General features: G+C 44.2%; 4 protein-coding genes and 1 long non-coding RNA gene across 9 annotated transcripts; 3 read left to right on the top strand and 2 right to left on the bottom strand.

Annotated features, from left to right (window-relative positions):
* Positions 1-16125: 16125 nt before the first annotated feature.
* insig1 (insulin induced gene 1) lies at positions 16126-23380 on the top strand. Its single transcript, XM_079754690.1, has 6 exons — positions 16126-16340; positions 16511-16850; positions 17807-17931; positions 18349-18515; positions 19121-19220; positions 21923-23380. Exons 2-6 carry the CDS (start codon positions 16526-16528, stop codon positions 21950-21952), a joined length of 747 nt encoding a protein of 248 aa, XP_079610816.1. The 5' UTR covers positions 16126-16340; positions 16511-16525; the 3' UTR covers positions 21953-23380.
* A 10361-nt stretch (positions 23381-33741) lies between these two features.
* Positions 33742-36144, top strand: en2a (engrailed homeobox 2a; the record flags this gene model as incomplete). The annotated part of the gene is made up of 2 exons (XM_079754498.1): positions 33742-34228; positions 35807-36144. 2 exons carry the CDS (start codon positions 33742-33744, stop codon positions 36142-36144), a joined length of 825 nt encoding a protein of 274 aa, XP_079610624.1.
* Positions 36145-41575: 5431 nt separating this feature from the next.
* LOC307088565 lies at positions 41576-64177 on the bottom strand. The gene is made up of 3 exons (XR_013812573.1): positions 64062-64177; positions 57843-57948; positions 41576-42272 (listed from the first exon to the last, which is right to left on the bottom strand). It is a non-coding gene; the product is annotated as an uncharacterized lncRNA (long non-coding RNA).
* A 3157-nt stretch (positions 64178-67334) lies between these two features.
* rbm33a (RNA binding motif protein 33a) lies at positions 67335-99084 on the top strand. Of its 5 annotated transcripts, none has more exons than XM_079754714.1 (19): positions 67335-67497; positions 68971-69046; positions 76011-76059; positions 77034-77110; positions 77232-77481; positions 81534-81725; positions 82098-82260; positions 82436-82644; positions 84186-84513; positions 84961-85022; positions 87397-87520; positions 88133-88479; positions 89165-89581; positions 91450-91743; positions 92264-93004; positions 95009-95143; positions 95307-95477; positions 96778-96866; positions 97421-99084. In XM_079754714.1, the coding sequence occupies exons 1-19, from the start codon at positions 67479-67481 to the stop codon at positions 97467-97469; spliced, it is 3792 nt and encodes a 1263-aa protein (XP_079610840.1). In that variant the 5' UTR covers positions 67335-67478; the 3' UTR covers positions 97470-99084. The 5 variants fall into 5 exon arrangements, 3 of the variants coding, with proteins under 3 accessions (XP_079610840.1, XP_079610841.1, XP_079610839.1); XM_079754715.1 differs by having other exon boundaries at positions 81534-81728; positions 92264-92977; XM_079754713.1 differs by having other exon boundaries at positions 81534-81728.
* Positions 99085-106133: 7049 nt separating this feature from the next.
* shha (sonic hedgehog signaling molecule a) lies at positions 106134-112924 on the bottom strand. The gene is given in 5 exon segments (XM_079754726.1): positions 106134-107449; positions 109245-109506; positions 112234-112272; positions 112278-112343; positions 112345-112924. Coding segments are annotated over 5 exon segments (1239 nt in total). The 5' UTR covers positions 112534-112924; the 3' UTR covers positions 106134-106766.
* Between the last annotated feature and the right edge of the window lie 6049 nt (positions 112925-118973).

Genomic DNA, 118973 nt, shown 5'->3' with positions numbered 1-118973 from the left:
TTGGAACATAGAGTAGCTGCAAGCCATTCATGTTTGACCTGAAATCGTTTACATGACATTCCCAAACGGCTGAACCATAATATTAAAGCTGACATGTGTTGGTCAAACAAGAACCTGACTACAAGTGTTACTATTATAATTAAGAACATGATTGTTATTATTATCACTTACACCCACTGGAGGTCAACAGGACGCGTTTAATGACAGAGAACTATTTAAAGAGGTGCTGTAGGTAGATGCACACAACTAACAGCCCATAAATAACAAAGCTCCAGCCCTCCCTACAGTGAGTGTTGCATTTCACACACCTGTGGTGAAGCGATGATCTCAGATCTAAATTGTCTCATGAAGAGGCAGGCGCAGAGTGAGTAGTTCATTCAAGAACAGCTGACAGATGATTAAGCCATCTCTCTATTAGACTCAAATTATAGCTCTTAAATGTTACCTACAAGAGATTTGAAGAAAGCACATTATTACTAGACGTCTATATACTATGTATGGCCATAGTGTTTGGTGTGGATTAAAATCAGCGTTAGAGGTTATGTAAAGACCAGTATCTGAGTCTGGCTGTGGGTTGTGTTTGGATGTTTGAAGACTTCCCGACGGATGTTTAGAACAAAAGTAATCAGTACGACCTGACAAAGAAAGGCGTACAATCTGTTGTCCCGGCAGACTGTGGCAGACTGTAGCAGGCAGGAATCAGAGAGGAGATCTGTTGTTTCAGGGCTTTACGGCTCATTGTTTGAACATGATCAGGGATATGTATGGAGCTCATCTCTCAGTCTAGTTCTGATTGGGTCTCCACACCTCCTGCATGACTGCCTTTATGCTCCCTTCCCTCTCTCCTCCACTCTCATCCTTACTCCCTCACCGCTCTCCTGCTCTTTCATACTTCCATCCTCTCTCTTCTCCTCCTCCATCTGGCTCCTCCCAACATCTAACAGAAACTCCAGGAACTTTCCCTACAGCCCGGGGGAGAGAGAGAGTCAACTAAGGTTCCTTCCATCTACTGCAACCCAGATAGAGCTAGCATCCTAGCATCCCACGAGAACCGCTCAATGAGTTGGAAAGTGGAATCGTTGGCGACCACTTCCCGGGATTAGCCACTCTTCCAAACATGACCCAATTACAACAACTTTCTGTGATTTTTCGGCAGAAACAGAATTGATGCATCTCTGGGGTGGTGGTTGGTGCAAACCCAACACACATATGAAGCAATACTGTCTTGTATTGCAAAATAGCAGAGTGGGATTGTGCCCCATTAATTCTATTTACTATCTTTCACTCTACCGTTAACTGTCTTGAATTTAACGCTATAGAGTGCGGTATTGTTTCTTATCGTACAGAATTCGGCATTACTGGTGTGGGCTCACGATAAACTATGCCAACATAAAGTGTCCGTCGCACTATCACAGAACGTGAACCAAAAACGTTCCTCTGTCTTACTGCTGATATTAAGCCCAGAACAATGAACAGAGTGTGTGTTTTGTTGCCGTTGACAGGTGCTTGCGTTTGATTTGTGTCTCTTAATAGCGTTGTTGGCATGTTGGTGCATCTGTTGTTTTAATTGGAGTGACAATCTTCCTCACCACCCCCACCACACGCTTCCAATCAAAACCTGCCAGCGTGGAAAGGCCCAGAATCTCCCTTACATCTCCTCTCTTGTCTGCTAATTATAGCCTCTCTATGGAGATGGTAGTCATCATAGTTTACTAAAATCTAGAGTAATCAATCCTCGCTTACAGCAAAGTATAGCTCTGAGACTAAGATATATTAATATATTGATAACAATAATCGACAGTAACTGTAGAAAAATACAGTAATATACGTAATGAAATTACGTATGTAATGGGGGTGGAACGAAGCAGGGTAATGTATGGATCATTAACAGAAACATTTTTTATTTTATTGGTTTATTTGAAACAGGGACCATGTACAAGGTTAATTAATTACGGGGAGTAAAAAGGTGAGATTATAGCTTAGAGATCATTTCCATCTGCAACCCTGGGCAGGTAAGAAGAATAAAATAGGATGAAATGAAATAAGAACAACAGGCATGCACACGCGCGCGCACACACACACACACACACACACACACACACACACACACACACACACACACACACACACACACACGTCGAAGGTAACTCCCAGAGGGTTTCCTCCCCTTGCGAATACAGATTTATTTTGATCGGTTATTTAAATAGAAATTCCCAGCAGGGCACAAAGGGAAGCTGTTACATATCTCTCTCCTTGTCTGTTTCCAGTCTCTCTCTCTCTCTCTCTCTCGTTGCATCTCTATGTAGTTTCTCTCTCACTCTCTCGGGCTAATAAGACTTCTAATTTAATTGTATGCATGTTACTGACACAACAAATGCCTATTTAATTGTAATTACAAAGAAGAAACATTTATATAATTGTAATTTCCTTATTAGTACATGAGACATACAAGTCTAATAACTACACTTATGTACACAAACCGAATGGCGAATAAATAGAGTTATGTACATATTAATTAACCAAACAAGTACAATCACTAGACTTGGTGAGTTTGGTTGATTACACTCGCTAGAGTGTGTGTGTCATTTGCTTACTTATATTATACTATATTCCTATATTATATTCTCTCTCTCTCTCTCTCTCTCTCTCTCTCTCTCTCTCTCTCTCTCTCTCTCTCTCTCTCTCTCTCTCTCTCTCTCTCTCTCTCTCTCTCTCTCTCTCTCTCTCTCTCTCAGGAACTAAATGGGCATGAGTTGTACACTTCCTCATCTCCTACTGTACCACAGCACTATGTAGGTGTTAGAGGATATAAACGACTTTATTCCCAGCATGCTTGGTTTCAACCCCCTGCCGTTCTCAGCAAGTCTACCTTCAACACGCTGCGTTCTGATAGGCTGAGTGACGGAGTTCTGCCGTTGTTAGTGTGAGCGAGAGACCTTTAGCTCCACTATAGATCTCCCTGATCCAGCCTTAAAGATGTTTCCACTTTTATTTTTCAGTCACAAAATACACGATGATCCCTGATTTAGACAAACCGTTAGAGAGGCAGATACATAAAAACAGAGAGGCAGACACACAGATTGACAACAGAGACAGATAAATTGACAGCGATAGATAACACAGTAACAACGGAATGATATGTAATAGATAAAAATATGAACACATTAGCATATCTATGGTCCAGCGGAGGTTCGCTCTGATTAGCTAACCTTTTTGTGGGTAGCAGCTAAATAGCATAGCCGTTAGACCCCTAGCTCTAAGGCATGTTGCATCTTATCATATAATTATGTCCTGTTTGCCCCATAGATATGAAGCTCTGTTACATCATGTTAGCCCCCTAGCACTGAAGCTATGTTACATAATTTAAGCCCCCCTAGCTCTGAAGCTATGCTATGTCCTGTTAGCCCCCCTAGCTCTGAAGCTATGCTACTTCCTGTTACCCCCTGTAGCTCTGAAGCTATGCTATGTCCTGCTGGCCCCCTAGCTCTGAAGCTATGCTACGTCCTGTTAGCCCTCTAGCCCTATAGTTGTGCCACATACTGGCCCTAGCCATTAGCCCCCTATCGGAGGAGGATTAGAGTTGCTCGGCCCCCCCGCTGAACGCTGACCCAGTCAGCAGAGGGAGAGATGGGAGATTTCCTGGGGGAAGGACAGTCTAGCTGAGTGCTAGTTTCAAGCCTTTCAGGCCCGCAATTTTTGTGAATCTTCTTCCCCACACATCGATTTAACCCCATGTTTACCTCAGATGCGATAACTGCTGCGCTCAACAACGGCCGCCAGGTTATACTTGGATCACAGATTCAACTTGGCTACAAAAATACATAAAAAATAATTAAAAACAATAGAAACAACATGCTAGCTACACTTTAGTGTAGTGTTAAAAAAATGTCCAGTGTGTTCGGCTTGACTGCAGCTGAAGCAGATATGAGTTAAAAGGCTAATTAGAGAACTGCTTACTTCTTAACGAACCCATCATCCAACAGAGAGCTAGAAGTTTCATGATCCAGTGAACTTTTTGACAGCAACATGCTGGCTGTCTGACAGCTGTGATGTCATCCTATTCGAGATTCATGAACAGCATGTACAATATACAACAGCCCTGCAGGCTTCCTGTGGCCTGGAAACCAGACCAAGTTAACAACACAATACACACAAACAGACAGAGAGGGTTTCAATTCAAAACAATATTAGAGATTTAATAATGCAGGTTCAGATGGGGATAGTGAGAGAGTTTGCTGCCACAACAATGTTCTAATAGATATCGCCATTTGAAATAGAAATGAATGAATGTTAAATGTTCTATAAAAATTGTTGCCATGGAATCTTTTTTAATACATAGAGCCTAACAGAAGAGCCTACCTAACAAAATAGCTTAACTTTAGAGCCTAATGTAGCCTTTGGCCCATAAAAAGCCAATAATAATTCACAGAAACATAAAACACCCATGTATTTTCTTCCTTCCTTATTCCTTCTTCAAAACACACACACACACAAACACACACAGGTCCATGTCCAGTCCCTGATGAGTAGCTAACGGAGCACATCCTGATGTCAGTGTGTAGCGGTAGCGGTGTTCAACATCCTGACAACTTCTTCACTGAAGTAACTGAACCGTCTAGAGCTAGTCTCAACAAGCATGCTTACTGACAGCCTCCCACTTACGCACGCGCGCATGCACGCACACACACACACACACACACACACACACACACACACACACACACACACACACACACACACACACACACACACACACACACACACACACACACACACACACACACACACACACACACACCTAGATATTTCCACTGACCCTTGGCAGATGGGATGATTGACAGCTCAGTTCTAACCAGAGGTGTAAAAGAGACGAGGACGGCTGGGGCTGACCGGAACAAAGAGAAAGCTGATCTTCCCTACAACACTCTAACTATATCTCTATCTATATATCTATCATCAGAACACAGGTCATTTTTTGTGGTGATTAAAACCAACTTTGATTGTCAATAGCGAACAAAATAAAAAAAGATATAATTATACATATATACCTCTCTTATATACTAATTATAAACTAGATTTCTGATCCAGATTATTCTGTCGAAATACCCAACACTGTGACGTCAAATCTGAGAGGAAAGGAATTAATAAAACCAATCAGACTTGACAGCCTTAATTGTCTTCTCTGATAAGCATCGTGTTCTGATTGGTTGGTTCCCTCTATTCCCTAAGCCCCGCACACACCGTGCAACACGCTCGCTCAGAGAACCAAACACCTCTTGCCTATTCAACGCTGTCAACACATTTCGCTGGAAGGCTTATCTTTACGTTTTTTTCATGCACAAGCTCGCCCCGGTTCTCAGGGTTGTAGGTTTAGCTCCGAGGCGTGTTCAATCCCTGCGGAGAAGGTGCGCAAGGACCGCAGAAATCTCACGGAGCGTCCCCGTGCATCGCTATGTGCCCCCGCCAGCACGGAGATGGACACAGCTGTCATGTATACCCCGTAGGGTCCACGTCTACATACTGATGGTGTTCCAACCGATCAAGCTGTTGCACATTGAAGACAATTAACCTCTTTTTGTTTCATGATTAACACCTTAAATCCTACCATAGAACAATCAATACGGTTTTCTCTAAAGTTAAGTGATCTATAAAGATGTGACTGTGGTATTTCATTGTATTTACTGTTGCAATACTGATTTACACATAAAAATATTCAGATGATGTGGGGCTCCAATGCATTATTGGATCAGAATATGATATAAATATGCTGACATAAATATGGTATGATTAACATGTTACTTTATGTGGTATTGGTGGACAGGACAGTGCATGTATAGAATATAAGCCTGCTTTGGTTATAGTTGACAATTAATTGTTCAACATGATTTCAACTACAAAATATATTTAGTATTTGTATGTACAGTGGACGCTTAGAATTACAGGTTTATTGCATGGAGATTGTTACTAACACTGTATTTAGGTGTTCATCGGAGCAACAACCTGTATATATATATATATATAAACCTTCTAACCTTCTATATATCCAGCATATAAACCCTATAGGTCCAGCTTATAAATCTTCTAGACATATACTTATTCCTTCTATAAGCCTGTACACTGCTGCTCCTCCTGTGCTCACACGACTAACAGGATCAAAGACTTTGATTTCCAAATCGTGGCTCTAAATATCCTCCCCCCAACACACACACACACACACACACACACACACACACACACACACACACACACACACACACACACACACACACACACACACACACACACACACACACGCACGCACACACACACACACACACTGGCTGTCACCTGATAGAAACAAACACTTCTTTCATGTCGAAATTGAGGTTGGGTGGAACCACCTTCAAATTAATTACTATTCATTCGTATTCATATATATTTATATTCACGTATGTTCAGATACATTTATATTAATGCATTCAGATCTACATATTTTTATATATATTTATGTTCAGATAGGTTTCTATTCATATATACTCTGATCCATTTAGTTTAATACATATTGATATATAATTATATTCCTACACATTCAATATATTTCTACAGCTTTTTATGAACACATTTTTTGTATTGTGGCATAAAACATGAACCTCTTTTTACTGAAGACTTTAAAGGATGGCTGTAATCTCCACTACAAATTAATGTGTGTAAATCCATGTTCTGGCATGCTCATGTTATGAGAGAGCGTTATGTAATGGTTGTAATGTTATGTAAGCAGCAGGACTGTTGCAGTTAAGGACAGGAAACCAACTCTGTGCAAAGACAGAGTCAACAAACAGTACGCAATGGACGATACAGATGTCACACAATGGAGAGGGAGGGAGGGAGGGAGGGAGGGAGAGAGGGAAGGAGCAGGCAGGGAGAGAGAGGGGAGGGAGGGAGGGAAGGAGCAGGCAGGGAGAGAGAGAGGGAAGGAGCAGGCAGGGGAAGAGAGGGAGGGAGGGAGAGAAGGAGCAGGCAGGGAGAGAGAGAGGGAAGGAGCAGGCAGGGGGAGAGAGGGAGGGAGGGAGGGAAGGAGCAGGCAGGGAGAGAGAGAGGGAAGGAGCAGGCAGGGGTTGAGAGGGAGGGAGGGAGAGAAGGAGCAGGCAGGGGGAGAGAGGGAGGGAGGGAGGGAAGGAGCAGGCAGGGAGAGAGAGGGGAGGGAGGGAGCAGGTAGAGTTGGAGAGGATGAGAGAGGGAACAGGGAGGGAGGAAGAGAGAGGGGAGGTAGCAGGGAGGAAGAGGGAGATACAGGGGGGGTGAAAGAGGTAGGGAGAAGGGGGAGTGAGAGAACGGAGGGAGGAGAGAACAAAGCGTTGAAAGAGATACGGAGAGAGAGAGAGTGAGAGTGCAAGGCGTAAGATAGAGAGAGAGAGAAAAGGGAGAGGAGAAAGAGATTATAGAGACAGAGAGAGAGGGGGAGAGAGAGAATATAGAGAGAGGTATAAAGAGATAGAGTGAATAAAGAGGAGGAGAAAACAGAGAGTATGTGGTTGTGGTAAATATTTAGCTGTTAACACTAAACCCAAGTAAAACTCCCAAACTGCATTAAATATTGCACCAGAGTGGAGACATACTGTATTGCACACGAAGAAACACACACACACACACACACACACACACACACACACACACACACACACACACACACACACACACACACACACACACACCAAGGCGAAGTCTCCACCAGACCTCTCCAGGCGATCAGGTCAGCTCAGGTCACTAATGCAGCACCATATCCAAACCACACACATCTACTGTCGCAAGCGCCACCCTACACACCACATCAACATCTACTTGCCACTACGGCCAGAGTTCAACACCACTACACTATGCAATGCACACCCTGCACCTCATTAACATAACACGATACCACACAACACAATACTACAGACCACACCAACCCCCGCCCTACCACAAGATAATAAAGTAACTACGCACCATGTAAACCACACAACCTACGCAGATGTAAATACTTGGAGTACGAATGGGAATAGAGAGCACCTAGTGTGTAACGGAATGTAGACGGCTTCAAGACGTATTTCTGCAGAGGAGGGCTGGGCAGACCCCGGCGGTATCCACTCACGCCGTCTACAAGGGTCTTGTGTTCAGGGACGTGAGCGCAGTCACCGTGAGACTAGAACACCTGGCTTTTCTGCTTCAGACGCATGCTCTAATCTCTCTGAGCTCTCGGCCGGTGCTCAGCAGGGAGACAGACACCCAGATGCACATGGTGTTCCATCGCTACTATGGAGACGCCGTGTGGACATGTCAATCCACATCCCATCTGTCAGGAGGAGGCATGGTCTCTGTTCCCTTTGGTCCTCTGGCCAAGGAACACATCAGCACCACTCTTTTTTTCGTTAATGAGGACGGCTTCACGTCTAAATCAATTAACGTCCGCTAATTGATTTTCCTTTACACCCAGGTCTTTCTCTCTCTGATTCTGCACCATCTGTCTCTCCCTCTCTCTCTCTCCATCCCTATGTATCTTAATTAAATAAGGAATAAGACCTGTACCTTTATGGTAAATCAATTACGTTTTAATCACTATATAATCCCATGAAAACAAGGTCCATTGTGTTTCCGTTAGCAAGAATGAGCTCTTGATTTCTACATAGATCTACATAGAGAGGGTCCGCCATGCTCTATTGCCATTTTTCTACATTAGCCCTGAAGGGAAAAACAACCTTTAATTTCAGAGACTAAATAACTAAAGTACAATTTATGAATCTATCAGGGAACCTCATCAATTGGATTGAAATATGCAACCTCACCTTTAAGATCCCTCTAAATCCTCTACCGGCACCTTTAAGAACTGGACCGAATATGGATGCATAGGCATAGCTATGATCTACCTCATAACTATGTTTGTCTATCTAAACCCCAAAATAACCACGCTAACAATATACAATGGCTGTGTTCCAGACAAAGGTTTCCCATCCCTATAAGAGTTTTCCACCATACTCTCCAGTTCATGCCCTCCTCTCTCTCTCGAGCATGTCCAAACCACTTAAGCCGGCTCTGATGTCTGGAACGTGTCACGCTCACACGACAGTGTTTTGAAAGCCCTTCAGAACCTTTCTCCTGTGGCCCCAGAACAACCCCTCTGACCGCCCGTCTCAAGTCCATCCTCTTCTTTGAAGAATCTTGATGGACGAAAACGTGTTAGTTTGGCTGAAAGGCCGACAGCGAAAAAGAGATGAATTTTCTCAATCAAACTGATATTGATTCTGTTGTGGAAAAACAAAATTTACATAAAATAAGAGAGATCGAGAAAGCCGAGGTTGAAAAGATAAAAAGAACTGCTTGCCCCGGATCCTCGCCTTTTTACTCATTGTACTCACATTCCGAACATCCATCACCCATACGTCGTAACCTCAATCTTTAATTATTTGAACACAGGCTGCTCGTCTGCCACTGAGGTCAGAGCATTGTATGAATGGAAAAGCCTTGACACAGCGAATAGAATGTTCTTTCCTTGGCCTATCGTCTGGGACTCAAAGAATCAACAGAGTTCAGCCATAATGGCAGCACAAAGAGACAATTGTAGGGGAGAGAAACTCTTTGGTAACGCTGTGTGTGGACACTTATTTAACACTTATTTACTTCATATAGCGTGTAGGCAAGATAATGATTATGTTTGCGTTAAATATAGAAAAACATTCTCCCATAATTCCCCCAAAACCAACTCTGACATCTTACTACGTTTACAATGATGTGCAGTCCATTACAGAGCAAGGGGGCCGTAGTTATCAAGCCACTAAAATTCCTACATCCTCAGATCACTCACAACTCAGAGGACAGCGAGGAGTTGCCAGAGGTGGCTGCATTGAGGCAGCTTTTTACATTAGACAAACATTTGCTGCATAGATAAATAAATGACCCCATAATTGTTAGACACTTGATGACCAGAGTCTCTAGTTGTGGTTTGAAGGTGTGATCCTATTGCAGCTGCACTCTCTCCTACCTACGTCTCCCTGATGTCATGGATACACATTTGGCAGTCAGGGCAGTTGTTTTGATATGTATATTCACCACAACCTCCAATTGTCTCACTCTCTCTTGATTCATCACAAACACAATTACCTCACAAGAGAGTTGTGCTGCTAATTGCCCTCAATTATAGGCCGGGTCCGAGCAATTAGCATCTGGCCTGTTCCCTGTTCTCGTAATCTGGCTGATAGGAACAACCCTTTATGTAAACACTTAAATGGAGAACTTCCCTTTAAACACTTAGCTGGAGAACAGCCCTTTAAACATTTAGCTGGAGAACACCCCTTAAAACACGAGAACATCCCTTTTAACACTAACCTGGAGAACATTCCTTAAACACTTGGAGATCATCCCTTTAAACACTTGCCTGGAGAACATCCCTTTAAAGTTTAAAGGGATAGTAAGTGTTTAAGCTTTAAACACGTACCTGGAAATCACTGGGGACAGGAGTGTCTGCCCCTTGAGAGACCCAGATGTTAACCGTCCGCAGGACCAACCGCTGTTGGGTGAACACTGCAACGAGAGTCGCTGAGGGGGATGCGTCTAGGATTCGGCAGGCTGTTTCTATGGTGCTTCTTTTCTGAGGGGAGAATGATAGTGTAGTCGTTAGTGTAGTGCTTTGTCCCAGTGTCTGCAGTCTACCTGAAGCTACCCTAGAGCACAATTCCCCCTTAACACTTGCCTGCTCCTTATGACCTGTCTCTGTACTGTCCAACCACTACCTGCTGCTTAATGACATCTGATCTCACTGTAAGCCTATTTCAATAAAAGCATGTGGCAAATTACTAAAATAGTATGTAACACTACGACTAACACGGCTGTTGAGCATGTGCCAGATTCTCAATGAGCACACGCTGGAATGCTTATTGTTTGAATGTGATATTGAAGATATGATTATTTTCAGGCGAAACCTGAAGGCTGTGAATTTTTATCCCAGCACCGCTGCTATAGCAACATGTTGCCAACTGCCACATAGCGGTAAGCTGAAACTAGGAAATGACAAGTGTGCACAACAACAGCATCAAACACTGATGTTGCTGCCAGGAAACCGCCAAAAAATGAGAAAGAAAAAAATAAAGAAGCACAAAATGAGAGAAACGGTAACACAAATCAAAATTATATTGCCAGAATATAAATGAATCTGCCCGTGCTGAATTGGTCATTCAATGTTGCGTGAGCACCATCTACTGTTTGTTGTGTGAATGACATGTATTTTCTCCTTCCGCCACTAGAGAGAGATATAAACGTGTCCACACCTGTCCTACATCAGTCAAATCCAGGGGTTTTCAAAGTATGAGAGTGAGCCCACCCTCAGAGAACAAATTTCAGCTGAGCCCCCCCCCCCCCCCCCCCCCAAACATCTCTGATCATATTTTACACATTTTAAAGATCTCTGATAATATTTTTTTAAACATTTTAAACATATTTTTGAAACATTCTAAACATCTTTGTGCATTTTTAAACACATTTCTTAACACATTTTAACATCTTTATCTAAGCATGTTTTTGCTTAACGTTTTTAAAATACATTTGAACATCTTAATCTGTAAACTGCCAGTTTAGCCTCCTTTTTAGCTTACCTCAACTTTAGTGGGAGCAATGAGTTTGGGTAGCTGTGTTCGAAAGCGTTCCCTACCACGGTTACAGTGCACTATATAGGGTGCTCGCCATTTTTTAGTGGTGTTCGAATTCTCAGTGGTAAATTTCATGCACTATATAGTGGACTTAAAATATCCAAAATTTGAGTGAACATACGATGTTCCGTACATGTTACTCCCGTATACCACAATGCAATGCGTTCGTGTTATCCGGAGGAGAAGAAGCTGAATAACCGCGAAAATGAATAGAAATGTCAACAATTTATTTGGGATTTAACATAGAAAATGTAATATTCAAAATTAATTTAAAAAAAAACTTTATCAAGGAAATGTAACATTCAACATCAATACAACCTCGAGTTTTCCTCGTGGGTGCCCGGTTTGTTTACATGATGTGGGCGCAGCTGTCTGCGTCACACAAATACCCGGCGCATTTAATGACGCAAATGACGTTTAGAAATGTTCAGCGTAGTGTCCGAATTCTCGTTTGTTCGTTCCCTATATAGTACACTATATCATAATCACTATATAGGGAAAAGTGAGTGAGTGAATAGGGAACGATTTCGAACACAGCGCGTCTTCGTCTTTGCGTTCTTTTTGCGTTACTTTTTCTGGTATATTTTTTTCTCACGTCGCGCCCCCCCTGAAGAACTCTGGCGCCCCCCAGGGGAGGCGCGCCTCACAGTTTGAAAACCACTGGTCAAATCGATAAGTAGTTCGAGTTGCAAACCATAAAACTACCCCGGCATCGACCTCCCCACTATCTACTATATTTTATTACTTTCTGGGGGTGGTCATGACTCATGTATAAGATATATAGGCCAACTACCTGTCACACAAACACAGTCAACTAATAAAAACATAATTAAACATTTTATACAGCCTATTGTATTAATGAATGGATAAAAGGGGTTTTGTTTTATTGTATCCCTTGCCATAACTAAATTATAAACCATGCGTGACGGTGGGTTTGATTTAAATATATTTTATATGTATTTTTGGTAATTTTGAAGTCACTCCTTTGCATACAAATATAACAGCAGAGTTTATTCGTCTTAAGGCCAAAGACCTTTCTTAATATCAGAAGTCACAAGCTGTTCTCCTGTGCTTGGCAGGTTTAATGTTTAACGTTTACTCGTTGTGTCCAGAATAAACTGCTGTGTAAACATCTTGTTTGAGGTAACTTGAGTTCAGCGTTAACCATTAAGCAGAGAGGTTGTTCAGGGGAAAGAGTGGTGTGATCAACACACTCACATACCTAGACAGACAGACACACACACACACACACACACACACACACACACACACACACACACAGACACATATGAACACAAACTTAGATAAACATACTTAGACACACACGCAGAAACCACACATACCTAGACACACACACACAGACACACACACACACACACAGACACACGCACACACACCAAGACACACAGGCACAAACACACACACAGCTAATGGTGTGTGTGTGTCTGTGCTTGGTGCTTTGGAGTCTGCAGGGTCAGTGGGGGTCTTGTTCACAGACGTCACATGAACAGTAGAGGATTATTATCATTATTGAAGGTCTGCTATGGATATTCTCAAGGGTTCTAGGGAGAGGGAGAGTCTGGGTCCACTAGAGGGAGAGTCTGGGTCCACTAGAGGGTGAGTCTGGGTCCACTACAGGGAGAGTCTGGGTCCACTACAGGGAGAGTCTGGGTCCACTAGAGGGTGAGTCTGGGTCCACTACAGGGAGAGTCTGGCCTCATTTAATGAAAAATCACCTGACTCTTGGGTGATGTTTGATAAACGGCAAACCTGTTTCTTATTATTGACATCTTATCTTTGTCCCTCCCTCTTGCCCTCTTTCGCTCTCTCTCGCACACAGACACACACAGCACCGTCCCCCCTAGAGAAGGGCTGTGATTGGTCGGTTCTCTCTTACCTGATCCTGAGGGTTCCAGAGGGCTGATTGTACCGTCACGACACACAGATAAGCACACACAAACACACACACACTTACTCACTCACTAAACCACCTTATATTGGCCATTACTTACCTTAACCTAACCTCATCCATACCTTTCATTAGCCATTACTTTCCTTAGCCACCTCACTTGACTTAGATTAACCATAACCTACCTTAACCAACGTAAATCATGTCCTACCTAACTACCTCATATTACCTTACATTAACCATAACTTACCCTAATCACCAACATTAACGATAACTTACCTAAATCCCCTCACCTTACATGAACCATAACTTACCTTAAACAACTTATATAAATCGTAACTTAGTTTAAGCACCTTAAATTTTATCATAACTTACCTTAACCTCCTTATTTCAGTCAAGTGTTGTACATTGCAAAGTCATGAACACAGACACACATACACACACACACACACACACACACAGACCCACATACCCACTTGTGTTAGTCTAACTGGGACAGCTCTGGTTGGAGGCCTTCTGGTCCCTATAGCCCCACTTGCTCTGTGACCTCACTTTTGCTCCACCAGCCCTTTTCTCCTGCCTCACGCTATCCCTCCCCAGTTTCCTCTCCTCCCCCATCCCACCTCTCCTCACTCTCTCTCCATCCCTCCTCTCCTCCCTCTCCCCCAACCCTCTCCTCCCTCCTCATCTGTCCTCCCCTCCTTCTCCCCAATCCCCATGCATCCTCCCCCCTCCACCCCAGGTTCATGCTTAGAAATATGGAGACTGGCAGGGGACTTCATCGAGCATCAACGTCCAGCTAGCGGTCTAGTCTAATCTCTGGTTCATGCATACTGTCTCCACAGTGCGGCCTAGGTATCTATATACTATCTCCACAGTGAAGCGGTCTAGTAGTCTCTGGTTATCTATAATCTCTTTCAACAGTGAAGCAGTCTGATCTAATCTCTGGTTATCTGAAAACTCGCTCATCAGTGAAGTGGTCTGGTCTAATCTCTGGTTATCTGTATACTCACTCCACAATGTTTATAACCAGCCCATAGACACGGTCTAGTCCATGAGCTGGTTATCGCTATACTCTCTCCACAGTGAAGCAGTCTATTCTATGAGCTTGATATCTGTAGCTTGTCAGGCGTTCCGGTACAGAATGGATTTCATTGAGATCAAACTACAGCCAATCAGAGCGCAGACAGGTGCTCTGTGAAGAGAATAATGAACACCATGTGATGATTGAGCTCAACAAACAGGATGAGTGAGAGTTTACGGAAATATATTCATCCGGGCTAACCTGACAGGGGACTAACAGACATCAATCAACAGCGGCACTAGACAGTGCTGAATAGGGAAATAAGAAATTACTTTAAAACATCAGCCTTATTTTCAGCATCACAAACATTTTAGTTGTATTTAAACAAAAGAAGAAACAAGTGATTAGAGGACAGCTAAATTAAAAAGGGATATTTTAAGAGACATGTTTAGTAAAGTTCTTTCTAAGCTGTAATCCTGATGAAGCCCTTCTGTTCTGTCTGCAGGCCCAGTCTGTTAAATAACAGAGTTCTCAGTCCAACCACACGACCAGTCCATAGCTCTCCCCCACACAGAGAACAGACAGCTATCTGAAACAAGGACTCTGAAATATGTAGGCTTATTGGTTAAAGTACAGATATGCCGTGTAACTTCCCTCTCTGGTGGCCGGGGGGTATGTAAAATGACTCACCAAACCTCCAGCTGTCTGCAATGGACCACTTTCAAGATTTGAAATATTTAATTTGATCATTGATCTAATATCCTGCCAAGCAATTAAAACAATGTCAATTTCTTTGTGGATCACCCGTCAGTGTTTATTTTATTAATGTTTGCATGGTGCTTGTCGAGGGGTGCTACGTGAGCTGAACCCATTTGGATAGGCGTGTCTTGTTTTTAACGCGTTATCGCACTGATAGCAGTAGACCTACCGTACTTTCAGAGTTCATGGCAGCCGCCGGCTTGCAAAACAAACACCCATGTTTCTGTCGGAAAACATCCGAAAACAACCCCTCTGCCACGCCCCTCTCAGGTGAACTCCTATGTATGTAAACACGGCCAGGTGTGCCGCCGCCCCGTACACACGGCTCTGGAGCTATATAAGCAGACCCCCGCGCGCAGTACCTATACTGCGGTAATAGTCTCTCCACTAACCTACTACCCAGCACTAGCGTACTACCTGGTTTACTTGGTCGATTTTCTACAATATCTTTACGTATTTTTGAGATCTGCAATCGCTTGATAAAAAAAGTTAGCGTATATTATCCTTAGCAGAAGATCACAGATAGGTCTATCGTCTGTGAAAAGTTCGTTTAATTTGCTTCATTATTTATAATCTAGTCGTCCAGGATAAAAATCCGGGCCAAAACAGGTGAATCTCTGCAGCACCGGGCACACCTGCACCACCTTCACCTGACCCTCCCCCCCCCGCGAGCACCGACTACCGAAAAAGCTCGCCTGACCATACCGTACGAGCCGGAGGAGGCGTGGTCAGGGGTGACACGTCAGATCACCCGCCGCGCTCTGATTGGCTGAGGATCCTCACCCGACCCAGCTGTGATTGTTTTGTGCAGTGGGAGCAGAGTCAGTCTGAACATCGATCTGAGCTGAAGACCCCCTCGTCTCTGCTAGTTGTCTAAAGGAGAGTCAAACAACAGTATTAGTATTTCGTTTGACACCAAAGAGAACCGCCGACACTCTCTCCACCAGGTCGCGGAAGCAGAGAACCGAGGACTGTGTCTGCAACATTAGACATCCAGGTAGGCGCCCAGCTCCACCTCAAGCTCTACACACTTCATGCTTCTTTACTTCTAAATACATTCAGTCCGTTAGTGTGGGGCTCAATATGACGTCCAACACGGCCCAGTCCGGTCAGTTTAGATCTAGACCAGCGGGTACCGACTCTTTTTGTGACTTTGCCCCCCTCCAGTCGTGCCAGACCCAAATGCCCAGACTAGAAGACCACTGCTGGACGTGTTCCTGTGCGCCTTCTCGGGGGGACTCTGAGGACCGGGTGGTGGCTCCCAAGGCCGTAGACATGCTGTCCATTATCACCACGGTGCTCCGGGGGGCCTACGGCTCGCTGCACAGCGACCGGGCCGCCAACCTCCTCCGGCGGGGTCTGGTTCTGTTCGCCGTCGGAGTGTTCCTGGCGCTGGTGCTCAACCTGCTGCAGATCCAGAGACACGTCACGCTGTTTCCTGAGGAGGTGATGAGCACGCTGTTCTCCTCCGCCTGGTGGATCCCTCCTTGCTGCGGGACCGGGGCCGGTAAGTTACAGGAGATATGTTGATATACGTTTCTAATGATATATATAGATATATAGGAGTGTTCTAGGAGCCAAGTTGTGTGTGCTATTTAAGTGAGACTCGTTGGGCTTGCAGTGGGGAGGATCTGTGAGAAGTGGGGAGCTGTATTTAGAATTTAAATGGAGAGAATATCCGTATAATAAAGGGATAACATGATATGCAAAGGTTAAGTATATGCTAAGTCTCTGTGCTGTTGTTCGGATAATATAAATAGATATACATGTATAATAGACTCCAGTTGTTTTTGTCCGGTTGCTCCCTGAATATGTCCTTGCCTGGTGTGTACAGAAAAAGCCTTCCTATTGGCTCCAATATAAAACTACCGTGCACGTAGCTGCGTAAGCAGCTCTGTGATTGGTCGCTTTCATAACGGGTGAGGGAAGTGGGCGGAGTTTTCCTCCCGCCTGTCTGGATAACAAGGAAGTCCATATTATGCAAAAAAAGCTTCTGCCGAAAACGAAACACATCTGTTAAGGCCTTTACATTACATTAAATGTTAATAATACAAGTAAAATGTAAATGTATTTTTACATGTGTTAGTATTTGTGTTTCGCAGTGTAATAGGATAGTATTAACTATTTTGTATGTGTTACAACAACATAAACAGGACACACAAGCAAATATACAAACAGTGTTGTTGGATATATGCGTGTAATAATTAACCTCTAACTTGTTTGACTACTATTTTTTTTTTAAACCACCAGCCACCTTTATGTCATATCAAGCTCTTTCCTAAAACCAAAAGAGAAAGGGAATAAGATCTTGGCGGTGGCCAACTCCACTAAGGCATCCAGGAAATGCTGAAAGTATACAAATACAGAGACAGCTCATTTATGCAGAAGTGAAAGTGATCCTGTGTTAACCAAGGACTATGAGGCGTGACCTAATGCGCAGTGGTTGTCTGTTGTGTGTTCCAGCTGTCATCGGCCTGCTGTACCCCTGTATCGACAGCCACCTCGGGGAACCCCATAAGTTCAAGAGGGAGTGGGCGAGTGTCATGCGCTGCATCGCCGTGTTCGTGGGCATCAACCATGCCAGTGTCGTATCCTTTCACCCAGAAACTCAGTCACGACTATCTAGATGAACAACGGTTTATCAACATCTGAACAACATGTGTCATGTGTCTTGCACAAAGAGATTCGGAATTGGACTAATATTCTGCTTGTTCCTTCATATATTATTTAGCTGTTAAGTCTCTTGCACAGAGAGAAATCTGACATTACAACACTGTTGTTCAGAATAATTGTATATTAAACATCTGTTAACCTGGTTCACATAGAGTTCTGAAACTCCCTGAAGCTGGTTCACAACAATGTTTACACTGTTCTGAAATCTGAAACGATAAATTCTCAGCTGGAAACGAGATCTAAATGACTAAAAGCAGAACGACCTGCTCCTCTCCTCCTAGTTGTACTGTAGGTCTGCCTGTGTGTTTGCACCTTAACCTGCTGTCCTACAGAAGCTGGACTTTGCCAACAACGTGCAGCTGTCCCTCACGCTGGCGGCGCTGTCCCTGGGCCTGTGGTGGACGTTCGACCGATCCCGCAGCGGCTTCGGCCTGGGCATCACCACCGCCTTCCTGGCCACCGTCATCACACAGCTGCTGGTGTACAACGGGGTCTACCAGTAGGTCCCCTCCCATTCTGCTTCTCATAGGCCCCTCCGAACATTCAATACAATAGGGATTTATTGGCGAGGACAATTAACATTAACATTGCCATGGCGGTTTGAAAATTGTAGAAGTACAATAAAAAGGGCCCGCTCTTTGATGACGTAATGATGAAATAGCCGGTTTTACCGGTTTTATCAAAATAATGCTGTGCAAGGCAAATACAGGAGTGGTGACCTACGTATTAGAAAAAATGGCCGCATTGGCTTTCTTAGGTGCAGGTTATTGGGGGTCATCAAAACTTCCTCAGAACTCAAGTCACTATCGCAAGAGCTAGACGTGCAGGGAGTTATTTAGCAGTAAGAAGCAGATTTAAAGAGAATTTCCATCTTATCAACTTTATACATTTCAGTTAGAAATAATCTAGAAATGTTGGGGGTTTACCTTTATAAAAGACTGAAGAGGCTGTAAATAGTTTCTATAAATATGATCCTAGTAACCTTCAAAGAAAGTATATTACTATAGTTACCTTTTTAAAAAGTGTGGTCCAATATCTGTAAAGAGTCTTTAACTGTAGTCTTTAACTATAGTTACTAAATGGCATGTTGTGGGTTGTCCTCAGGTACACTTCACCTGACTTCCTGTACGTGCGCTCCTGGCTGCCCTGCATCTTCTTCTCTGGAGGTGTAACCATGGGCAACATCGGCCGCCAGCTTGCCATGGTAACCACCCGCCACTGACATTCATATAAACTTGCATATGATATATAATTTCCGATTCTTTTACTAGTGACTTTAGTGACTAAAATGGTTCTGATTGTCACGGTTACAACTGTTGTCATGGAGACATTCATGTTACCCGCACATTATTTGGGTCTTTGGCTCTCAACTGAAAGATGCTGAATAAGATCCCCAATGTCCCCAGTCTAACCTGTAGGCATCCTACAGCAGGTTGACCCTTGCCCCTGCCTGCTCCTTAATGACCTTTTTCTGTACTGTCTAACCCCTACCTGCTCCTTAATGACCTGTCTTGGTACTGTTTGACCTGTACCTGCTCCTTGATGACCCGTCTCTGTACTGTCCAACCCTTAGCTGCTCCTTAATTACCTTTCTCAGTACTGTTTAACCTCAACCTTCTCCTTTAATGAATGTATCTGTATCCCACTTTGAAGTCACTTTGGGTAAAAGTGTGAATAAAAACTAAACATGCATCAAACCAAAACAAAGGTACAAAAGTCACGTTAAAAAAGAAAAACGTCCCACAGTTGCAAAGTGTCTTAAAGTGGACCCCCAGTCGGTTGAAGAGTTAAAAAGTCCCTTTGCCACTGATGTCTTAATTTACCCAGAAGCCCCGATGTGCCCCGCTTGAGGCGTGACAACAGATTAACGGCACTTGTTGTTTTCCTCTGTGGCTGTCGCTACTGCTCCCCTCCCGTTGTTTGTGTTTGGAACAGAGAAGGAATGTTGGCTCGTGTCCTTCTCCCTCTCTCACTCCCTCTTTCATTCCCCCTCTCGTTCTGTCTCAACTTGAATCTATAGAAATTGGTTTCAAGGCCGATGGCCTAATACAGGAAGCTTGTGGCTGATTGAGTTTTAAAGCAGAGTCGCTGTTTAAATATGAACCTTTTATCACGTGAAGTGTTTACTTTTCTCTCTGCTGACTCGCCGTTTAGAATTTCCTGCAGTCAGAGGAAGTGAAAGACCAGCTGTAGTTTGTAGTGAACAGACATGAACCGGACTCCCTTTTGGACCAAGGAGCAGCTGGACCAAGGCCAGTGTTCGGTTGGACTAAATATATCTCCTAGTTGTTGTTCCAGTGCTAATGTAGGACATTTAGGGACTATTGGGAACGTGGGTGTGCTTAAATCTCCAAGACCATCTCTTTCTTTACAGAAAGGTTTTCAACTATTTGCAAGTGGGCCATGAACCCAGCAGAACTTATTTTTCTGTAGACCAAGCTACAATTTAGTTGTGAGACCCTGTGGCTGGTTGAGCAGGATAGGATAGTCTTATGGTTAGGGTTATTATTCCGAATGTCTGCAGTTTACCTGGGAGATTTTCTTGAGAAAGATGCCTAAGATACATGCTGAGAAATGTTATTAACCTGCTGTCAAAAAGGTCAAAAAGTTACTAGCAATTGAGTCATTGAGTCAGTTCCTTTTGGTTACCAGCGTCTGCAAAGTGACTAAATTGTAAAGAATAGTAAAGAGTAGTCCATGTTCTTCAAGTCCTGGTAGACCATCTGGTTAATTGTGTGTAGCTGGAGCTGGTTTAGCAGGTTCTGGTTCTGGTTACCTTTACCCTGAGTGGTTAAGGTGTTATGGTCCTAGTTAGCTGTAGCCCTAGTGGTTAAGGTGTTACGGTCCTAGTTAGCTTTAGCCCTAGTGTCTAAGGTTTTATGGTCCTAGTGGTAAAGGTGTTACGGTCCTAGTTAGCTGTAGCCCTAGTGGTTAAGGTGTTACGGTCCTAGTTAGCTGTAGCCCTAGTGGTTACGGTTTTATGGTCCTAGTTAGCTGTAGCCCATGTGGTTAAGGTTTTACGGTTCTAGTGAGCTGTAGCCTTAGGCCCCGTCCACACGGAGCCGAAACGGGCGAAAACGATCCGGTTTCGTTTTATGTGTTTCAGGAAAAAACGGAGTCATTGCGAAAAAAACAGAGTCATTGCATAAAAACGTAAAAATGGAGTCATTGCGAAACCACATCGATCTGTAGAAACACTGTAGTGCACATTCCAGGCCCATAAGGGGCGGTGCTTCTGCTACAGAAACCCAGAAAATATATATATATGAAATATATGAAGAAGAAGAGGCGAGCATGCGCATAAAGGCTGCCCGTTGTTTACAAACATACAGTCTGAGAAGAACCACTAACATGAACAGCTCTTATACGAAGATTGATCTAAATAGATTTGGTGTATTTGTCTGTCCGTAATCCTTTGTCGCTCAATTTGGTTGCGGATTCTCATTAAATATTGCCCTAGCAATCCAACAAGGGACATTATCTGCTGCAGAATCATCACAAGCATGTAGTCCGCCATCATTGTTGTTGTGAGTTCTGAGACGCCGCGGGCCAGAGGTCATTGGCTAGAGGGTCGAGGGGTGGGGCGATAACGTCATCAGCGTTTCAGGCATCCCCACGAATCCTAACACGAAACCACATAGGTCCGGATAGATTTGAAACCACCCTCGGACATGGTTTCAGAAATGTGCGGTTTCGGGCACCGGATTCCCCGGCTCCGTCTGGACGGTCGGCCGAAACGCACAGTTTGGTTTCACCAAACTATCGGCTCCGTGTGGACGGGGCCTTAGTGGTTATGGTGTTACGGTCCTATTTAGCTTTAACTGATTGGTTAAGGTGCTACGGTCCTAGTTAGCTGTAGCCTTAGTGGTTAATATGTTAAGCCTCCATGTATTTTTGTGTTTTCAGGGTGGACTGGAGAAGCCGCACATTGACTGATGACTGAAGTCTCTGTCTGGACGTCGTGGAGGAACAACCACATGGTGACACGGGAGAGATGAAGAAGAAAAAAGGACTCTGAGTTACTTGTGCCTGTTCCCCCCCTTTCCCACCTACCCACCATAACGTGCCATGTTTTCATCTCTACATCACCGGGGCTAGCCCCCCCCCCCCCCCACACCCCACCCCACCGGCTATGCTGGGAAGACAAGGATCACCAATAGCCCTTCACAACCACAACCATCCACCTCTGAGTGTATGTGTGCGTGCACGGTTGTGTGGTTGTATCGCTGAAGACGGAGCTGCCATGGTGTATTCTTATAGACATAAGATGGTTATAAAGGGAAAAAGCTTCAAGGTGAGGTGCTGCCTCTTGTTCCCCAGCAGGTGGTGCTGTCGCTCTCTGGGTCTGTTTTCAAACTGCAACCAGAAGAAAGTAAAAAAAAAAGACTGACAATAGTGATCCCAAATATGCATGGAAGTGATATTTAATATATAAAGTGAACGCCCCCTAGAGGACAGAGTGCAGTGTTTTTTGGTGGCATGTGGATATATTCTAGAGCAGTAGAGTGATCCAGAGAGGTTATATTTTGGTTTTATTGGCTTTAAAGGATTGTATTTGGAGAGAGAGAGAGAGAGGGGGTCGTCAGTATATTGAAGTATTGTGAGGCAGAGCTTTACGTTTGGGAACGGATCGTTTCATTGGTCTCCACGGCCTTTCCATTCTCACCAATCACTTTCCCCATCTCACTTGTTCACCGTGTTCTGGTGAAGACGGTGAATGAATAGTGTTTAGGCTATGGGAACAGTGTGAAGGACAGGGCCCTGCGCGGCTTCCTGGGACATTTGCAGTCTGTGATTGCCTTTTGTATTATAGAATTTAGTGCTTTTGTCACTACGATATTTCAGTTTTATCATTTGTAAAAAATGGTGATCTATTTTGTGCGTGTGTGTGTGCCTATATGTAATCAGACAGGTATTATCCAACCACGTCTTGGTTTGATGGAGAGTGTCCCTTCAAGCATCCAGTAAAACAGCAATAACACCAGTGGTTTGGAAACCCTTTGTCAGAATAATTGTTCTTACATTTTTGCCTTTTAGTCAAAACACCAATGAGTTCTCCCACCATAGGAGAACTAAAGATGAAAAAACTGTGTCAAACTGATAAGACTTCGCATAGTTCACATACAGAAAACAATACAGATTTGTTATTTTATACTTTATTTTGCATTGTGTGCCAGTAGGGGTGGTGTGCCCTTCGCTGCTGGTTCAACGCTTTCATTCATGTGTGCGGACACAAAGAAGCTTTATTTTCCGAGGTGGTGAAGCACCTTTTGATTGTAACGTGTTAGAGTTTATTTGTCTGCTATTATGGCTATCAGTTGTAGCCATTTTTGCTACCTTGAATTCAAGTGAAAATAAAATCCTACAAGGAACACTGCCGTGTCGTTTACTTTAAAAACCAAATACAAGGCACCTTATGTTATGTTTGTTTTTTTCTGCTTTTCTTTTGCATGATTTTTTATCAACTCCCAGGCCAATTCACAAATTCCATCCAAACCAACTCTAAATGATTCCTCCCTACCCAAATAATACAATGTATAATATGTATAATACAACTGCAGTAAGGCCCCCAAAGGTGTAACACAATAGGTAGGCACGTTTTACCATCTCCTAGATTATTGTCCAATAGTCAGGACGCCTACTTTATTTTACTCTGCACCCTATTTTCACGTAGACCATGTAGGTGAAAAACACGGCTATTTCTCAAACTATTAAGAACTCCCATTTTATTACCAGTCAGTCAATAGCTTGGTGAGTAGAGCATTTACCTCCAAGGCAGAAGGTCCATGGTTTGAATTCCATTTATTTCAAATCTCTTAGTGATGGTGAATGTATTATGATATACCGCGGTGGTGTTCTGTCACTGATAGTGAATATATTCTCTGATAGATGGTGCCTATTTTCTGCAAGATATTTCCATCTCCAACTCAAGGTACATGTTTGTCAATAGCTCAGTGAGTAGAGCACTTGAGTAGAAGGTCCTTGGTTTGAATCTCACCAGGTACCTAATGGTGTAAGGAAACAGCTTGTCTAGGTGGACTACTAAGCAATGGTCCATTACTTACAGCAGTGAAGGCACACTCCTTGAGTCTATGGTCTAAAACGAAACAATGATGTACTACTACCAAAAGAGCATGCACCATCCTTGGAACTTTGGACTTTGGGGCCGTTGGAGCTATTTCCAGCATTGTGGTCTGGGAAATTGTTTGTAAAAAATACATATCTGGTTAGGTCAGGTCAATCAGGTTGAGTACTTTCAGCAGAAGAGGCGCTTTGGTCTGACAGGGTGCCCTATCTCACACTGTGAGGGGATTGGCAGAAGGTCGCAGTTCTGCTGAGTTAATAACCTTACGTGACCTCCAGCAGAGGCCTCTCTGAACCAACCATTTCCTTTGTTTTAAAAAATTGTGCAACATCAGGCGGATGCGTGCTGTTGCGTGTTATACACTGGTTATTGCTGCTTGCAGCTATTATTATTATCATTATTATTTTTATTATTATTACTATAATAACCTACACAGCCTGCTAGCCATCACTAATGCAAGAAGCCTAGTTTAGCATAGCAACTGTAGATCCCCTCGATCCATTTTCAATACTTCCCCAAGAGAAACTAAACGCTACAACCACCTCTCCATTGAGACAAATCATATATTAGCACAATAATGCTCCTTTGGCGGTACTAGCTGCTAGCCGCTAACAGGCTGCCACTGGCGGGTTGAGTTTTCCCCTCTTTTGTCTAGTTGCTCGGTCACACTCTCTACACCCATTATATAGTCTTCTGTCGTCCCTTCCCTCCCTCACCCTCTCCCCTCCCTCACCCCCTCCTGTTAACTCCCCCCTAGCTGTCTGCAGGGGCGGGGCTCTGGTTAAACCACAGCTGGAGTGACAGTTAACCTTTCTCACACAGCGAATCATCCGGGACAAGAGGCAGGAGCACTGTTCTGTACACCTCTGTTTCTGTCTCTGTTTCACCTCCTCTCTCTCTCTCTCTCTCTCTCTCTCTCTCTCTCTCTCTCTCTCTCTCTCTCTCTCTCTCTCTCTCTCTCTCCTCTGTCCATCTTACCCCTGGCTATCCATCCATCTCTCCTCTCTATCTGTCCATTTCCCCCCTCTCTACTCATCCATCTCTCCTCTCTATCTGTCCATCTGCATCTATCCACCTCCTCTGTTTATGTCATTTTAGCTATGTGTCTGTCTGCTTCTGTCTCTCGGTCCGTCTGTGTATCTCTCTATCTGTCAATCCTTCTCTCTATTTCCATAAACATCTCCTTCTATCTGTACGTCTCTCTCGGTCTCGTCTGTCTCCACTTACTTCTGCTACTACTACTACTACTACTACTACTGCTACTACTGCTACTAACTGATACTACTACTACTACTACTACTACTAATACTACTACTGCTACTACTGCTACTACTGCTACTACTCTATATGATGCTCTGTCACCTCAGAGCAACTGGGAACTATGCCAATTTCCTGCCTTGATACTCTCCTCTCCCTCCCTCTCTCTCCCCCCTGCCTCTCTCTCCCCCTCCCTCTTTCCACCCTTTCTTTTCTCTCCCCACTCCCCCTCTCCCCCTCTCCCTCTCTTTATGTCTTCACACTGAGATAAAGAGATTGAGGAAGAGGGGAAGAGAGAGGGAGGCGGTTGAGAGACAATACTTGCCTCTCAGAGGGACGGGAAAGTAGGCCTAATAGTCAGCCAGGTTTATTGTGGAATACTACATGCCAACTGGTCTAGCTTTGTTATAACCCACTGTAATGAGGATATAGAGGAGTTGAGTTGTGGGTTTGAACGTACATATCGGGTGTCGCCAATAGAGGTCGCTATTGGTCCTTCGAGGCTTTACAGTGTCCCTTTATAACAGGCTTTACTGTCCCCTAGTGGCGAAGACTAGTAACTCCATATTATATATGCATCTATCTATGTCTCATATTACGTAGATATGATAGTGAAAAGGTTTTTATGAATGAACAGTGGACAGCAGCAACAGTATTTATTTTTAATTAAGCAGATATTAGAACACATGATGGAAATATCCTGATAGAGAGAAAATCAAACCTTCAGTTCTGTTAAGACAATGGAAGAGAGACACACTGTCCTTTATAATGGAGGAGAGACACACTGTCCTCTATAATAGATAATGTGTCTCTCTGCAAGGGGAAAGAGTATGTCTCTCTTCTATAATAGAGTGTGTCTCACCACTATCGTTAAATTTAACCAGCTGGTTTAGCCTAAAGATAGTTATACAGATAGACAATCAAACGTTGTCTGCAACATAATTGTATGCTAGGGGTTATGATTTTTTTAGCCAGTGCTCGGCGTTAGAGGCCTGGTTATTTACTCGTTTTGTGTATCGAACCAAACAAATACATGTGGATTAGAGGTAGATCAAATTTACTTTGGGGGTATTGGGGGACACAGTGTATTGGGGACACCTGTTGTGTGAAAGAGAACGGTCGCTCCTTAACCAAACACATCTATCCTTAACTGGTCAATTCTTTACCACAAATAGCGCGCACCTGCGTGCTCTTTTTGCCAAACCAACATTTCTAGGGAGTTTGACAAAATAAGTTTGTCCTTAACAATGGTGCCTTTCGAGACACTTTCACCTGCACTTAAAAGAATCACACACACTTCCGCAGAATATATAGCATGGACACCTGCTCCTGAGCGCACGGCTGGGTTGTGTGTGTGTGTGTGTGTGTGTGTGTGTGTGTGTGTGTGTGTGTGTGTGTGTGTGTGTGTGTGTGTGTGTGTGTGTGTGTGTGCGTGTGCGTGTGTGGGTGTGTGTGTGTCTGCGTGTGTGTGTATGAGTGTATGCGTGCTGGTGCGTCGGTGCGTGGTGATTATGGGAAAGTTGCAGGGCTGTAAATGCTGGGTGAGCATCGCTGTCATAGTTCAGGACCGTGAAATGGGACTAATCCAACACATCCATGCGGGTAAAACCCACTCAGGTGCGCCGGGGTGAAAGGTACGCCCGCGCACAAGCGCTTTCACGAGATGCCTGCACTACTCTGGCCCGTTAAAGCGAGGAGCGCGCGATACCACACAAGACGAGGGTCGAGTGACGCGTCAGGGCTGACCCCGTTCCCTATAATTAAAGCTGGACCAGAAATAAACAACCTAAACGGTTTCTGAGTCCCTTCCTGAACACTATCCTGCTGGCCGGACTAATATCACGTTATATCGCTCATATATGAGGCCGTGAATGCATGTCTTTACTTCTCAGTTGCAGTCGTACAAAGAAGAGAAATCGCAGCATGGTGTGGCTTTAAAAAGTGTGAAATAACTCGGATATTGGAAGGAAATTAACCGTGCCTTCAAGCCACGAAGTGGACTTTTGGAAACGGTTTGGCTGGTCGTCCTGGTGGTCGGCTGGGCGACAAAACAGCCCCCTACACCACCCTCCCTGGATAACTTGAGACCACCCTGGTTCGCCACAGACCTCCTGGTCTTCTGCAGCCCCCATATTTCGGGTCGGGTCTCGGGACAGCAGGTGCGTACACCTGTCCTCATTCCACTTGTTGTCTCTCCCTCATAAACCGTCGTAGGGTCGCACAGGTGCACGAGGCATGCGTACCATCCTAACCCCGCCAAACATCCCGGTTGCAAACACAGCCCCGTCCCCCCTAGCGCTACCACCACCAACCCCCCCGACCAAACCTCATCCACCCCAACGATCAACACCACAACCACCTTCTACTGGCTCCACACAACCTCAGTGGGGATGCACACCCACTACTTCACCACCACCACCACCACCACCACCACCTCCACCACCATCAACATTTCCTCCAACACCACCCCCACTGCACCACCACCACCACCTCCTCCTCCACCACCATCACAAGCTCCAACGCCACCACCATCAACATCTCCTCCATCACCACCACTGCTGCACCACCACCACCACCTCCTCTTCCTCCACCACCACCTCCACCACCATCATAAACATCTCGTAGACCACACCAGCTCCTCTTCCTCCACCACCTCCACCACCACCTCTACGTCTACCATCATCACCTCCTACACCACAATTAACACCACCACCTCCTCCCCCCCTCCTCCTCCTCCTCCTCCTCCGCCACCACCTCTAACACAAATAGCTCCCCGGTGGCACCCACTCTTAGCTGTCACGCGAGTAGGACGTAGTAGTGACAGGACAGGTGACACCATCCCAGGGACCCCTGGGGCACGAGGCTGGGGACAGGTAGATCCATCTGGCCGCGCGACGCGCCTAACGGCACCGCTCACGAGCTCAGAGTGAACGGTCCTTTAATATCAGGCGCGTGCGTGTGCGGACAGGTCAGATAAGCGCGCGCCCCGTTGTCTGACTCTAGGACCTGGTTGGTGCGAGACGTTCTTCCATATCCACTTGTAGGCCCACATCTTGGAAATGACATTTTAATACCAAAACGTGTAACTTGCCAGATATGAATTATGGTATGACCCAATATTAAGCAAATAAAGTTAAGCTTTATTTTCTCTTTTTAATGTTGCCGAAATATGTAGCCTATAATATTGTATTCTAAACACTTTATTTTACACGTTTTGTAAATACAATTAAATTGAGCCTATAGGCTATATCAATTGTATATTAGTTGAGTCACTTTGTGTTCAGTTTTAGTTTATTTATTATGATTCCAACAGCCCCAGAGTTTGATGACTTTGTACACACAATGATTGTCCCATACGGCCTGGCATAGACCTGCCTAAATAATAATAATAATAATAATAATAATAATAATAATAATAATAATAATAATAATAATACATTAGTATTAAACTTATTAATAATATGGTTGTTTATTACTTCAAAGAATATCTATAATAATAGTTACTTTTTGTCACTCTCAGTTGAGTTTAAAGAAATTATGCGGAAATTACTTCCTGTCCAAACAAGAAAATACCTATAATTCTGCCTTTATCATTAAGATACACATGTTAAATTATACCTTATTACAATAACGATTATTTAAAGAAAACAAGGTTTTAAATATTCAGAGGGGGGTTGCTCATTTTTTCAACAAACCCTAAATGTAGAATTACAGTAGAATCCTGATCTGTGTTTACTTTCCCTCTCCAGCATGTTACAGTATGTTGATCCTGTTGACAAAGGACTCCGATAGCTTCCCATTAGGATAAGTTTTGTCGCTATGGGAGGGGGATTTAGCAAGGTCTTTCAGCTCCTTCAGGGGGCTATTTGGTTGTTTGTGCTAAATTCGATGATCTGACTGTGTGGAGATATTCAACCCCGATCCCTTAAGAACAATCGCGCTTCAAACGAGCCTTGTCTCCGGCACAGTGATCAGACGGATTAACTCCTACTATTAAAACCTGCAAGAGGCTTTCTAAAGGACCTGCCGGGCCAGCTTCTCAACACGAGGGCTGCTCTTCGAACAAAAGACGGCGTCGATAGAGAGCCTCAATACTCCCAGCCCCTACAGATCAATCAGATCGATAAGAGCTAGGGCGACTAACAGCATGATAGAGTTGCCCCAGCTCCAGTTAATTGGAAAGTGATACAGAAGCTATACGCAGCACGCAATTAGGCCTCGTTATACCTATTGTGATCAAGGTCTGCTCGGTCGGACTCTGAAGCCAGGTTCAGGATTTAGTCCACGGACACACAAAACCAAAGAGCTCGGGCTACAACCCCATAGGATGTGGTGGAGATGTGTTTTCACCGGCCGGGAGGAAGGGATGAAAAGCTGACGGAGGGCCGATATGTCAGCAGACAATTCATCGGGAAAGGGGAGAGAGGAGAGGGGTGAAGAAGCGGGGAGAAAATAGAGGACAGAGGGAGGAGAGGGGAGCAGAGAGAGAGAGAGGGAGGTGGGAACGCAGGGAGGGGAGAGGAGTAAGTGCGAGAGGAGGGAGGGGAGAAGAGAGAGGGAGAGGACGGAGGAGAGAGGAGACGGCGGGGGGGGGGGGGGGGGGGGGGGGGGGAGGAGGCCCTTGGATCGGAGCTCTGCACAGATCACGGCGTCCATTCACAAATCCGGCTCCGCGCGTCACCCTCTGTAGTGGCGGTTCATCTCGTGCAGCTACGGGGTCCCAGTGACGTCGACAGTCAGATGGAACTGGGTGAGGAACCCAAGGACACACGCATGCGCAGTCGCTTGCTGAGGCCTATAGTACTGGTTGGTATAGAGCCCTAAACAGGAAACCAGGCGTGAGCGATGCATGGTTAGAATACAACTCTGCATTGAAAACCACTGGAGGAGTTTTAATGCGTTTATGAGGTTTTTTCAGCTTTAGTGACATCGCACACCTAAGACACGTTACTCAAAGTAGTCATGTATACACATTATAGCCTACTATTCATGGTTTTACACACGTTGATGGGCCGTACCTGCATCTTGTGAAATGTTGTTTTATTTGACCATCCTTTGAGTTACAATCATGGCCTGTTAGTATTTAGCCTACTAGTCCCACCATGACATTATTAAACGCATGAAAAATAAAAACGAAACAAAGCCTGTATTTTAGACTAAGGGTCGAAGAGGGAATGATTTGATCAGTAAATGTGATTAATATAGGCCGAACCAGTTTTCTGACTAATTAATTGTAAATTATAAACGCTAGCCTACAGATTGCGTTGCATGCGGACGGATTTACTTTATGGTAGGCCTATGTTCGATTCTAACATATATAATCATGGCCAAATTGAATTATTACCAAAGCCACTATTTTGGCATATTGTCAAGCCTATATCACATTTTTAGCAATCGATTAAAAGGAAAAAAATCTATATTTTTTAATATGAAGCTTTAAAATGTTATTTTATATCTCCTTGTCTGTGGAGAAGTGGTTTTACAATTTATCCATGAATCCAAACAGGCCTACGGAACGTCTTAGGCATTGTTAGTCAGCTTAAAAATATATAGCCCATTTAACATAAACCCATGTATTATAACATTCAGCCACACAGCCCGGCTACACACACCTCGGCCTACATATTTCCTATCTCATATATTTAATGATCAGTCGAGAAATGCTCAATTTAAGAGCAAACTAAAGATCTGAGGCCGTGTGTGTGCAGGTCGAGGCGTGGTGATCGGCAGTAGGTTGACCTTCATTAACCCTCCTATACCTCCGATCATACCTATCGATCTGCTACACTAAATACTCTCCGGCTGAACCACTCCAGGCCCATGGCGAATGAATAACCCTGCTACAACAGTAGGCTATCTGGACTAAACCTACCGCAAAATAAATATTTACTATGGCAAATAACTTAGATAGTGCTTTCTATATAAATAGGTTCTCTAATAAATTATCTCCTTAATAGTGGCATTATATGGTTTTACTCTCTCGTGAGCTATTACTCAACTAAACAAAAATAAAAATAAAACTATAATAATTCAAGTTTATGTTGATTCTATCCCGACTAAAATATAATTTCAAAAGTAAACCATGACTTAATAGCTTAAAGACGGGTCTGCTTGCGTAAGGCCTAACACAGTGGCAGCAGACCCAGTGAGACGTAAACACGGTGTGGGCGCAGGTGTCAGGTATACTGTCCTTATAACACATCCATGTCTGTGCGTCTTGGAGTATAATTCACCTGCTCTCCTGCGTCTGACAGCCCGAGGCGGGGGGGGGGGGGGGGGGGGGGGGGGGGGGGGGGGGGGTCAGGGGTCAGGCTCAAGCAGTAGCAGGCATTGTCTGTCGGCCAGCATTATCTGGGTTTCTCCCACACAAGTGAGAAACAATCGCAGCATGAGAACGGCACGTCTAATGACACCTTTCACTCTCCCTGGGACGGCAGGGCGGCTTGTGTGGAAGTTATAGTTTAGCAGATGACTGGAGCCTCTAAACCGTGGCGTTGTGTCGGGGGTAAGTGCCGAAGGACCATGACCCTGCTAGTCCTGGGACTACGCAAAGACAAAGACAAACCCTAGCTCAATTGTCAAGAACATATCGGCTACTCACTAAAGCCACATAATAGTGTGGGGCTTTGGTGAGAAAAAAATATATAAAAGGAAAAGAAAATCAAAAAAAATAAAGTAAAGCTTTAGTAGGACAAATAGATAAACGGCATATAAGCTACCCACAATACATAATACAATAGCCAAAGCTTAAGTTATTTTCAAGATCTAAAAGAAAGAAAAAAGGGGAAGGCCTCAATTATAACAAGGAAACGTGCTAAGGAAATATGAATGGTGATTCCTAAATTAAACTTAATATAAGGTGATGAATTAAATATCAATCATAAATGTTTGCAAATCATAAAATTTCAGACCTTCGGAAGAAAAGTGGTTCTTATAGAAACGAATCTAAAATAAAATAATGAAACCCTTATCTTTCTTCTTCACTTACTTGTACTCAGCCGGCCGGCCGCGACGCCCCTTTACGCACGGCCAAAAGAGCGCGCGCTTCACGTGAAACCCGACCACTGTTGCTTTATAGGGAGAGACGACCGCGAACCAAGTGTTGGTCAGCAAAAGTTACTCAAAGTTTTGTGTTTGGCGCGACTCGCTACCCTTCGCACCGCGCTCCAAACAAACTGTTTGCATCACTGATTTCCTTTAAAGGGATATGGACCCAATTCTGCCTCGGCCGAAGCCGTCACGGGACGCTGGACGGCCGGGGCCTTTGCATTCAAATGAGCTCCAGCAAGCCTGCTTAACTCTGCTTAATTGGTTTTTCTTTTTAGTTTGTGGCATTGTTTTCCCTTGATCCCCTGGAAGCGTAATATAAGATGCCCGTCTCTATTGCAACGAGGGTAGCCTAGGGTAGAGTTTGGGAGAAGTTGGGTGTCAGTGGAGGTGGAGGTCGGCCCACTGCTTCATTTGAACTGGGTGGGAACTCCTCTAAAACCCTCAAGTTAACGTTAAAATTAGTTTTAAACACGTTAAAACCAAATACGTCATCAACCGAGTCAAACAAATTTACATTTAAATACTCACATATAGGCCTAGGCACGTTTCAACAAATAAGGAAACATTGTGTGTTTATCTGCAGATTGTATTCCATTAATGTTAATTAACTACAGGCATTAATGTTATGTTTTGCCCATATACTATTTGGACTTTAATATATTTACTATATCGTCTTTCGTTAGTTTTTCTGTGGGTATTTTAAATCCCTCAAAAAATGATAATAGGTGGAAAACTAACAAAAACGCGCAAATTAAAAAAAGCTTTTACTTTTCAGTGGAATTCATACGCCTCTCCTCGGCGTGGTGATGCTGGGATATCTAGTGTCACAGTCACGTGCTTAGCATTCGGCCACCCGATTGGCCAAAGGCACGTGTCTAGGATAACGGTCCTCGACGTCACTCGGGGGCTCGTATTGAAAATAAGAAGAAAAGTCCAGAGTGAGAGTATGTGAGCATCAGTCGAAGCCTCTTTATTTCGCCCCCTAGTTTAGTTAAGGACGCCTGCTGGAGCGCAGTGGTCGGGGACAGCACCCCAGTGGATGCGCAAATGTAAAAAGCTGCAGCGCACCGGTGCCACAAGTAGCCTAGTGGAATACAACATAGAGCCAAACTATGTTTTCCTTTGAGGACACTGGCGCGCGGCTTGGCATGGTGTCCTTATTTCCACTCACTCACATCTGAGTTCATTATACCTTTGTTTTTGTTTTTAAAAGCAGACATAGGCCTATTTTTTATTTTTTATTTATTTTAAGAAGTACATCTCCCGGTTTTTTTTTGACGAGTTGTATTTGCAGCGAAACGGTTAACAAGGGAACCCTGGAAAGTACCGAGCTATGGAAGAGAATGATCCCAGTAACAGAGAGGCGGCGGCGGCGGGGGAGTCCAACAGAGCCATCCTCCCCCTCCTCCAGGCGCCCGGGAACCCGCAGGTCCCGCACAGAATCACCAATTTCTTCATCGACAACATCCTAAGACCGGATTTCGGACGGAAGAAAGAAGGGACCCCAATCCGCGAGGAGGGCAGGCTGAGATCCAGGGAAAGCCCAAGCCCCGGTACGCCTCCTCGGACCGAGCAGGATGAGCAGGGGAGTACAGTAGCGCGAGGGAACCAAGGACCCGCCAGCCCGCACACGCTCCCCGCCGCCAAGAAGCCCGCCATAGCCCGCGAAGCGTCCCCCAAGAGCCGCGTGGAGAACGCAGACCAGTGCCTAAGCTCAGACTCGGACAGTTCCCAGGCCAGCTCCAACCCGTCGGCAAAGCCGCCCATGCTGTGGCCCGCCTGGGTCTACTGCACCCGCTACTCCGACAGGCCCTCATCAGGTAGGCTGCTCACCCCAGATACCCCACTGACCCACAAAGCCCTGACCGAGTTTCCCGAGGAGTAGAGAGTAGAGCGCACTAGAGGAGAACAGAGCTGGGGCCGCAGAGCGATAGCAGGAATACAGAGCAGAACGGTGCCAGGACTAGGCTAATGAATACAGATAAATAAGGCCTACTTATTATTATGTTCATGTGTGGTAAATATGTGGAATTAACCTCAGCACTCGCTTTGAAAACGTTTGGATAATTTGGTAAATTCGTTTGAACGAATATAGTATTTTTCTGGGAATTGGTTAGATTTTCAATTGGTCAAAAGTTCCCGAATCATTTTGTGCAATAGACTATACATTCTTGAAAATTTAGTTGATGCAAAGTTTAAAATATTGTGAATACGTATTAACGGAACACAGGCCTATACTATTATCTATCCAGGCATGTTTATGGAAATACATAAACTCCTAAAAAATACACACTGCACTCAAAACGTATCCTTTTAGCATACTATTATCGACGAAAAAAAGGCACAAATTTACAGAATATTTTTGAGGATAATTACAGCGATCTAAAGAGCAACACAGTGGAATGAATGCGATACTTGTGGTGGATTTAAAGACAGACGAGTTCAGTTGTGTTGTCAGGCAGCGTCCTGGGTGAGGTCATTAAAGATGCGTAACGATATTCCTGGCTCAGCACTCCCTTCTGAAGCCAGGGCTCCTGAAGTCATGAATTAAGTAAGAAATGAATCAAATAAGTGGGTCCCATACGTGGTAGGCCTATTCTGAGGCTTCTGTGAGTAAAGAACAGGGTGTTCTCATTCATTATGTAAGCATAGTAGTAGTAGTAGTAGTCATACGGAGTGGCGTAGAGCAGCTCTACGCTCCTCCTACAGACACAGTAAATATCTTCAATAATACAGTCTGTGAAATAAACGGAAGATGGCTTGAACAGTCGTCGATCAAACTCAGCTGTTGTTGTTGTTGTTGGTGGTGCATGGTTTTGCTTTGGAAACGTAAACAAACATGTTGGCTGTGTGTGGATCAGAGCAAGCAAGGCCTGCTCTGATCCACGCAGCCTACATGTTTGTTGACGTAGGTCACTGTACCCTGGTCTTGTCTATAAAGACTCCTTAGAGGGACGCCGTCCATCCAGTTCTGGAGGCTCCGTTCATCTCTGTTTTACTGAACCCATGGGCCGCTTTGTGCCACAGCAGTAGGCCTCGTAGTAGTGTGGTTACGACGCTCTTCGACATCATCTCCCTGTGTGTTTACGCACGGCGCGTCGCAGCCAGGCAGGAGGCGACCGCCTTGTTCGTTTGAGAGATACTATACGTTAGGAAATACGCAATGAATATGATTTCTTAAATGACTTTAATGAGCAAAAAGGCCAATTATATTATACGAAATAATTTGTCATGGCCGGAACAGGCAAAAAGCCGTGAGATTACCGTATCAGCCTATCGAATAGGCCGATACACAATGAAACAAACAACGTTATTAACACGGTTCCTGCAAATGGCGATTGGCGGCCCTTTTTTAAAAAACATTCCCTGACTGTTTGTTTGTGTTGGTTCCCCCCCAGGGCCCAGATCTCGAAAACCAAAGAAGAAAGCAGCCAGCAGCAGCAGCAGCAGCAGCAAGGAAGATAAGCGACCACGGACGGCCTTCACAGCGGAGCAGCTGCAGAGACTCAAGACCGAGTTCCAGACCAACCGCTACCTGACCGAGCAGCGGCGGCAGAGCCTGGCCACAGAGCTTGGCCTCAACGAGTCCCAGATCAAGATCTGGTTCCAGAACAAGAGGGCCAAGATCAAGAAGGCCAGCGGCACCAAGAACACGCTAGCCCTCCACCTGATGGCGCAGGGATTGTACAACCACGCCACCACCACCACCAAGGACGACAAGTCCGACAGCGACTGATTGGACGAGATCTTATGAAGCCTACAATGCAATAATTAATCAAAGGGCCAGTGTAGAGTAGGCCTACATATACCAGCATCAATTGATTGAAAAATATATAAATAGATATTTCTGCAATATCATGTCTATAAACAGAGGGTGTATAAAGAAAGGTGTTCACTATGTCCTACATGCTCACCACGCGTCGTTTTTATACTGTTCCTACTCATCGCTCTTCGTTTCATTGCATCTGAACTGGCACTGGACGCCTCGACCTGTCAGTGAGGTGAACAACTCGCTCGAGTCCAAAGAAGATTTCTGCTGCATCCAGGCAACTGTGAATTTAAATAAATGCTCACCAGATTTTATTTCCATGGTTGTTGATTTCCTCGTTTTTGTTTTGATGTACAAAAAGGACGCAACAAGCAAGTCTTTTACGTGTCACGACTTGCAGACAAAATTGGCAGAGTAAGAATTTTGATAAATGTTTTTAATACTCAGAAACTTTATAATCATGTACAGGCCTATCGCATCCGAAGACATGGGCCTACGTTTTTTCTAACATGCCGATTAACTAAAAAGCTTTTAGTTAAAAAGCTTTTAAATCTTTAGAAACAGCTTCTATGTGTTGGTATCATAGCTTCGAAACTAATGTAATTTCTTTTCAAAATGTTTGTTTTTTCTCTGTGTCCTACCAATGCAGCTATTATAATTTTTGAATAGCAATATATAATTTTGTAGCAAGATGTTTTGGATGCTGAATGCTGCCTGTAGCATATTGACAATGAGGGCGTAAAGAAGTCACCAGAATATCTTCACAAATCTGTCTCTATATATACATTTTATTACACATCCATATATCATAAAAGCTAATTTGTTAGTGTCTGTATTACAAATGTTGAAAATCTCTTATTGTTGTTTAAAGGACTTCCTGTGTATTTATATAGATTATATTGAGAAAAAGATTCTATTGAACGCCCAGCGTTGCTTTAGAGTAGATATCTGGTGTGCTTGTTCCACTGCAATAACTTCTTCTTTTGGGAATGGAAATAGTAAATGGGGCCTTTTGCATGAAAGCTGCAATTTGTTGTACATGGGCAACTAACTGTGTTTATGAGCCTGGTGGAACTCTGTGTGTAGGTTGAGCTATGGTTCAGACTACATCTGTGTGTAGGTTGAGCTATGGTTCAGACTACATCTGTGTGTAGGTTGAGCTATGGTTCAGACCAGATCTGGGTGTAGGTTGAGCTATGGTTCAGACTACATCTGGGTGTAGGTTGAGCTATAGTTCAGACCAAATCTGGGTGTAGGTTGAGCTATGGTTCAGACCAGATCTGGGTGTAGGTTGAGCTATGGTTCAGACTACATCTGGGTGTAGGTTGAGCTATAGTTCAGACCAAATCTGGGTGTAGGTTGAGCTACGGTTCAGACCAGATCTGGGTGTAGGTTGAGCTTCGGTTCGGACCAGATCTGGGTGTAGGTCTAGCTATGGTTCAGACCAGATCTGGGTGTAGGTTGAGCTATGGTTCAGACCAGATCTGGGTGTAGGTTGAGCTTCGGTTCGGACCAGATCTAGGTCTAAGGCTCAGATGAGTTTCAAATTGGATCATTACCAAAATGTGAACTTTTGCCTTTCAACGTGTTATGTTGTGCATCTGCAAAAAGTGTGTGTGAATTAAATTCCACCAAACAGAACACACTTTGCCTTAAAGTTCCCACGAGAGCTTTCTATGAAACAGAACTGTGCCCAATCAGAGAAGCAGAATCCTTCGAATGCAGACTTTTCAAGTTTATTGCCTTTATGAAAACCTGCTGGTACGACATAATGAATTTACCCATCAGCGTATATCTATCTATATGAACATGTTTAAATAAAGTTACAACACAGAGTTGTAGAACACAATGCTATTTTTATTTTATGTTGAAGTATTCTTTGGTATGAATGTACATAGTTTGTATCATGTATTAATTGTGTAATTAACTGCCTCCTGGAAGCAGGAACCGTAAATAAACCTTGAAGATTATACAGACAAACACACTGGCTTCTTGAAACACCTCAGTGTTAAGGGGTTCGGGGAGAAGATCATTGCAATAGAAATAAAAACATAATTAGATAAATACAACATACACATCATTATTTACAACACACACACAATTGTACAGAAGCTATTCTTTATGGACTCACAATCCTAGGGGGGGGCAGTCTAGTATAAATAAATGATAGGTAATTATATTCTGAATATAGTATTTATACAATATATTACCATTTATATAAGTATTTTTTTAAAAGTGTGAAATCAGGGACAACAACATCTGACCTGCATCTCTATGCAGACATTAGAGCCTCTGCCTGATCTCATTCTACATACATCAGAACCAGAGAGACTATGAAATTGAGCCAGAGGGACAGAGAGAAAGACAGAGCCGAAGAGACGGAGAGACAAAAAGAAACAAAGAGAAAAAGTGAGAGAAAGTCAGAGAGAGAAACAGAGAGACAGAGATTGAGGGAGCTAGAGAGAGCAAGAGCGAGAGAGAGAGAGTAATGAAGGTCAAAGCCCATCATGGCTGCAGGTGCCTGCCCCCCTGTTCCTACGCCGCCCCTCAGTAACCCATTCTCCACAGCGCTCTGTCACACACACACACACACACACGCAAACACACACACACACACACACATACGCGCGCACGCACACACACAAGCACCATACTTGCATACATTTAATCTTAGCAGGGATTCCCACGTGCACTTGCTCATGCACGCACACACAAACACACACACACACACGTAAACACAAAAACACACACACAAATACACCCACACACACAGAAGTGTGATTGGTTCATAGTATCATTAAAATGTCTCTGTGAAGTTCGGCTGTGCCCAACTGTGATGGGACAACAATGGCTAAATTGAAACACCACTCTTTGTTTTCCCTGTCTGGGAGATCTGTGTTAGCAGAGCAAAGAACCATATCATTAAAATACTGCGTATACACCCCAGTATCAATCAGTTGGAACCACTTCCTGCTATAGGTCCAGCCCTGATTGGGCATCTCTGTTCAGGCAGAGAGAGTACCTCATGGCAGATGGCAGAGAGCAGAGAGTATCCCTGTCTTCCTCCCTCCCTCCCCGGTCCCCTACTACAGATAATGTGTGTCTGTGGGACCCAACCACAACAAAACCCTTTAAGCAGGCCGTTATCGCTGATCCACCAATCAGTGTTTGGTTTGGGTTCGACCCACCACCACACTGGATACTGGACAGTGACCCAGTATAGAAACGCTGCCCTATCGGGGTTGAAAACTGACCCCAGTAAACAATTCCTGGGTGCGGGTCTGCGATCGGCTCAGAGGTGCCCTTCTCTTTGTGTGCGGAAAGCTAATTAAAGACCCGAGAGACGTTAACAGGTGAAGAATGGGGACGACATCGGACAGATTTCACACCAGGCACTCGAACGGTGAGCTAGGAGCCGGGGCTCTGCCTTGCACCGCAGATCAAAGCCCGCCGCTCGCACCCTGCGCAGGAAGAGCAGCGGCGTAGAGGGCACCTCGCTATGCTAATCCCTAGGACGAATATATTTTAATCTTGTTAGAATACAAGTTAATGCTCAACTGTTGGCCAAGAGGAAGAGGTGCCATGACCCTGTGTTTACTCCCACACCCACCCCCACCCCCCTCTTCCCCCCACCCCACCCAACCCCAGGGCCGGCCAATAAAACGCCATCGGACAAAACTTGTTGATTTGGTGTGGCCAATCGGCATGCAGGAATCAACAACACACAACACAACGTCCACGGCGGATTTAGCAGAGAGGCAACAGTTTTCATTAGCGACGCGGAAGTGGACAAACATGATGTGTGGTGTCAGTGACCCTGTGTCAATCCCTAGCAGGACACCCAGCTCAGGAGGAAATGAATGTTTGGTCTCCCAGCCGAGCCCTCTGCTCAGAGCACCTTGGCAACCCTTGATCTGTCATGGACGGAGCTTCCTTAGTTCACAAAAGACAAATAGAAGAGGGTTTCTGGAGTCACACCCAGACTTCACTCACTGACCCCCCCCTGCCCCCCCCCCCCTGCCATCCCACTGCTGTCAACACGCTTTGGTTCACTCCCAGGAACCTCAGAACAAAGATTTAACACTTTTATGTCCCCTGGTTGTACCCTGCAGCCTGGTATTAAGTGTAACTTGTACCCCGGTACGACCCCTTTATTTCTCACACTACCCGAGTATTTAGGGTACCCATTATCCTAGCATATCAAATTATTGTTTACCTCATGCCCGATTATTTAGATAACCCGAGTGGACTTAGTATTTAGTGTACCCTGTGCCCCAGTCTTTAGTTTAGCCAGCACGCCAGTTTATCCTATTAGTATGTAGTGTACCAAATACCCTAAAACAGCACATACTAGGGTATACCCTATGTTTTACTTTACCCTGTAGTCACTTGTTTCTGAGACATTAGATAAGGTGTCACAGCAGAAAGTACAGGACAGCAGTAGAATCGAAAGAGATGAAAATAAAATCAAGATAAAACAAAAAAAAGAACAAACAGAAAATATATCTCTAAAGACGAAATTGATCAAGTATTGCAGTGTTGTTTAACATGTACCGCAGTGTTTAGTTTTACCGTGTACTAGATTTAGGTTCTAGCACGCAATCATTTCCTTCTTTACTGGTATTTGCTGTTTAGTTTTTCTGGAGTTATTGTCCAGTTTTATTTATTAGTTATATCTAAAGACAACAGAGGGACATTTAAATTCACCAGATGGTCACAAACGTTTAGTTTCAACACCTTAACGTTTGGCTTGTTCTGGCAAGAATATATAAAACCACTCTCACTAACAATGTTGCTTAACAGCTTTTTATTGTGTTGGAAAACATTAACGATCACAAACAAATAGGCAAAGAAGCTGGAGACAAAAGATACCTTGAGGAAAACAAGAACAATAAACCACAGCATTAATGTTTAATTATGTATAACAATGTGTATCGTTTAAGGGTGGAGACTAGCACCATCTACTTACTCAAGTCGATCAAATTATAACAAATATAAGGTTCTCGATCATATTAGGGCCTGTGCTGTATCACGTTTTAGCACATATTTCATACAGGTTATATCATGTTCACTGCAGCAATATATTGAGTGATTGCAGTGATTAAATATTTTATCAGTATTTATTTGTGTGTGTTGTGTGTACACACACCACACACACCTCTCCATAGCACCCAGCACTCTAAGGCTCATCATTCAGAACCAGAGGCATGGATCTGAGGGGAAAAACACTGCGGCACAGTGTTTCTAAACTCTGCTAGGCATAACACCGCCCCAGTCTGTTGGTCCAGTACTGTTGAACTGTTTCTGGTCATACGCAAGTTTCTCTTCCAACACAGAGAGGAGGACGAGGGCCTGGTGTGGTTGGATGCATCAGAGAAACCACCGCCCGCTTCATGAGACCTTATCAGTGGCTAAATACCAGAGGGTTTCAATAGTTGCGATTGAATAGTAATCGTGCACACTTTCAGTTTTAGGGACAAAAATACATGTATAGCCGTAAGATGAAACGTGTAGTATAATAGTAGTAAAATAATTTAAGTGCCTTTCACTGTGAGTCGAATCTCAGCACTGATTTATAGTAATACAATTTAGTCATAACATACACAAGATAAGACCTTGTAAGTTTCCACAGTTGAAAATAAAATGGCAGGCTGCTTTAAATTGAGTTGTCGACGGTACAGTGATGACAAACCTGGCCTTCTCTGCTTCTGTTGCCAGGCAACAGGAACCCAGACAGGGTCAAGGGCAGATCCTACTCACCTCAGTCTCCTCCTGTCTCCTGGGACCTCCCTGTCACTCACAAGGGTTCCCCATCATCTAGCTCCATGCTGACATCTTCCTCATCCTCCTACTCATCCTCCTCTTCCTCCTTCTCTATCTCAACGCTAACATCTTCCTTATCATCCAGCTTCAAGGTGACATCTTCCTCCTCTTCCAGTTTCATGCTGACATCTTCCTCCTCTTCCTCTTCGTGGCGCTCCATGTTACATCAGTCCTAGCAACAACACCTCCTCTTCCTCCTCATGGAGCGCCATACTGCATCAACACCTAGCAGGACATCTTCTTCCTCCTCTTCCTCAACCACCACCAGCTCCCTACAGAGACGGGGACAGGTGGAAGGTAGAGAAGCAGTGTGACAATGGATTCATCTTGAAGGAGTGTTCCTCTGCAAACACTGAGCTTGTTTAGTCATTCAGAACCACGCTGCACAATTAGTACTAGTCCCACCACAGCCCCAGTGCAATCAAGACCTGTAACAGCTTTCCAAAGATCACCTCTATGCCTGAATGACACCACGACAACAACACAACGCTATGGTGGGGTTTTCTGAATAGGGACACGCAGGGAGAAGCCATCTCTATAGTATTTATTTAGAAGTGCAATTGTTTAGGAGTATGTGAATAAACATGAGTAATTTGATTTGAAGTGGGTGCATGCGCGCACACACACACAAGCACACACCCCAATAAACACGCAATATTTTGAAAAACGTGATCATTCTTTCACATAGAATAATCAAATTATCACATTTACCAACAGGAGAAGGCAGCCTAAATGTGTTGGTGTATCTAGCGAAGATGGTCCTACCTGGTCTAAATAGCATGGATTTGAATCTGGTTTTCTATGTTGTAATTACAAATGGATCCATATAGTTGTGTGTAACATAAGACCATGTAAAGAGCTGGAGTGTATTAAGTTACCTCTCTGTATAATTATTCATTGGTGTATTTACTGCATTGTGTCTATCGAAGACATTCTGGGCTGGGTAAGTTAAGACATAAAAGAGTAAAGAGAAAATACACAATACTTCAATAAATATACAAAAATACAGCACAATACAATACAGTACATACTACAACACCCTACTACGAAACATATTAGCAAACAATGCAATACAATACAATACAAAACATTATGCTGCAGTCCGTAATATGAAATAGTACCACAAATACTTCCATTCCATTTTTTTAGATATTGGGGACAATTTATTCACTGATTATGTGGAGATCTTTGGGACAAATGAGTTCAAAACAAATCCTGTTGTTTCGACAGTGAGATACATGTTGGACCATCGCGCGACTTATTCTACACCAAAATGAAGATTAATGTAGAATGAAAATAATAAAGATACCAAAGGTCACTTTAATAGGAGGTTAAAGAGAGTTTCCCATGTAGCGCAACCTCAAATACCCCCCAGGAAAGCCCATGCGTTTTCCTGTTCCCAAAAGCTTTACCATTCTGTCAGATATCTACAAACTCAGGCATTGACAATGTCATACAGTGCTGCAGCGAACGTGCTCCTAACATAATGCAGACGGAGCCATGGACTACGTCCTACTAGTACTGCTGGAGACACTTAGAGATGTTTAGGGAGTTGAGGACTCTGACGCAGATGGGCTTGGATTGGCGTTGAGGTGCTTGCTGACTTCAAGCGCCTGCGCCCACCGCTGGCTGCCATTTTGACTGTTACCGGGTACCCAGAGAGAAAGAGAGAGAGAGAGAGAGAGAGAGAGAGAGAGAGAGAGAGAGAGAGAGAGAGAGAGAGAGGGTGGGGCTGAGCGGTGGCGGCCATGATGGTTAGATCATGCCAACCGTAGCTGTAGCAACCTGAGCATCCTCCTTCGCCTCCTTTACCACCATCTTACCATCCAGGCTGAACCGTGTTCACCGTACTGGGCCATGCCGTCTCACCAGAATAACCAGAATAACCAGCACACAGCAGCGTTACGCTCAGCACGGGAAAATACCCCGGCCGCTATAACGACCGTGAGGTATCAGATACTTTAGAACAATAAAACCAACACGTTTCCATCTTGGATAAATTAAAGCTATGTATAAGAACATACTACCAAAATACTTACTACTCTATCCAGTAGACTTTAATATCGCACTCCAATTTTCAAAATTTTGAAAACCGCTGTTTCGGTCAAGTACATGGGAAATTCTTTTTAGTAATATTTTTCTTTTAAATATAACTATATATTTTTATAAGATATAGCATTATATCCCAATAAAGTTTTTATTTGCGGAACCAGTCATACTGTTCTTTAAAGCTTCAATTATTATAAAAATACTTAGGATTATTTAGGTCCAGTGAGGTTTAAATTACAAATGTCCTGTATATCAAAATGGCTTATCAAAGTTAAGTAAATATTCTTAAAGTAACATGCAGTACAGTAGCAAACATTAATACATTGATTGTAAATATATTGGGAATTATTGCATGATTATTTTGCGCTTTTTATATTGTCTAAAATACATTGTGTAAATATTTTTTATAATATGTATCATATTTTACATTTTAAAAATTCTTTAAATTTAGACATATCTATATTCAAGTACTTACAGAGAGCGGCATCCCAAAGCATCAAATAAAATAAACCAAATTCAATCATTTGAGAGAGAAAAAATCCTCTCCCTCAAAAAAGCCCCCTTGTTAAAAGCCCTATTAAGACTATAAACCAAGAAAAACAAAGGAAAAAAACATTAATGTTTGTCCTTTTAACTAATGTCAAGCAGCATATATCGATTTTGCAAGTGTCCACTGGCTATAAAACAAAAGAGCCAGCTAACACAGTGATGATCTGTTTATTTAGACGGAGGCGTCTGAACCTCCATACTCTCTAGTCCCCAGCCCTGCCAAAAGACAGGAAGACAAATCGTCCTCTTTTTTCTACGACTAAAGTGACTTTTAACCAACTACAGTTAATGTCAAAGTTCACCAGGTCCCCTTGGCAACAGCGGGGCAACGGGCAACAGTGTCTAGACAGGTCACGGTAACCCCCGCCACGCCTCATCCTAACCCGGCCCTCCGCCCCCTCGGCTCTTTCCGGAAGGGGCATTGGACCCGGCCAAGGCCAGGGTAAACAGGGGAGAGGGGGGGGGGGGCTGGCCTTTGGCCCCAGAGGTCGGATCACCACCTCCACCCTCCAGTGATCAAAGCCGAGGCTCCTCCGCGTCAGGCGTCCGCTTGCAGGGGGCGGGGGAGGAGATGAACTCTGTGTTCTGTAATCTGGACGGACCCTGGCCCGATTGTCTCCTTTCACGGGCCCTTCCGGTGGTGGGGAGCCCACTGGGGAGGACAGGCTCTTTCACAGGGGGCTCCGGGGACAATAGGGGCTCTTCCGTCGCGCTCCACCATCTGGGCCCCAACAAGAGAATGGCTCCCAGGAGGAGAATGGGCGCACGGCTTCACAGCCTGAATGGAAGCCACGCTGCTGGGGGAGACGGCACCAAACATACAGTAATGCCTCACAGTTACACACACACTGCAAGGCAATCTGCATGCACAAATAGAGCCGTGTATATGGGCTCTGACATACACGGCTGCACAACACGCAGGGCTTTAGCATGACGTACTCACAGCAGAAGCAGAGGAACACGCACAAACAATGTTCAGCCGACCACGCCCCTGACAATATCCCTAAACATCCCGTCATGACACAGCCAAAGCCATCCAAGACCCCGATGTAATCTCAGTTACCAGGACTCTCTGTTGAGTTCCATCTCTACCTGCACAGGTGAAGGCAGGGCAGGGCTTCACCTGCTCAGACTAAACTATAACAACCCAGAAAAAACAAATCTAGAACGACATAGATTAACCTAGACTAATTTAATCAACCTGGACCAACCTAACCCAGACTAATCTGGATCACCCTAGACTACCCCCAAATTTTGTCTAACCTAGAGTAAACCTACTCCACCCTTGACTTATTTAGATAAAACAAGATGCTAAACTAACCTAGACTCATCTAGTTCAACCTAGGTCACCATAGACTATCCTAGACTAACCCTTAAACTAGACTCTAGGTTTCTAGTTAGTAGTAAGTGTCAGATACCAGTCAGAAGATAATAAAAAGGATGAAGAAAAGGCAAAATTCGCACAATTTAAGGACTTTTGAAATGTTTTAAATGAATAAATTCAAAAATCCATTAATACGATAATGTACTTTACACCAAAGGTCTTTGTGAGTCTGTATGTTTAGATGCTAAAAAAGTAACAAGGAAATACATATTTTTAGGATTTAACACCATCTTTGGTCTTAACTATGCCACACAACCCATAATACAAGATAATAAACAGAACAGAACACAGCCATTATTATTTGTATTTGAAATTCCATTCAGCTTCATTTCAATGAGTACAGAAGTTGTAATCAAAGATAAGCAAATTCTGTTCCAGGCATCAGGACGACTAACAGGGATTAGTTTTAATCTGGATTAATAATCCCACGCCTTCGTGACTGTACGTACGCTACAACCATCAACGCTCATTCACGTGCTGACACCTGTGAGTGCCTCTTTACAACCCTTTCCAATCCTCTTTTCTGTCTTTTGTCTCTTATCTTCTCTTCCTCTCTCGTCCTTTCTCTCTCTCGTCCTCTCCCTCATCCTCTCTCCCTTCAGAGTAAACTGCATCATTCTAAACCTTTATTTAAATAAATTCTGAATTATATTTTTCCATTAGGACCCTGATTTGTGTAAGAGTTTTTGCATTCAGACAATAGGCAAATACACACAACAGAACACGATATAAACAAACGTAAGTAACACACAACCAGACAGAATTACTATTATGTATTTCTATTACATGGCTTTGTTGAATACTCAATTCTGATTGGTGAATTACGGTATTCAGAGGTCTGTTATTGATGTGTAGCAGACCACTTCTATGAAGAACAGACTGTTGCTATGGACTCACTTCTCTGACTGTAGAATATTACACTTTTTTAAGCAATAAAAACAATGAATTTTTTTAAATCAATTCAATCTGGAAAAGCGAGAATTTACACAGAGCCTGACATTCTAGTTAAATAAACCAGTTTTGTGTGTAATGCTATCGGGAGATATTTTGCGATACATTGCAATACAGTTTTTCCATTATCCCTTACATATTACGTTTTTTCCGTTACATTTTCAAAACAGTTTTGCATCCACACAAGAACATTTTCAGAACTATCAACGTCCACACGAAACATAACAATGAGTGAAAATGGTGGATTAAGTATGCGAAGCCAATGGGCGGTGGAGTACCTTTTCTGCTCAAATATGCAAAAAAACAAAGAAGAAATCCACGAGCCTGCGTACAATGGCTTTGTACCCCAGCGTATAGTCAAAGTTTTCAAAAAGGTAAAGCTACGGCTTCGACTGTACACACAGCGCAGACAGGGCTGCGTTTTTATAGACTCCACTCTGGAAGACGTTTGTAAAAGTCTCAGTTTTCTGGCCCCAAAAACTCTGTTGTCATGAGGACCCAAGGCGAAAACGCAACAAAACCTCTTTGTTGGGTGTCACCCAGTCTTGTGACTTAGGACCCTTCAACACGATGCCTATACCGTCACCAGGTGTATTCTTTACCCAATCACCTGGACAGGTGAGACCTCGTTAAGACTGTTAAAACCGTTAGGGTTGTATAAAAGGCTAGGGGGAAAGGATTTCATAAAACCAGTGTATTGCTGTCTATGTCCCATGTATCCAGAGTTAATGTCAAATCTGGACTCTTGGCAAAATGGTGAAAAGTAAGTCCAAGCAAGAAGAAAAGAGGTCTAGTTCCTCTAATTCTATGCTCTAGAAGTCGTTTTGAAGTCTGTTTGAACCAGAGATCGAATCGGGATTGAATCCTGATTTGAAAACTGTTCCCAAAGTGACACAGGGCCTGAGTTTGGACTTCAGGCTGCTAGGTGACCACAATATATAGTCTTCATTTCTCATTCCACAGCGTCAGTTAGAACACTGGGTGACACCAGCTTTCTGTGTCTTCTGTGTATTCTTATCATCAGATGTCATCGTAGTTTGGATTCTTATTTGTACATTTTGATTAGATGCAAACAGAAAGAAGAGAGTGGTATATTTAGAGAGGGAATATGTCCCTGAGGCAGTTCGTCATCTTAAACATTCTCTCATGTCTTTGAAAGGCGGATATCTTGCTTTGAAGATGTTGCACATTCATGGTTTAGCTGTCAACTGTCATTAAAATACATAAGAACAGACAGACAGATGTATGTGTGTGTGTGGGTGCATCTATGTTTGTGTGTGTGTGTGTGTGTGTGTGTGTGTGTGTGTGTGTGTGTGTGTATGTGTGTGTGTGTGTGTGTGTGTGTGTGTGTGTGTGTGTGTGTGTGTGTGTGTGTGTGTGTGTGTGTGTGTGTGTGTATGTGTGTGTGTGTGTGCGTGTGTTGTCTCCAGTCAGGTGTGTAGCATAGCAGCCAGGACCCTCTGTGCCATCTTCTAGCTGAATAATTAGCCTTAGCAAGGCTACGCTACACTCATTACTGCTAACAACAACAGACTGGAAATAGCATCCAATCCTATAGAGACAGGGAACAGCGCTCCACTGAGCTCGTCGCCAGTCGGTGTGTGAAACCAACAGGAAACAACAAGACAGGAAACAACCAGACACCTGCTATTTCCCTGCTAACCCAGGCTCAAACCCAGCACACGGCTGCCCACAATGCTAACACTAGGGCGCTACACCAACACACCCGGGAACCACTCGTTCACACTCACTTACTGCATTCCACTTTCACTTTCTGCTGCAGCTATTTACTCTATTAAAGAATATCTGAACCAAAACGTTCATCAACAATATCACAATTGGTTACCTGGATAAATTTCTCCAGGGAATTTTAGGGAATTTGAGTAAGTGAGAGCACCACCAAGTCAACAAATCCTGGGGAGAACCCTGGACTCAGTAGAAATACTGAATATTATGGTAACTAAAGGCAACTATCATCTACAGCCCACTCAGGTTAGTTGTTAAACCATGGAAGCAAGTCGATTCTACACACTGTGGCACATTTTCATGGTTAACTCGATTTGGTTATTTGCATACTATAAGATATAATTTGGCTACCAACAGGGACAGCCCAGCGTTTCTGATGACCTTGTGGTTGTCAAGAGGAGAGACAGAGAAGAGGAGAACATGATATTGTGAGAGAAGTGCAGTCTGAGCAGCCAACCCTGTGGAACAATGTCTTGTATTAAACCCTTCTGCTATGAGTCCTAATATAATACATGTGTAGTACTATACTGTCTTTGTAGGTTAGTAATATACCGCCTGTGTAAAGTAGTAGTAATATATTGCCTGTGTATAGTAGTAATATACAGCCTGTGTAGAGTAGCAGTAATATACTGCCTTTGTATAGTAGTAATATCCTGCCTGTGTAGAGTAGTACTATACTGCCTTTGTAAAGTAGTAATTTACTGCCTGTGTAGACTAGCAGTAATATACTCCCCTCTTCCGAGACCTCCACTGGCTCCCTGTAATAGCTCGCATCAGATTCAAGATGATGGTACTGGCATATAAGGCAGTCGATGGAACTGCCCCTGCCTACCTCCAAGCATTAGTAAAGTCACATACCCCAGCTCGATCCCTCCGCTCAACTACCTCAGCCGGACGTCTGGTACCGCCATCGCTAAGAGCAAGCAAAGGTCGATCAGCAAAGTCACAACTTTTCTCTGTTTTGGGACCTCAGTGGTGGTACGAGCTCCCTACCGATGTCAGGACCGCAGAGTCGCTCACCAGCTTCCGCAAAAGACTCAAAACTCACCTGTTCAGAGTTCATCTCGACTCTGCATAGAAACCAATGCACAGCCACCATTGAATGTTGTACGTCCTGGCACTTGTACAAGGTATTTAATTGTGTAGCATCTACAGTAGCTGCTATCACTGCTTTACACGGGGAATGGGTTAGCCTAGCGATTGTAATACTTGCACTTGGTTCTATGAACGTCTTTACTGTACCGATAGCGATATATTGTTTCACTTCTTATGACAAATGTACTTATCGTAACAAATGCACTTATTGTAAGTCGCTTTGGATAAAAGCGTCTGCTAAATGCCCTAAATGTAAATGTAAATGTAAATATACTGCATGTGTAGCGTAGTAATATACTGCTTGTGTATAGTAGTAGTAATATATTGCCTGTGTAGGGTAGTGGTTATACTGTATACACAGTATATACTGTATAAACAGTATAACTAGCCTACACAGGCACTATATTACTTTAACTACTAGCCTACACAGGCACTATATTACTACTACACTACATAGGCAGTATATTACTCCTCTACACAGGCAGTACATTACTACTACTCTACCCAGGCAGTATATTACTACTACTCTACACAGGCAGTATATTACTACTACTTTACACAGGCAATAAAATATATATATATTGCCTGTGTAGAGAAGTATTAATATACTGCCTGTGTAGAGTATAAGTAATATACTGCCTGTGTACAGTAGAACTGTTCTGGTATAGACAAGGTAGAACCCTGGCCGTTGGCTGGTAAGTCATACTATCAAATGAATTAATTGTTCAACTAAACATGCAAAAATGTGGTTACATTATTATTTTATTTTTCTTCTTTTGCAAATTATCAAACCAACGTCCTCCTTACAGCCCAGTCTGTTTGACCAATCAGAACACACAATGGTCGATCAAATCCAGAATGAACCAATCACATTGCTTCACCAGACAAATATGTTGCTTCCCTTGGTAATATGAAATATGTCTCTAACAGAATGCTTTAAACTGTCTTCAGAGTGTCACATCAAACTGTGCACCCTGGGAAGTGTAAGACACTTTGGATAAAAGCGTCCATCAAAAGGTTATTATATTTAGATTTCTGTGCCTCTGTACATGCTTGGGTTTTTTGCAAATTTTTAAACTATATTATGTGTCGTAATATAAGTACTTTAGTAAGTACAGTAAGTTCAATATTTTGACAAATTTAAGGAAATAATATAATATTATATTATAATACGGCAAGGATCATCTGTGTAGAAAAAAACAACAACATAGTAGTGATACATAAAGAATCAAATTAGTAAAGGTCTTTAGCGCCCTTCAAAACAGGGTCATTACATTACACAGTGGTTACCAAGGGAGGAATTACGTCTAGAATAAATGAGCAATCCTTAAAAGTGCAATTCTTAAAAGAAAATACAAGACAAAGGAGAAGGAATCACGTAGATTAGCATAACAATTTTGCAGTTTCAGTAATTAGAAGTAGTAGTACTTCAAGTAGTAGTGGAAGTAATCCTGGTACTAGTATCACAAGTAGTTGGATTGGTAGTGGTGGCAATAGTAGAAGTAGTATTACTAGTGGTGGTAGTGTGAGTTATAGTAGTATTAGTGGTGGGAAATGAGTAGCATCCAGGCAGCTGTAACAGCACCTGTTCTTTGATATGTAGACAAGGTGGGGAGGCATTAAGTAGCAGGCTGTAGAGACTCTTATTAGTGGGCAGTTTAGTGATTAAGAGGAGCTGAAGATAAACAGCGGGCTGGGCTGGTATCAGTCAACGCACAGTGGGATAGGAGAGGTCAGAAGTTAAGCTTCCTAAAGAGCCCCCCGGCACCCCAGCTCCTCGCTCCCTCTCTCCACTACACTGCCTGACTCTCAACACCCAGAACCCAGCTCCCTCTCTCCAAAACACTGGCTCTGAACACCCAGGACCCGGCTCTGAACACTCAGAACCCAGCTCCCTCTCTCCAAAACACTGGCTCTGAACACCCAGGACCCGGCTCAGAACACTCAGAAACCGGCTCCCTCTCTCCAAAACACTGGCTCTGAACACCCAGGACCCGGCTCTGAACACTCAGAACCCGGCTCCCTCTCTCCAAAACACTGGCTCTGAGCACCCAGGACCCGGCTCTGAACACTCAGAACCCGGCTCCCTCTCTCCAAAACACTGGCTTTGAACACCCAGGACCCGGCTCTGAACACTCAGAACCCGGCTCCCTCTCTCCAAAACACTGGCTCTGAGCACCCAGGACCCGGCTCTGAACACTCAGAACCCGGCTCCCTCTCTCCAAAACACTGGCTCTGAAAACCCAGGACCCTGCTCTGAACACTCAGAACCCGGTTCCTCTGTCCCCAACACTGGCTTTGAACACCCAGAACATGGCTCTGAACACTCAGAACCCGGTTCCTCTCTCCACAACACTCCCTGGCTCTGAACACGCAGAACCCTGCTTCCTCTCTCCACAATACTGGGTCTGAAACCTCAGAACCCGCTTCCTCTCTCCACAACACTGGGTCTGAACCCTCAGAACCCTGCTCCCTCTCTCCACAACACTGGCTGGCTCTCTGAACACACAAACATGAAAAATATCAATTTCACATTTGGTTTAACGCTTTCACACTTTGTGTCACTGACACCCAGAGAGGCGAGCAGGAGGGGGTGCAAGGGGCAACTCCTGGATCAGGGTCGCCTTAATGCCTATCAATTAGGATCAAAAGGGGATTATGGGCTGGGGGGGGCGGCGGGGGAAGGAGAGCCATGCAAAGTGAGTGAATGCTGGGGGTCACAGGCCCAACTTCATTAGACCTGACCTTTCCACACCACGGTGTGACAGCAGAGAGAGCCAGCAGCCTTGGGCTCTCGCTGCCCAGTATTAAATGTCTGGCCGAGTGTCAAGTATGTAACTCAGACACGCAGCGGGGCTGGTGAAAATCTGTGCCGTATGAAATATTCACTTTCAAAGTCCTGCGAGACTTATTAGGTTACCACTATTTGGTGCAGCAGATATTTGCTCATCAAGCCACCAGAAACCATTCCTTTCACCTGCCAGAGAGGCAGAGGAAGTCTAATTAGTGGTGGTGGCGGCATTTCTCCGAGCGATGGAGCACCGGAGGCGCCGCTGCTCCCATCTTAATCCACTAAAGGTCATGCCGTGGAATCGTTTAACGCGTCCCAACACACCTGCGAGCCTCAAATGCCACCCAAACAAGAGCACATTTCAATATAAAGTGTTCTTTGGAAAGATGTGTGTGCACTAGAAAGTGTTGTGTAAGTCATGAGGGTATATTTCGCCAAAATCCGTCATGTTCCGACTCCAACCAATCTCTTTTCCATTTAGGAGGAGGCTGAGTTGATGGACTAGAACTGTGTTTCCTGAAAAACCCTACTGATGGTGTCGTAGTGTAAGTGGAATATAAAAGGTCACAACGATTTGCCACTTTTCAATCATATAATGACAGAAAAGGGGGAATCCGCTTATGACACAGCCATGCCCAATTATCGATGGATATTACAGATTTAAATTAGGAGTTTTTCAAAATTAAGTGAAGGAACTTAAGGTTAACAAATATACATTTAAAAACGTACTCAACAATTGCGTTGATGTGCGCTAATTGCGATAAACACGTATTTTTGTGGAAAATATCTGATTGATAATAAAGACGCACGATAATAAGGATTCCTGGGAACACTGAGAAGCAGGCCGGCTGCAGAATCCAAACACACTTTCGGTGCTAAATGAGAAAGTTGCAAGTTTAGTTCTCCGAGTGACGCTGGAGTTCTCCAGTTCCTCTCCTCTGGAGGACATTCAACTGCTCTTACACAAGTTCTCTCTCCTCTCCTTTTTTAAAAAAGGGATTAATACTGTGAAGCATATGGGAGAATGTGGAAGCCAAAGAAAGTTTGGAGCTATCTCAAAAGAGCTGAAGTTGAATTTGGACTGAAGTTTCTTCTGCTTCCCTCGAAGTTTGTGTTCCATTGAAGCGGGCATGCAGCTTTGCAGTACAATCAAACTGTGGTCAGCCATGTCCCGCCACCCCCCGTACCTTTCATGATGCTTCTATGGACCAGCACCGTCCCATTTAAGGAGCAGGCGGCTGGAGGATTTGCAGTCAAATGAAAGCAGGAAGGATTGTTGGAGCTGTCAGTGTAACGCAGCAAACTGGGAGAGGACATGCAACGTGTGCACATCATGAGACGATCAGCCAAACATGCCGCATTCATCTTCTATACTACACTACATTACAAAATGCATTCTCTCGTCTTTCAAACAATCATTCTCTACACTAGACTACAACATGAGTTCTCTCGCCTTTCAAACACTCATTCTCTGCACTACACTACCCTACAACATGCGTTTTTCCGTCTTTCAAACCACACACAAATAAGGATGTTCCCTACGAGGTGCTTTGTTTTGATTCGCTGGGCAGGGGGGGTTTGGTGATTCATTCACATGCTGCAGAGTCATGCTATGTGACTGAAGGCAAAATACAGAGAGCTTATGGGCTAGCAAGACATTGTCTTTAGAGTCAAAACAATCACTGCTCTACTGGAGTTCAACAATACACACACCAGGAACATTCAACCACTCAGTTTACGTAACTTCAGTATGGAACGTAAAATACTGCTGCTACTACTGATACAATACACTGATGCAACTTATATTAAGTACTAGGTTTAAGTCCTGTAAAGTAACATGTGTAGCAGCATCATTTTAACCGATTTAAGGACTGACCCAATTTCTTATATCAATATAGCTGTGATGACATATTTTTAAAGCTAGCTAAAACCAATTGCAATAGCATGACTTGGGAAACCCAAGCACCCACACACCAAAACCATTCAGCACACATTGACTTGATTATAGAATCATAGACCACAGTTAGTATAACAGATATAACCTAACCCCAACCTCATCTAACCTTGTACAAAGCTAACAGTGGTGGAAAAAGGTCCAGAGTCAACTTGTAGTGGAAGGGACAGGAAGGTTAGGTGTTTTGTACAAGATGAGTTGTCATGGGGACAGGGAAGTTAGGTGTAGTGTACTTTATGAGTTTTCATGGGGACAGGGAGCTTAGGTGTAGTGTACTTTATGAGTTTACATTGGGACATGGAGGGTAGGACTAGTGTACAAGATGAGTTATCATGGCAGGGCACAGCCCAGCTTAATATGTTCCTCACTGGCTGTTGTGTCGTCTGGCGTAGGAACACAGGCTGCCTTTCAAAGCGGATCACCACTTTAGAGGGCTAACCTCCACTTATAGACACACTTAGAGACAGCATGTACAGTACTTTAACCAATCTCCTTTCACTCACAAACAAAGACAGGAGTACAGTACTTTTTACCAAGCCCTTTTCAGTACTTGACAAAGACAGCAGGTACAGTATATTCCACTAAACTTTCCAGATTCCCAACTATACCATGCAACTATGAGGAGTTTGAAAGGGCTGGAACTCAAACTAAACAAAATAAAAAGAAAGTATTCTAAGTGTATTACTAATGGTCCCGATTAACGTTTTCAAGAATACAATGCTAATGTTAGAAAGTGAATAATATATTATTTTACAGCACTGGCATATTATAGATATTATCTACAAAATATGAGGTAGAATTTGTTTGCGAAAACATATAGTTTCAACGAATAGTAACCACGATAAAAAATGTCTGCGTATACATTTTTAACAATATTATATGTCGTAGATATTATGATATTTGCTTTTATTTACTCAACATGTGTGCATAGATAGACCAAAGCTCAAAAATATCAAAAAGGATCAATATCAAAAAAAAAATTCAAAACACATTTTTGACATGAACGGCAGGACGGTCCTGATTTACATAAGAACACATTGTACGCAATTTATGATATAATATAGGAAAAGTGTTGTGTGGTAAAATAATGACTGCAGCGGTTAACCAATTGAATACAAATAATATCAATGCTAGGTATTAGGACATCTAGGCCTGTTTATTTGCGATCATTCAATTATTATATACATTATATTATTACAAATGTCAAAAATGTCAACAAATTACTGTTACTTTATCCGCTTGTGCTTTCGCTGATTCAAATGTTTTAATTTGGACCATAATTATTCACCTCTTCTGAGAAAAATGTTTTAGATAGTCTTTTTAACTGAATATTTTTGTATAAAGAGAATTATAAAAGAAAAATCTTACACTAACACTAATAGCGATATACATTATGAAAAATATAACAAACACACATAATATTTAGCGACGTTAATATTTAATACTATATGTTGGATTTGGAAAGGCCAAAATGTAATAACTGTTTTCTAAATTTATGAATATAGTTAATTGATTTATACACGTTCTGTTTTATTGTTCATAACTGTTATCCTCCCAAGCATTCAAAACATTTCGTAAAAACAAATGCAACGAGAAATATATTTTCCTAAACACTAAAAACAATAGAACGGCAAATATTTCACATCCCACGACCAATTGCGAAAACACACAAATTCAGCACAATAAAAAATATTTTTACGCGCCATCGAGCATTTTCTCACTTTAATGCGTCCATTTTTGCTATCGCGGTGTACAGCAAACTGAAAGCCGCCGTAAGTGGGTCTGCGGTTCTGAAACCTAAAATGGAGGCGGTTGGCCTTGAGATGGATGGCTGGGTCTGGCTAGCAGTCCTCCCAGCTGTGCAGATGGGCTTTGCGTTAGCATGAGGGAATGGAGCTAATGGATCAGGCTCGTGGCACAGAGCCAGCAGAGCCCTTAAAACACACTGTTGGTTTCATACACGCCACACCACTGTCAGAGACAACACCCTTCTGCCTGGCAACACTCCACCACCACCACTATCACTGCACCAACCCCGCTATCACTGCACCACCACCACTATCACTGCACCAACCCCGCTATCATTGCACCACCACCACTATCACTGCACCAACCACGCTATCACTGCACCACCACCACTATCTCTGCACCACTATCACTGCACCACCACCACTATCTCTGCACCACCACCACTATCACTGCACCACCACCACTATCTCTGCACCACTATCACTGCACCACCACCACTATCTCTGCACCACCACCACTATCACTGCACCACCACCACTATCTCTGCACCACCACCACTATCACTGCACCACCACCACTATCTCTGCACCACTACCACTATAACTGCACCACCACCATTATCACTGCACCACCACCACTATCTCTGCACCACCACCACTATCACTGCACCACCACCACTATCTCTGCACCACTATCACTGCACCACCACCACTATCTCTGCACCACCACCACTATCACTGCACCACCACCACTATCTCTGCACCACCACCACTATCACTGCACCACCACCACTATCTCTGCACCACTACCACTATAACTGCACCACCACCATTATCACTGCACCACCACCACTATCTCTGCATCACTACCACTGTAACTGCACCACCACCACTATCACTGCACCACCACCACTATTTCTGCACCACTACCACTATAACTGCACCACCACCACTATCACTGCACCACCACTATCACTGCACTACCCACCAATAACACTATCACCACCACCACAGCACCACCACCATCGTCAACACCAAACCACCAAGCATAGCTCACAATAGACAATGGCATAATGAAGGTCTGAATCATGCCCATCTCTAATGCTATACGACCACACGCTACACGATATGAAGTAGGGTGTGTTTGATCGCCATGGCAGCGTTGGAGCCAAGATGGAAGCTTCTTACGAGCAGTCATCCCTGTGATGCTGCAGCCAGGCTGCATGGGGGACCGTCCACCAATAGGAACGCAGCATGGAGATTCAGACGCCCTCCTTGCATCAGCACATTTTGGCTAATCTTCCAGTGAGCGCTGGGGCACCCACAACCCACATGTCTATGCTATAAAGAGATCATAACTCAATGTTACTTAGAATGAATGGCAGAAATCAGTGTGATGGGTGCCATCATTTCAATTAAACGCGGAGGTTCGTAAATACACACTCATCCTTCCCTAAGGCGCTAGGAAGCGCTCACTGCTTCACCTTAATGCATTCCTAGCATTACACAAAGCCTTCCTCCTCTCCACTATAGACATCCACAGGAGATTAGGGAGCAGGTCAACACTGGTCTTACCCTGGGCCAAGGCCTGGGTCAGGTCCTGGGCTAAGTCCTGGGCTAGGCAGGACCAGATCTTCGGCTAGGTTTTGGTGCTCTTTGACTCGGATAAGGAAGACTTCAGCTGTAGAGAAAGAGAAAGATGTAAATCTTGTAAACATGGAGGATCATGTTATAAGTTACTGCTATAAAATATGGAATATTTACAAATAGAATTATGATTATTTATATAAATTATCATGATACATATAAATATGAATATGTAATAAAATTATATAATCTACTGATAAACAAATGTCGATATAGTTATCTGATAAAGTCTATCGATATAAAATCTATTTCTATCAAATAATTAGGGCAACGTTGCTCGATGAGGAATCTCCAGCTGCAGAACACTAACACAGATTACATAATTTCGTGATGTATATGGAACATCTTCTAAACATGGATACTCATGTTATAAAATACACTGCTGTAAAATATGGAATATTTAGAAATTGAATTACGACTATTTATATAAAAGGTCTTGATACATATTAATATGTGAGATACTGATATAATCTACTGATAAAATCGAGTTATAACAAATGTTGATTTAATTATATGATGGAATCTATCGATATAAAATCTATTTATATAAAATAATAAGGGCAGCGATTCTCGATTCAAAACAATTCCCAATTCAAAATGCACATTTTCAGATCTACCCCAGTCCGCTGTGCTCCAAGAGAGGCAAAGTAGAAGATTAGGCATTAGAGCAGAGTAAGTTGTGTAGAAATTGATGGCGCTTTTTATATTTGAAAAGGTTGTTTCAACTGGTAAACACACAAAGACAAACTGAAGACAAAATAAAACGAAACAAATGATCGAAGTCATAACACATAAGAATCTTGCCTCTATTGTGAATCGATTTTTTTCCCATCATACCTAAAAATAATCAAATGTACTGATCGGAAATAATAGATTTCTGTACGATAATATATATATATAGATATAATGTACAGCGGGTTACAATCCAACCAATGACTAAAGTTAAAGTTTCGGACATTTTGTCGCTGAGGAACTGAGGTGTGGGAGTGGGACATATCTGAATTTCATTGTATGACTGAGAACATGTTTCTTATCGTGCATATGACAATAAACACTTTGAATCTGAAAGGATAAGAACATGTTGTTTGCATTCTTCAGTAAATGTCCGCCCAGGTCTCCTTTGATGTTAAGGCAGGGTTTCAAACCTGTTGGTTGAGCTCACTTTGGGATGATATGTAGATGAGGTTGTGGGAGATGTAAACTATAGATATTTGATTAACCATTTTTTATGTATTTTTTTGAATCTATAGGTTGAAAAGATAACGCTTACTAACCCAAACATTTGAAGGATAAGGCCTCCAGTAGGACTACTACCACTCCAGTAAGACTAGTAAGATCAACACCCAAAGGATTATGACTCAACTGGAACAACTACCACCCGAGTAGGAATCTTACCCTAACACCTTAAAGATGCTGATAGTGGCATTTGTATGACCCAGATTCAACGAGTCCTCATTTTGCATCCTGATAAGGGAGTATGCTGGGATAGACTTTGTTAGCAGCACTACGATAACTAAGACGTTGAGGACTATAACTCCAGTATGACCAGCCAGTAAACAACAATGACTCCAGTAGGTCTATGAGGTTAAGGACTGTGACTCCAGTAAGACACGTTAAGGACAATGACTCCAGTAGGTCTAACAGGTTAAGGACTGTGACTCCAGTAAGACACGTTAAGGACAATGACTCCAGTAGGTCTATGAGGTAAAGGACTATGACTCCTGTAGGTCTAACAGGTTAAGGACTGTGACTCCAGTAGGTCTAACAGGTTAAGGACTATGACTCCTGTAGGTCTAACAGGTTATGGACAATGACTCCAGTAGGTCTATGAGGTTAAGGACTATGACTCCAGTAGGTCTATGAGGTTAAGGACTATGACTCTAGTAGGTCTAACAGGTTAAGGACTATGACTCCAGTAGGTCTAACAGGTTAAGGACTGAGACTCCTGTAGGTCTAACAGGTTAAGGACTATGAATACTGTAGGTCTAGATCGTTAAGGACTATGACTCCAGTAGGTCTAACAGGTTAAGGACTATGACTCCAGTAGGTCTAACAGGTTAAGGACTGTGACTCCAGTAGGTCTAACAGGTTAAGGACTATGATTCCAGTAGGTCTAACAGGTTAAGGACTATGACTCCAGTAGGTCTAACAGGTTAAAGACTGTGACTCCAGTAGGTCTAACAGGTTAAGGACTATGACTCCAGTAGGTCTAACAGGCTAAGGACTATGACTCCAGTAGGTCTAACAGGTTAAGGACTATGACTCCAGTAGGTCTAACAGGTTAAGGACTGTGACTCCAGTAGGTCTAACAGGTTAAGGACTGTGACTCCAGTAGGTCTAACAGGTTAAGGACTGTGACTCCAGTAGGTCTAACAGGTTAAGGACTGTGACTCCAGTAGGTCTAACAGGTTAAGGCCTATGACTCCAGTAGGTCTAACAGGTTAAGGACTATGACTCCTGTAGGTCTAACAGGTTAAGGACTGTAACTCCAGTAGGTCTAACAGGTTAAGGACTATGACTCCAGTAGGTCTAACAGGTTAAGGACTATGACTCCGGTAGGTCTAACAGGTTAAGGACTATGACTCCGGTAGGTCTAACAGGTTAAGGACTTTGACTCTAATAGTACTCACATGTTGGGACTATGACTCCAGTACTACTACTAACCCGTTAAAGAATATTTACAATAGGGCTAACGCTCCAGTAGGCTTACACATGCTGAAAACTATGACTGCAGTAGGAATCCTAACATTACTTTGACTTTAGTCCAACATGTTAAGGATGTATAAATGCTACAGGTAAATATAGGATCTGGATATAATTAAGTGTCTTGGCTGGTCAACCATGAATATTACCAACACAAACCAATCGAAAAACACACACACACACACACACACACACACACACACACACACACACACACACACACACACACACACAAACACACACACACACACAAAGCACTCCAAAATGGTGGGCTGTGAAAAAAGTTTCAGTAGTTTTCTGTATATCGCTTTTGAATATCGCTGGGCCTGGTGTGAACTGAGTGTAACCATGGCTAACCGAGGGTATGGAGACGCTGATCAAACAGAGTATGTGTTAACACTATCCCAGCCATTATGAGCCCTCCGCTGGTCATTTCACAGCCCTGGTCACTTCCACTATACACTTTAACACTCCTTAGCCTAATACTAAGCAATGCAATACTGCTATCAACTGGTTGGTACGAACATATGTGTGCGGCAAGCTTGTTATATCCAATATATTTTTTTACCAGATTGAGTTAGAATAATTGCAATACAGTGATCAAATGACCTGTCTATAAACTGTGTTAACGAAAAATTATTTTTTTCAGTATTTTGCATGCTAACAGTATCAATCACAATACTGAAATCAACTTTTGATTACAGAAAACATGCAGATTTCTTGGGAACCGCCATCTCATAAAGAGGAGAATATTATTTTGAAGATGCGTTGTTAAAAATATGCATTAAATGTTTTTCTATTTATATGTATGAATTTAATATGTATTCATAACAATATGAATACGCATAATATATACGATATCATTTAATTTGTCTGAAACTATTTTTCGGCACAGAAAATTAGGCAAAGGAAAGTATTGCTTAGACTAAGAAAACAGAGGAAAAACATGCTTTGCGATAGCATTAACGTATTATTCACAAAAAACCTTTGAAATAGTCATTAACAGCTAAATGATTTACAGAAGTTGTAGAAAAATAGTTTATAAAATCATCAGCTGGTAAATTGGGTTTTCCTAGCTTATGGTATTAATATTGGTAATAAATGTAATATGGTAATATTGGTAATGATCCGTAGTGTAGGTAATATAGAGTAGGTCATTTAGGTTATATTGTAATATATGGTAATAAAGTTCCATTGGTAATCGATGTCCTATCGGTAATTATAGGTAGCATAGGTTATAATTGTAATATACGTAATATATGGTAATAAACATAATATCATATAAGTAGTACAGGTAATATTGTAATTGTATGCATTAACATACATATCGTATAGAAATACATATAGAAAAAAAACATAGGTAATATCGGACATTATATTGGAAATATGGCTGCATAAAATATTGGTAAAATTGATTGGAAATTATATATATATATGGTAATATGTGTTAATGATTAAGGCTCTGATTACATACAACTTGCATAACACTTCACAGGATACAACTACACAGTTTACATCACCCCTGACCTAAGACACAAGATCCTGAAACCAGGAGAGACCAGTAGAGACCGAAGAGGCCATCAGAGACTGGTAGAAACTAGTAGAAACCAGCAGAGACCAATATAGATGGGAGAGCCCATGAGAAACCAGTAAAGGCCAGAAGAAACAAGTAGAGATCAGGAGAAACCAGTAGAGACTCAGGGACAGGGGGCGGGGTACTGAAATGTTGGAGGGGCCATATAGTCACATGTCCAAACTGTCTGCAGAAGACTGCAGTGAAAGAAGGGGTTACAGTCTGTAGTAGAGGAGGTGAGGCAGACTGTAGTAGAGGGGGTGAGACAGTCTGTAGTAGAGGAGGTGAGGCAGACTGTAGTAGAGGGGGTGAGGCAGACTGTAGTAGAGGAGGTGAGACAGTCTGTAGTAGAGGAGGTGAGGCAGACTGTAGTAGAGGGGGTGAGACAGTCTGTAGTAGAGGGGGTGAGACGGTCTGTAGTAGAGGAGGTGAGGCAGACTGTAGTAGAGGGGGTGAGACAGTCTGTAGTAGAAGGGTTGAGACAGTCTGTAGTAGAGGAGGTGATAGACAGTAGTAGAGGATGTGATAGGCAGTAGGTGGAAGAGGTAATAGACAATAGTTTAGGGGGTGAGACAGTCTGTAGTAGAGGAGGTGATAGACAGTAGAAGAGGGGGTTATAGTCATCCTTAGGGGATGTGATAGACAATAGTTTAAGAGGTAATAAAGTTGTACAGGAGTTGGTATAGCAGGAGAGGAGTTAATGTACAGCAGTAGAGGTGATAGACAGAAGTAGAGGATGGTGTGACGGACTCTCACATACCTCTGCTATAGTCTGTATTCGAGGTGATACAGTCGTAGAGGAGGTGATACAGTCGTAGAGGAGGGGATACAGTCATAGAGGAGGTGATACAGTCGTAGAGGAGGGGATACAGTCATAGAGGAGGTGATACAGTAGTAGAGGAGGTGATACAGTCGTAGAGGAGGGGATACAGTCGTAGAGGAGGTGATACAGTAGTAGAGGAGGTGATACAGTCGTAGAGGAGGTGATACAGTTGTAGAGGAGGGGATACAGTCATAGAGGAGGTGATACAGTAGTAGAGGAGGTGATACAGTCGTAGAGGAGGGGATACAGTCATAGAGGAGGTGATACAGTAGTAGAGGAGGTGATACAGTCGTAGAGGAGGTGATACAGTAGTATAGGAGGTGATACAGTAGTAGAGGAGGGGATACAGTCATAGAGGAGGTGATACAGTAGTAGAGGAGGTCATACAGTCGTAGAGGAGGTGATACAGTCGTAGAGGAGGGGATACAGTCATAGAGGAGGTGATACAGTCGTAGAGGAGTTGATACAGTAGTAGAGGAGGTGATACAGTAGTAGAGGAGGTGATACAGTAGTAGAGGGGGTGATACCATAGTAGAGGAGGTGATACAGGAGATTCGCCTCCTCTGTCTATCTCTCTTCTGTCTATCACCTCTCTACTATCCACATTCATCAGAATCCTGCTGAATGTGGAAAAGCTGTGAACCCGAACTCATCTTGGGGACGTTATCATTAGTAACACCTACACAGAATGACACTACACCTTCAAAAGTGTATGTTGCTGTGTGTTTTATGATGTATAATTTGCTGACTACAAGGTATGCTCACGTGGGCTTATGTTTGGCGCGCACCGGTTAAAATGACGGCATTCACGTGAGCAAAGGTGCGTCACCTGCGCATACTCGCGGACCGGAGCGTGAAGCAGGTGAGCATCAACATGGGCATTAAAACGGCTGCGCGGACACGGGACAGCAGCACGGGCCGCCTGCGGTTGACAACTAACCGTTGACACATTTTATACGTTATACAAATATATCACAGTACTATGGCAACTGGATGCCTGCCCAAAAAGCACGGCTTCCATTGGATATCAAACGCAGTCGTATCTTACCTGGTCATAAAGAACTGTCTGCTGACCAATTGTAGACTGACAATAAACTTTCGTTTCGTCACTCTGGTTGACTGTAAAGCTAGGGTGATGGCGGCGCTTCCAGCGAGACGTAAAATCCATCCTTTCGTTGTATTTCTCTAATGGGGTGCGAATATAGAGGGAGTTAAAGTCCATGTTGTGTTTTATCAGTTTCAGACAGAGTCCAGACAGTCTCCTGGCGGGGACGTGCCTAGCTGAATTGCGTGTGCACGTTGAATGGCGCGGGAAGCCAAACGTTCCTGAGTGACATCCGCCTCGCCAATCACCTCGCGAGTAAGAATCAAACATCCAATGAACTGTGCCGTTTTGATAACATCCCGCCTAGTTGCTGACGCAGATGCGACTAAAAAATAGTTGATACAGACAGTTGTGGGTCACCGGCTGGATCAAGAAGAAAATGAGGAGTCATTGCATTATTAACCCTAAACTATCGCTTAACCTTCAGTCGATGTGCATATTATTATTTTACAAAGACAGCACACAGTACACACACACACACACACACACACACACATATATACACACATATATATATATATATATATATATATATATATATATATATATATATATATATATATATATATATATATATATATATATAAAACAATACAAAACATTTAAGAAGGATGCAAATGATGCAAATATATCTAACACATCTTGATTTACTTCAAAATAGTCTACCCCATTAGTAATTAGCTTGTACAAGTTTTTTTATCGAAACCTTCTCTTTCTAAAGGTTGACATTTCACCTAAAATACCCAGGAATGACATCAACTAGTCAAAATTATTTCTTGAGTTCACTGATATTAGTTTGGTATTGAAAATATATAATTGTATGCCTGCATGCTATTCTGTTCTGTTTCTCCTTACCATTTTACTGTTTGGAGCTGAAATAGGTTCATTATCAATTGGGGGGAAAAATAGTATATTTGGGTTTTTTTGGGGGGTCGTCAGCACAAGTCCTAGATAGCATTAAAATACTTAAAATATCTATCCATGCTCTGTTAAGACCTGGCTTCATATTAAAACTCTCTCTGTCCTTCAACCTTATTTACATTGTTATGGAAAAGAGTGAACTGGGGACAGGCCGAATCAGCCCCACACTAGATTATAACTGCTGGATTTTCATCATCCAATGGGGGGAGAAATCTAGAGGTTCCCAGGAAGAGAACTCCCAAGGTGGAATGGGTTCAACCCGAATGTCTGCAGTCTACCTAGGCATCCTTGAGCAAGAGGCATTTGGAAAACAAACATAAATAGTCATCAAAGTTTATCTTACAAATGTCTGTTTGGCCCTCTACGGCCCTAGTTAGATTTATTTTACCCTAATTGTCCTGTGTCTGGCCTGTTTCTGGCATAGAATGCTTTATTTAGCCCAGAGTCCTCTGGTTAATGTATGTTGTTTACTGAATAAATAATACAGTGATCTCCCATGTTAAAATGTGAAGTGTTTCATCTCAACAAACTACACTCCGTACATAGAAAATAGAACAAAATTACATATTTTAATAACATTTTAAGTGAGAAATCATAATTTAAAATCTTGCGGCTGGCATTGACATTGGCAATGATAGAATAATAGTCTTCCAGCATGCAAAACTATTCAAACAATTTCTAACATAATTTCTCATTCGACTTTGCATCGTTTTACATCTGAAAAGTAAAAATATTGAACAGTTTTAGATTTGATCTGTACAATCCCCCCAGTTCATTAGAATTCACAGACGCTCTCTCAGCCACAAAGTCCCCTTACGCTTTCACAAATCAAAAGCCCCTCCCTGGCCGGGCTCTCAGATATTGACCTTGTTCTTCTGCCTCGCAGCGGGGCCCATAATGACGCTCCAGTCCACTGCACACCGCTGTGCCGCGTCTTCCGGCCTCTTTGTTGACATTTGTCAGCCTTGGAAGAATCTGTGTGTCTGAAAGGCGTTGGAGCCCCGCTCCTGAGTCTGACTGCAACGCGGCTACTCCCAGACTTAAGCACCGACACGGACCACAAAGTCACCACCAGATTAAAAAAAGGATTTGACCTTACAGGGGAAAGGAAATTCAAAGGATTGCCTTGAAAAAAGATTAACCACCATTTTGAATTTCAACAAGAGTGTCAGTTACTCTTAGGCGGGGGGCAATTGGACGTGAGCTTGACAAGAGCAGGAAAGTAAATTAAATTAACCTTGGCTTCTCTTACTGTAACCCACACACAGGTACTGGAGTTACAATCTCATTAACTGTGCAACCAGCCCAAATAGGAAGGAATATGCTGCAGACTTTTGGGTCTGGACTATGCAGTACATAATTTATATCTGGCCTATATCACAGTAGTAAACATTCATATTTCATCTTTGACGCACAGCACACACAACCAAGCCCACAGCATTAAGAAACAAGGACAGACTGGAGCCACACAGAACTACAACTATAGTTGGTTTGCAACATATGCGCTGCCACGTTGATATACAGAGTACCACCACTGGTATTTACACTCTGTTTATCAACATATATCATATTGACTCATATACAACTCACTTCATCATGTTCAACTCTCATCTTTCTACACCATAGACCTGCCACTCCACAGTGGGATCAAATGTTTATCTTTAAATTGATTTGATTTTGTCTTATATGTTTACATTTTACAGATGTATAATTTTCATAATTCATATAATAGTTTATTGATCTTGGAAGGAATTCACGCCGACAAAATATATAGTAATATTCACTTATTTACAAAAATAATAATAACAAAAAAAGGCCTACTGTTAGAGTAAGTATTTTAAACAGACAAATTAGCACATACCAATAATAATGGTTGAGGATAACCATAAGGTAATGTATTAAAGTTAAGCCTACATTTTCAAATAAGATCTTATCTGTTAGAGATACAAATATTACCAGGTCGTTGTTGGCCTGCCAAATTACAAATCACTTTCAATACAAAGCAGTACAATTATATGTTAAACTATTTGAAACATAAAATAACTTCTATATTACACATTACACTGTCACCATGTACCCTGAACTTCAACTTGTTATTGTAATCATTTGTTTAACCTGAACAACTTTATGCACCTTATATATTTAGTATAATTTTATTGTTTATAATTTTCATCATTAGTATTTTATTATTCTTATTCATACTATTTATGGTGACGGTTATTATCTATGACCCGTGTTGTCACCGCAGCACAGCATCAGAAGCTGCGATATTCTTACCCACAATGCACCAGAGTGCAGAGCCTGCAGCAGGTTGAGGTTAGCATCGCTGCTGCTAAACAATTAGCTTCGCTTTCTCATTCACTTCCAAGTCCAAACACTACAAATTAATGCATTTTTAGTTTTACAAATAGGACAACTGTTTGGACCGCGTCTCACGCCATGGCTTCCAACGGCCAAGGTATGTACAGTTGTTTTTATGACTTCAATGAATCATTCATGAAGGCTCGCTAGCACTGCTAAGCTCGCGCGATATTCCAGGCTTTGTTGTACACAGATCGCGAGGAGAAAAACAACCTCACTTCCACTCATACGTATATTTATGTTTCTTAACCGAGTGGGAAAGATACATTCATCATTACTGTCGAGTATACGAGCAGAATGGTCCGCGTGAGAGCTGTAGGAGCCTTTCCGCATCCAGTATCAGCTAGCATTAGCATGCTAGGTTGCCGCCGCTGCTTCAGCTCGGTATTCGTGTGTTATATAATATTGATTGACACGGTCAACTTAAACGACCTATATACATTTGTGTCGGACTATGAAGGCGTGGTTAACATCCTACTTGTTGGTTTCGGCCCCTGATAAAATAGTAAATATGAAGGCGTAGTTAACCCACCTGGTGGTGTCGGGGCCTTGATGTAATGGTAAACATGAAGGCGTAAGTTTAGTCAACCTGCAGCATGGTAGTTTCGGCCCCTGAAGTATTATTAAATATGAAGGCGTAGTTAACCTTCTAGCTGGTGCTGTCGGGGCCCCTGATGATATCCTACACATGAAGGTGTAGTTAACTTCCTACCTGGTGCTGTCGGGGCCCCTGATGATATCCTACACATGAAGGCGTAGTTAACTTCCTACCTGGTGCTGTCGGGGCAGCCGATGATATCCTATACATGAAGGCGTAGTTAACTTCCTAACTGGTGGTATCGGTGCCCCTCATGTGAAACAAAATCAGAAGGCATATTAAATCATCTACCTGGTGGTGTTGCCGTCCCTCATGTAATATTTAATGTGAAGACCTAAGTAACCTTGTTTTTGGGTCCCTGATGTCATGCCAAACATGAAGGCATAGTTATCTCCTACCTGTTGTGGTCAGGGGTCCCCGTTATAACACTTAATATGAAGGTGTAATGTTGGTTAACCTCCTACCTTGGTTGTGCCGGGTCCCATGAAATGTAAAATATTCACAAATGAACACCTTGACCAGGTCCACTATATCCATGTTGCATAATATATTTCAGCTTGAACTTGAGACTGAATTCGATTTTGTCTGACCGATTCCAATGAGCCATGGTTAACGATGTCATCTATTTAGATTCAACCAGCTATATTAACTCACTAAATCCTTGCAATCAAGACAAGGGAGTTATTGCTGTATGCCTCTCATTTGAGTGGAACGCCTAATCAATGTTTGCTCTGATTGGTCAATTTAATCAATCAAGTAAGAACCTATCACCTAAAAGATGAACCCTGTTGTCTTTTGGTTTCATCTTCAATCGTAAAGATTGCATGTCATACACACGACCTGCTAATTGGGAAAGACGAGACAACCATTGTTTTAATTTACTTGTCAGCAGTACACATGCATGTCAATGTTTAACACCTGTGTAATATGTCCCATGATATTCAGCCTGTATTTACCTTGTTTGTTCTGCAGGTGAGGACCTGCAGTATCAAAAGCCTGGTGCAGAGAGGTCTCGCCGCAGGAGAGGGGAGGACGACGACCTGGACAGGTACAGGATGCTTGATGCAATTTGTGATGTTCATTAGAAGTGTGTGGGTTGTGGTGTCTTATTATATATGTCTTATATGTCTCATTTAATGATAAAAATACATAGGATATCTCGATGAAAGTACAGAGCAAACCCTATTATTCAATTGCTATGAGTTTAAGGGTTTGAATCACTTACAATTGCATTGTAACTGATAGGTGATGTGATTTTGGTGGTCAGATTTTGCTCACAATATTTCTTAAATTTGTCATATATCTTTTTGTTATGTCTCTGATTTTAAACTGCCCTTCACTGGTCTTTAGACCGTGGTGGAAACACAGACAACAAGGGGCTCAAGGAAACCTTTTCGTCCCATGAAATGTAGTTCCTGGGGCTAAAAGATCTTGGTGATTTTGGTGGAAACGTGGTTTTAGTGGATTGTTCCTAAATTCTAGGGCTGTCAAGCTGTCGGTTGGTTCATCGACATGTAGTTATTTGACAATTTTCATTTGTCGTACAAACGCTGCTGCTTTTTTCATAAGGGACTAATGCATACTGATGTATTAAATGTTTTAGTGAAAGGCTACATTGTGTAAGGACTCGAGTAACATTATTTATTAACTAGACATTTCGCTGAATGTGCATTTTCTGAAGGTGGTTCGCCTGGTTGTGTGAGCCCTATCATCGTGTGCGCAGTATTCCTTGAGCATGCTAACATGCTATTGCTACCAAGGCTGAGGAGCAAACATTCCAAGTTTCTAGTAGGGCTGTACGGTATGGACTAAAATGTATATCACGGTATATCCCAGGTAACGCGTACCTGGGATTGAGTGCTTTGGCCATCACTTTAACGTCCTTTCTATCGACATTTTGAAAGGGAACCATGTCCGTACACAGGTAAACAGTGATGCCGTTTGTTATCTCGTTCCACCGCTGGCTTTTTTGGCCATAAGGACTGGCTTTGGAAAATGCCTGCGGAAGCGATGTCTGTGGAAGAGATGCAGAGACAGCTTCACGCTGCCAGCGTCTGTCTCGTACGGTGTGGAATGAGAGCTTGTGAAGGGACTATTGCGCAAGCAATCAGGCGCGCTTGCTGCGCGTCTGCGTGCTCGCGTAATAGCATACTGCCTGAGAAGGCAGTATCGCTGTCAAATCTGTCCCTGGGAAAAGTAACGTTGCTCCGAATTGAAAAAGGAACTACTTTTTGTTACCGTATTTTCAGTAGTTGCGGGTAACTTTACTTTTTACATGAAAAAGTAGTTACGTTACTGTATTAACTTGTTAATTACTTTGTAATGCGTTACACACAACACTGTCTACCGGTCACACCGGTCTCACTGTAACGTCAAAATCCTTACCGTAGCGCAAATTCACACCGGTTTACGGTCTATACTAGTGTTGCACGGTATACCGATACTAGAAAGGTATCATGATACCCTCACGCAAAAAACGATACGATTCCCAAATTTTTTAGCATCAATACTTTTATTAAAATAACGTTCTGTGTCCGTGCAGCGAGCCGCTCCAACTCTCCTCGCACCAGAGGCTAGTCAGTGGGCGTGGCCCTCAGCTCGCCCTCAGCCACCGCAGCAGCAGGCAGCTCACTGAGTGAGTGAGAGCGAGACGCAACGAGATGGCGACAGGTTCGGAAGCACTTGCTGTCATTCCTCGGCTTGTGGACGAAAAATATGAAACGAATGTGGTGTAGCTTATTAGGCAACCTTTTTTCGAGGCATAGCGACAGTAGCCACGTTTGCATGGACACTTCTGATCCGATTCGATTTCTAATGGGAATAGATCTATTCCTATCATGCAATCCGAATGTACTGTGTGTACATTTACAAAAGTGGTAAGCGTACGTCCGTATGTATCTCGCGCACAACCGATATGTTGGTCTGGACTTGTATGAAATATGTAAGGGATGATGTTGTACAGAACGCCGGTCATTATCGGAAAAATAAGCCCAGATAGGGCGAACCGGACCACGACGCGAAGCGGAGGTGTCTTGCCCTGAACTGTATTATTTTCGTTAAAGACCTGCAACATTCTATACATTATTCCGTTTATTACACGGCTCCTTGCCAAAATGAAACAATATCTTCACAATGTATTTTTACAATTACCATTCGTAGTGTTGATCAGCAGAGAAATAGTCAGCCGAAGACGTTGACGTTGCTTAGCAACTGGACACACTGGGGTTGATAAGTTACCGGATAACTTGCGGAGTGATAAGATAGACGTGAATCAGGCAAAAAATCCACTTTCCTTTACAGCGGTCTAGTTCGGTGTGCATAAAAGTACAGACGGACAATCATTTTATTTTAGCTCAGCAGGTGGAAAGCAATCATTTTATATTTGTTAAAACATTTTTGGTAGCAAGTATATTTATTCTGAGTGTTAAAGTTTAAATACTTCACTGTTGTCAGACTGACGTTTGTCCACCATAGTGTAATGGAATGTACCATGTAGTGGCATGTTTTGTTTTTAATAAAGAGGAGAAAATAGTTAAATTGTATGTGTAAGTCAGTCATAAATGTGTTCACTGTCCAAAGGTTTATGTTGTACAGAAAAGTGGCTTGTTAAGCAAAAGCAATTATGTTAACAAACAGAAGAGATTATGCCTGTACTTTCTCTGTAGAATTAATTCATTAAGGTAATTTGCTCCAAAAGAAGGAAAGGTCCAAGCTGCTGAAAGTTAAACCATAGTGAGACCGAGCTGGACCCTTAATCATCTCTTTTCCAGATATTTTAGATTTTCACCGTGGTATCGGTTCAGTATCGAGTACCAAGGTATTTTCGGGCAGGTATCGTATCGCATTAGCATTAGTAAAGCCACACACCCCAGCTCGATCCCTCCGCTCAACTACCTCAGCTGGACGTCTGGTACCGCCATCGCTAGGAGCAAGCAAAGGTCGATCAGCGAAGTCACAACTTTTCTCTGTTTTGGGACCTCAGTGATGGAACGAGCTCCCTACCGATGTCAGGATCGCAGAGTCACTCACCAGCTTCTGCAAAAGACTCAAAACTCACCTGTTCAGAGTTCACCTCGACTCTGCATAGACACCAATGCACAGCCACCATTGAATGTTGTACGTCCTGGAACTTGTACATTGCACTTATTCAAGGAATTTAATTGTGTAGCATCTACAGTAGCTGCTATCATTGCTTTACATGGGGAATGGGTTAGCCTAGCGATTGTAATACTTGCACTTGGTTCTATGAACATCTTTACTGTACCGACAGCGATATATTGTTTCACTTCTTATGACAAATGTACTTATTGTAGCAAATGCACTTATTGTAAGTCGCTTTGGATAAAAGCGTCTGCTAAATGCCCTAAATGTAAATGTATCGAAGTCAAAATTTTGGTATTGTGCAACACTAGTCTATACCGTTTATACCGTACACCTCTAGTTTCTAGTCCCTGGTACGCTTTGAAGTGGACCTTTGATTGATTGAACAATGATGCTGGTGTTTTTTGTTTGATTGCAAGTTATGGCACCCCCCTGTCGCCAAAGCAGTACCTTTTAATGTTTGGAGACCTGCTGATGCGCTGTCTATACGTGTACCAACTTTTACCCCTGTCTTCCATCATAAAAAATAGTTTGGTGAGCACATGCAACAGTGCTAATTTGAAATGTAGTCACCCTGTGACTACATTTTTTGAGCTATAATTACAAAACTTTTGACATTATCTAAGGGAGATGTCCTTGCTGTGCCAAGTTATAAATCCTTGGGATTCTATGAAGCGAACTTGTGATTGATTGAACAATGGCGTCTACTTTGCATAATATATGGATATCGCTTTTGCGCATAAAACAGCCATTTCAATTTTTTTCAAAATTCCAATAGTTACTCTGAGTAAGGCATGTCCCTAGATCATGTGCACTACATTTTGGTTTATTTGGACTTTTGGTTGATCTTGAAAAATTGTATACGTTTATAACCTTTACATCTAAAAACATTTTTTAGGGGACACAAAAAATGTATACAGACGTCTTAATCTAAGGGCGCTGGGAGAGTTATTTTTTTTAATCTCTGCGATGCTTACCATATCAAGTTCAGCTGCACCATCTATTATTTTACACACAGAAAACCACCTAAAATCGCGTGTTGTCTACCTACTACGCGAGGCTGCCCGACATGGTGCTCTGTGGCACGTCTGGTGTGACCTGCTTTACATTGAAGCTTTGCCGTATCTGAGTCTGATTCGGACCAAGCACTGATCTGAAACCCACTGACTATCTCCCAAAAGCATTTTTGTGATATTTAGGCTAGCGCAGGGGTCTTCAACGTTTTCCAGGCCAAGGACCCCCAAACTGATGGAGAGATGGAGCAGGGACCCCCTACTTATAAAATTGTGTTTTATATTAAACTGGTCCTATAGTGCCATGTATAAATGTACCTTGTTATTTTGCATTCAATACCAAGATATTCAAATTATACACAGGTTCATATATTCATGTTTTTATTTTAAACATGTGCAAGGTACAGTGAGTAGGGTGGCCATGCCACTCATAAACATAACATAACATAATAAACTGATACCTGCCAAGATCAACAATGTCTGTCAATTGCATGTAATCATGCATAAAAGCTATTCAAATAGACATTTTTAAAACATAAATGTAATGAAAGGAAAATTAGTGATGTTTGTAAGGGTCTTTCTTATCACTCCGCAATAGTCTGGTAACTTATCAACCCCAGCGTGTCCGGTTGCTAAGCGACTTCAACGTCTTTGGTGGACTATTTCTCTGCTGATAGCTTATTTTCCCGATAATGGCCGGCGTTCTGTACATTATCCCTTACATAACAGCACTCTCTCTCTCCCAACGGTCTTGGCTGCGCACTCTCATCCAAATAAGTATTGTTTGCGGCGGAGGAGGGGGTAGATATAAAGACCGGACGAGTCGCTGTGCTGTCCTTCTTCTTAATTGAAGGATCAGGCAGAGAAAAGCTCTCTCCTGCTGGTCTTTCATTAAAATCAAATACATAAAATTGTCGCAGCCAGTCCTGATGTGTCAGGTGTGCGCGAGAGAAATACGAACGTACGCTTACCACTTTTGTAAATGCCATTTGCATCGCATGATAGGAATAGATCTATTCCGATTAGAAATCGGACCAAAAGTGTCCATGTAAACGCGGCTAGTGTGTTGGATTCATGTTAATGTGTATTTAAAGACATTTCTATTTGTGGAAAAAATTGCGGGGGGAATATATAAAAAAATTGTCTAATCAACCAAAACTTCGCGACCCGCCTGCAGTACCTCTGCGGACCCCCTGTTGAAGACCTCTGGGCTAGCGGGTAGATTTGAGTCCCCCGTGGTCGATTAAGTTAATCTTGAGATAACATTCATATGTTTTTAGTATTTACTTCCAAGATCGACCAATCGATCGGTTGTAGAATTGGACTCATTTCAGTCGACCAAGATGTCTAATTTCCAGTATCGGTGTTAATTCATTGTCTTATAGAATTTTGTGGTCTTTGATTTATTTTGGTATGTGATGGATTCAAATTATTTGAGCTTAATATTGTTTATATAAATGTTTGCAATTTAGGGATGAGTATTAGAGGTGTGTTATGCTATAAGGGTTGGATCAACATCGACTAGACTGGATGTTGTGATGTTTGGTGTATTCAGGTATGCTGTGATTGTTTTGACAACTAGTTTAACACTGTGGCTTACAGTTAATTGTCTGTCATAAAAAAACTCCTTAGTTTTAGACTCCCGTTATTAAATCAATAATTAACCATTTGATTAATGCTTATCTTCAACGTTTGTTGTTCTGTTGAGGTATTTCATCTGATGAAACAACCACCTTTGTCCTCATTATATCCTCAAAATATTTGTAGTATACTTTCCCTGACCTGATGTGCATCAATGTGTGAAATGAGTCCAGTGTGGTGCAGTTCAAGAGATTCCTCTCTTCTTGGACCGAGCTCCAGGCCAGTAGTCAAATAGTAGTTTAGAATAAGTTTTCCAAACTCCTCTCAACCCAATCTTTGGAAACGGCTGTATCTTTTTAAAATTACGCCAATAAAAGTTGCATGTGTTTCATGAGATTTCACTCAGGAAAGAAAAAAGTTATCTACACTTGACCGGGTCATCAAAGTGTTGGGATGGAACTTTGAAAATTTGGTTGTATGCCAACAGGCAGCAGAGAACCGGCTGTGAGGTTACTCCTCTTCATTTCGCGCTCAGATTTCACTAATTCATGACCCGTTGAACTCCAATGCTGCGACGCCAACGGCAGTGTTGTGTGGGCTTCCAGATCAGCTAAATCACAGGACACTGCAATCCAACAAACCAGACATGTAGTCTTACCCCAAGGGACTTTTATTTTATAAACATCCAGCATATAAGTCGATTCCAAATAGCGGTCAGAGAATCTATGGAGCTAATAGTCAGGAAGCCAGATGCCTCCTTTTATTATGATTTAGCATGTGTATTCTTCATAAAACCAAACGTGTTTTAAACCTGACAGAACGTGGGATGAACTGTGTTATGACCCGACAGTAAAGGACATATGGTTCTAGCAGATGGTACAGCACAAGTCCAAGGACTTCTACACAAAATGTGCACCCATGTTGCATAAGGCATGAGATAGAGAATATACAATTCTAAAGGCATTTCCTTATTAGGAAGCCCTATCACTTGTGTAATAGGGGCTATAAGGGGCAATACGTGTCAGCCGAGCTGTATGATGGATAGATAACTCGGCCTATCAGCTGGTACAGTCCATCATGGGAGTTGATATGAGGTTGATAGATCAATCCTACATCATTCGTACATTACATTATTTCTACCATATATTGTTGGTCGTTTTAGTTTAATAATTTGTTGTCCTGTACTTTCTGCTGTGACACCGTTATTTTCTGGCTGGAATAATGAAGTAGTATCATATTATCTTGCATGGTCTGATGGTCTCCCAGCTGGTGCTGAGTAGAAGCTCTATAAACACACGGTCTGCTCTGCTTCCATAGTGACCTGGAAGAAGACCTGCTGGAGGAAGACTGGCTTTCTGCCAAAAAGGTAAGAACCCGCCTCCTCCTCTGAAGCAGTTGTCTATCACATTTACACTCTCATAGGCTTCACAGGCTAGGTGCTAGAGCACAACTGTTGACCCCAAAGCCTCAGAAGGATATGGTAAGAAACCTTGAGACGTAGCACATGGGAGAGATCTTTTTTCCAGAGATGGCTCGGAGTGCAAAAGGTGATTTTTGCCAGACAGGAAATAAAGCTAAATAGAGATGTTGGGTTAAAGGTGGTGTAGGTACGATCAGAGCAGTAAAGAGAGACGTAGCAGAACATAGAAAGATTTTGAAAATCAACATCCCAAAAAACATCTGCTCCCTCCCTGCATTTCTCCACCATTTAGTAGTGTTGTATTTCATGCACCTGTGGCGGTTAAGATGGATTCCCCAAAACAATCAAGGAGGCCATTCCCTGATTGGTCAGAAACTAGCCCAAAAATATAAATTGCCTCATATAGAAGCAGGCTCAGTTAACAAATTGGAGAAGAACAAATATTCTTTCAGAGCATTTCACTGACCGATGGATGGCTATGGTATGGCCATCAGTGACGTATAACATTCAAATTAGAGTTATTTTAAAACACCTTGTATCAGTGACCTAGGAGTAAAGCTACAGACCTCATGGGGTTGCAAGTCAGGTGTTTTGGCCTTTTCATCATCATCATCATCATCATAATCTGAGGAAAAGGACAGACAGCTGTCCTCCCAGCAGGAGGGGGGGTATAGCTGTGAACCAGGAGGAAGTGCAGTGGACCAACTGGAAGTGGCTTTTAACCTCTCCAGATCGTCCTCGCCACATGGGAATAAAGCCAGACCCCTTTCTCTTTCGCTCCTGTGGGTTTTTTAACTTTCTCTCTCACGTTTTCTTCTACCATTTCACTTTGACTCTATTAGGGAATGAAACAGTCTTTTATTCCCTGTCAGCTGTCAACTCATTTTAAATATAAATATTTTGTCTTCCTCTCCACCTAGAATGCCTCTGAGGCATCTGACGAGGAACTGAATGACGACCTTCTACAAAGTGATGACGAGGACATTCCACACCTAAGGTATGAGGATGATGTTGGTGACGGACCCAAAACCCGCCGGTTTTCTATCAGCTGTTTAATGGAGCCAGCCTGAGAACTGAAGACAATAACAAAAAAAACATCTTTTTCTGTTAAATTCCAGCGCACAGCAGGTGAGTCTAAACGCTACCTTCAGTCTGGGGACGACCTACAACCAGCAGGAGCAGGGGGACTATGCCGATGACGTGGTTGACCTGGGGGGCAAGGTCTTCCAGGAGGGGGCCGCAGAGGGGGAGTACGTGGATGAGTTCAGCCAGGGCGACCAGGTGGACTACGGAGCAGAGATGAACGACGGCCTCCAGGGCGAAGTTCTAGACCTGCAGATCACCGAGCCCCTGGACGGGGAGTTCCAGGTCGGTCCTCGTACACCCCTATTCATCACATGCAGCCTTAAACAACCCGTGCAGACCTTCAGACCACATGCACACTACTTGCACAACAAATATGCACACATGCGCACTGACACATGCACACCTTAAGACCACATGCATACCTACACAACACGTGCACACCTATACGGCACCGTGCACATAGAATGTGCACCTGCTAATAATTTAGCTTGTACTCTCGCAGTTTTTATAGTTGGCAAAGACATGCATGCATGTTCAGAAGCTCTTTTCCTCCTTAGTATATATACTATTTAGTACATTTTATTTATTTTATTTTATATCTTTTTAGGTTGAAAGCTCCTTTCTTTTTTCTGTTTAGGGTGTGACGTATCGTTTCATGTTTTTTGGTAACTGTTTTCGGTCCGGTTTGGTACTATATTTTTGTGCAACCTTTATAAACCCAGGCCCACACCACATCCCCGCATCACACATAAACACAGTGCACATTCCTACACAGCGTGCCTCCTATAGTCTGTGCATGTGAAGGCAACGTGCAAGAGGCCCGTGCACGGGCAGGTCCCCCTCCTCTTGTCCTCTCTGCGCGGGGAGATGGAGATAGTGTCACATCGGGGGATTGAAGCGTATTGAGTGGAGTGCCGCTGCGATGGCCGCGGATTAGCTTCATTATCACGTCCCTACAGCTAATTTTGCTGCCCTGCTGACAGAGCTGCTGTTGACAGCTTGTTTGGTGAGAGTCATCGGCTGACGGTCCAACCCCATCCCCGGGTCCATTGTGACCTTGGAGCCGTTCGGGCCAGCATTGTGTCGGGCCCTCATTGTGTGCGGATGTGCTGCCACTCGACGGGGGTTAATGTGAGGGGCTTTTATCAGGGCCCTCGACTGGATCTGATAACGTCTGGCACAGGCGGACAGTTTATTGACCTTCGGCGGGGCGCCCCATACAGTGGTGTAATGATTGATGCGAGTTTGCCTTTCACCGCCACCGCGCCCCTGTTAAGTCTGAATTAAGAGGATGGGAGATAAGGGGGCGCTGTGGTCTATTTAGCCAGGTGTGATGGGGCCTGGCACCTGACAGAGATGTATTAGCCTGCCTCTTCCTCTCCCTCGTGCCCAGATAAGACGTCGACCTTCTTGTTGACGCTCAAAGCACTGTGTTTGTGTTGATCCTGGCGTGTGTAGCCTGTAGAGGCATACAGATTCCAGGGTGTGATATCTGGGGTTTAAATTCCCTGAGATCTGCTGGGAGCCCGTTTTAAAGCATGATCCTTGACAAAACTTGAAATAAACACCAGTATGGTGAATGCATGTCAGCTCCCATGTAATAAAAAAGTATCTCTTTTTGAAATGGGCAGTCTAGCTTTTAAGCACTGTCGACACCCACCATCCTATGTTTGTTGAGAGGTGACGCGTGAAGCGGTATTATCCGTCGCTGAGCCCCTGGGCCTGCCTGCAACGCAGGGACACACTGTTTGGATTTAAAGGTCAATGGGACACTATGACTTCACACCTCATGAAAACAAATCAGAACAATGACAACAGAAACCAATTCAACACTTATATCCGACGCCTCCTACAGTGAATTCAGATTACATGAGGAGCCGGTAGAAGTAACGGCACATTTTGCTCTAGGATGCCTACTGGTAGGACAGGGGCACTGGGAATCAAACCCAGAACCTTTCGATTTGCAGTGGAACACCCTTGCCGCCCCCATGAAACTGAAATGTGTTTCAAAGGCCTCCCTCAGATGGTTTTAAGATATTCTCCAACTTGTTTAAAGACCTTCCCCTGGTGGTTTCAAAGGTGACATGGCCCAAGGAGGAGATTATGCTGCCCAGCATGTCCTCGAGCGACCTGCAGCCTTTTATCAGAGACTCCACGTGTGTGTGTGTGTGTGTGTGTGTGTGTGTGTGTGTGTGTGTGTGTGTGTGTGTGTGTGTGTGTGTGTGTGTGTGTGCTGTTCCTGGTCTGTTGAGATCCGTTTTAAGGGAGAAAGCAGAGCCTCCTGTGTTTTTGCTCGCTCTATTTTATTCAAGGCAACGTGAAGCAGTGTTCAGAATAACCGGAGCTATTCACAGGGAAAACAGAGTTTTAGGGCGGGAGAAGGCCAGGAAGAGATGTAATTGGATCATTCAGGAATTGGGTGCCGATTGGAAGTAGCTACCAGTGCCGAGCCTACCGCCATCACAAAGGGTTTAATGAAGTTGATCCGGTTCTATTCTAATGTAACTATGATATACGGAATACAGAATACTATGTTGTGTTTTTTTCATTCGTTGTTGAACAGACGCTAGTGCTACAAGCTAACGAGGTTAGCCTTCTGTGTTTGTTTGGGGTGGTCCATCAGGGCTTAACAGTCTGGGATCATTTGGTTTTTCCCTTTAAGGGCATCCCAGGTGACTGTTCTGACAGGTTTATTTCCACACCCGCATGTTCGTGGTCCTTGGAAAGTATTCACAGGTGTAACTACTATATTTACAAGGTTTCTGTAGTGGCTGGCCCCACTGTTCAGTATTCATTGTGAGTCGAGGCGTGGAAGAGTGGAGCAGAGAGGATTAAAGCGGTCTGTAGCCCTAGGCCGGACCTGTCCACCAGCTATTTACTCCCAGTAGGGATCTGTTTTCTCTGTACCAAGGGTGTGTCTTGTTGGAGGTATATATTATTTCTGTACTGATCTGGCCGGTCTCGGTTGATGGATACATTATCTTAGTGCTGTGGTGTATGTTGGTGGAGGGATGCATCATATCTGTATCCGAGGTCTATCTCGGTCGAAGGATATGTCCTCCTTCGACTATGGTGGGTGTCTTGGCAGAGGCTACATCATCCGTGTACTGAAATGTTTCATGGTGAAAGGAAACATCATATTTTTGTAATTAGGTGGGTCTAATTGAAAGGATACGTTATCCTTGTACTGTTGTGTGTCCTGATGGAGGAATACATCTCTGTACTGAGGGCTGTGGTGGTGGAGGGATACCTTTCCCCTGTGCTGAGGCTGCGTTGGTGCGTTGCAGGTTAATGGTGCGCTACACGGAACAGTGTTGTCTGTTCGACCCCCTGACCTTACTTAGCAAGAGACACGTCTCATTAGGGCGCATTACAATCAGCACCAGTCTTCAAGGTGAACACCACTGCCGTTTCTCTGCGGATGATACCCTGTTAGTAATAGCCGATATTTACAAAAGGCATTCATCCATTGAGGCATTCGTCAGGTGACTTTTATCTTGTTGTTCGGCTGCGATCTTGAAGTGCGCAAACGGGCCAGTCATTCGTTTTCCCAGAATGCTCTCTTGTTTGCGATGTTGTCGGCACTAGGGCGTGAACTTACAACCTTAGCCGTAAACGATAGAAAGGCAGTCGGATATCTCCACCATTATTGAGCTGTTCCTATCTGGCCCTGTATTTCTGTGCATCTTGTCAAACATCTACATCTCATTGAATTTCAAATGTCGGCAGGAATATTAATGAAGCCCACTCCTACTGTTATGGTAATTCCAGGGTTGGGGGGCGGTGGGGAGTCCCCTAAACCCCTCCCCCATGGTATTAGCTAGTGTTTCCACCACTCTGCCATTCCCTGCCTGCTCTTGGGTTTAGTTTAGATTAACTCACCCTTACTTGCTGTCCAAACTGTCCTACATTTTTTATAATGCAGAAGAGCTATATTGAAAGAGATGTATCTATCTATAGTTTTTTATATATATATATATATATATATATATAATTTCACAATACATAGATAGAAAACCTGGTGGCTGAATTACTGCAGCTACTTCTAATTCAAGAATGTACAAATAAATATTAATTATAACGACTGTATATATTACACTGTCCAATTCAATAATAACTAACATAACTGTATATATTACTGTCCAATTCAATATGAAAAGGGGAAACAAGGGGAATGGATGTGTTTCAGTAGGTCTAAATAATGTAATTCTGAATGATTATGTTGTAGTATTTCCATGGTGCTCCTCCCGACCCGCAGCGCTGTGCATAGAGTGGTGTCTATCTCTAGAGCTTGGTGTGGTGGATCTCTAGAGCTATGTTGATGTGTTCACCAGGACGAGGACGAGGACTACCATGCAGCCAACCACCAGACGGGATCTCCAGGCGGGGACGGGGCCCAGTACCACCAGGGCTCCCCGCAAGAGGAGGGGCTCCAGGAGCCGGAAGAGGAGGAGAGAGGAGTCGGGGAGCAGGAGTCTCAGGAAGAAGAGGACCTGGCTGATAGCTCCCACCTGCTGGACCAAGAGGTGGTAGGAGCATAATACCAATAATAGTAACAATGGATTTATTATGAACAGTAGATGTACATATACATCATGCTTCTTGTTGTCGCCTACATTGTTGTCTCCCCTCCCCAAAAAAGAATGGAACATAAATACAGTAATAAGCATGAACCAGTAAAGAGCCGACACAATAGTGTCGGCTCTTGTGAATGTTAATAAAGACATTCTTCATGATTTGGATCTAAAATTCACAAATAACAATGAGAATATATTGTATTTAGATCGATTTTTTTTTTATGATGACGTACATTGATATTGTTTAAAAATGTGTTATCAGCATGACACTGTATTGGCCACCATCAAAGGAGACAGGTTTTAACTAAAAGTGTGCTTCAGGGCGAGAACGAGATGGGAGAAGATACTAAGGAGGAGTCAGACGAGGAGGACGAGGATGACGAAGGGTCTGGTCGTCTGCGCTTCAAGTCTGAGAGGAAGGACGCGACTGTGGTGCGGATAGCAGACGCCGCGAGCAAGAGGAGAAACATCCCAGAAACCCTCGGTATGGCCTTCACAGTTACAGTCCCAAAGGGGAATTGATCTCATGTTGATGAAAGAACAACAGGGTAGTTTTATCATTGGCAACAGAACTAGGCTAGGTTAATATTGATCGAGCATATTGATGACTCCCGCAGCTCTGGTAGGCCCACTGACGTGGTGTGTTCTCCTCTTCTCAGAGCTGTCGGAGAAGGCCAAGGCGGACCTGATGGAGTTTGAGGTGCAGGATCGCCAGCGGAGAGAGGGCCGCTTCGGAGGCGGCTGGGGGAGGGGTGGGGGGCGTGGCTACGGCCGAGGCAACCCCCAGGGCTTTGGCGGGCAGAACTTCAGAGGCAGAGGACGGATGAACGATCAGAGGAACCCGCTGATGGGACACATGGGCATGCAGGTAAAAAACACCGCGACATACTTGTACACTCACCTGGGCATGTATGTACACACACCTGGATGTGTATGTACACACACCTGGACGTGTATGTACACACACCTTGACACACAAGTAAACATCTTTGTGTGCGTACAGTCTATATAAACACATGTAGTCTATATAAACACATGTAGTCTATATAAACAACATGTAGTCTATATAAACACATGTAGTCTATATGAACACGGTGGTCTTTATGAACATGGTCGTTTATCTTAACACCGGTAGTCAATATAAACGGAGGCGGTGTGTATAAAGAGTTTTTACAAACGGTCTATGTGAACACAGATAATCCAAATAAACGCCCGTATTCTATTAAAACACGGGTTGATCTAGCTGCTATTTCCCAGGTGAATGGGAGGGAAGTTGGGACACAGGTGGGCAGGTGGATGTCACACTGAGTGTTAAAGAGAGTCAATGTCCTGAGAGGTGTGAAGGTCATTAAATCCCTCGTCTGCTCCTCTTATCACTGTTGATAGACGGATTATACAGAATCAGCCTTGCTCCATTTACACAGCCTCCACCAAATTAAACATGCTCATTGCCAGGGATTTAACGTTTGTGGGTTTTTGATATTGGGAGATTCTCTCCAAGCGTGTAATCCCTTCGTTTCCACTGATCATCAGCACAGGCGTGCCTGAAGGTGTTTGTGTCTGGAGACCAAAAGTCTCTTTTAATAATAATACTTTTAATAATGATTGAATACCTGGAACACTAGTAACACTGCTCAGCTTCTGGATTATGACCTCTCAGAAATGAAAAGTAATGACAATGAATGACCATAAAATAGATCATGAATTCAGTGTTCAGTAATGTGTAAGGAATTAATTCAACTCACTGGATACAACCGCAAAGGAATCCAGCCGATGCGTCAACAGCTCATGGTAGTCCTGTGCCGGATGATACATATACGAGGCGCAGTCTGGTTTGAGGTCTTCATTCATGGGCTTCTTTCCCAACATACAAACAAGCGTGTTGGAGATTATTTCAGAGCATAACGGGAGATTGACATGTTGGCTTGACAGCGCATAGCTGCAGGCTAGGAGAAAAGCTAGCCACAGACAGGCTAACAGCCGTAGCAGATGAGCTAGCTGCAGAAAGGCTTACAGCAGTAGCAGACGAGCTAGCCATGGACAAGCTAGCAGTAGACAGACAAACTAGCAGCAGAAACCGACATAGTCGATGAGCTAGCAGCAGATAGGCTAGCAGCAGCAGCAGACAGTATAGCAAAGTCAAAATGTTTAATTTAATAAAGGCACAGCGTCGTATTGGACAATAACATCGTTGGGACAAAGCCCTGGTGGACTTCGTAGAGAACATTAAATAAAGTGTAAAGTAGAAAAGGAGATGGAATAATAATATTGACATAAAATCTACATGAACAAGGTTTCAACGTGACGTGTATAGAACCAGCAGCAGGGAGACGATGTGATGCGTGTGATCAGCCGGGACGTGTGCGTAGCCGTGTCCATGAGCTGACATCGTGTCGTGTTCTCCTCCAGCACTCTGCGCGGCTGCCGGCTCCCATGCGCCCCCACCCCCACCACACGCAGGGGGGCTCCCGGGGGCAGATGTCCTTCCAGGAGCACCGGGGAGGGCCCCTGGGCCACTCGCCCAGCCTGCAGCCCCTCATGCCCCCCCACCTGGCCCACCGGTCCCCTCCTCCCCAGCGCCCCCAGCTGGACTCCCTGCAGCAGCGCCTCTTGGTCTCCCCCCCGCCCAGCTTTCCCCAGAACGCCCCGCCCCAGCCGGGCCCCGCCCCTCAGTCCAAGAACATCCACATCAACCCCCACTTCAGAGGCCCCGCCTCCACGCCACCCGCCCAGCAGGGTAGGTACCGCACGTCTACACACGCGCTGCACACATACACGAAATGTACACACACACACTTATTCGTGATTAAAAATTTACCTTACTGGGATTTTTCAAAGGCAATATTTAGGCTACATTACCGTCACAGCATGCTTGCATTTAGTAAAGTGTCCAGTGATTTGGGAGGGGTGCAAGTTGCCCCTGGGTTCCTAGCATGGTACACCAAAGCTTACCCTAATATACCAAAGGGGTTGATTTTTTTTGTCTGGTATCTCTCTTGCTCTTTCGCTCTCTGATTGTGTCCTTCTCTAACAGTGTGCCTATGTCCAACTGTGTCTCTCTGAGTGTTTCTCGCTGACTGATTCTCTCTCTCTCTCTCTGACTTTCACTCTATGAATGTGCCTATGTCTTACTGGGTCTCAATCTTTGTGTCTTTTGTCTAACTGTGTCTCCCTCTCTCTTCAGCACCCTTGACACCGTCAGTCCAGATGCAGCCCAGACCGGGAGGTGCTCCTCAGAGGTTCCCAGTAAGTACTCCTCCTCCTATTACCCATCATGCAGTCTGGGCGAGGCCAGTGTCATTAACAGGCTGTGGCGCCAGATAGCACACTGGCTGCCTGTGATAGCAGCTTAAAGCAGGAAACCACTCGGGCTCATAGCCGTCATGGCTGTTCTTATTCAGCTGCTCTCCATGCAAGGACAAGGACCCTCCTGGATCTGAAATGGAGTCCTGAACGCAGGATTTACCTCCCCACTTGGACACGCACAGCTCTCTGACCACACCGTTATTAGAATATGATGAGATTAAAGTGGCAGTATATGGAGGCAGTCGGACACAGAGTTGCCTGTCTGGTAGAATATGGTTCCATGAGGAGTGTCCTTTAACATGATTACAGCATGTGGGGGAATGCCCCTATCCCCTAATAGGCTGGCCTCAGGTGGGACCGACAGACACAGTAAACAGCGTTTCATCTGCGCTTATGCAAATGAGCCCACCGGAAAATAAGCCCATCCAATCAGGGTTCTGTGTGGTGGAAGGAAGCCAAACACTCCCCTCCCCCCCTCCTCCTCTGTGTCTGCTCCTCCCTTTGATTGGACGCTGATAATGCTGTCACTCAGAGCTGTCTGACCTCACACCAGGAAGTTGGGGGTGGGGTTTTCAACCCATACAGTGCTGAGCTCCCCAGGTGTCAATCACCGCCAGACTACGGTTGCCATGGACACCATTAGACATGCAAATGAGGGCGTTCCAGTGCCAAGGACGACACGTTAACGACTACTTCATGTTTAATGGTTAGAATACGATGGGGTCGAAGGTCACATCCTATCCGGAATGAATGCTCTTCATGTCCACCAGTGCAGAATGGTGCTGAAATATTAATTTATCTCCCTGCCAATTCAACAAAGGAATATTCAATTAATAATGATAGGACCTATCATTATGCATTTAGAAATTAAATAAATTATGATGTTTGTCTGGATCATCCGATTGCCTCTGTATTTTATTATGTACAGCTCTGGTACATTTTATCAATAACATTGATGATATATGAATTGATAATATATCAAGCAATGTGCTTTTTTTTCCTTTTTCTTTGTGTATTAAGTGGCAGTTGTATTCTCAAATCCTACATTTCCATTTCTTGTTGAATAGTTTGACCTCTGCCCCTGCTCCATTATATGGATTTTGTCTAGGCTCTATCCCCTCAGCAGCCTCTCTCCCGTCCCCCCAGAAGGCTATCTGTGTCTGGGTACACACTGGGCTGCAGCAGCCTGGAGGATTAGCTCCAGATGAGCTGAGATTTCACCGCTTTTATGTGGACACCATACCTGACCTTTCCATCCCAGCAACAACAATACGATCCTCTTTGCTTAAGCCCCTTTGATTAACTTTCTGTTTAGCAACTTTTCTAGAAACAATGGGCTCTAGTGTCAACACACCTGACTCCCCCTCTTAAGTGGCAGACAGGCAGCGCGGTACTAGCGTTGGATTAGCGTTTAAGATAAGATCTTAAGTCATTTACAATGGGCTCGGAGGACGTCGGCTGCTAGGTGTTGAATAGCAGGTTAATGTGTCAGCAGGCAGATGTTGAAGTAAGCGAGCAGATATGAGAGCTTACCGCTCCTGTATCTGGTTGTATTAAAAGCAAGACCGAGGCGGAAAGCTGCTTTAAAACAACCAGCTGGAAACAATGAGAGCAACCCTGATCCTTTCCCTACTAGACATCGACCCCTGTCCTTTGAGGCCTATCTTATTTTTTATTGTATTTTTTCAATCAGTCTTTTTTACTTTCCTTTTTCGGTCTCTATCTCCATGTTTCTTCTGTCTCCGTCGGTCTTCTCTCTATTAAACGTAGACTCTGCTCCCTCCGTCTCCTCGTCTCTCAATGTTGTTTTTCTTTCCTCCAAGGCCTGCTCCATGTATTTAAAGATGGGCTGTACCATCTCCACTCCATGTAGACTCTATGAACCGGTCATACCAACAGATCCTCCATCAGTGCTTGTGCGGCTCAGAGCCCCGGCTGGGCTCTGGGTTGTTGTTACCATGTGTATTGATGTCTTCCCCTCGGTTCAATATTCTCGCAGTAGACCCAAACCACCCCCAAACCCTGGCCCCCCGGGACCACTGAGCGAAACCATTTGTGATGTATGAGTGAGCTAATGTCTGAATCCTCTTGTAAGTTGTAGCTTGGCAAATGTTTTTCTTCAGCTTGGACCGAGCCAACGGACAGGCTGCAAAACAGCCAGTGGAGCACCTTCCATCGATTATTATGGAGTTTCCCAGCCTGTAACAAAAGCTGACTGGACACTCATTAAACCCCACGCTGGACGGCTCCAGGGAAGTTGAGGAGGGACCCCCGGCATTGTGTCTAAACTCTGGTGCTCTGTGTGTGATTTCAGGGGCCGGGAGACTTCCAGCAGACGGGGCCCTTCGGCCAGCCCCAGCGCCCCCCGCCCTTCCTGGAGCCCTTCAGGAGCCCTGTTGCACCTCCCCCGCAGGAGCGTGGGACCTTCTTCATCGGAGGTAAGATGCAAGGCCCACAGGTCTTGCCCAACCTGCTCTGAATTGGGGAAGTGTTAGCCTGGCATAGCACAGCTTAACGTACTGCCGTCTGCTGCAAGCAGTGTTGCGTAGCCTAGCTTAACAAGCTGTCTTCTGTGGGGTACTGCTGCTAGCTGTGTAGCATAGCCTAGCTTACCTTACCTTAACTGTTGTAGCGGAGCTTAACATGCTATACTCTGATGGGCATTTACAGGGTATGCTGCTAGTGTGTTGATTGCATGCTTTAGAACATAGAGAATGAAACAGTGTTTGGCCTTGGCTTTCGGTTGACAACCATGAATAAAAAATGTAAGATGTCTGATTCTGTTAGCAGTCTGCTTGAATTCTGTTAGCATCCTGTACACCAGCACTTAGGCTGATGTAGAGAAAAGTGCTCCTCAAGGCCGCAAGCCCTAGACTGATCTGTGTGTCTCTGTTACTCTCTCTCCATCTCCTCCTCATCTGCCCCCATCTCCTCGCCTCTTCTCCTGTCACATCCCCACCTCCTCCCCCACCCCCTGCCTCCCTCTCACCATCTCATCTCAACACCCTTTTCCTCCTATATTCCTCCTTATCTCCTCTCTGCTGGAGCAGAACCGAGGTTTCCGGGCCAGCCCATGTTCGACCAACAGATGACCAACATACTGATGGGAGCCGGAGGCCCCCAGCCCTCCCATCGGCTCCCCCAGGAGCAGCAACCTCCGCCCCAGGGCCACGTGACCTTCGGCCAGCCGGCCCCTGTCTTTAACCAGACGGGTCCCGGGCCCCTGGGACTGTTCCAGAGGGAGCCCCCCAGGGCTGGTATTCCACCCCAGGGGCTGGGGGGCCTGAACCAGCATGGAGGCCCCCCCAACCAGCCCCGGCCCTTCATGGGGCCCAGGCAGCCCTTCGGCCAGCAGCAGAACCAGAACCTCTTCACCCCCCCTCCGTTTGGGATGCAGGTACGTCCAAGCGTAGGGCTGATGGATCAGCTTCTGGGTTATTTTGGGCTTTGTGGTATTCTCAGGGTCCTTCTGTTTATTTTACTGTTTGTCTTCAGACCGTGCTGCGTGAATTGTAAAATCTGTACTCTATCAAATCATATTTCCGCTGTTGTCGATCAGGTCCAGTGTCTTGTATCGCGTGTGCAGCCTTCAGATGAAAAAGAGCCAGGCTCTGTTTTATTGTGAATTCATGAAATTCACTGCTTTAGATTATTAAAATGGTGGAGAGAAGTAATGCACATATAAATAAATGAGAGTGGTTTGTATTGGTTGCCCTCAGCCTGATGTTTATGCTAACGAGCTGAAGGAAACGCATAGGCAAGAGCTCCCCCTAGTGGTGTTTGTGGTTGCTCTTACTGTGCGGCTATATGAGGACACAGATGGAGGTTAATGTTATGCAGATCTCCTCTTAGAAAGAGCCATGCACACAATGTTTCAGCAACGCGTGTGTTGTTGGTGTACTTCCGGTGTTGGGATGTTTTTTTCCTTTTTTTTCTTTTTGTGTTATGTTGTTCTGTATGCGTTGGAGAGTTGTTTGTTATGTTATGTTTGTGTGTTTCTTTGGAATGTCTGTATGTTGATAGTTTGTTGGTGTGTTGCAATTTTGTTCATGTGTGTTATGTTCTTGCGTCTGGTCTTTCAGGGTGTCATGCAGTTGCCCCACCATGACCACATGGCCGCCCATCCACCCCAGCACCACCAGTCACAACACCACCAGTCCCAGCACCATCACCAACAGCAGCAGCAGCAGCACCACCAACAACAACAGCAGCAGCAGCACAGACAAGACCTCCCCCCCCACCACCACCACCACCCACAGCACCATCATCAACAACAACAGCAACATAATCATCAACAACAGCAACAGCATCAACAACAGCAGCATCATCACCAACAGCAACAACACCATCAGCAGCAGCAGCAGCAGCATCAGCTAGCTCTGAGTGACCATCGTCCCATGATTCACCAGGGTCAGAACCCCTTTCAGGGCGCCCCCCGCCAGATGACGCCCCGCCAGCAGAACCCCCCACCGCGCAGCGTCCCGCCCCGGCAGCACATGGTGAGCTACTTGCACGCTCACCCTGGGGCTTATACTGATGAGACCATGCTAACTCTGGAGATAATGCTTCCAAAGATATTAGCAAGCTGAATCTGGAGGTAATTGAAAGGATACTGCGGGATATCTGTAAATTGGCGTATGCATGTCTTACCCAGAGTTAAATAAAATGTTAATCCAAATTTACATTGTGTTCATCTAGAAAGGGAGTTTGCTGGGTCAGTGCGTGTGCTTTTATTTTTTTGCCGCTTCAATTGACTTGCAGTGTTAGTTACTTTCCAAAGATTTCTAATGTGTTCAGAAAAGTTTGCTTATTCAAAAAGAGTGCTAGTATTTTTCTGCAAACACACACCATTCTGCACAGTTTTCAACGCTGTGATTGTTAGGCTACCTGTAATGCACGATTGTCGTGACTATAATATCAGCTGCTTCTGGCTTGGTACTCAACTCCGAGGGTAACCTTTTAGTGGCGCATCAAGTTGGCTGTAAGCTACTGTAACCCGAAGCCAATGGAAGTTGGCTAACTCAGCGAACTCCCCTTTTAGCTCACAATCATGAATTTTGAATCAAACAACTCGTTTGAATCTGGTTAGACAGGGAAACACCAGTTTGCAGATATCTCTGCTAATCACTAAGTGGGTGCCCATGCTGTTTCTGGGGCTGATTCAAGGAGAATATATTAAAATGCTTATTCATGGAGAAGATGTATTGGCAAACAAACATCTAGAACAGTATTTACAAAACTTTTGGTGTAGAACTCAATTGTCATCAAGACCATTTTCGCAGACCACCTCGTGCAAACAGTAAGAATTTGAGTCATACACATGCAGTGGCTGAGTAAAAAAAATGCCAGCACCCTCCCCAGTGGGAGGAGTGGTCAGAAACGCTGCTTATGCTCGGTATGATTATTTACACAGATGACACAAATTTATACAAAATATCTATGAAAGAAATTACAATGGAAATGGAATGCAAAATGGTTGGCACTTGAAATGCTAAGCCATAAGAATATATTTACGCAACAATATTTCTTAAATATTTATTTGCAATGATCTTTGTAATTCTTATGCATCATAAATGTATATTAAAACTATTTAATCGCATGTACCACCTGCAGTACCCTTGCGAACCATCAGTTATAGGCATATCACAGGTGGAAAAACACTGATCTAGTAGACGGCAGTAGGTAGTTTTGTCTCTCTTATCTGACTGGGCTGTGGTAGTTGTGTTCTGTTATTTGCCTGAACTCTGGTAGTTGTTTGTTATTTGACAGTGAACTCTTGTAGTTGTGTGTCTGTTATCTGATTGTGAGCTCTGTTAGTTGTGTGTCTGTTATCTGAGGCTGAGCTGTGGTAGTTGTGTCTGTTATCTGACTGTGAGCTCTGGTCTTTGTGGGTCTGTTATTTGATTGTGAGCTCTGTAAGTTGTGTGTCTGTTATCTGACTGTGAGCCGTGGTTGTTGTGTGTCTGTTATCTTGTTAGCTGTGGTAGTTGTGTGTCTGTTATCTGATGGTGAGCTGTGGTAGTTGTGTAACTTGTGTGTCTGTTATCTGATTGTGAGCTGTGGTAGTTGTGTGTCTGTTATCTGACGGTGAGCTGTGGTAGTTGTGTAACTTGTGTGTCTGTTATCTGACGGTGAGCTGTGGTAGTTGTGTGTCTGTTAGCTGTGGTAGTTGTGTAACTTGTGTGTCTGTTATCTGATTGTGAGCTGTTGTAGTTGTGTGTCTGTTATCTGACGGTGAGCTGTGGTAGTTGTGTAACTTGTGTGTCTGTTATCTGACGGTGAGCTGTGTAACTTGTGTGTCTGTTATCTGACGGTGAGCTGTGTAACTTGTTTGTCTGTTATCTGATTGTGAGCTGTGTCTCCACAGAACGCCCCCACTGGAAAACAACACATGCAGATCCTGCCGCAGCGCAACAGCAACCTGCGAGAGCTCCCCGTTGCCCCTGGCAACAACATCACCACCACCCCCACCGCCGCGGGCAACTTGAACCGGCCCGGCGCCGTCCCTGGGTCCAACATCAGGCCAGTTGCCAGGGCGACGCCAGGGCCCCGACCGGCAGCCGCCGTGGGCCTGGGGAGGGCCAGGCCCCCCGTAGGGTTGGCGACAGGAGGAGACCCTGCTTCCACGGGCAGAACCGTGGTCCGGAAGGAGGTCCCACAGGTCAGTGATACAGAGGTGTGTCTGAGACTGAGGGCACGGCTCAACTCGATGGCCGCCACTCGTCAACAGCCTATACATTCCTCTGGGGTTTCACCGCTCATTGATCACCTGGTTAAGGGAGGGGGACGGCTGCAGGGCGGGGCGGCAGCTCTAGCTCTGTCCTAGAGGACCTTTTAGGGGTCTGGGCATGTTTACCGATGTGTTAACATTGGTAAAGCAGTGCCTCTGTGTCAAGCAGTCTATTCACATTTATCACAGTTTCTTAGTGTCTAGCTGTACGTTGGCATGTAAAGCAATGTCTTATTGTGTTATGTTATGTTGCAGTGTCTTGGTGTGTCCAGCAGTATCTGGGAATGTATAACAGTGTCTTAGTCTGTCAAGCAGTTTCTAAGCATGTATTGTTGTGTCTTAGTGTGTCCAGCAGTATCATAGCATGTAGCATCGTAAGTGTGTCTAGCCGTCTCCTGACATGTGAGGAGCTCCTGGCATATCTAAGAACACATGGTGTCATGTGTCTCAGGACCCCGAGGAAGACGAGGAGACGCGGCAGTACAGGATGAAGATCGAGGAGCAGAAATGTCTGAGGGAGCAGATCCTGAGGAGGAAGGAGATGAGGAGGCAGATGCAGGCGGGCGTCCGCAAAAAGGAGCTCCTGGACCGCCTCAACGCCCAGAGCCCCGCCCAGCTCCCTGGACAGAGCCCCGACCAGGCCCCGGGTCAGAGCCAGGGTGTGATCCAGGGTCAGTACCAAGGCCCCCCACAGCAGCAGATGGCCCCACCACAGGCCCAGAGACAGTTCCCTTTCAAGCAGCAGCAGCAGCAGGTGCATGTGCCCCCCAACCAGGGCCCGGTCTTCCCCCCTCTCCAGGGCCCAGGCTTCCCCCCAAACCCTGGCCAAGGCTTTCCCCCCAACGGTGTCCTGCAGGTCCCCCAGCTACGCACCCCGGTCAGGCCCCGCCTCCAGCCTGGTATGGGCATCGCTGGGCCCAGCCCGCAGAGACAGATCCAACAACAACAACCACCACCACCTCAACAGACGCCACAGAGGAGGAACAGTGCCCAGTCCTTCCAGCAGCCCCAGCCCCCTCAGAGGATCATGCCCATCCAGGGTGTGTCGTGTGCCGGACCCAGTCCACTCCAGTCCCTGGCTATGGGGCCTAAAGCAGGAGTGAAGAGAACAGTGATGCAGCGTAGCAGGAGTCTGGCCGAAGACGAACAACAGCTCCCAGAAAAGGTCCGCATCGTCAAACTACCCGGAGCAGTAAGCACTTCCTCCTTCTGGCTTCCTGTCTCCACCCTTTCTCTCTCTTAACGTCTCACCTCTTCTCCCTCTCTTCCGCTCTCTCTTCCTCTTCAGTCTTTTTCTCTAATCCTCTTCCTCTTTCGACTCTTCCGCTCCCCTACCTTCTCTTCCCCTCCTTTCCCCTCTCTTCCCCTCCTCTCATCTCTGATGTACTCCTTCCCCTTTTTTCTCCTGTCTCCCCCTCATGTCCATCTCTCCTCTCTTCTCCTCCCTCCATAGCTTTACTTACAAAGCCAGCAGTCAGAACAGTGGCAGAATCAAAACATTTGAGATTGGGTTGGTAAATGTCAGCGCATGCCCTAGTGGTGTATTTGTCCACCTAGAGAGAGAGATCTCAGTAACCTATAAGGCTGATGGCTAGGGAGGACATCTGGCGCTGTTCAACAAGTGATCCATATAGCAGCTTCAGTGTTTTTCAGGTTTAAGGGTGGTAGTTGTTAGAGGGAGCATGTGACAATTAGAGGTAAGGTTTCCCGCTTCATCGCTGCTCTTTAAGGTGATGTCATCTCTTAAGGTACAACAGTGTTATTAGGGAGACACCTAGACACGTCTCAACCATGCACCACTCACACTAACCTTTCTGGTGGGGGGCGTGTTGGTGTATGTGGATGGTTAGGTTGTTGGTCAGGACAGGGGGAACTTGAGCTTGATTGGACAGCACAAAGCTTGCACTCTTTTCCAGCCATTCAAATAAGTACTTGGTTTTTGGATACAGGGCAGTAAATGTTCCCCACGGCTTGAATGACTGGGACGTAATAATTAAATGCATGAATAATACATTTTACTGTGGGATATATCGAATACTGGTACAGAATGGGTCAGAGATGGATGTATATATGTGGGAAAGCAGTGCATTGTGGGGAAACGAACACCAGGGATTGTGTGTGATCGTTATGAAGTGTGATCTGGCGAGGGACAGCTTCCGCCCTAATTACACCCTAATCTCTATTGACGGCGCACAAAAGGCGCGCGTGTTGTGGTGGATATTAACGGGTTGGTTTGCGTGTTGCCGAGATGCGATAGCGTGTCGGCGCGTGAGAGGCTCTTCTCCGTGACCTTCCCCGAGGATCGGCACATATGCCTCCGCCAAGATAGAGGTAATCACATGTCAGAGAGGCGGGGGGGGAACCACCGCCGCGGGGACGCTCTCCCGCTCAATGTTCTGCTGTCATCACCTGCAGCGGGACAATGTTATCAGTATCAGTCCTCTATTCTCTCCATCACACCTCTCTCTCTCTGTCCTTCACTGCCTCCCTCCAGTCCTCTGCCAGGTGTGAGCGGAGTGGGAGTGGATCTAAGCATATGTAATGGCTCATCTGGTGGCTGTGTGTTGTTAATACCTGGTGTCAGTGTGGTGTTAATACCTGGTGTCAGTGTGGTGTTAATACCTGGTGTCAGTGTGTTGTTAATACCTGGTGTCGGTGTGGTGTTAATACCTGCATTAATATCTGGGTTAGAGACACTATACAAGAGGATTATTCTCTGGCTGCTGATATTTCCATCCGCGGCCTTTGGGAAGGGGCTGCAGCCATTGGGATGCAGTTTAGCGTGTGATGGATGCAATCAGCGGTGGTGATTTCTATAGGAAGATGAATCCATTTAGCGGTAGTGTGAGGGGTGGTAATGGGAGCTGAGTGGGTGTGTGTGGCGCTCCTCTTCCTCTGTATTGATCTGTCGCATCTCATCGCCAGAGGACGCCGGGCGACCTTCAAGTCCTCCGAGCCTTCGACACTTCATCTGATAACAAGAGCACCGCCTTGTTAAACACGTACGCGCACACACATAGACACTCACGCATACACACACACGCGCATTGAAACATGCAGAGATACACACTATATGCACAGAGGCACACAAACTGTTTCAGTAATTAGGGTTGCGGCCAGGATAGTGCATCACAATCTCAGGTGTGTGTGTGTGTATGTGTGTGTGTGTGTTAACTCCGTCTCCTCTCCTCTGCAGCATGGCCGGGGTACAGAGCCCCAAGGCATCCCTGAGCCCCTTACCATCCCGTCCCTCACACAGGGGGCCCACAGGAAAGTGATGCACGCCGGTGCCTTGGCAATGCAGCCCGGCCGCGGGGGCGGAGCCAATAGGGTAGGTCATCAACTAACAACCATATGAGGCCCTAATAAAAAGGATTTCCAGACCCAACTCTGCAGAGGCACAACTACCACTGCATGAAACTACTATATCACGTAGCCTACAATGTAGATAGTACTACCCTACTGGATGCATGAATGAGTCGCTCTCTCTCTAGGTTATGGTGGCGGGGCGTGGGCGAGCCAGGTGGGCTCCTGGTCGTGGGAGAGCCGCCCAAGGCCTGCAGGGGGTGGAGAGCCAGGCCTGCACCGTGTCCATCGAGGGCCTCTCCTCGTCTACCACCGACGCCCAGCTCAGAAACCTTCTGCACTCTATCGGACCCATCCAGGTACAACACCCAGCACGGCATCAGACCACCCAACCAACCTTAAACCCAACCAAACCTCTAATCCCTAACCTCTAAACCCAACCCTACCTCTAATCCCTAACCTCTAAACTCTAATCCCTAACCTCTAAACCCAACCCTACCTCTAATCCCTAGTAGGGGTGTATGTACACGTATTTGTACCGAACCGTCACGGTACAGGTACTTTGGTGTGGTTACAGAAGTGTACCGCGGTTCGTAAATGTGGCGTACATAGCGTTAATATGGCGAATGTAAAGGCTTGCTTTGCGATGCGGAATTTAAAACTTGAAGTCGGAGTTCCACCCGGACCGTTTAGCCAAAGTATACTACCCCGACTCCGTAATCCGCTCAGCAGCAATCCGTCGGGATGTCGGATACGCAATGAAATTCGCCGCCCAATCTATCTTATATGTTGACTACAAACCATGTAAGCAGTGTTGTAAATAAACTTCCAAAGCTTTTCAAATCTTATTTGGTGTTTTATTGGTCCTTAAGGTGCAACATAAACAATGTACAAAGTAATTAAGGTGGAAAGTCAAACTGGAGAAGTGATTCAGGAAATGATTTTGTTAGAGGACCAATCACAGCCCTTGCCGTCTCCGTTGCGACGACCAATAGGTCCATGGCGGTGAAGGATCGTTAAAAAAAATATTGGATGCTCACCACTAAACCCAACCCTACCTCTAAACTCTTACCACTAAACCCAACCCTACCTCTAAACTCTAACCACTAAACCCAACCCTACCTCTAAACTCTAACCACTAAACCCAACCCTACCTCTAAACTCTAACCACTAAACCCAACCCTACCTCTAAACTCTAACCACTAAACCCAACCCTACCTCGAAACTCTAACCACTAAACCCAACCCTACCTCGAAACTCTAACCACTAAACCCAACCCTACCTCGAAACTCTAACCACTAAACCCAACCCTACCTCTAAACTCTAACCACTAAACCCAACCCTACCTCTAAACTCTAACCACTAAACCCAACCTCTAATCCCTATCCTCTTAACCAAACCTTACTTTTAAACCAGACGCTACATCTAATCCCTAACTTTTAAAACCAACCCTACCTCTAAACCCTAACCTTTAACCCACCCTGACCTGTAAACCATCAATTTTAACCCAACCCGACGTGTCAACACTAACCATTTAACCCAACCCTACCTGTGAAGACCAACCCTTTAAACCAACCCTATCTGCACACCCAACTCCCATGGTGCCGACGCCTGATGCTCAGCTTGATGTGTGTGTGTGTGTGTGTGTTACTCCTGCAGATGTTCAAGATGCTCCCCCAGCAGAGGAAGGCCCTGGCCAAGTTCTCCAACCCTGAGCACGCATCCAGCTTCCAGAAGAGCTTCAACAGGTAGGAACCTGAAGAAACACACGTTAGCATGGCTTTTAGCGTGCATGCTAAAGATATACCCAATCTAGCCTAGCTGTAAGCCGGCACGCTAAAGACATACACACGCTAGCCTAGCTGATAGCTTGCCCACTGCACATTTACACATGATATCATTGTCATAACATTGTGGATGTTGCAGATGCAAATGCTAGCCTAACTGGTGGCCTCCACACTACACGTTATGCATATGCCAGCCTAGCTGTTAGCCTGCATGCTATAGATACACACACCGACTAGCTAAATGTTTGCTGTTCTACACTAAAAGGTATACGTGCTTCAATGATAACGAGCTACACTTATGCACAGACGAGACGACAAGCTGTCAGTAGATAGCAATTCACAGACATACACACTCCAGCCTAGAGATAAGCTGGTCCATAGTGAAAGATGGCTAGACACACTTTGGCTAGTAGCTAGCAGGTCAGTTGGTCTGAGAGAAGCCATCTTGCATGGTGTTAATGGTGATCATGACCCTACCCCTACTGTACCATGACCATACCACTGCTGTCACACAGGCACATGATTGATTTGTCCCACATTGACGTGTCGTTGGTTGACGGATGAGGAGAAAATCCTAGCCCTCCACTCAGAAGATGTTGGGAAGAAGAAGTCATTGGAATTTGAACTGTTCCCGTGCCCTGCTCTAGCAGGGCTCAGCCAATCCCTGACCTCGCTTGGATCTTGGACATAACAGAGACAGACTGAAACCAAGGCCAGGTTTATGGTTTATAAACATTGAGACTCTACTGTGATGTACTGTCAGTACTAGGGACACTCATTAAGGACTGTTCAGATAGTGGTTGCTCCCCTCCACAGATAAACATTGTTCATTATTGATACATGTTAAGAGCAGATTAAACACATTATTAACGGATAAAACATCTCAATAATGAGCAGATCGGCCTCTAACCTGTAGCTGTAGGGAGGTTGGTATCCTAGGAGAACAGTGCCATCTAGTGGCTCTTGTTTGCACTTTTTGTTGCAGTGTATTTTTCTTCCTTTAGAGGGCAGTGTACCCTAAGTATTGCTCCCCATATTTAGTTTTTCTGTAGGAATTGGTTGCTTCTCGCCATATTTTTGGTTGCATAGCTCCCTCTATTGGGAGACAAAGTGCTGGAATTAGTTTACATGACACAAATAATCTGGAACTAGTGTCTTTATTTTTAATTTCCACGTGAATTCATAAGAAATTGCCTTTGCCCAACAGAACTTTAACTATCACTGAACTACAACATTATTTTATCCATGGAATAAGAATAAGAAATTTCTTATTAAGGAACAAATCGTAATATTTTTAGAAGTGAAGTCTTTATTTTGAGTAGCTCCTTTCTATTTCAATAATTTAAAGCATAACTAAGGCGAGCTCGTACACTTTTTAATAATAAGGTCTTTATTTGCTCAACCTTCTAGACGGGACTTGGATTAACAGGCGAACATGACACGCTGCCTTTGTTTGGTCCCAGATTACATGATACATAATAATCGTACCCCTTAAACATCCTCCAACTCTAATACCAGGCGGAAAACTATATTTTTATTATATATCTTTCAACAAACCCTTAAATTTGGAGCCTTTTATTAAATCCGTGAAATAACTTCAAAATAAATAACTGGTAGCCCTCATCAGCATTTTGCATGCCCAAACTCTTATTTTGAAAGAGCAGGACTATCATTCTACTGAATTTGTGGATACGTGTCCACTTTCCACGACTACATTTCTTTGTTAGCCCTCCAAGACACATGAAGAGAGAACCAAACAACTTTAATTTTTTGTCAAAACATCGCCGATATCAGCTGGTCTTCTAGATGTGATTGAAGGTGGAGATAATTCTCTTTGTGTCCGTTCTGCTCTTGCCAGTTCTCAGTCCATCCTTTAGCCAGCGAGAGGGGGCAGCCATTACCTGGTCCAAATCATGTACATCAACTCGACCCTATTTACGTTAACGAGTGTACTTACCTAAGATGACCTGTTTTCATTGTGTGCGTGAGTGTATATATATGTATGAGTAGGATGCGGTTTCCAGCGGGAAATCTGTTTGGTGTTGACTTGTAAAAACCAACAGTTGAGAGAACTGAGCGTTGTTTCTGTTGAAGGTATATGAAAAAACGTTTTATGGGAAAAATAAAATATGGCTGATATACCGTTGACACGGAGGTATGTGACGCCAGTGATGTCCGATGTTCTGAAATCGTGTGTTTGTTGTGTGAGGAGGATGTGTTCTATTAGTTTTTTATTTTTTTACATTTTACACATTTACGTTGCACTAAATCTCAGTATTAACAATCTTTTACAAACCACTGATGGGCCACAGGATCCAAGTTAGCGGTTGTTTTCAATAAGATCAACGGTTGGCAGCAGTTAGCTCAGAGGGGAATACCGTTGAATTGTTCCATTTGTGATTTGTACTACATTGTTTGCCACTCTGCAAACAAAAATAGTTTCTAGTCCTTTTTAAGTCAGCTCCATATTATGAAACATTACTTGAAACATAGGAAGTTGTCACATTGACCTGTTCTAACTTCCTGTTTAGGATGAACATGGTCATCTGCACTTTACGACAATCCTGGAGAATTCAGTCTTTTATCACTACTTAAATACCTCGTAGTTTTCCTTATCTTACATATAGAGATTTTATACCCAGTTATCACTTTAAATGGTATGGACTTCCCCTGAAACACATGGATTCTAGATGCAGAGCTTAGAGCTAGCTGTTAGCCAGTTCATACCGCCTCAGGGTATATGGAGCTGTAGGAAATATGTCTTTAGATTAAATTAACTCTGAAGAGATAAATAGAGCTCTACAACTACATAGACGTAGAGCCGTCATTAGCATGGAGCTAGCAGGTTGAAGGTTGTGGTTCCCGGGTGCTAATGTATGTGTTCAATGTTTGTTTTTTTTGTACTTTTCTTTCCATGTTTTGAGTTGAACTCATACGGATGAAGTTGTTGTTTCAAAAAACATGGTTCCCGTAGTTCTCTATTTGGGTCACTCCTAAGGAGTGCGTTCCGGTATCGGCCATGCCGACGATGTTAATGCTGACTTATGTTAAGTTATTATAGACGATGGTTAAGTTAAGTATAACTAGTGTTTGTAACCGGTTAGTTATCGGTTATTTACAGAGTCGTCATTCAGAACCGGTTCATATTGGACCGCTTGTTACCTTAACTTTAAGACGTGGATTTGGTTATACAGTTAATATTAATCTCAAATCCTATGGGTCTTTTTTTTAATGATGATCATGGTTGCTTAAAGATATGAGAATATTTGGGTTTTCCAAAGTTTACACTTCCAAGAGTTTTGAATTGTGTTGCTTTAACAGCCTCATGTTTATTACTGGAGCTTTGTTATTCATGGTATGCCATTCTGACTTGGTTTTACACACACAAAACACCTAACCCTAAACACCCACTTCTCCATCTCGACAGGTTCCGACGGCAGAACTTGTGTTGAAGTATTTCATTACAGGTCCAGATTAACTCTGTTTCGCCTCCAGGTCCGGTTGTCTCTGGGTGGAGCCATTTCCCTCACTAACTCATCTTTAACCAGTGCTAAGCTATTTTTCTCTAATATTTTCTAACCCAAATGTACTGCTTCCAATGCGTGTGTGGGCTATAATCGTTGTCTTCAACACCAACTCAGTTTCCTCCTGAAAGATGGACCATTATGTCATTAATGGGATTCGGGCCAATTACTTTTCTGGGATTCCTTTCCGTAGAATCTGAGTTGATCTGGCAGATAACAATTTCTTCACAACACGTGTTTAGAGTACTACTTTATATTTTAAATTAGGCCAGTATGGCTGTCCCCTTTTAAGTTGATTTCCTTATCTTCAGCCCCTCCCTTACCTACCTTACTTTATAACAGTGACTACCATAGCTTGCCCCAGCACATTGCCTTACCTTATTCCCTAACCTCCTTTACTGGATCACTTAACCTACCTTTTCTCTTAACTTATTACCTTGCCTACCCTTCCTCATACCTTATTTGTGCACCTCACCTTATTCTAACTTACCTTAACTTGTGTGTTTTCCTAATTTCCTTCCCTTAATGTAGTGTTCCTGTGTTTGCTGTTCCTGAAACCTTTACCTTTAAATCCTCCAGATTGCTGGGAGGAGAACATGTTCTTACTGGGAATACTGCAGTCTAGCACTGCAGTACATACTAGTTAATACTGCTGTATAGTGGGTTATACACCATAGAGCATACAAGGGTAATACATCCTATAATAATTGGCCAAGATGGGATATTGTATACTAGAATGTTCTATATACTATTCTGGTATACAATAGCGTAGTATGTACTTTATTAAAGTTCTTACTAATATAGACTTACGTATAAACTTATATTGCATGGTATTATCTAATGTACCAAAGTGTATACTATACTAGTATGTTCTGTGGTGTATAATATACTAGTATGTACTACAATGTTAACTGAAGTATGTATGCTTAATACTTGGGTGTGTGTACAATATACTAGCTTAAGAGTGTGTATATCATACTTTTGTGATTACTATATGCTAGTACTATAGTGTATTGTGGGTATATACTAGTGTGTGCACTATATACTTTAATGTGTACAATGTACTAGTATGTATGCTATGTATCTGTACTGTATTATTTTTGCTTAATTCTTCTTCTGCCGTTACACCCTCCATTTGACAGCGACCAATCACAGGCCGGCTGTTGCCAATGGGATTAACCCTTAACCCCTCCCTCCAGCAGGTTCTCTTCCTGGATTGTTTTAGCCAATCAGACGGCGGCTCCTCTCAGAGGGGAACGGCGCTCACACAGCAGATGCTTTCAAAATAAAGGCGCTCCCTGAATCAAAGCAGCTACTTTGCCTTTTTGGGTGTTAAGGACTACCTGTTGTGCTCTAAAATCAAGAATGAAGCAAACTGACAAATGACTAGTCCACACGTGGACCTGTGTGCCTGTCCTGTATCTCTGCACTATCTTGTACTGTGTCTGGAGATGTCAATGCTTAATATGACATGTTTCAAAGATCCATATGTTAGATACAAATGTTACTATTTCTACCTCTGTTTTGTCATCAATCATGTTCATGTGATCGATCCAAACTACTTAAACGCGTTAAAATGTTGATCATCGCTACAAGATATTTGTCTAAATAAACGTTTGAAGACAGACCTTTTGTCCGTCCTTTCATTCAAGGAGAACATTGTTCCTTATTGTCTAGTCTTTGAGCTGACACGCTCCTCAGAAAGGGTCTTACAGTGAATCCACAGCCATGGCATTGAGGAGCAGGTCGTGAGGCTCATCTTGCTCTGCAATGCTCGGCTGTGGACATTGGGAATCGAACCCAGAACCTTTCAGCTGGGACTATCCCGCAGCCTTTATTGAACTTCTTCCCCTTCCGAATGTGTTTGAGCGGCAGGCCAGGACATGAACAGGTGGGCTTTAGGAACAAAAGGTTTTCTGTAAAAGACTTTTATGCAGTAAAGTGCAGCCAACTGTGTGAAATACACGTCTCATCTGTGTATGGTCTCTGATATCACATCAGTCAACATATCTAATCTATCAACATATCTAATCGGTAGAGGGCAGGATCTTTATTTCATCCAAAAGTTGTCACGTGGAACATCAAACGTACTTTAGATATTCTAACGTAATAATTTAATATAGTCGGCCTGTTCAGTCGAAACCTGTATATTCCTCAACTGATAAAAGGTTTATTTCCACAGAAACAAACCTATTTTTTTTTTTGAGAAGTTAGTTTGAGATGAAATGTCTTTAAATGGGAACCGATTTAAATTAAACAAGTCTTTAGATGAAATTTGTTTCTTGATTAAAGTGGTATTTAGATAAAACCGTTACAATTTTTTTTTCTTGAGAGGAAATTAGTCTTTTGATTACACTGGATTGCTTGAAACTGGTCAAGATTGGACAAAACTAGTTGCTAGATTCCACAGGTTTAAAGGAGTTAAACTAGTTCAGATTAAACTGGTTTAGATTAAGCTTGTCTTTGGATCAATGTACTCTTTAGATTACATTTATTTTGATAAAACTAGTTCTAGATTAAACTTGTATTTAGATGAAACTGGTGACTAAAACTGTTTTGATGTAAATAGACTAAAATAAACTAGTCAAGATGAAAATGGGTTACATTGACCTAGTCTCGATTAAACTGTTTTTTAGGTGAAACATTTCTCTAGATTCGTTATGCCTAGATTAAATTGGTTTAAGATCAAACTGAGTCGTCACTAGGCCTTGAGGCGGGGTTGTTGAGGCTGGGTTTGTTGCGACAGGCGCTCTGTGGGGAGGGAGAAGGGGAGAGGGGGAGAACGGGCCTCGAAACGTCGGGTTTGTGTTTAGTTTCCAGAGCTCCAGACTCTCCATGTTTGCAGATGTCAAGGGTTTGTAAAAAGCCGTTTCTTGGGCTGGGGCGGCGTGGAGGCCGCTATAGGGATTAGCAGGGCGGTGTTTACCTGCCGATGGAATGCTCTTTGTACCCCGGGCCCGGGTCATGAGAGCTGGGGAGACGGGGCGCTTTGTCCTCCCGGAGTTTCCATCTCACAATATCAACAACCAAACACAATGTGGAAACCGCCGCACTCCAGGAAGTGGAATTCCTGGTCGTGTTGCAACACCCCGCAGAGCCCCGACCATACCGCTTGGCCCGCTGTCAAACCCCGTTATGAATGATATTCATGATGGTATACCCGAGTAGGAATACTTTATGATTGATATACATGATGTTATATACTCTAGTAGGTTACTTAATGAATGATATTCATGATGGTATTGCTAGGAGGACTACTTTATGAAGGATTTTTTGATGATGGTAACTCTAGTAGGACTACTTTATGAATTATATTCATGGTGATCATTCTAATAGGACTACTTTATGAATGTTATTCATGATGTTATATCCCAGTAGGACTATGATATGCATGATGTTATACCCCAGTAGGACTACTTTATGAATGATATTCGTGTTGGGCTCTAGTAGGACTACTTGATCAATGATATTCATGTTATACCCCAGTAGGACTACTTTCTGAGTGATATGCATGTTATACTCTAGTATAACTACTTTATTAATGATATCATGATGTAATATCCCAGTAGGACTACTTTATGAATGATATTCATGTTATACTCTAGTATAACTACTTTATTAATGATATCATGATGTAATATCCCAGTAGGACTACTTTATGAATGATATTCATGTTATACCCCAGTAGGACTACTTTATGAATGATATTCATGTTATACCCCAGTAGGACTACTTTATTAATGATATTCATGTTATACCCCAGTAGGACTACTTTATGAATGATATTCATGTTATACTCTAGTAGGACTACTTTATTAATGATATCATGATGTTATATCCCAGTAGGACTACTTTATGAATGATATTCATGTTATACTCTAGTATAACTACTTTATTAATGATATCATGATGTAATATCCCAGTAGGACTACTTTATGAATGATATTCATGTTATACCCCAGTAGGACTACTTTATGAATGATATTCATGTTATACCCCAGTAGGAGTACTTTATTAATGATATTCATGTTATACCCCAGTAGGACTACTTTATGAATGATATTCATGTTATACTCTAGTAGGACTACTTTATTAATGATATCATGATGTTATATCCCAGTAGGACTACTTTATGAATGATATTCATGTTATACTCTAGTATAACTACTTTATTAATAATATCATGATTTAATATCCCAGTAGGACTACTTTATGAATGATATTCATGTTATACCCCAGTAGGACTACTTTATGAATGATATTCATGTTATACCCCAGTAGGACGACTTTATTAATGATATTCATGTTATACCCCAGTAGGACTACTTTATGAATGATATTCATGTTATACTCTAGTAGGACTACTTTATTAATGATATCATGATGTTATATCCCAGTAGGACTACTTTATGAATGATATTCATGATGTTATACCAAAGTAAGACTACTTTAAGAATGATATTCATGTACTATATTATGTAATATTAAAATAGTCATATTTTATGAATGATAGTGTGGAAGTTCCAATCAAACAGATTATGATATAATTTAAACGATCCTGTAATATTACAATGCCTTTTATACAGCCCTACCCAATAGCTCCCTGCACCAGTTATTTCAGAGGCTGAACATATGCTGTCCTTTCGTGTGGTTTAAATGTGTTTGTATTGCATATTCGATCTTCTATATGCATGAACTTGTTGGTGGATGCAGTGTCTGTAGCAAGCCTGTCTAAATTAGGCCTACTAGTCCAACTAGTTTCAAAGTTTGAATCTTCAAATTGTGAATCAAGATTTTTTTGACTGAATTACAGGCTACAAACTGTAACGCAGACCACCCTGCGAAACCAACTTTTGACCGCTAGATGTCGCTCGCGACCAACTTAATCCGCCTCGGTCGAGTACAAAGTCTCGTGTAAAGTTTTATCAGGCGATGGTTCGTTTCCCTAATCACTACAATACCAACTACGGCTCTGACTAAATCATTGTTTTAAATTGCAGCTGCTTCGTCGATGTTTACCAATAGATAAACGTGAATGCAGATGTGAAGTCCTTCTCACAAATAGCCTATTTTATTAACAGCTGCAATTATAAATATAATCCACTGTGTCTACACGATTTTACAGTTCCCACCGTGCAGGCCTTCCAAGCCCCCGTGGGTGAGATGTGAACTATAGCATACACACACTCCTGTTTAATCTGTCTGCAACATTTTTCTCAAGTTATTTACTTAGAGCAAACTTTGTTTAATTTGACGGAGAGACTCGAAATTTCACGGGCCTGCAACAGGCGCTTCAAAGCAGGAATCCTCCGTTTAGTTCCCGCCTTCAAACACTGGGGCCGCTGCAATCCCTATTCCTAAATGGGCCTTTTATTTTCTAGTGTATCACCGACCGAAGATGAGTGGGATACATAAGAGCTTAGTCAATGGGAAAGTTACAGTAGGTCTGTTGATTGTGGAGATATTAGCTCTTTGGTTATAATATGATCCCTTTAAGTTAAGGGATAAGTAGATAAGGAAATACATTTCCAAAAACACCTGTTTCGGTTTAGATGTATATTTTATAGTCATGGTGGATAACCTGAGAGACAAAAACATGTACGAGCTGCAAGTTTGAATATTTTCTTTATCTCATTTTGTAATAAACATATAAATAATAAACTCTAGACATTTTGACACGTCGCCCCCTCCCCTCACACTGTCGTCTCTATAAAACTATCTCCCTATTACAAAATATGAAAAGAAAAATACATTTTAGTAAATTTACAGGAGTTACTCATTAATTTATTCAACAAAACGCTTTATGTTCTACGTTTACGGTTACTGAACTGTCAGAATGTGCATTTCATAGTTTTTCAGAAGAAGAAAAAGAGAAGCAGGAAAAACACAAAATAATAAATTCTTAATAATAAACAGAGCAGTACCCAACTACTGTACTTAAATTAAAATATATTCTCATATTTTACACTATTTCAAATAACGAAATGTGATTCGGTAACGATCTGTCAAAATCTAATTTACAATTCTGTATAAAAATATAATTTATCAACCGCGGCGCAGTCGAGCTCCGAGATCTTCCTAAAATATAACAGTCAGCTGCGGACGTGCGGGAGAACATGTGGGAACAGTTGTAGTTGATATACAAAAATAGATTATGCACAACGCGCCGGCGACGCCGCTGCTCTGTCCACGTGTGCGCGCGCCCGGCTTCAGTTCACATGAGAATAAATTATTCAAAGAAAACTTTTTAAGGCTCCGTTCATCTCGATGAAGGGACACGTCTCGTCAAGTCTCACAAATAAATATCCCAGCTCCCGCGAGGTCTCTGTCCCCCCGCTCAGCTCGAGGGTCTCGACACCCCCAGCGGGTGCATGGCGTGCTCGTTCAGCACCCACCTCCCGAGCCGATACATGACGTCTGAGTACCAGTGCACGCCGTCCGCGTGGGCGGCGGCGCCCTTCACGTGCAGGTGAAGCAGCCCGGACAGCCAATAGGAGAAGCGCACGGGCGCAAAGGCCCAGTGCGCGAGCTGTTGGTCTTCGACGACGGCGTAGCAGGAAGCGAGCACGTGGTCCACCACTAGGGAGCCGTGCGCCGTCAGCGGGGCGAATGAGCCCTCATGCTCCTGCCGGTAAATCCTCTTAATGGTCACAGGTGTGAGGACGTCGTGGGGCTCGTGCAATACGAACACCTTTTGGCCCGCCGTCACGGCGCTCGCGAACATCGCAGTCATCTGGCTGCGCGCGTCCGTCGCGTTGCTCGCCACGAAGAGCAGGTGCGCCGCCGTCAGCGTGAGCCGCTCGCCGGTCTCCGTTTCGATGACGTAGAAGAGTCTCGTGGTGGCCGAGTCCTTGTCCAGAAACATGATGAAGTCCGTGACCGTCAGAGTCCCCTGGTCGTCCACCGCCAGCACGCTGTCCCCCGGCGTGAGGTCTCTGACGTACTTCTGGCCACCGTCGGCGAGGGACACGGACGCCAAGCCCGGGAAACAGCCCCCGGATTTTGCCGCCACTGAGTTTTCTGTGGGGATAAAAGATGAGGCAGTTAGCGGCTGAATGGCGCGTCGTGTTGTTTGCCTTCTTGGGGCCGCCGTATGCTTTTCGCACGGTGCTGAGGCCACTTGGATGCGTATTGGAGCCTCGCCTTGGCTCGTCAAATCTTAATTAAAAACCAATAAAATGAGGGCTTTGTTATTCAAAAGCCACTCGGTTCCCAGCCACGCTGTTTGCTCAGGTGCACACAATCCTCCATGTGACAAGTCACACAAACGAGGCGCCGGGGCGCGCGGACAAGGAGCAAGGCTGTTTGCGCAGCGCGGGCCTTTTGCAAAGCTTTCGCTAGATTAGAATTTAAATGAGGAGCCCAGACTCTTTAAATACTTTCAATGTGCCCCTCAGCCCCTCTGCTCCTCTCCTCGTCCCCTTGTCTCTGCGCTGCCCTCCGCATTCCTGTCTCCGGGAGCCCCCGCGCGCGCTCGTTTGTGTGTTCCGTGCGCGTGCGTGTGTGTTTGTGTATGGGTGTGTGAGTGGGTGGGCGGTGCGCCTTTAATCTTCATTGAGCATTCCCGAGCATGAAATAGGGTGAGGAGTGGAAAAACAGATTTGGTCTGAACGAGCTGAACTTTGTCCACGTGACCCCCATGACACGCATCTTAACTACTAAGTGTGCGTGGAATCACAACGCGGGGATTTGACGCGCACTGAGGTTCTTCACGAGGACGGAGGAGGCAGACTCGCTGAGTGGACGTTCACGAAGGACAATGGTTGTTTTAAGGACATTTTAACTCAGGGGAAAAAAGCATTAACTGAATTAATCAAACAGCCATTAAAAACGTATTTAAAATGGGAACTCCTTTTTGTTTGATTTTTAAATAGTGATCCAATACCTCAAAGCTAATATTTCCACAATGATCCCATGTTGAGTGTATTGTTTTTAATAACTTTTAACTATAAACTAACGTTTAGGATGTTTGGTATTACCTGGAAGAGTCGAAGTGGGGCGATATACCATCATAAGACACCTGCGACTCAACACTCAGTCTAACACTTCTTTCTATTATAACATCGAAATCAATAATTCGAATATATTATTCTAAAGTTCAAATATAATAATTCCATGCAAAGGACTTATTTTCTTATAGTTGGACATTTATTTCGTTTTCCGGGTTTTCATTCGTTAAAAAACGCATTTCTTTTACGTGTAAATATGGTTGCATATTCATTCTATACATAGGCCTACATAACTACGACAGCCCACTTACTATTAAGCCTAACTAAATAGTTAAGAATTAATTATTCACTTAATTAATGTCCTTTTCCGATTATGGTTAAGGCCTATAATTATTATTATAATTGCTATGAGGCCTATTTTCATCCTTTTTCGATCCTATATATAAAACACATCATTTGTTTTAATACATATACATATTTTGGTAGGCCTATTTTTCTGATACGTTTTTATTATTTCCGTTATTTGCTAACCCTGCAATACTATGATAATAAATACGTTAACAAACACACAAACACATACACCGACACACACACACACACACACACACACACAAACCCACATGTATGTATGTATATATATATATATGTGTGTGTGTGTGTGTGTGTGTGTGTGTGTGTGTGTGTGTGTGTGTGTGTGTATATATATATATATATATATATATATATATATATATATATATATATCCCGTTGTGTTTGTTGTGTGTATCCCGTTGTGTTTATGCTCCTGGATGTGGGCATTGTTTAATTAGATATATCTTTACATATGTATCGATATATATCATGATGTATGCATGGGTGATCTTACCTGCTTTCACGGAGCAGTGGATGTGGGCTTTGGACTCGTAATAGACCCAGTCGAAGCCCGCCTCCACCGCCAGGCGGGACAGCGTGCCGTACTTGCTCTTGTCGCGGTCGGACGTGGTGATGTCCACCGCGCGGCCCTCGTAGTGCAGGGACTCCTCGAAGTGGTGTCCGTCCTCATCCCAGCCCTCCGTCACCCGCAGCTTCACCCCGGGCCACTGGTTCATCACCGAGATGGCGAGGGAGTTCAGCTTGTCCTTACATCTCTGTCAGGGAACAGGGAGGGAGAGGATATGTTATGGATCTATAGGCTACATATCTATTTGAATGTAGATATGAAGCTGTTCATTGAGGCGTGTATAGGAGGATGTGGAATGGTGTGAGAGAGAGGGGGAGAGAGAGGGAGAGAGAGCGAGGGGGGGTGAGGTGAAGAGAGAGGGGGAGGGGAAGAGAGGGGGGAGAACGATTGGAAGAGGGGGAGAGGAGAAGAGAGGGAGAGATGGAGCGAGGGAGAGGAGAGTGCAAGGGAGATTGAGAGAGAGGGATTGGGACAGTGTGAAAATGGGATGAGGAGAGAGAGGTATGGAGAGAGATAAAGAGATAGAGAGAGAAAGAGAGAGAGGGAGAGAGACACACACACACACACACACACACACACACACACACAGACAGGGAGACAGAGGGATGGGGAGAGAGGGCAAAAGAGCGAGAGAAAGGGATGGGGAGAGAGAGAGAGCTTCTCTGTTATGAAATATTAATAAGTCGCCGTTTCGCTTCACTGGCCGCGGACGTGCGGATGTGTGGCGGTTGAAAGGTGCAAGCCCCGCCCCCCCTCCCAAAGCACCGCAGCGCAAGAATTTAAACATTTGCATATTCATGAGGATAAATTAGGCCATAAACATTGCGCGGGGCCTGATCGCGGCAAGCTGTGTGTTTTCTTTGGCTCAATAATTCATAGGCGGCTTCATAGCAACAGCAGCACCTGCTCTACGGTCAGACAATCCCGTCCGAGGAGGCTTGGTCTTCACTCTCCGGGTCAACACGCATAATACCTCTCTCTCTCTCTCTCTCTCTCTCTCTCTCTCTCTCTCTCTCTCTCTCTCTCTCTCTCTCTCTCTCTCTCTCTCTCTCTCTCTCTCCTCTCTCTCTCTCTCTCTATCACTCTATCGGGACTGAAGCGCGCATCCTGCAGCTTCCAAACGGAGAACATCCCCTCCATTCTCAGAGCCCGCTATTCTCTGGACTGCTCTGACCCTTATCCGTCCAGTAATGGATATAGTATCCAATCCGTGGATGATCACACTATAGGATCGATCAAAGCCTCAGCAACGGTTCTGCTGCGGGCCTGACACACATTCCTGATCCCGCGCGCACTTGTAGAATGTGGAACCGAGGAGTCGGCGCTCATCCTGCGTTGTCGGAGTCAAGGACCGTAAAGACCCAACTGTTTATTTATTCATCAGGTCGTGTGTCGCGGATCAACCCAACTCAGCTGATCTGGTCTCGAAAATAAAAACAGCGACCTGTCACTCACATCTACACCTGTCGCTCAAAACCACATATCGTTTTTAACCAACTAATTAACTCTCCTCTGTTAACGACCACATGTGGAGAGAGACTGCCAGACGCATAGCAAAATGTCACATTTGACCCACAGTGGTATACAACATAATGTATAATCGACCTATGTAAAGTAGATCTGTGTATAATAGATCTATAATATAATAGTGGATCTATATCTATTGATCAGATATGTCTGTCGGCAGCGGAGGTCAGAAGTTCAGACGGGTACGGTCTCCACCGGCACGGTGCCAAACGCTCTCCCGGTGCCTGACAACTTCCCTCCCGGTGCTCCGGGCTTTCCCGCCACGCGGCAGTTCTAAACGGCGATGAGTGGTTGGCTCCCGTGCGCGCGTGCTCCAGAGGTTCACGCGACTGTAGGAGGGTCACGCAGGTGAGCACTGCACGCGGCGGAGTGAATATTTAATCGGTGCTCGTGCCCATCGCTTGAGGTATACGAACCGAGGGGCTTCTCGCCGCGCGCTCCCCCCTCAAACCGGTGTGTCTTCGCGGCAGTGGCCGCCTCTCTCCGCGGCATCGCGAGCCGCTGAATAATTGACACGCGCTGAGTGCCGAGACCCTGCTTAGCGGACATGACACCCGGGGCGCCAAGAAATCAGAGAAGCTCGGAGACCCATTCCGAGTCCAACACACGAGAAATCAATACACAATAGAATACCAATAAAAACGAAAATCAACCATACAGCAAGAAATCCAGCACCCATCCCTTAACAACGTTATAACAACCGTAAAATGTGGATTTATTCACATGTTCATGTGTTCCTATTCCAATCCTCAAGTGCGCACGGCCAGACCTCCGGCGCACGGCGCAGGAGAACCCAGCCCGGGATTCTCTCTTACACTCTGAAGAAGCGGACAAGCTGGACGTTAGTAGAAGGTGTTCTGAACACCTTCCGTTTCACCGCATCCCTACCCTGTCCCCGCGCGGGGCGGCACCGGCAGCAGAGTCGCTCCTCCGGTACAAATATAGACATGAGGAGAGAGCGGCATGAATATTTCAAATATTCCGCACAGTCAAGAGGAGCGAACATGCCGACTGTCCGCCTCACACGCACACACACACACACACACACACACACACACACACACAAACGCGCGCTGACACACGCAAAAACACACACATACGCACACATGCACGCAGACGCGCGCGCACACACGCACACACACTAACACACACGCAGACCCCCCCCCCCCCCCCCCCCCCCCCCCCCCCCCCCCCACACACACACACACACACCGCTAAACCCCGCCGCCACATTATCATATTATTTCATAACGCATCTCTTTCATCTCTAACTTTAAAACCACGCGAGCCGGTAAACGAGGCTCTAGCTACGGAGTGGTGGAGAAGGAGGAGGGGGAGGAAGAGGTGGAGGTGCGCAGTGATGGTGCGTCCAGCCCGGGCTGTTTACCTGAGTCATGAGGCGGTCCGCCCCGGTGTTCTCCTCGTCCTGAAGATGATGTCCGTGTTGTAGTTGGGGGTGAGCTCCTTGAAGCGCTCCGAGCTGCGCGTGATCTTGCCCCTCGTATCTTCCGCTCGCGCCCAGCGTCTTCTCCGCCACGTTCGGTATGAACAGCTTGTACGCGAGAGGCGTCAGCTTCTTGGGATGTCGCCGCCTCCCGTAGCCCCTTCCCGGTCCGCAGCCCGCGCCGGGCGACGCGAGCCCCAGACACACCAGGACCACCAGCAGCATTCTGCTCAGCACGAGCATCGCGTCCGCGGGTCGGTGATGTTGTGACGGCTGAGTGGGAATACCGGCGGCTCAGCGTCTCTCTCTCTCTCTCTCTCTCTCTCTCTCTCTCACTCTCTCTCTCTCTCTCTCTCTCTCTCTCTCTCTCTCTCTCTCTCTCTCTCTCTCTCTCTCTCTCTCTCTCTCTCTCTCCCTCTCTCTCTCTCCCTCTCTCGTCTCTCCCAGATGTCGCCGGTCCTCGTTGTCCTTGTCTCTCCTCTACGGCTCCTTCTCCTCCTCTACGGCTCCTTGTAGCGTGGCGGCAGGTGCGAAAACGATGATCTCGTGGGCCAGAGGATAACGGGGCGCATCGAGAGCGAGGCTCCGATCCGGTGCGAGGAAAGTGTAAGGGGTGGGGGGGGGAGAAAAATAGCCTCGGAACGTCTCGTCGCGCCTCCGCCGCTTGTGAGGGCGAGCGGCCGCAGCGCTGTGTGTTATAGCAGCGATCTATAGCCGCGGAGGCATGTGATTGGCCCGGCGGACCAACCCTTCAGATGTTATCCCACAAAAGAGTGAAAAAAAAATGTGAAAAGATTTCTTCCACCTGAGGGGGGAGGAGGGGAGGAGCGACCCTGGGAAACATCAGCTACACGCCGGCTTCCAGACCACTTAGTACTGCACTTTACACAGTATTACCCCGACGCGAGTATTTTATACAGGATACTGCCCGCCCCCGACACTTTCTACAGTCCTACACAGACCAAAGTACACTTTGTATACGCCCGGAGTAGTCTTTGTACAGTGTGAGCCCAACATGAGTGTTTCATACAGTATAGGCCTACACACAACCCAAGTATACAGTAGCACTGCTACAGTGTGAAGAGTTCACTTTAAACAGTGTTAACCCCACCAGAATACACAATATAACCTCAAATAAGTTCAGTTAGTTTACAGCACAGGGCTTTATTGGTATTTAATTAACTTGGTTCAGAGGAGCCGGATGTGTATCTCATTAAATAATTATGAGTTTGAATAAACTCCATTATATATGCTGATTGTCAAGGAAAAAAGTGCTCCATGCACTTGTAGGCTACTTAGAGCCTACTTTTAACAAAAAAAAACACACTACATTCCTTATTAATATTATATTTAATATGAATTTTCTTTTCTGACTCTTTTGTCCTGCCTTTATAGTAACGAATGCCAGGTCAATTATTTTTTATTTCTGAATCTAAATCTAAATCTGTCTTTCAGAGTTAATTATGAGTTATTTATTTACAAGCACACGGATGGAGTTAAAACATTGATCTTTATTAATATTACACTTAAACACATTTTACATTTAAAAAAAAGTAGGCCTACCAAAAGTAAAACGTGAAGTAACAAAATTTGTATAAAACATCCAACTCATGGGTTCCTTGCGCTGTGCGTCTTTTTTCTGCCCCTGTTCCAAAACCTCAGTTTTCTGACTAATGCGGATCAATACATCAAAATCACAATGAAAACACGATTTAAAGGAAAAGTAAGGACATGCGGTCCCTCTAAATCCAAAACTCCAGAAAGCACTATGGTGCTCGTTAGGTTCAAACCATCCGCCACGGAGCAACTTGTAGCGGGCTGGAAGCATGCGGCTGGTTAGTGTACACAGATGGAGGGTGGTGTGTTGGGTCAGAGGGATTACCCGAGACCCCTTCCCTCCCAGAGTCCACTCCACTGACAGATTAAGTCTGGTCAGCCCGGTCCTCCGGCCCCTAGCAGCGGGGAGGTATGCGCGTCATTGTCTGACTTTCGCCTATAGTCCTCCGTCTTCGTAGGAGCGACTCGAGGTTGGCTCCTCGACAGACATATGTACACGGGTCCTCCCCCCCCCCCCCCCCCCCTCTCTCACTTCCTCTCTCCCTCTTTCTCTTTTCTCTCAGTCTCGCTATCCGCCGTTAGTCACGATTAGTAGGTTTAGTGTACGCATTGATTCAACAAAATGTGGGCAATTATTATACTAATGGCGCCATCAAGATGCCAATTAGTTTTGGTAATAAGTGAACCATGAAAGTGTCTAATGCTACTGTTTGCCTTTTACACAAGTATATACCTGATTACACCCAGCACCCAGCTGTGCTAGCAGAAACACACCTGTGGTCCAGAGAACAGGGAGAGATAAAGCAGGAGGTGGAGGAGGAGGAGGGAGGAGGAGGAGGAGGAAAGAAAGCAGGCGATACATGGGGCAGAATGATGAGGAGACCTGCCTTCAGGCGCACTAGATGGAGAATGAAGAGCTCAGGCCATGAGTGGTTGAATGTCGTTGAGGAGGGGAATAAATAATAAATTCATGTGATTAATAGTGCAGTCAGCGATAAGCAGGGCACTGTGACACGATCATTTAAACTTTTGTTGTCAAAGTCGTGATCCGCAGTAACGAAATAAGGTAAACACCGTAACCTCACGTGACGCGGAGCTGGCATCCACAGTAGACCAGGTGAGCCGAGAGCCAACTTGGGCCTTGGTCATCTAGCTGCTATCGTGGCTCCGTCTTGGATCTTAATGCAGCTGGGTGGGTGAACTGATGCAGAATTCCTCATTCAGTTCCGACCAGCTTGCATTTAGAACCAAGATGGCTGCTCAGTGAATATGGCTCCTAGGACCAATTGACCCTGATATCAACCACCACCTCTTTCCTGCCCAAGACAAAATGTGAACCACATTTAATCATTAGTATCAACAGATTGTTGCTAGCATAGCTTTGTCTACTATGCTAGCCTAACGAAGCGTCACAGTGGCTAATTTTCTGCAATGGCTTAGGGCCGGATTGAAGGAATTACAAATAAACATATTAGCAGCTAGCTGCATGTGACGGCTAATCCATTCCAAGGCACAACAACGGTTCATGACTCATTGGTGTTCTGCTCCCAGTATGTCACTATGGCAACCGGACCTCCAGCCTCAACCCGGCAGACATTCAAACCACTACACCACCCATCCCTCCAGTCCAAGGGACCCCCTAACCTCCTCAACCCCAAACCCCCATAAGTTCTAATGGCCACCACCACCCTCAGACCTACATGCTGACAGTCAGACCCATACCCTCAACTAACTTTAAGATCAACAGACTATTACTCCTATGGTAGTAGTCTACTCCTTCAAAACACCAAACCTCCTAATCGCCGTATACTTTCAAACCTTCAAATCAGTCCAATCTCTGCAGTAATTCTCATGTCCCTGTTGTTTTGTAACCTTGTTGGGTGGATTAGAGCGACAGAATAATCACACACTGGCTCAGCTGCTACAAAACTGCTTTCTCTTTCTCTCAAGCAATCCCTTCCGACAGACATTGTGTTGGTAGCGGGTTTCTGCTGCTGGTTATCCATTTCAATCTCACAGACATCCTCCTAAAGGTGTCCTATTGGATCTCAGCTTCAGTACAACGGTTTCTATTGGACCACTCCCTCAGTATAAAGGTTCCTATTTGACCCAACCTTCATTCTCAAGGTTCCTATTGGACCACAGTCTCATTCTACAGGCTCCTATTGGACTACAGCCTCATTATAAAGGTTCCTCATGGTGGTCCTGAAGGCTGGTGCTTCAGGAGTTCCAAATCCAGTATCTGGTCTAAGTACCAATCATCCTGGAACTATGGGGATTTTTCTAGTTTGATAGTTGTGTCCAGACAGGCCCTGCCCTGTTCACCTTATTAATACACACGACACCTCTTAAATTGCTCTTAATCACCATCCTAACGATTCATCCTTACCCAGTGCTCATGTTTGACCAAGATTGTGTTATTTCAAAGGTATGGAATCAGGCACTCTTCAGTTCTATGTCCTCTGCTGAGCAGGTCACCCTGAGAGCCGCCTGGGTAATGAGATGCAGTATTGGATATGCTAATGTTCTGACGTTCAGCGAGGAGCTTCATTCTGAGACCCGTTCCGTTGTCGTTCTGTGAAAACCAAGGGCAATGCTTCAGTTTCTAATCAGGCCCAAGTGCTCCGTCTGTCAACCACATCGCCCGGCTGAAATGTCTCTTAGAACTCCCATGGGTGGAGAGGAGCAGTGTGTAACACAACAACCACTGGCAGTGCTACATCCTGTGCTACTGGCAGGCTAGACTATGTTAGCCAAGCCCACCGCACACAATACACTACTTGGCCAAGTGTAATGTTAGCAATCTATTAACTCAGACCATCACAGCCAGGAAACAGTCCCTGCTGTTACTCAGTCTAGTTCCACCCTAACCACTACCAGTAAGTAACAATAATCACTAACCTATCTATGGATCAGTTTCTGTTCCTTACTGAGAGTTTGATACTTTCTGATCAAACCCCTTCGTCTGGATTATGTTTATCGTCCGTCTGCTCTATATTTGTCACTTGACAATCACACGCCTCAGAATGAGCTGTACTTATCGAGTACTTAAAGAACTGTGATTCTGTAATCACATGGGGTAGTATCAAAACACAGTCCCGACACCAGCTACAGCATCAACACTTTTTTATGGCACGTGAATATCTGTCTACACTATCGTTTAATGGCTTATTCTCAGTCAGATGGGCGTGTCTCAGGAGATTCCTGCAGATCTCCTCGTCCTACACATTACACCAAGACTCTGGTTCAGTTAGATATGGAGTTCAATATTAATTTGAATACATCCATTGGCCTCTTCTGGTTATTCTCTAAGTGGATCTGACCCCAGACTACCACCACCAGAAAATCAATACAGAGTTTGGGTCACTTTATACATAATTTAGTTAGGTATATATTTGTGTGTATATGTTCATTTTTTTATGATCATGCTTTTGGTAATCAAACAAATTTTCTATTTTTTTCTAATGTTCATTTGCACATTTCTAACTGTATTTTTGTGTCTTATATTTTATGCTATTTTCTCTTTTTTTCAGAAGCATTTCTCTGTCTTGAGACGAAGAATTGTGCCAAAGACTTTGACAGAATTTCCTTTAGGATTAAAAAAATAAACAAACGTGAATTTTTCTGTTGTGTAGAAAGTGAAGCATCTACCTTTTCCAAACAAGCTGCGGGACAAACATTGAGCTCAGAGCAGACGTAGCGATGTAAGCGTGTGTGCATGTGATGGCATGTGTGCATACGGTTGTAGCAGTCATGCTAACAGCTTTTAAAGAGGTTAGTGAGTGATGAGGGATCTGTCTTAGCTAGCCTGGGTCTGCTAGCCTGCCAGTGTTAGCCAACGTCAGGCCAGTGTTAGTAAATGTTAGGCCAGTGTTAGATAGCCATTGTCAGCCTGTGTTTGCTATGTAGGTGAGTTGATTGTTACCCAGAATGCATCTTCTCCCTCACACCTAAGAACCTCTTGCGACCCACTGACTCTCGGCCACAACACAATCTTATGCGACCTATTCCAGAGTTCAGCCTCTGTCACCTTCCTTTGAAGAGGCCTTTTAAAACACTTTGAAACTCTCACAAAACCTTTAAAAGTTGACATGAAACATAGCGGTGAGGCTGCCTTTATCCCATTCCGTATAAACAGTCAACTAGTGAGCCGCTGGAGTCCCTGAGCGGTTTATGGTTATTTGCTTAGTGAGTGTAGTGCTGGGCCGGCCCTGCCAGTGTATGTTCCATTGGTAGATGGAGAGATAGCACTAGTATCGTATATGTACATATATACTATGTTTGTATTGTTAGGTATATACTTATACATATATATAGATAGATAGATATATAGGTGTTATTGTCTGTCAACATTAAACAGAAGGCAGAACATTCTTTCCAGCCTTGCAAGGGGTCATAGTCCAAGATTGCAGTGACCGTTCCCATTGGCAGCTCCTTTACCCTCATCGCGGGTTCAACCATTCCTATTTGTTGCTCATCAGAGCTCAGCCCGGCTTCGGCCCTTCCTATTGGCTGCTCCTCAGAGCTCTGCACGTTTTCGACACTTTCTAGTGGCTGCCCCTCGCAGACACAGACCAGCGTCTAGCGTAAAACCAGATGACTTCAGCGCTCCGAATCCCAGTGTTGTCAGACAGCGCAGGGAGAACACACGTGTGAGAGACATGTTGGAACGCATCCTGCCGTTCTAGACGTTTCAATCAGTGGATTTATCTGTGTACATATAAGACCCAGCGTGAGCCCTCCACCACCTGAATCCTCCCTGAGTGACACTCCTGCAACAACATTGGTTCCGAGTCCCCCTGGTTGAAACCTGGGCAAGACCAGACCAGACCGGACCAGACCAGACCAGACCGGACCAGACCGTACCAGACCGGACCAGACCGGACCAGACCGGACCAGACCGGACCAGACCAGACCAGACCGGACCAGACCGTACCAGACCGGACCAGACCGGACCAGACCGGACCAGACCGGACCAGACCGGACCAGGTTTCCAAGCCGACTTGGAAACCACGCTGCCTAGCAGTTCACTAAACCACAGCCAACTTCCCCTTCCTTGCTGGGCCACGCCCCCCCCGCCCCGCCCCCCTCCCATCACCTTTATCTTTAGTGTGTGGTGGGGAAGA

This window comes from Pollachius pollachius (genome assembly GCF_949987615.1).
Source record: "Pollachius pollachius genome assembly, chromosome: 17".
NCBI lineage: Eukaryota > Metazoa > Chordata > Actinopteri > Gadiformes > Gadidae > Pollachius > Pollachius pollachius.
The sequence above is the reverse complement of the archived record's forward strand: the minus strand, read 5'-3'. Positions and strand labels throughout refer to the sequence as shown.

Excerpts from the sequence above, each read along its gene's own strand:
- insig1 (XM_079754690.1), top strand. The coding sequence starts at position 16,526 with ATGCCCAGACTAGAAGACCACTGCTGGACGTGTTCCTGTGCGCCTTCT. Across the intron at positions 17,932-18,348 it reads GCATCAACCATGCCAGTGTC|AAGCTGGACTTTGCCAACAA; the intron begins GTATCCTTTCAC and ends GCTGTCCTACAG. Across the intron at positions 18,516-19,120 it reads GTGTACAACGGGGTCTACCA|GTACACTTCACCTGACTTCC; the intron begins GTAGGTCCCCTC and ends GGTTGTCCTCAG.
- rbm33a (XM_079754713.1), top strand. Across the intron at positions 84,514-84,960 it reads CACGCCACCCGCCCAGCAGG|CACCCTTGACACCGTCAGTC; the intron begins GTAGGTACCGCA and ends CTCTCTCTTCAG. Across the intron at positions 88,480-89,164 it reads CCCCTCCGTTTGGGATGCAG|GGTGTCATGCAGTTGCCCCA; the intron begins GTACGTCCAAGC and ends CTGGTCTTTCAG.